General features: G+C 42.7%; 1 protein-coding gene across 1 annotated transcript; it reads right to left on the bottom strand.

Moving 5' to 3' along the window:
* Positions 1-1,904: 1,904 nt before the first annotated feature.
* Positions 1,905-53,381, bottom strand: MRPS5 (mitochondrial ribosomal protein S5). Its single transcript, XM_048482103.1, has 11 exons — positions 53,189-53,381; positions 42,256-42,393; positions 39,630-39,752; positions 36,595-36,828; positions 32,645-32,679; positions 14,060-14,150; positions 12,822-12,868; positions 11,492-11,549; positions 10,605-10,667; positions 5,234-5,370; positions 1,905-2,491 (listed from the first exon to the last, which is right to left on the bottom strand). Exons 1-11 carry the CDS (start codon positions 53,256-53,258, stop codon positions 2,267-2,269), a joined length of 1,221 nt encoding a protein of 406 aa, XP_048338060.1. The 5' UTR covers positions 53,259-53,381; the 3' UTR covers positions 1,905-2,266.
* Positions 53,382-121,896: the final 68,515 nt, after the last annotated feature.

The raw sequence follows: 121,896 nt of genomic DNA, 5'->3' as shown, positions 1-121,896 counted from the left end.
TCATGACACCAAAAGCAAGGGGTGGGGTGGGGTGGTGTGTGTGTGCTAAATGCACCTTCTTCGGTCCCTGTTGCTTGCAGCTGCTGATAATCACACCACACAGCCTCTCCTGGGTTCTTTTTCATGCTGCTGTGATGGATTGTTGAGCACATATAAATTCTGTTATGCAGAGATTTTCATTCAGAAGCCTTTTCTTCCAGCACATGTCAAATGACTGAAATAGTTGATGACACTGGATTGTTACTCATTTGTCTGCTGAGAATGTTCTCAATATTTCTCCTTTAATCAGAAAATGACTTTACTGCAGGCTTTTTTTTTAAAAAAAAGGATACTCCAGTGACCACACACAGGAAAGCCACAATCTGGTTCTGCTGAAAAGCTAATCAAGTATTTGAAATGCCTCCAAGGGAACAATCTGAATCAGTTAAAATGCCAGTTGTCTTCTGCATCAAAAGACTGAACACAGAGACTGTGCAGAAAATCAGACTGAAATTGTTCCGCACAGCTAGGTGCCGTTCACAAATCTCAGCTGGAAGTTAGCTTTACCCCAGAAAAAATTAAGGAACTGGTGTGTTACACCAAACATGAAGTAGCAACATAAGCTTGATGATGGGTATCAGAAATCTATCGTAGGACAATTTGCAGCCGCCAGTTTTCAGAGCAGACTGCAGTCCCTAATGGTTTCAAATCATTGCCATTCAAACAAACTTTGGTACATTTTGGAAGCACAAACATATGGGATTTATGTCCCACTAGCCTTGAAGCTTGTATGAGACTGGTATACATCTGGGTTCCAGTTAGCTTAGTGGATTTTCATTCTACTACGTAGGACCTTGACTTTGTACTGCACAGGATAACAAGACTTCATCTGAAAGCAGACAGCCTTCTTCAGTGTAATGGCTATTGGGCTCTCATCTGAAGGACAGAATCAGTTACTGAAAGGTATCAACTTTTGCTAGGGACACAGACCTAGTGTTTTGAATCACAACTTTCTTCTAAAAAAGCCCACTAGTTTTCCAGATTCTCTTGAAACTTGCGGAGGTTTAGCAGGTTTGACACCCCGCCCCCCTTCCCTCTGGAAGGGGCTGCTTGAATTCCAAGGCAGCATAATGTTTAGGGGCATTTATATTTTAATAGATCTGTTCTTCCTCCATGGAGATCAGAGAAACATCCTCCCCTCCCAATCCTCAAAACACCCCGTTAGGTTGAAATATAGCGAGAGCCACTGTGGTGTGGTGGTTAGAGAATAAGATTAGGTTATGGGAAACCCAGGTTCATATTTCCACCCAAGTCACTAATCATCTCTTAGTCTAGTTAATTTTACAGGGCTGTTGCGTGGAGAAAACAGGATAATTATGCATGCTGAATTCCTTGGGGGGAAAAGACAGGATAAAAGTGCACTAACTGACTGGACTCACAAGGACACCCAATGTGCTTTCTGACAGAAGGGGGACCTGAGCTCCATCATGCTTAGTTCTAGTTTTAACACATTAACCACACAGGTCAGGAAGAGTGCAGGATAAAGGCTTCCCAGGATGTGGCCAAAGGAAGCATATGCACGTGAATACTTTGAGAGGGATAACTCACGTCATCTTTGGATCCAACACTGCTTTGGCAAACACAGAGGTGTAACTCATGAGCCCAGGTGGCGTTGCAAGGGATGGCGGGACAAAACTCGCAGGTCACATTCTGTGCGTCTTGAGGGAATCTATTCCTCACTATTCTACTTGTATTTTTCTCTCTCCTACATCGACAACGTAATTGCCCCACTGAATGCAATATTTCACAATTGCTCAGTTATTACCTGAGCTTGATGAACCAAAATATCCTCTTGTTCGGGGGGGGGGGGGGGGAGAATCACAAGAGCTGGTTTAAAACACTGAACAAAGAAAATTGGGCAGAACAACACTTGAAAACATATTTATTTCTGTAAGGTTGTTGGACAGTCTTCTCAAATTATTTGTGGAAAGACTGCTGATGACAGGCTCCTTTTTTTTACCCAAGACAGCGGAAGCAGAGTAGATATATTTCTGACCCAGAACGCTGCCCCCTGAGCCCCTTGGCCCATCAGTCACCTGCATTCAACAGAGGTGTTACCAAATGCAGAGTGACGGTCACAACACTCTGAGGCTCAACGTCACAATGTCTGCAAACTGTCACGAGGACTAATCAGCTGGAGGATTTGCCCAGCACACATTTTGCAAAAGGCAGAAATTTCCACGTCATGTGGTGCTGTTAGATGTCCTCCGAGTTTTGTGCATCCCATCTACCACACCGTTCTTTTGACACTTGCCCAGGGAGACTTCTTCATGCCTTGGGCTGCCTTCACTTCGTTCCACTCCAGTTTGACATCAGGAACTTCGTCCTCGGGCTCAGGGTCTTCCCTGAGGACCCCTTGGGGAGCAGCAACCACGATGGGCAGGGGGCCACATTCTTCACGAAATTCTACCACATACAGGTTTTTCTTATTGGCTAGGTCTTGGTGAGTTTCCTGCATGGTGAGAGAAAAGGAGAAAGTTCTAACCAAAAGCAATCCCCCGTATCCAATTCCAAAGCTAGCCCACTTACCAGTCTTGATACTTTCCCTACTTCCAGGTTTTAAGACAAGTGGCAAAAATAGACATGTTATTTTCCCCCAAAAAAACAAAGAAATGAAGCTTCTAGGAACAGCAGAGCAGCACATGAGCCACGAACTACTTTTGTGAAGCAGGCACCTGTTGAAGGCAAAACTCTTGTTTATAACCCCCTTCTTTTAAAGTTATGCTTTAAAATGATCTCCTTTCCATTCCACCTCTTCAGCTAAGTAGAAGAAGACTTTATTTACAGTCAATGACCAGATATATTACAAATCTCCAAAATATGTACAACAAAACAAGAATGCAGATCTCTCTCCTGTATTCCAGCACTATCCATCTATATATCATTATACTTTGTAAACACACCAAACAGCATAAAAATACTAAACAAAACAAAAATATCTAAGGGGGATACCATATTCAGATCATTTTTTCTTTTTCATAATGAATAGACAGAATTTTGCTACCCATTTAGTAATATTTTCCTTCTTATCTTGTAATAGTTTTTCACAACAAACTTTATCAGAACAATATGTCATTTTGTGTAGTAGATGTGACAGGCATTTTTTCCTTGCCTCCTCATAAAGGGGACACTTTAATAACATATGCTCTATAGTTTCTCACAAGAATTCCAGAGAAAGCTGCAAGAACATAACCTTGCAGCGTAATGATATCTTTTGATATTTCCCTTCTAAGATAGCAGAAGGTAAATGTGCACCTTCTTGCAAGAAGTAAAAAGCTCTCCTTAGGATCTTCTGTTATCCAGATAAGTTAAATAATAAGGAGCAGGGGCAGTGACATATATTTCTACAGTGTGATATAGCATAGAGCCTCAAAAATCTGAATATCTTGCCAGATCAGACTGTTGTGATACATCTTTGATTCTTTGGGTAAGTTCACTTTTAAAATGATCCCAATTTTTGATCATATGGATGTTATATGGAAGGCCACATTTATTAAGGCACTTCTCCATCTCTTGAGCCCACCTAGGTTTATAAGGAACTTTTGCTAGAAAGGGCCAGAGACCATTTGAATCAGTGTGTAACTTTATCCATTTATATGCTGTTGTTAAGTAGGTTCCCCATCAATGTCGATGATCCCACTAAAAGGAGGAGATGTGCAAAGGTCCACATAAGTGCTCAAAGGCCCTTGTTCATCTTAAGAAACCCTCTTCTAGCCTGCACGCTATAAGTGAATAACAAACAGTTCCTTCGATGCTACCTAGACTTTCCTGCTTGGACAGGAAAAGGTATGACACTGCTCCAGTCTTCGCAAATCTTCCCTGTGTAACAAGGTCAGAAAGAAAATAACTTCTTTCTTTGGCAGTGGAGATGTGCTAATGATCGAAATCAAATTGCCCGTTCAGAACACCAGTTACGGAGGGAAAAGAGGCAATATAATGAAGTGACGCTTGATCCGCTTTATGATTTTTTTCCCCAGGTGTCCTTGGATTAACACTATTTCTCCTGCCTCTGATTTCTGAAGGCCTGGCAGCAGGTGTCCCATGCCGGTTTTTTCACTGAATCTAGAGAGACGCTCCAAGGGAAAGGCATTATCCACACTGGTCCTCTGCCTTTTGATTGTCGCATCACAGTCCACCTCTACCACAGAGCTTTGAGGGGACTGGAATGATGCACAGACTCCAGTTCTTGCAGCAGGTTCGTGATGCACAGAAAGGTTGCCAACTAGTCCCTGATCATGACTGTTTCCCAATGCTGCCTCACCCACTTGTTGGCTGTATTGTGTTGTGTTGGCTGTATTGTGTTGGCTGAGGCTTATAGCCAGAGTATGCCCGACACAGCAATTCCTGCCATGGGCCCTCTTGTACGAAAACAGCAATGAACTGACTGTTTTGGGTTTTCTGGGCTGTGGTATGAGAGTTTTTGCTTCTAATATTTCACCCACATCCATGGCTGGTATCTTCAGAGGCATGTCATGGTAAGATGTGTTTCTTTCTGAGAGACACGACCACACAGCCTGGAAAACCCCCACAGCCAGCTGATTCCTGTCATGAAAGCCTTCAACAACACAATAAGGATGAGCATGCTTGTAACTGGAGCAAGCTTTCACAAAGCGGAAGAGGAGGTGTGTGTATGTGTGGCTCAGATCACATCAGTTTTTCCAAAATTCCAGCACATCTCAATTTTCTCTTCTAAAGGCTGGTACAGATGCCTAAAGGCTTCCAATGTCTTCACCACTGTTAAGAGATCAAGGATGTCTATGGTCTTTTGTGCTCCCTCCCCAATCATCTTTCCCCTCCCTTCTTTAGTAATAGCTAAGCCTGACATTAACGTCAGTCTTAATCGTGATTAGAACACATTCCAACCTTGGTTTCAAAACTTGGAGAGCACTATTTATGGCTATCAGTTGCTGGCATTTAAACCCTGGTTAAAGCTGGCAGAGTGCAAATGGGGAAAAAAATCTGTCCAGGACTGAGAAACAAATGTGTGATAACCCCTCCTATCCTTGCTCCTTTAACTGTGGTTTAGAGGCTGGGAGCACCACACATCTACTAGTCTTCTTTCTGGTCCCTCTGTAAGAAAACTACAGTGTTGGCACAAACCATAAGATATGTGTCAGACTATGCACCACTGGTTATAAACCCAACTCTTGAGATTCAATTAACACAGTCTGTGGTTGCCCACTCTGTAATTTACCTGTCTGGATAATCCCTTAAAGAGAGCTCTGGTGAGATTCAGTAGATTTCTGGACCCATAAAGTTTGGCATACATGTCTTTAATCCCAATCAGTTTGCATATTGTAGTGACAGCTCGGTGACAGTGAAGTCCATACCCTGGGGAGGAGAAAAGATAGTTGCCAATTGGTTATCATGTACATTTACCATCAATGTGGAATTAATACTGCAAAACTCAGGTTTCATGATTCTGTGATATTTAGCACATTCTATAGCTATCAGGCTCCAAGACCCCTGCCTGTCTTTCTGGCCATGCTGGCAGAGGCGGATGGGATTTGTAGTCCATGAATATCTGGAGAGCCGCAGGTTGCAGACCCCTGTGCTAGATCAACACTAAGGGATGGAGGGGAGGGTCTATGCTGGAAAAACTCAAATTTTATGAATTCCCAGGTAAAAAACCCCACCCCAACATTGCAAAGACTGAATGAATACAAACAGTCTCTCTACAAGGCTTATACAGAGTGCAGAATGAGAGATTTTCCATAGTTTTCTGATCAAGAGTCCTACTTAAGGCATTTACTTCTGATCCTTTAAGCTGGCCTTCATTAAGAGCTTAAACACCGAAGAAGAACTCAGAGTCGAGACTTTTGATTGAGGAGAAGGTTAGAGATTTTAGAGATCTGAAAGGAGTGTCTGCTATGGCATGGCTGCACAAGTGACAGGACTTGGGTGATGTCCATTTCTGATGTTTGATGGGCGGGGGAGGGGGGCAGAGGCGTTCCTCCCATTGGGTAAAGTGGGCAGCTGCCCAGGGCGCCACCTTGTGGTGGGCGGCAAAATTGCAGGTTCGTTTGTGGGGAATTTTGTATTTTCAGTGTTTTTTCCCTTTTTGGCCTGCAGGGGGCGCAGATTTTAGGCTAGCAGCACCAAAATTTCAGGGATTTTTTTGGAGACTCTTCCGATGATATGACCCGGGTTTGGTGAGGTTTGGTTTAGGGAGTCCAAAGTTATGGACTCCCAAAGGGAGTGCCCCCATCTCCCATTGTTTCCAATGGGAGCTAATAGGAGATGGGGGCTACACCTTTGAGGGTCCATAACTTTAGACCCCCTGAACCAAACTTCACCAAACCTGGGTGGTATCACCAGTAGGGTCTCACGAAGATACTCTGAAAATTTGGTGCTGCTATCTTAATAATTGCACCCCTGACAACAGGCACCCCCTAAATTTCCCCAGATTCTCTTTTTAAATCCACTGCCTTCCTGCCAATGCTTGTTTCTTTCTTTTTTTATTTTCTCAATGCCTAATAAAGGTTGTTGTTGTTGTTGTTGTTATTATTATTATTAAATCCACCCCCTTTGGCATGGATTTAAAGGGAGAATCTGAGGTCCCCAGTTTTAACATTGAAACGAATACTGTTTCAGGGTGGGGGAGACTCCATCCCAAAATAGCATCACTTTCAATGTTGTTTAAACTGGGGACCCCACATTCTCCCTTTAAGGTGGATGTAAACGGAGAATCTGGGCTCCCTAGTTTAAACACCACTGAAAATCATGCTGTTTGGGGGTGGATTCCAGCATCGTTTAAACTAGGGAGCCCAGATTCTCCTTTTAAATCCACCTTAAAGGGAGAATCTGGGGTCCCCAGTTTAAATAACATTGAAAGTGATGCTGTTTCCTCCAATTGGGGGGACTAGATACAACACCATAAAATGTTTTCATAGCAGTAATAAAACATTTTGAAAGAATTTTGAAAATGTTTTCCAAAAATTATTTCTGCTGTGTGGCATGGCCCATTGCTGTGTTCAGATTTGTGAGTTGGGGATGTTCTATAATGTGAAGGTGACTTTGAAATGACTCGGTGGAAAAAATCATTGTTTGGTCACAGTGGGAGAGGGTGGCCACCCATGGGGGGCATCAAATGCAGGTTTTGGCCAGGGCCCCAGTTTGCCTGGGTACGCCTCTGAGGGTGGGGGATATGTGCCTAGCCTTGAAAAGCCCAGGTTGCTGCTTTGCTGCTAAGCAAACCTTTGCAATTAATTCTCGTCCACTTTAATCTACCACTTGCTCAAAACTTTTTCGTTTTATAAAAATTGACTTGCGCGATACATATAAAAAGGGGGCTGAATTGACTGTTAGCAACCCTGCATTTTCTGGTCACTCACTTCCACCTTTGCAGAGCAGGGAGGTGAAAGCTTCCCTGTTACTTTGAAGTCACCAGAATGAGAAAATGGACAGCGTTACATGCATCAGTATTAGTTTTTAATGCCAGTTGTGTGGCGGGAATCATTTCATTGGTAACATGAATATCTGTCTCACAAGCCAAGATTCAATTATGGGTCAGAGGAATGGAAATCCACAGTCTTGCAAAGGGGAACAGCCTGGCATCAATGAGGGCTGCAGAGCAGTAAAAGCTAAGACGACACAGATCTGATCAGTCCTAAATGGAAGACCACCAAGAGTTGCATAAGAGATTACTCAAGGAGGGAGGAGCAAAATAAAATGTAATAAAATCCTAAGAAATTTTTATTGCAATAGACTTGCACATCTACATTTTTGTTCATCAAAATTCTATTCTTTAAAAAAAATGACAGCTCCAAGAAGCTTGGACTTCTGAAATCCTGTGGAAATGATTTTATTCCAGAGGGCACATGGTGGTTTTTAGTACCTGAAGCTGCTGACTGGACTGGTGGATCTGATAATTTACTCCTTTTTACAAAATCTTTTCATTCTTTCTGCTTTTGTAATAAAGTCTTCAAGTTTTGCTATATTTATTATTCTTTTGCTGTTGGCTTTAGAGTTTTTTAAACCTTTTAAGTCTCACGTTACAAACTGCCTTGTTCCTTTCATGGCAGAAAGGAATGAGATAAACTCCTTATATGACCAAAAAATACTGTTCCAGACTAAGTGATAACAGTGTTTGAGATGTACAATCCGAATGAATCTGAACAAAGCTCCACATGGCTTTAGGGTCGACACACCAAGCAACACTGGAGAACTGTTACCACGGTTTGGGAAGACTGAAACAGGAAACCCAATCTCCTCCGCAGCAGTGGCGTAGGAGGTTAAGAGCTCGTGTATCTAATCTGGAGGAACCAGGTTTGATTCCCAGCTCTGCCGCTTGAGTTGTGGAGGCTTATCTGGGGAATTCAGATTAGCCTGTGCACTTCCACACACGCCAGCTGGGTGACCTTGGGCTAGTCACAGCTTCTCGGAGCTCTCTCAGCCCCACCTACCTCACAGGGTGTTTGTTGTGAGGGGGGAAGGGCAAGGAGATTGTAAGCCCCTTTGAGTCTCCTGCAGGAGAGAAAGGGGGGATATAAATCCAAACTCTTCTTCTCTTCTCTTCTCTTCTTCTTCATGTACAGAGCAAGCCTCTTGCTTGTAAAGAACTATGTACATGCTGCCTCCAACAGTGTGGGAAACAATCACCCTTGTGTCATCTAGCCACACTTTTGTTTCTGGGGTTTCCACTGCAAATGGAGCAACTTCTGTCCAGTTGGAAATAACCTATAGAAATTCAGCCTTGAGCTGCGCAGAAAAAGTGACATGCCCAAAACAGAATATTCGGGACAGCTAACATAGAAAACTCTAGATAAACAGAGATCACTCAGATGTAATTATGTTAAAAACTTGATTCTGCCTCTAAGCATGAAATTGATACTTTCTCAAAATGGCAGAACAAATGGTTCTAGATGGTTATGGGATGTTTTTCAATTATAAGGGGGAAAGAAAATGGGAGAATATTAGTGCGGCAAAGCCTGTGGCTTCCTAATAGATTTCTTTTTCTCCATTTACTGAGCATCAAGCTTGCCTACCAAACTGAAAGAATCTTGAAGACCCGTCTTAATGGCTTATTAATAAAATGCATTAGATCACACTTGGGTTTTTAAAATATTTATAGGCCTAAGTCATGTGAAGCAAGTCTTTGCTGGACCGCTTAAGAGGATTGTTTCATTTTAAGTAAAAGCCACAGTAAAATATTTTGGTTTAATGATAATGGATTGCAATACTGTGGCAAAATCAATCTAGGAAGAACAGAGAGTTCAGCTTATTTCCTCAAACACATTAGCTCTGTTTGCATTTAACTTGCTTTAAATATGATCAAGGCTGAAAATTCTGCATAAATTCAGTACAAAGTAGAAATGAATTCTTCAATTACACAGCTGTTTATTCTGCATAATTTACTCTGGTTTCACATTCATGGGGAAGAGCATGAAACTGAAACCCAGTCACTGGAAATCATATTCAACCATCATTCTGGCTATCAAGATAAGGCTGCACAAACTCGGGGGCATCTTCACAACCGTAAGGGCTAAAAACTGCCCTATGAAAAAAATTGAATACAGGTGATTGACATCACAGATCAATGTGTAAAAAGCAAATTGCCAGTGCATGCAGTGGGGTGAAGTGGTTAAGAGCATTTTACTAGGATTGAGGGAAACCAGGCCTGAATCCCCACTCTGCCTGGGAAGCTTGCCGGGTGACCTTGAGCCAGTCACACATACTTAGCGTAACTTACTTTATAGGGCTATTGTAAGGGTGCAGTGGAGGAAAGGAGAACAATATAAGTTGCTCGCCCACTGGGAAGAAGGGGGGGGGGGTCTAAATCAAGAATATAAGAAGTACATAAATGCAACCCGAATTTGAATCAGGGTCACATGTGGAAGGGAGAAGAGTACTGCACCTTCATTTCATTTCATAAATCAAGCCCCCACCCCCACCCCATTATTAGCATTTTAAAAGGGGGAAAGCGGCAGGTTGTGATGTTATTAATTATAAGCAATGATAGATCCACCTCTTTCTCCCCAAACACTTCCATTTGTCAGCATAACAAGTCTACGCTCAATTCAGCGCATTCTGTGGGGACTTCTTACTTACAGCCCAATCCAGATCCAGGAGATGCTGCTGCTGTTGCACCACCTCCAGAGGCTTCCAGGCAGTGCAGGGAGGCAGCCAAAGGAATCCCCCCCACAGCCTGGAGGCCCTCCACAGAGCTTAATGAATTAACCCCCACAAAGTGGCCTAACTCCTAAGCCCTGGCTGCTGTGTTCACAGCCTGAAAGGACAGGTGGAAGGCAATTAAGGTCAGCGCCACCCCCAAGAACACTCTAGTCTGCTCCACCCCCATGTTGGCATCCGACTGGACGCTTGCATTGCTCCACAGTGGCCTGACTTCTGGGTTTCATTGCTGGGGAGCTGAGGGGCACCTAGCTGCCTGCACCTTTGCCTCCTCTGCCAGCGGGGGTGTCCCTTGTGTCGGTGGAAGGGGCAAATGTCTCAGCGCAGCCTTCCACAAATTCCACAGAACATCCCCCCACCCCCCTCTATATTGGACTGTTAATTTCAAACAGAACTGTTTCCAAATTCCAGGCCAACAACACTCTTTTACTCACCCCTGTTTTTCTTTTGCATCCGGAGCTTTGTTTTTTTAAATGAAACTGCAATATCATGATAAACTAGAACAAAAATGAAAACATTATGGAATAAAATTTGCTAAATATGTTGATTTTCCAGCTAAGTTAAATCAAAGTTTATCTTCGGATGAAATCTTTCTTTAGAAGAAAAGCAGACTACAAATGCTTTAAATAAGTAAATCTGGAGAAAACTTCAAGCTAAAACTTCACTAATTTCAATCAAAGGTAAGCAGGACCCAGGAAATGTTCACATATTGTATATTTCCTGCATGGAAAATACTCTGAGATGGATACAGCAGGCATTGCAGCACATCCCCTTCTCAGTAGTGAAACACGAGCATGTGTTATTGCCACATGTGAAGCACTGGGTTCATGAGTACCTCTTCATGGAAATACTTTTCATGCCAGAAATGTGTCAGGTGCAAAGTAGCTTATAGTGTTTTCTGGTTTGAAGTAACCACCTTCCTTTGTAGGCCAATGCAAAAATATTTGTAATCAAACACATACATCCTCACACAAACACATTTGTTTATGCAAACATGCATAAACAGTGCTTGATCTCCCACCCCTTCATTCCATCAAGGTCTGGTGGATGGATGTGTGAACTGACTTGCTGACATGGATGGGCACTGCATTTGAGAAGAAATTAGATTTCACTAGGGATGTTTTCTCCATGTGCTCAAGTACACACTTGCTACAGCCAATTAAGAGGCCAGAGGCTGCAATGTTTCATGTTGGCCCCAACCTACTGAAGCATACACTCTGAAGAAATCAGAAGTTTTACATACAAATCTAGAGAAGCAGAGCAGCTAGCAGACATTTAAAATTTCCACAAACCAAAAGCGTCGTAAAAGCCTAATACTTACTTGTGTGATCTTCATATCTTTCAACATAGTGCAAATAGCGAATGGCTCTGTTCTTTGCCTAGAAGAAAAATCCAAGAACAAACATTTTATTTTTTTAAAAGTTAAACAGATTTACTATTTCAATTTCAGTTAGTCAATTTAAAAATAAAGGGGAGGAAGTCTTAAAATAAAGCTATTTCAGACGAATGATGTGCTGTACTGAAAACTAATTAGCTTAATAAACTAAAAGGGATTCCAAATGAAGTTATAAAGTGCCACCTAACTGTGCTTAATTCCACCTAAAAAAATTGATCTACATAGGTTACCAGCATGCCTTCTCACTCAAGTCACTGGTGGCTAAAAGAATTACATTTTCCAAAGGTTTTCCTGATTGTTCATCTGGAGGGGATAGGTTTGTGCCAGAGACAACCAGACAAAGGGGCTGTGACGCAGAGGCACCAGGTTCAATGACCTCTGGTTAACTGACCTTATGTGCAAGGAGAGACCTTTTTCTGCCTAAGACTCTGGGACACGGCTGCTGCTTGGAGTAGATGATACTGAGATAAATGGGCCAATCATCAGACCTGGCACAAGGCAAGCAGGGTACCCCAAAAACCTCAAATGCTCCTGGCAAAACTACACTGTGTCCTGCGCACAACGCCTCGACAGAATATAGACTCCCAGAGCCAAGACAGTGGCTCCCGCTCTTTCAACTGATGTGGCACTGATTGGGCCTGAGCTCTGACAACTGCCCAAACACACTGACTTCTGATGCCAAGCGGAGTTCACCTCTTTACGTGCTGAACCAGCAATAGCCAGATACAGCTGCATCTGTGCTAGGAACCTTACAGAAAGGTGTATTCGCATGCAGACATAAACAGTCTTTCTATTCAGGGCTGTGAAAAGGGAATTGCATAAATGGTTTGTAACATGACATTGGGGGTTCAGCTGTTCAAAGAAAATAAATACTATTTTTTTTTGGAAAAACTGTTGGGGAAACCTCTACATGAACCTAAGCAGCACTTTGGATATCAGCCCACATGAAGCAGCTGGGGACAGGATTGTGTACAAATGCAGCTGTGACGCATGAGGAAACACTCAGAGATGCTTTCCTGAGCCAGGAACAGGAGCAACAGGGGAGATTTAATGGTCGCAGCGAGATCCACTGTGCACCTGAGACTCCATGAACTGTGTGTTCATGGCAGGGAAATGGCAGGGAAAAGATGCAGGAGTTTCTGGACAGGGGGAGGCATCACATGAAGAACCCTGAGTGATATTCAAAGCTAGCAATGAATAAATGGGCAGAATTTACTTATTATGGATTGAAAGTTATTTTTAAAAAACTACTTACTTTTCGTAACGCCACCATCCTGTCAGCAGCTTTTCCCACTGCGAAGCCTGAGGGACAGGAGTAGATTGGTTAGTAAGCAGGAAGCTGGCAAAAATTTGCTGATGCCTTCATGCTTTATTTCCAGTCTTAATACCAGCAAACATGCCACAAGGTGTCTTCCGTATTTTGTTTGGTTCCTCTGGATGACTCTAAGCCACCATGAGCTGCAAACCTATCTTCTAGCATGTTTTTATTCTGCCTTTCCTCTAAGGGGCTCCAGATGGTGTACACAGTCTCTGCTCCTTCGTTCTATCCTTCCAACAAGAGGTACGTATTTCCTTGCTAAATGTGCACTAAAGTGTATTTCCCACATATTGTGCTGACAGTTTAAGTTTTAAAAAGCCATCTTATCAAAGGCTCTTCTCTTGGATGTTGCAACGGCAAAAGTGTCCTTTAAATCCAAGAAAGCAAGAAGCAGACCTCTACTTTGGGGGGTGGGGGAATGGGGGATGGCTTTTATCGTATCTGAGTAACATGCATGATAAACTCAGTTGTCATTTTCAGAAGTTTGAACATGTGCCCACGCAAGCTAACGAAACCAAATGATGGCTTTAGAAACCACATGCACACAATGCATAGCAGCAGTTCTAATCCACAAGTTTGAAGACTCCTCTTTTTCCTACTTTGTAAGAGTGCTGCTCCCTGGCAGGCGTTTTCTGCTACTGTCCATAAGTGAAGCGATGCATTCTTGGGGCAGATGCATGCGCCTAACAGCTCATATTGGCAAGGGAGCTCAGCACAGGCAGGAATGATGGTAACAGTGGTGCAAGGTCAAATAGCAATGTCAGTAAAAACAAAAACCTTAACTTTAGTATCAAATGTTCAGAGCATTCAATGCACTTAGATATATTGCCCCGTTTTTCCTTACAACTGCCCTTTAAGATAGGTCAGCAGTATTATTCTCATATTGTAGAAGTGGAGTGAGGAGAAGAGGCGGATTTCAGCAGCTGTCATGTACTTTCTTAGCAATTTGGCATTTTCTTGGGGCCAGAGGATCTGCTTTGCATGCAGTAAGCCCCCGCATTCAGTTCCCAGCATCTCAACTTAAAAGGCTCAGGCAGCAGGTGATATGGGAGACTTTCATGTGAAAAGCTGCTGCCAGTCTGAATACATAATACTGAGCCTGATCTACTGGTGGCCTAATAGTGTAAGGCAGCTGCAAAACCTGGCTGCTCCCTGGGACAGAAATTTCCACTTACCTGCAGCTCCTTTCCCATTTCCCACGGCCACCAGGGCACTGACGGTTTTTTTCCTTCCTTCCTTTGCTGTCATAGTAAATACATTCTTCACCTGAAAAGAGAGGGGGAAAATGGCAGAGATTGAGACTTGCTACATATTTTGTAAAGGACATCTGAAGAAGTGGCCATTTCTTTCTTCCAAGATTATTGACCTTCTGTGATAAGGCCACTCTTTTGTATTTGGACTCAGCATGGGGCAGAGTTTTATTTTATTTTTGTTAGGTGCAGAGTACACAAATTCCAGAGCAGATGGGTAGGCTGACCTTGTGATAACCCTGACTGTTAAAAGGCTGGGATAAAGAAAAGAATTGTGTGTGGGTTTTTTTCATTTGAAGTTATGCCTGCTGTAATATTTGATGCTTCACACTTCATTGCAGTTGCCAAGCTGAAGAAATATCACTGCACATTAAAAAAATGCAGTCAGACGTCAAATCCTTGCTTTATTTCATTTTACATGTTGACATGTTTGTCGTGGTGGCAGGTTAATCTGCTGTGCCATTTGAAGCTGGAGATTGGAAATTTCTTTTCAGCTGGCAGAGCATGGTGGGGCAGGGGTATTAAGACAGCTATAGCTATGCATGTGCTGAAACACAGGATTTGAGGAGAAGGGAATGGTAGCAAGTTTGGAGAGCTACAAAGACAGAAAGCACTGTGACCACAGGAAGGAATCTGTCCCTCAAATGACGTTCAAATCCTGGGCATTTGCAGTTAAGGGGTCTCTCAGGTATTGAGGAACACCTTTTTCTGCCCAAGACCCTGCAGAGCCAAGAGAATCAGAGCAGATAACACAACACTCTGAGATGTGGTAAAGTTCTACTGTTGAAAGGAAGAGTTGGCTTCAAAATCCAAATCTGAAAAGAGGAGGAGGATGGATGCCTCTACCATGTACAAACTCCCAGGTCCAAAATTTTGTATCTAGGTAGTCCCAGAGAGCTAATGAAAGGCAGTTACATGGACTTTTATGCACTGGGCTATTACATATTTAGAACAGGCTTGTGGGATTTCATCATGGGGAAATATCACCTACACTACTCCATGTACGCATGAAGGTTTTAACCCAAATACTTCCCTTGGTTGAGATTCCACTGCTGTTGTGCTTGCAGAGTGGAATGTGGTAATGTGAGCATCACAGGTAAATGCTTGCTAATATCTGTGACATCTTCAGTGACAAGCAGTGCATCTTCTGCAAACTACATCTGAAAGATCTGGGTATCTTTATCAGTAGTAGAGCATCTGCTTTGCATGCCAAAGATCTCAAGTTCCATTCCCTCCATCTCCAGGTCCGGTAGTAGGTGCCATGAGTGGCCTCTGCCTAAAACCCTGGAGAGATGCTGCCAGTTAGAGCAGACAATGCTGGCCTTGATGGACTCAGTAGGAGGAAGCAGCAGGTTTTCCTTTATTCTTTCACATGTCCTGTACCCAACCTTGGGGTTCAAACCATTTGCTTAATCTCCTACTTCTGCTGGAAAATGGAGGACACCCTGTGCAGGAGCAAAACTTCTTTTTTAAATTCCATAATGCAATGTAATGCATCGTTTATTCATTAGCAAAAACATGAACGCAAAATTAAAATCTGTAAAGAACGAATTTCAATATAAGGGCATTTTAAGCAACTATTTAAAAATCAGAATTTTCAGCATCAGAATTTAGTAGAGGAAGGGAAAAAATAAACAACATCTTGATTTTGGTGCCCTCCTGCCTCAGTTTTAGTAATTCTATTCTAAAGCCAAGTTACTTAATAAGTAAAAAGGCTGAACACCGTGCTATTCATAAACACCCTGCAATGCTTTTTTGCGCTTAGTTAAGAGCCTGTTCTGTGAAATGCTGTCTATGAGAATATAATCCTGATGGCAGCTGCATAAAGATGGCACAGTATTGCATGCTGAGTAGCTCAAGGTATACGGTATTGTAGAACAGGCTGCACAACTCAAGGTATGATTTCAGCCGATATGATCAAGGAACCTTTCCCTGACCACATCCATAGCAACAGCAGCCCAGCTGAGTCAATTAATCCTTTGCTAGGGGACAGCTTGCATTCATCCTTCTAGATAAGGTATCTATATCACCTGAGCAGGCATCCATGGGAAATCTGGGTTTTAATAGTACTCAACCCTCACCCATCCTTTGTCATAGTGCACTAGTTGCTATTTGAAGTTCAACAAATGATTTACATGGGGATTAAGGAACAGTCCCAACAAAGGAGAGTAAAGTCACTTTTGCGAACTGGAAATTCCCCTTTGCTGGCATGCAGTTGTGCACATAGGTATCCAGGCCAGTACAAACATGGTGCTCTCAACTGCTAACTACTGCTAAGAGGTCAGGAATTACCCTGAGCATCGCATACTCCCCAGAACAAATCTCTCTACTTCTCCTCAATCATATTTAAGTGTTACATCAACAATGTTAAAGCTAGCTAGCAATCCCTCTTAAACATGATTGGAAGCTAATTAACAGATCCTAAAATCTGGTCAATGGACTGGATAATATGAAGGCAACCTGGACCCTTATGCATAGTGAGGAGGGGGTATGCCCCTCCCTCCTAAGGTTCTGGCCCCACTTTTGGATATCCACACAGGGCCTTACTGTATAATGTGGGCAAATGTATTTATAGACTATATGGGTTGTTTCCCGAAAAAATCTAGGAATTAGCATCACTATGCTTGAGTTCCTGATCTGGATGTTAGGTTTAGTGAGGATGTCTCTAAGTACAGCAGGCACATTAAAGTGTCCTCGCTCCCATATGTAGGGGTCCAGTCACCTTTGTACTGTCTGATCTAGTCCAAATTTAATCAACGTTAAACCAGGGAAATGAGATTTGATGCAGATGTAAAGTTCCTCCACTTTATTCCAGAAGATGGCAACATCAGTACATGAAAATGGATTAGCTGGACCACATTGGGGGTGGGAGGGTTGGATACCAAACTCCCCTTGTCAGTTGTTTCTAAAAGGAAATGTGCCCAGTCACCCTTTACAATCAGAGCTATCAAATCTCTCTCAAAATTCTGTGAAGGCCTTTCAGGCTTGACAATATGCACCAGCAGCTGTAGACTGTTACTACATTAGTTGTCCTGACTCAAACTATAGTCTCTTCTCCTCTTACTAATAATGGCAACATTTCTTCTCTCACACATTCTAGAGTAGAAGCAAGCAGCTGAAATGTATAACTGTTTTACAAAGCAATCTCAGACTTACAACTCTTGCAGATACGAAGAACATTTCAAGATCATGGGCTTAATTTTGCCTTGCCTCATGATTCAGTACCACCTATTAAATATCACATCTGAGAATGCTGACCATTCTCATCTAAACATTACTCAGAAGGTCAAAGGAACTTCTTACTAAGTAAATTACTACAGGTTTACAGTGAGAGATGGGAGAAGGCCATCAGAAAACACACAGCAAAACAATTGTGCGGAGCAGAACAGACCCTGGCAACATCTAGTACAATCCAAAGGGTGCTTACAACAACCAATGTGTTTCTGAACACTGCGTGCACACACACATGCACAAGGTACAATGCACAAAATTGAAAACATGCAGGCTACGCTGCACAATGTTCCAGTGTGACATACTTGAGCTTTTGTGCATGAGTTCCATGGCCTCTTACCTGTTTCCTCATTTCAAAGATCTATATTTATTGATGTTTTGAATTTGTTGTTTTGTTTTTATTCTCCAAGGTCTTTGAAGCAGTGGCAAACCTAAATCTTTGCTAATTTTAATATCATCAGGATGCCACTAGCAAAAAATATTAAAATAGCAAAAATTGTTCATTCAATACTTGAATTCTATAAATCCAGAATCGGGTTTTTTTTTTTTAAAAACAGCTTTATGGAACATGACTGCTTCCTCCATATTCACCCAAACTTTGAGATACTGACGAAATATGTGTTGATTTGTCCACCATATAAGATCTCAGAATTATAGGTCAAGAAGGATGAGCTCCTAGATTGTATGTCAGCTAAAATCATTTGCCATTTTCCTACTGAAAACAGGGGTACTACCTGTATTTGGTTCCTCTCTCTCCCTCCCTCCCTCCCTCCCTCCCTTCCTCCCTTCCTTCCTTGGTATATAAATATATCAAATAGGACTCACAATAACAATTAAATTATGGACCAGCTGAATTTCAGGAAAATTATTTTATGGTAAGAGTTGTTCAATAGTAAGTCACCTCCTGAATAAACCATTACACCACAGGTTTACTCCTACAAGAATAAGCTCCTGAATTATTCTGTTATATACATTTTACAATGGAAGCTACTAAGAGGGGGCCTTCTTAGCAGTCTCAGGCAGACTATTCCACCCACAAGGTGGCTACCACGTATGTACCCATACACACAACCAGGCAGCATGCCTTTATACCACCCTTTATACCACACAAACTGAATGACATAAAGATCTGTAGTTGCCCACAAAGCAGTCAGATTTAGTATATCACAGCAGTGACAGATATGAATGTGTAAATTATGCTTAAAGGGGAAAAAACATGTACACCAGCCACATCAAAACCAACATATAGTCTAGCAAATGAAGAAACACACCATTTCCTTCCAGGTGACTTTCATTTGGTGAGAGCTACAAAGAACTACAAAAGCATATTAATACTGACACTTAATCATGCTGCAGCTGCAAACCTGTCAACCAGGAAGGAAAGAAATTATTTTATTTTGACACTGATAGGGTAATCGTGGTGGGCTATATGCTATTTTACATTATAGTTTTGGTAGGCTCCCAATGTCAGTAGCAGAACTCTCTAAACATACATCATATCATGTTGATTAGTAGCTATTTTAAAAACAAAACAAAATTGGAAAAATGTTCTGAATTGACCAAGGGGCTCTTTAACCCTCCCCTCCCCCCCAAACCCCCCCCCCCAAAGACCACAGAGGCTCTGACAAAGCTCTTCAGTTATCTACAAGGTTAATTAAGTTCCTGGATTTCAGCTTGCACATTGAAGAACTCTGCTAAAACCTCTATTGTTCTTCATTCTGAGAAGGAGTTGGTTCAAGATCCCTTGACCTGACTTGGTGCATTGCAGCTGAAAGGGATGCCCCCCGGGATCCTTAGGAATTAGGGCCATGTGAAGGCTCAAACAGACATTCTGTCCACAAACTGCAAACTGCTGGCTCATGTAGCCTTGGTTTGCCTTGGGACTGTGCAGGGAAGGGAAAGGCGGCTCCTGTGCTCTGCTGTTCACATTTTAAAAAGAGAAGTCCTTTAAAAATACACTGTTTCTCCTAATAATAAAGAATGGAAGCTGTGAAACCATGAAGGTTGAAGGATTAATCCTCTCTCCCTTCCCTGAATAGCTTCAAGGCAAATTAAGACTGAATGAGCCTGGAATTTACATTTTTAATGGTTTGAATAAGACCATCCTTCAGAAATACTGTTGGGCTGACAAAAAAAATGTGTAGCAGGGAGAGTGCTTGGCTGAGACCAAGGAGATAATATTACAAATGTCCCAGTGACTATGAAACAGCCGTTGCTCAATGGCTGACACTATCTCTCACTCTAAGGTAAAACGATAAAATGGGATATCTCTCATGAATGCAGGTTTGAGCTCTGCAGAGCACAAGGAGGATAGAAACGGAGCAAAGAAACATAACAGAATGAAAAATGTATTCATGCAGAAGGAAGCCAAATATTTCTAGAAGTGCCTGGAAAATCCTGTTATAGCACTAAAAAGCACATTCTAATAATTCCCATGAAGATAGTGATGGTTTGCTGCACTGCTCACAGGTTCCGGCACTGCTGATCGGTGGCTGCGCAACAGCACAACTCAGGCTTAGAGCTCTGTGCTGGCACTATAGGTGTATTGAGGACATGGCTAGAGTTACACTGCTCCCTTGTGCCTTTCAGCCCAGGAATGCCCCCTGACAGAGGCACACAGTTGGGCCAGGAAAAAAGGCGCACAAGGCATAGGCGGCCATTTAGTGGCCACAGCAGCTCTGGCTGATGACCAAGGGCACCACCAATCACCTCCCCTGTGGCAGCCAAACCCCCTCCCTAGCACCCAATCATGGCGCCCCAGGTCTACAAGAACCCCAGCCAGGATGCCCACAACTCATGAGGCAGGGTAAGCAAGAGATGCTATCTGAGAGCTCCCTGCAATGTGGGTTGCCTGGCTCAGGGTGGCATGTACCTGCAAAGGGGTCAGTGGAACAACTCCCAGATTCTCCCACATCATCACCTCAGCCAGCCTGAATCAAGATGAGAGACACTGGTGAGGTCCCCCCAAATAGCTCTACCAGCATATGGCAACGTTCTGCAATTGTCTTGGGTGCAGCATGAGATCAGGCATGCCAATGGCAGATGGGAGTGATGTCAGTTGGAGCACAGAATTTCCAGGGCCAGCAGCTGAGGCTGTGCCCTTACAGTGGACAGATTTGACTTCTTCTGATGAAGCCGAGTGGTGGGGGCAGACACTGGGGAGGGTGTTAGGAGCCAGGGGTGAGCCGCATCCTGGAGCTGGATGGTGTGGCTGCTGGTGCCCCAGGTAATGTTGGGGATTCCACCCTCTTGCCAGGCACAGGGCCCAATGGCTGGGTCAGCTTATCCCCCCCCCCTTTTCCATGTGGGCAGCAATCAAGTGGAAGTGGGTGGAGAGTCAAAGAAAGTAGCAGAAAGCCTTTTCCAAGGGTCAGCAGAGTAGGAAGGGGCTGGCAATGTCTGGGATGGCAGCTGTTGGTCACATGAAGGGGCTATTTGGTGTTACAAGGGATGAAGAGGAGGAACAGGTGTGCATTGATAGCTGCTGGGGGACCTGTTGGAGATGTTCAGGCCCCCGCACAACACCCGACTCTGGCAGCCCCCCTCTCGGCCGCCAGCAGGGGTAGCATGGAGATGTGTGCTCACCCTTGGCAGAGTGGGCAACCTGCCAGAAGGCACAGCCACCATTAGACAGAGAGCACCCAAAACTGCACACACTGTCCATGGCATCTCCCCCTTCCCCTCCCAAAGTGTGACTGCTCAGTGCTCAATGTGAGCAGGTGGCTGCCTCGGACTGCAAGTAGGGGAGTGGGTTGCAGGGGGCTGTGCTAACACTGGAAGGTGCCCAGGGATTTCTGGGACTTTTGCTAGGACCCGGAGCAATTAGGGAGGCATCCTGCTAACAGTGAGCCAGCATCCTTGCTATATTCTTTTCTATCCTTGGGCTCTGACAGATGCTTGCCTTGGCTCCCAGGTGGCCCTGATTGGTTCTGGCTGCCTGTCTGGCACAGCCTTGCCCTCTTGCATAACAACTCCAAGAAACAGCGCAGATACTGGGGGACGCTGACACAATAGCAGCCACTGAAGGCCATCTGACATTTATTCCCTCCTGGGTACCCTGTGAAAAAACCCTGTAGGGAATGTACTAGTATTGTCGTAGTTATGCTATGTCCAGTCACTCTGAAGCAGGCTGTGCCTCAGGATTGATCTGTATACCTCTCAACCATGTTACATTGATCTGTATACCTCTCAACCATGTTACATAAGGTTTTAGAAATGTGAGCAACTCACTGGATCATTCTTTTTTGGCTTTTACCCTGCAAGAACAGTGTCAGACTACAGTCACAAAAGTTTAGAAAGGAATAAACTAATATGGAAGAAAAGCTGTTACTGACAAATATATTTTTGACTTCATAAAATATTTGACTGTATTGGACTGAACATGGTTGCCAGTCCCAACTCAATGTCTTGCTATTTGTTCTGAACACAGAAAAACAAACCAAGGTCAGGAAAAAGCAAAACTTTCCAACTCACAATGCTGGCCCACAGAGGGGAGGAAAGCATTGACACAACAGGCAAACAGATGAGAGCAACATCAAAATGCTGACTTGATAGGATCAAAACTGAAGTATTAAAAGCAGCCAATCAGGTTGTACTATAAGTGGTCAGAGTACTTAGCAAAACCTTAAAACAAAAGCAGGGCCAAAATTAAAACACAAGAACACCACAAAAGGTAAACAAAAAATGTCAAAAGATCGGCTGGAAAGTATATCACAAAATCCGATCAAAAATTATTTTGTACTACTAGTTTGTTACAACACCATACTACAAACAGATGTCCCTGTAAGGAGTCTGGCTGCCGCATGTTGAGCGAGTTTAACTTCCGGATCACCGTCAAGGGCAGGCCAGCATACTGTGAGTTACAATAGTCAAGTCTGGATGTGACCATTGCATGGATAACTGTGGCTAAGTCTGTACGGGAGAGGTACGGGGCCAGTTGCCATGTCTGCTGCAAATGATGGAAAGCTACCCGGGCTGTTGAACAACCTGGGCCTCGAGCAGTAACGCTGGGTCCAGGATCACTCCCAGGCTTTTGACAGACGAGTCCAAGTGCAATGCCTCGTCGACTAGTGTAGGCTGGCAAAAGTCCACCAGTTGCTCCCCAAGACCCAGCCACAGCATCTCTGTCTTCGTAGGATTGAACTTCAGCTGGCTTGCTCTCAAGCAACCAGTGAAGGCCTCCAAACAACACTGGACAGCTCCAGGGGCCAAAGACGAGCTGTCCTCCATCATGAACACGAGCTGGGTGTCATCTGCATATGACATCTCAGCCCAAAACTCTGGACCAAACTTGCCAGGGGGTGCATGTAGATGTTAAAGAGCATTGGGGAGAGGATCACCCCCTGCGGCTGGACAACTTTAACTTGCTGTATGCTGGCCTGCCTCTGACTGTGATCTGAAAGTTCTTGATGTGGTCCTCCAAAGTTTTCATGTCATACAATATCTAGTTCTTCCAGAATCTTTAAATCTACTCCATCTGATAATTTCTTTCAGTCAGGAATTTCAAACAGCAGTTCTGTGCACTTTCCCTGTATTCCATTTTTCCCATTTTACTGTGCCATTTGCAAATAAAAACCCTAATTTCAAGTGATTTTTTAAGTCTTTTAGAACCCAGTCCGGGGTGGTGGTGGGCTGAAATGGATAGTGGGAGCAACACTGTGATCCATGCACTTTTTTTTTGTACTGGTTTTTAACTTTCCCCTGTCTGCATATATTTATTTGTACACCGCCCTGAGCCCTCTGGGGAGGGCGGCATAAAAATCCAACAATAAAACAAACAAACAAACAGGGGCCCATGCTGACATATTTTCCCACCCTGCTAGCATAACGGGCACCTACGCTGGCAGGGAGAGCAAAGACACTGGAAGGTGGGTGCTGCACAATTCTGCTATGCCCAAACCTGGAAGGGCCTGTTGCCTTGAAACTATGCTGGCGTAAGAGAGCACACTGGCACAATGGAGGGACAGACGGTGGCTGGCTCCCACTGGTCTTTCAACACAGGAACATGCCCCCCCCCCACCCCAACAATTACACCAGAAAGTGTGGCATGAGTCTATTTTTCAATGGTTTTTTTTCAGGCAGCCGGGTTGTTTTTTGGTTTTGGGCCTTCCCATACCACCTGAAACCCCTTTGGAAGAAGCATGGTGGCACAAAAGCGGAGCTGTCCCTGGCTGCCATGCCCTCTGGATTGGGCTGTAAGGTTTTTTGTTCCATACATTAGCAGATTTTTTAATACTCATTTAGAGAAAAAATCTGTTTATCAAAAACCTGACCTAAGATTCAATTTTCTGGAGCAGTAAAAATATGAAGGAACAGAAGGAGAGGAGGTTTTTTTTAATGACATATCTGGACAACAAACTGTTATTTTAAGGTCATTGCTTAACCTATTTTATTAAATCTTCTAGAGTGCATAGGGAAAATCTATATTTAATTAGGAGATGTAAGCATGGATGATTACAAAAATGCAGGCTGCAGGTTTTGCTGGCACTAATACACTGGGTTAGGGAGACCTTGAGCACTGTTTCACACTACTGCCTTCAAAAAATGTTTGCATCTACACAGTGCTCAGACTTCCATTTCCAACTGCTGGAAAAATAATATAGCCCTTGGGTTTAAGAAGTTAAGGTGAACCTTGTCAGGTATCCCATAGCTTGAAGTTTATATCATAAAACTTGAATCAAGTGTAGCCTACTATTGTGAACAGTGTGAATTTGGTATCAAAGTCCTTTTAGCCAAGGAAGGAACCACCACAATTGCCAGGTGTATGCAACTGCCTAATTGGCCGAGTCAGGCATAAATCCTCTAAACAGCCTTTGGTCCATGCCTGGTCACCTGATCAGTTCCCTCTGCTTGCTAAAGTTCAACATCCAAAGTATGGCTCAAACCCTTCATCTCTAGCAACTTACTCCATGGATTTAGGATTAGGGCCAAGCATGTAGGCCTAGGAAAAAGTTTAGCAAAGTTAGCATTTGTCCTAAACCAGGAACAAGATTGCTCAGCCTCCAGTTCCTTTAGGCAATCTGTTTTATCCAGATAACAATGTGCCATAAAAGAGAAGGCAGGTAGAACGGGTGGGTGAGAAGGATCTACAGATGCAGCTGACGACTGAAAGTGAGCAAAGCCAAATACTTCAGAGCAATCCCAGGGCCCTTCTCAATCTGGCTTTGGAGAACTTTCCTCTCTGATTTCAAAGGGGATGACCAAGTCTTAAGGGCAAGATGCTTCCTGCATTGCTATTAAACAACTGTTCTCGTACCACTGGGTGATCCTGAAATAGACATTTTATGTTGATGCTGTACACCGCCCAGAGCCCTCCAGGGATGGGGCGGTATACCAAATTGAATAAATAATAACAACAACAACAACATCAAGTAATCTGTTTCTGGTAACAAAAGCCCCAAGTGATCCAGAGTGGTGTGAGTATGGCGAAAATCATTTCTTTAAATAGTATAAACTCATAGTGCAACCTGAACAGATTGCAACTTATTCTCCAATATGAATCTCGTTTCCTAGACAAAACTGCATATTACAATTGACCTGAGCAGATTCAAGGAAACATACAACACCAAGAAGGACAACAGGAAATATGAAGTGCTAGTCATTATAGGCAAGAGGCGTGAACCCATCAGAGGAGTCCCATTTCCAGCGACAGTCCTACACAGGTCAATTCCAAAACACCATCAAAACTTGATGATGTTGTTAGAATAAGAAAAAAAGGACCTACAAGTGCATAAGATGCTCAATATCAACTAATTTTTTGTCAGACAGAAGACCTGCAATTGTTAAAAAAAAGAAAAAGGCTTTGAGGATTGCAACACCATGAGTAATTCCACAGTTTTATGAAAAGTCAGAGGCAACTTTGCTACCAGGAATGTCAACTGCAAGTTTGTCACTGGTAAGAGAGCACTAGTCTTTAGAAAACTCTCCCTTTCATTTGTCTGTGCACAAAGTCCTGGGGGACTTGTTATAAGTTGTCATTCAATATTGGTTCACTCACTATTAAGTCAGTGTTTCTCATTTGGCTTATGTTTATGCTGCCAGCTCTTCAATTTTGCCCACTGCCACTAAGCACTGCTTTTATGACACAGGAATTTGCGTCAGAACACCATTTTTGACAGATGTGATTTAGCACTCAAAGCAGGACAACTTTTTTTTGCCACAAGCTACCTATAGTCTGGCATGATGGTATGATTGCAGGGAAGTTAGCATGTGTTTTTTTTAAAAAAACCTCTATATCCAGATATTAATTTCTTATGGCAGCACTAAGACACATTAATCAGCATTTACAAAGGTTAACATCAGAATTAATTGTTCATTAAAAAACCTGAAAATGTTGCTTTGGCATCTTTATTATCAAAGGAGTTTCTTCTACAGTATAATTTATTTTCAGGGAAATGCTGATTAGCGTAGGGGATGAAACAGCCAGTGTGCAGCCGCCGCCACCCTCCCTGGTGATGGGATGTGGTGTAGAATGCTGTGGCAGCGTTCCTGCACCTCTGCCACCCGTGCACCAGGGGCAGTGCAGGGGTATGGTGAGGAGAGGCTTAAATTGGCTCCCTCCTGACTGGTTGCTACCTTACATTGGTAGCAGTTAGTTTAGACTTAAGCCAGCAAAAAGGCGGCGTAAGTGTATAGAGCCCCACAGAGGCTTCCTGGTGGCGGGAAGGCTTTCACTCTTTGCAAGCTGCTCCACACTGCTGGGAAGCCACTCTGGGAGCGGCAGGGGGGCATGGTTGTGGTGCCACGGCTGGCTGCCTGGCCACCTGAATGGGGCTGTTAAATGACAATTTAAATCACTAGTCATTAAGGCTAGATTTAAATCATGGCTTTCTACAAAAAGACTCAGTCTTCCTAGTACAATCTTAATATTTACAACCAGATGAAAGTTTCCCTCCTCACACTTAGCTCCTAGTGCAGCTGTATTCCACTCCAAACAATCTTCTATTTGTTGACTTTTGAAATTTAGCATTTAAGAGGTAAGTACATAGATTTGCAAAGGAACAATGACATTGAAGTCTTTTTTTCCATCTCTGTATGTTTATTTTATAGCATTTTGATGTGAAGAAGAGACATCTTATGTCTGCAGAAAGAAGTTTCAAATTTTGAGAACTGTAAAACCAAGCATCTGAGATACTAGACAGAGAATTGTGCAAAATAATTTAACAGAAACCTCTGGAAGAGAATGACATTGTGAATGGATTAACAGAATTCATTTACCAAAAATGTAAACACTGCATGAATATACAGCCTTAATACTACATAATTAAAAACTAGCCCTTATTTCATTGTGAATAACCTTTGGACTATAAAGTATCTTAAATAAAAAGCCATCTTTACATAGATTTTTCCTCAAAAAGTGTTTTACTCCAAAAAAATCTGATTTAAATAAAAAATATCTAATTTTGATTTTTTAAAAGTTATTAATTTTTATCCATTATGGTTAACAAGGATTTTAATAATTGTTATATTAGACATACCATCTTAGGAGTATAGAATAAATTCAAACATAGACTTTGTAAAAAAAACAAACACCAGGCTATCACTACAAGAACTATACAGATGTGAAATAGCTTCTGAAAAGAAATGGATTTTACTGACATCCTAGATTACTCACGAGGCTGCAAAATGAAAGCTGAAGAGCAAATGAAGGCAAAAGGTATTGACTGTGTTTGGTTTTTCTGTGTACAGTTACAGGAAAGATTTAAACTAAACAAAGAATTGTATGGTTTTGAGGATACCAGGATGGAATTTGAAAGGGACAAACGTGCACAAATGACAAATATGTGTATTGCAAAGATGTATAAACTTTTGCTAGGACTGGAAACGGAAGGAGAACAGGTCAAAGAATGCATAATAATATTGGCTAGCAACTTTGAATATAATATCTAATATGAACCATGGGAGAATATCTAATATGAACAAAGGGACTTAAAGATACATTAAGTTCTACTTTGAAAGAGCACTTTTATAAAATGATATACTATTGGTATATGACACCAGAAAAATTGCCCAACGACATATAAAAATGGTTCAAATAAGTGTTGGCAATAGGACAATCAAGAAGGGACCTTTTATCACTGATGGTGGGGTTGTGGAAAAGCTAAGCAATTTTGGAGGTCAATACATAAAATCATTCAAAAGATTTTAAAGACTAATGTATAATTGAAACCTGAAGCTAATCTATTGGGACTTATGGACAGATCTCTGGAAAAAAAAAGCACAGAACATTATTTTTATGTATGAAAGCAGCAGCAAGAATACTATACGTGCAGAAATGGAAAACATCAGCTATACCTAAATTGAGGGATGGTGGGTGAAGGTATTGGAATTGGCAGCAATGACCAAGTTACCTTTGCTACTCAAAGAAAGAATTTAATTAGGTTTATGGACAACTGGAAACCCTTGATAAGAGTATTTAGACAAAACAGAAACAAAATAAATTGATGACTAGTGGTTTTGAAAGTTAAGGACTGTTAAAATAAGAACCAGTCCAGAAAAGTCAGACTTTTTATTAGTAATAACGCTAAAGATTTGATTTTATCTGGATGTTTAATGACTAAGGGCTAATATTCAGCGCAGAAAGAACTGGGAGTCCTTATGGAATAAGTACTTTGTAACCTGGTGAATTATTATTTTTTTGCGTGTTGAAAAGATTTTGAAGTACAAATAAAAATTTTATGTTAAAAAAGGAACATGTGGGATTAACACAATATGCAAACTTGCTTGCGACTTTAATTTCTTCTGAGCAGAAATAGAGAAAAGGGAATTGCTGGCCCCAAATCTGTGGGTAAACACCATCGAAACAATCTATAAACCAGAAGAACATTTCAAGTCATTTTATGTTCAGAGCAGGATAAACTGGGACACTGAGAATTGAACAATCAAGAAACTCATTTGCATTCTCTTCCCTTCAGTTATTCACATATCATGCCCCAAAATAGGACAGGCTTTCTTGTTGGAGTTTCATAGTTAAAGGTCCCAGTTGAGAGTAAGTTAATCATGCCTAAATCCTGCTGAAACCAACATTCCACTAATTGCATTGTGACTTAACTGCAACAAACTGTCCCTGGATTGCAAGGAGAGTCTACAGCTAACATACTACAAAAATTACCTCTCCTTGTTCAATTAAGCTAGAGTCAAACTGAAACATTTTAAAGATGGAAAATAAAAGCTAATGTTAAAGTTGCAATAATAAAGTAATGCTCTTCAAGCATACACTTAAAAAAAGAATATTGTCCAACACAGGTAATTAGATCGGAAAGTACTTCAAAGGGACTGTGCTAAAGCAGACCTTTCATGGGTATTTCTTCTGGAGCAGCTGGGTCAGCATTGCTGCAAGCTTTTTGCTGCTCTAAAACCTCTGAAAAAAACATTAGCAGTTTGCTTAGTTGCCTGCGGTATTATGGACTTAACACAAAGTTCTCAGCCTTGATTTTTATCTTTCTGTTGAAGCCCCCTTTTATAAAGAGCAGCACCTTGAGAGAGAAGCATCTCTGAGCCTCTGCTTGCAGTGTTTGACTGGAGGGTTTTCCAAAATTATAAGCTATGTAAGTTTAGCTCTGCAGAAACTATCTCAGAGGCTCTCTTAGAGCTTTCATCTCTGAAGTTTTCGAGGTCTTCTGGTCACTGATAGCCTTGAACACTGTATACAAATCCTGTGTTCGGTTTCACTAAGGCAGGGGTCCTCAACCTCTTTGATCCTGCAGGCACAGCAACAAAATCACCACCCCAGCTTACCATCAGGAATGAAGATCCTTGTGCCGTAGGGGAGCTGCCATCAAAGCAACATTTTAAAAAATCTGCTCAGTCAATCAAATCTCCAGTAGTCAATCAGAAGCCTTGCTAGAAAAAAGCCCTACCTGGCCCTGCCCACTTCTGAAAAACACTTGGCGGGTGCTGGGAAAGGTGTCAATGAGCGCCACATTGGGGACCCCTACGCTTATTGGGGACCTGTGCTTATTCTCTAGGTATGGTCCACCTATCACCTCTTCCTCAGGCTGTACTTCTGCTGCTGTAGAACGCATGCTGTAGAAAATATACTGTGTGAGAAAAGTTACTGTCCTGTTTCTGAGACATGCTAATTTTTCTGACTGACAACCCTGAGTGAGAAAGATTTGGGAGTGGGGGGAGCTTCCGCCACTGTACCTTCATTTAGAGCAGGGGTCTGCAATCTGCGGCTCTTCAGATGTTCATGCTGGCAGGGGCTGATGGGAATTGTAGTCCATGAACATCTGGAGAACCGCAGGTTGCAGACCCCTGATTTAGGGGAGAGGAGGGAGAAACAAAGCGCATGTAACATGGGAGATGCCTACACATGCCTAACAGAACAATCCTATGAAGAGCTAACCCAGTCTAAGACCACTGAAATGAATGAGCTTTGACTGGAGTAACTCTCTCCCTCCCATTGCTCCAAGGAACCACTTTCAGGGTGATGGAAAGATGAAAAACAGAGGCGTGCTTGAGCAAGAAGTTAGACTTTCCTTTCAATTGATCATAGGCTACTGACTGTCCTTTCCCACTAGAGATCAAGAGGCTGGGGGAGGGAGAAACTAAGAATATTTTAGAAAGCAAACTAGGGGCTCCCCTATTTTTTTCCCCATAAGGACTTTTTTCAATTTTTCCAAAGGAAAAATGGAAATTTTTGCGTGCACTAATAAAACTTCCAATGAAGGGTTGTCACAGAATCATAGAGTTGGAAGAGACCCTAAGGGCCATCAAGTCCAACCCCCTGCAATGTTGGAACACATAATCAAAGCACTCCTGACATTCAGCCTCTGTTTAAAATCCTCCTCCTTTTCTGCCAAATAGACAGAAAAATAAAATCCCAACTTGCATGTCAAAGAAGCAACAAAAAAAGCAGAAGGATTGCACATTATTTCATGAAATAGGGTCAGAGAGAATTATCGTTATCTCAAATAATCAGCTACAGGTAAGAGGGCCACATGTGACATGCTCAGAGTGCGTCTATATCTACAATACGATGTATAGCCACAGCAAACATATTTGCATACAGCATACACTATACAGGCAGCTGTGAACAACATCTCAAGCAAAACCTAGGATTGCTTCTGTGCAGTGTACAAGCTGGCATCACAAGTTACACTTTGGCATGCAAAACGGACGGGACAAGCAGAGGCAATGACTGATTGGTCAAGTTTTTATTTTTCATTTGACCTATGAAAATGTTTAAATCTTAAAAGCATCAGTGAAGGGCCTGCCAATTATTTTGCAGGCATCAACAAACAGCCAAGATGATCCTAAAGTACAAAACAGGATAGAAGGAAGCTAGGTGGTGTGAGTTCCTGACAGTTGTAGCCCCAAAAGACTCTCAGGTTGAACATAAAATCTTGCAAGGTTAGCTGTGAGGGTTAGAGCTTTGGAGGCCTGGCTAGAAACTGTAATGCAGTGAACATTTTTCTATCTGCACCAGAGAGCCTGATTGACCAATATACCTGCCCAATTGAGCAATGCCTGCTTGGCACTGCTGCCCTCTTGTTGCCAGATAAAAGCTTTGTTAACTGGCATACTTCAGTTCCCAGCAAAGCTTGTATGGTAGTTGCTGGAGGGGCAGGAGCTTCCCCTTCTCCCATCCCTTGGACGTATTTTTAATGGGCAAATGGTAGATGTCCCTTCTCAAATATTATCTCCTTTAGAATGTGTTGACATGCTTTTTAAGGGAAGGGTTCACAATAACAATTTAAGAACAAAGGACTGCAAGAACACAAGAATTTGTTTTCTTTGCCTGGCACTCTCTCCCAAACGCTCTGAAGTAAGCGTGGAAGGCAATATGTAATGCTGTGAGGGGGCAACGCAACAGACAAATGTGTACACACCACAGGGGCCCATGCTTCCCTCAAAGCCTTTTCAACTCTGTCAAAGACTACTGTCTTAGTTACTGATTTGTTTTTAATTTTCTGTGTTTTGTCACAGTGTGTGTTTCTTCTGTTTCTGAATAATGCTGAGCATATGGAGAGGAGATTGTTTTGTCCAGAAAATAAACACTTCTTTTGTTTAATATAGTGCTGATGGATTCTATTTTCAACTTGGTTTTCAGCAGCTGACAACAACTGAGATATGCTTAGGATGCTGGAGCTTGCTGTCCCAACACTGGCTTGGTTCAGGTATGATGCAAAACCATGGTTTATTTTTAACTATGGTTAATTTGTGAAACCGGGATTCCAGATCTTAAAGGAGTAAGATAAGAAAATAAGTATTGAACATATTTCAACTATTCTCCAACCCTCAATTCTCTCCCCACAATCACCACAGTTGTATTCAAGGAGGGTGAGAGAATGAATGGGATGGGTGTGGTCAGGGTACAAAGAAGCTAGCTGATTGACACCAACAGCCAGGTAAGTATGCCAATAGGGTGGGATGCACACTCCCCAAAAGGACCTCTGTTTATATAAAGTTGCTAGTTTAAGACAGCCACAGCCTGCAAAGCAGAATTTTGTGTTATGAGGAAAGCTGACAGGATGACAAGCTCTAAGAGGCTGCAAGCTCTGGGGATGCAGAAGCAGCGCATGAAGTGAAAAGTGAGACGGATCAAGGAGGGGTCTGCAACGCGAACAGATAAGCTCTTCTGGGAAAACTCAAACCAGAGATTACATAAATGTGTCAAATGGAAGAGATTGTATTTCTCTCTTACAAGCCTCCAGAAGAAAAACTGCAATGGACAGATAAGACAGACGGAGCTATTTTACACCATCCGTCTACTGGCCTGTCTAGTTCAGTCTTCCCTGCTGCGTCTAGCAGCACTCTCCAGGGCCTTTCTCAGCATCTGTTACCTGGGATCCTTAAATAACTGGAAATGCCAGGGCTTGAGCCTGGGACCTTCAGAATGTGAAGCTGTTGCTCTGTCACTGAGGCATGACACCTGCCACAGCGGGGTCGAGATGAAAAACAGAGTAACCACCTGCGGCCAGTCCTCTGCAGAGCAGGGAGAGGGACAAAATTGGAAGAGGGCTTTTTTACTGAGATAGAAGGAATTGGCAAAAGCATTTAGGAAATTACTCTGAATGCTTATTCTTTTCTCTAACCCTTTCAAATAATGGTTAACAAAATACTTGATGCCTTTGGCTACGGGGAAATCAACCTCACTGACAGTTCCATCTGAATCAGACACTCCGACACAGCAGGAAAAACAAGAAAGCAAAGCCCATTCCACAATGCAAGCCTCCTCCAGACCTCCCTTGGTCTCCTAAAGCTATTACCAAAGGAGCAGGAACTGAGCACTGCTTTTGACACTTTACATCCCAGGAGACTTTTCGCAGTACTCACCTGAATCACCCTGGAGTCGAAGTCTTCATATGTTTCTGTGGGATAAAGAGACATGCATCAAGGAGACACAAATCAGGTACAGACATTCTCTCCTGAAAGGGCTCTCTGGGTGCACCGAACCCTTCCGTTTGCCCAGGCTTTTCATTGAGCCTCCCCTACCTTTTAGTGGGCTATTTAAGTATCCTATTATGAACTTTACACTTTATCATTTTACAGTAGCTGCTTGGCGCACTGACCACCATTTCAACACAGCTTTTATGTACTGAATTTGTACAGTCAAACCTTTGTGCTGTTTTAAAGTTGGTGCTACTTCGCCTCTGTGCTTTTTCATTGTTGACTGGGTCTACTACTGGTTATTGTTTTAATTAATACTGCTGTGAGCTGTTTGGTTTTAGTGATACTGCTGTAAGCTGCTTTAAGGAGCTCTCCTTGAGAGGTGGCATTTAAATCCTCTAAACAAACAAAAACTATGCCTCACTTAAGCCCAGTTAAAACAGGAGGAAGGCACATGGAGAGCATTTTCATGCCCAGGGATTCTATGCAGCAGCAGTTTCATTTAAGTGTGCTAAGCCATGCACATGAAGCATCAGCGAGAACAGCCAACTGTCTGTGGCCCTGGCAAGTGTGATGTTGGGTTCTATCTACTGCTGTGTGAAAAAGGGCTGTGAATGCAGGAGCAACTTTCAAACAGCGTAACATACCCACAGAAATGTGCTAATCATGTCAAATAATCCTATAAATCAGTGGAGGAAAGATCTACAGAATTTCTCATGGCAAGGGAAGAAGGCACGTATAAAATATATACACTTTATAGAAATCAAAGAAACAGGGGTCTAGGAGTTCCAGATTTACAATCATATTAAGAAGCTAATGCAATAGTTCGATTTAAAGTGTGGACAATGGTAAGAGACAGAAGATTACTAGACCTGGAAGGTTTCAATCTACCAAGGGGATGGCATGATCACTTATGGCCTATGGACCAACAGAAATGTGCTTTTTGTGGGGCTGCATTATTCTGAAATTGGGCTTTATACTAGGATTCAAAGAATGAAAATAAATTATCTTGAAATTGGGGGACTTATTTCTAAGGAAGTTTAGAATTAGAGTGCTAAGAATACCGTAAAGAAACTGGAAACCCTTTAACCTGCAGAATTTAAACCATAACCATGAAAAGTTAGATCAATACAGAACTAAACAATACATCTTTAAAACATGAATGTTATGAAATGTTGTAAAAATGCAATAATCATGTGAAAATCTTTTTGTTGGTCCTGAAGATACACTTCAAAGGCCCCCAGACTCAAAGGCCCCCAGATGAGATAATCTTACTTGCAACAGCTGTATAGACACAGCACCTATTTATAGTAGACGCCCACCATTAACAGATTCACAACTTGTGATTTCACTTATTTGTAGTCCAAGGATGTCATGCAGCCAGTCCTGAGCACACAGCTTCTTGGCATGTTAGGAGAGGGGCTGCAGACATAAGCATACTGGTCCTGAACCCTGCCTATGCAGCTGTCAGAATTGTGTCTTTGCATGGCGGGAGTGTCTGCACTGCGGAAGATGTGCCCCCCACCACCAGTGCCCCATATGGCAACACAACACAGCTGTGCAACTTGGGCAGGCAGAGTGGCTACTGAGGTGCAACTTGCTCAGCAGTGCTACAGCAAAGCAGGCTGCTTCATGCACCTTGCCCAGCTTCGCAGAGAGTCCTATTGGTATGTACCTCTACGCTGAATTCAGGGTACATTTCATCATCCAAATGGCAACTTTCTGGCAGCAAGAAAAAAGAAGGCCAACTCCAGAAAGCTACCCCAACCCTAGGAAGAGTCATACCCTTTTCCCCAGAGGGTCCATCTGAACCATGAGGCAACACCGCTTTCCCAAAGACATGCGGCTCTCCAGTGTAATTTATAAAGTAATCAGCATAATCAATAAAAATAGTAACCCCATTATTATTATTAGCATCGCAACATGCATGCATGTAACAGTTTAAGGTAAAGTGCAATGCTTGGTGGAGACCTGGGAACAGGGGTCTCCATCAAACTACTGTAAAGCTGTGTGTGGGTGTGGGTGTGTGTGTGGGGGCACAGTTTGCCTGGCTCCTTGTTTTTCTAAGCAATTGAAGTTGAAAAGCAATGGGCAGGTAAGGGCTTAAAGTAACCCTGCCACATACAAGCTTTTTCTCCTCTTCAAATTAGATCCCACCCAAACTTTAGCAGTTGTTCACCAGAGATTGGCCTCTCTCTCCAACTTCCATTTCTGTTATCCAGAGCAGAGCAAAACAAAAACCAGACCCCAAAATCCATACACACTCCAAAACAAAGACAGGCCTCTATCCACAAAGCCTCTAACGTAAATTTTAAATACTGAGAGCAGGGGAGACAGAGAGCAGGGACAATCAGAAGAAAGAAAGAGGTGGAAGTAACCAGGAAGATGGGCTTTGAAACACAAAGAAAAGTATAGAGGTTAACTCCAAATGCAGAGGCCTCCTTTCTTTTTTTCCAAAAGATTTGAAATGCTTTAAAATGGCAAAGATTAGAGGGTGCACCAGATTATGTATAAAGGATGATTTTGGCTAAGTTTTGAGCTGACTTCCTGCACAGCCACAGGCCAAAGGAATACTGTGAGCCAGCTGAGCAATCATGCACAGATCAGAGAATCTTTCAAAGCTAATAGGAGCAACCAGGCTATAAATGGCTCAGTTGTCTGTACAATCAGAGAGTATATTGTTGAACAGAATTGTTTGAATGACAAAATGCTGGAACGTTTGATACTTTGTCTGAATCACTGCAAACAAATATGAGACTTATCTAGTGCTACCAGTTCCTGTGTAGCTACAGGAGGTAACAGAACATAAAAAAATGTTTCCAATTGGTCAGAGCATCTCAGAACAGTAGCCCTTTTCACTTTGCTTCTCAATTTAATGGGCTGCTAGGAAGGAAAAAAACATTTCATCAGTCAGTCAAATGCCATCTACTGCAGCCCTTCTCAAGGCCGAAAAAAATAACGCGTATTGTATGAAACCAAAACATCATGAATATTCAGTATTTGGCTACTCTGTCCCTGCAAAGCTAGGTGCTCCCCAATTTAGGAACTGTGGGCTTTAACGCCTCCACTCAATCTTAACGCAGGTGGCTGCAAGACTGCTGTTTTTGGCAAACATCGGCATGCTGCAAGCAATGTTAACATTTTGTGGCAGGAAGGCAGAGAGTCAGAAATAAAGGGCATTGGAGGGAAACGAAGCAAAGGCCAGCCATGACATCTTCCCTGAACCTCTAAGATAATATACCCACGAAATCTCTCTTTCCTTCCAGAAAAAATGCTATGAGAGAAAACTAGCCTTTTTCTCTCCCTCTCCTGCTACTGCGGACCAGGCCAGAGCTAAGAATGCACAGTAGCCACAAGGACGGCCCTTCGCAGTTGTTTTCACAGGGTTCTAGATGCTGGGAAAGGAGTGCTCATGTTCACATAATCTACACTTCAAGTGGGGAGAATTGCAAACCCAGCACTGAAGAGGGTGAATTTTTGCTCCTATCTGAAGCAGCTGAAGTTATAACAGATGTGTCACGTGTGCTGCCAAGGAAAGCATTCTGGGTTCATTTGTGATACAATGGCAAACTCTCACAGGGAGGTATAAACTATGGCGGCAGACTGCAACATTACACAAATCTCTTAGAATACTGGGAATACCTTCTGCACACCAAGAGGACTGTAGCTTATTGGTAGAGTCCATTTTTGCTTGCAGATAATTCCCAGGGATCAGACCCCCAACATCTGCTGAGTGCTGAGCAAGACCTCTGCTCTTTGGAGTCACCACCAACCACAGAAGGTAACTGAGCTAAATGGACCAATGGTCCGACTTGTGATACTGCATGCTCATATTGACCTTGCATTAAACATCTGTACTTCATAAAATCAAGGACTCCTTTTTCTAGTTGTCTTACCTCCTTTAGGGCCTGGGTCAGGAGGCCCTATGCTGATGCCTCCCCAGGAATTTCCAGTCCATCCCCTCTCCCTCTTCACCTTCATTTTTCTTTTCTTATCCCACTCATCCCGCCGACGGATTATTTCTGCCTGCAGCTTCTCCCATTCTTCTTTATCTCGCTTCCCGATTGTTTGGACGGCTCCATCTTTTAGCACGGGAGCATTGAGGCCAGGCCAAAGAAAACCTGAACGTCCTGAGAACATGAGAAACCAAGACCAGGTCAGACGTGCCTCCTATTTCAAGTACCATTCAAATGGTGATCAGGTTGAAGTGATACAATGAACATTGTGAGGCTAAATCTCAAATTGTGTACCAGAAAAAAAAAAGGTAAAACGTAGACAAATAGTGTACATGCATCCCATTTCTAATATCCCATCTTCCACTAGTCTGATAAAGCACAAAGCTCAGACCTATGCAGACAGAGGCCACCATCCTGTCCTGGTGCATGGAGTACATGGGAAATAGCTAGAGGCTTTACTGAAAGGCACATGGGGCAGGCTTGTCTGGCTCCGATGGTGGCACTGTACCCTTCCTTAGCTTTTGTAGGGCAACTCTGTTCTGCTCCAGCTAAAGCAGAACATGGGATCAGGCAGTTAATAAAATATGTTCAATACAGCTATCATAATAACTGATGTGGGTTATCTGCAACTTTTTGAATTAGAAGATTTTCCAGAAAATTTCCCAATGCAAATTGATTTAGACTTAATCTAGCATGCCTATTTGATTTGCATTTAATTTTTTCTAATGCAAACCATGCTAATTTTAGTTGCTGTATAAATATCTCAAAAGTTTGTTTCAAAATCCAGAAGTAGTTGATAAGAAACAAAATATATTTTTTAAAAATGCACACTTAAGAGAGCAATCCTATGCAGTTGGGTGGCTGAATTTAGTGGTATTTTCGAGGGCTGTATGGCCGTTGTTCTAGCATCATTCTCGGAGGATCATCTGGCGTTTACATACCATCTGTGGCTGGCAGCCACAGAGGATCATCTGAAGATCCGCACAGTCAGGAGAGAATGCTGCTAGAAATACTGACGCCATACAGTTTCCTTGTGAAACCTAACATTGAGCACCCAAGTGATTCCGGCCGTGAAAGCCTTTGACAATACAAATCCTATGCAGGTTTACTCAGAATCATTACTCACATCTATTTAATGGGGCTTACTCCCAGGAAATTGTTCTTAGCACTGCGCTATTAATGTGGTTTCTACGACAAGTATGAATAGTAGTAATTTTGGATGCTTTCATAAAGAGATTTTTTTTATATGGAAATGAGGGGAATGTTCAAATGACACAAGTGTCCATTCTGAGCATGACTGATGACACTTGCAGGGCTTTCCGCTTTTAAAAAGGCAAAGGTGCAAGAACTGAGTCATGACTGACCCTTGGGGTGACTTCACATTGTGACGTTTACTAGACCAGCAATGTTTATGAGGTGGTTTGCCATTGCCTTCCCCTGTCATCTACACTTTACCCCAGAAAGATGGGTACTCTTTTCAGTGACTTTGGAAGGATGGAAGGCTGAGTCCACCTTGAGCCAGCTACCTGAAACCGACTTCCATTGAGATCAAACGCAGGTCACGAGCAGAGCTTTTGACTACAGTACTGTTGCTGGCCGCTCTGCCCCATTAAACATGATCAAAAATACATGTTCTTTAACCTGGCTCTAGTGGGCCTTTTTAGAGTAGCTGCAGGGGAATAGCCATATGGACACTGTCTCTCCATTGCTACTCTGGGGAGTGAAAACTTTCAAAAGCCCCTTGGGGATAGGGCGGTATAAAAATCTAATAAATAATAATAATAATAAAAATGGTGTGGGATAGCGACCATCCCCCATTCTCTGAAGGTCTACTGTCCATTTTCCAAGCCACCGTAGCTTTACAGCGTGACTAGATCGAGAATGGACATATTATGGGAAACTGCCAGGGATCCAAGAGAAATTGGCACTGCATCTGTGCTTCTGTGGTAGGGATAAGAGGGTTTCAGGGAGCAGCAGTTAACAGTGTGGCAATGGCGTGTGTGGTTTTGCAGCCTACGTGGATGCAACTTGTATGACAACTCTGAAACTGCCCAGCTGGACTGCGAAGCATCCATTCTTACCAATACATTTTATGGAACAATGCATTTTTAGAAATGGACAATTTCTAAAAATGGGCACGCAACATCACCATGCTTTTACACTGAAGCAAGTCCTACTGAAATCATTTAGAATTATTTTGAAGTCAGTATGTTTGTTACAACAAAATAATGCCATGACATCATTAAAAAAATACTGGAATCAATGTTGAAACACACTAACCCATTCTAGTTTTTTTTTCCTTGGCAGAATAACCTGGGTCATTCAGGTCAGGCTAAGTTACAAATAACCACAGTTAATACTGATATCTGAATCAAGCACATTAACAAACTGAGGTTTATTTCTTGCATACAAACTAGATTTTAAAATTATGATCTAATGCCTGTTTAGAATCATAATCGATAGACAAGAAACATGATGATCATTAAAATACTCAAGAAATTGCAACTAGTTTTAAACCAAGACATTTTCAATCTCTGTGCCACGTGCAAGGTGGAAACCAAGATAGCACAGGTACCTGAAGATTTCTGAGGCTTGATCTTATCATGAGAAGGCTGCTCCAGTGGGCAAGAGAAGACAAAGGAGAGGAAGGTATAAGGCTGAGAGTTAATTTCGCCGTTCTGGATCCCTACACATTCTGCAATTTGCTTTGTCAGGGGACCGTCTAAAGAAATTTCTCAGCTCCCACCTGGAACAAATTCTCCACCTTGCACCTTGTTCTCCTTTTCTCTTATCATGAACAAACCATGGTAGACAAAGCCAGAGAGTACAAGGTAACACTTGTGTGTTGTAACAGACAGGAATAATTTGATTTTACACAAAGATGGTAAGCAAGACTGCGAGCAGTAAATCAGATCATCACTATGAATTCTATCAAGAAAGCAATTCCTGAACTTTCAGCTGTTTCGTTCATTTACCTTCGCCAATTATCTGGCCTCTGTTCAGATCCCTTTTCAGCTTTTTCTTGGTCCTCTTCCCTCTTCCTCTCCTTCCAGTCGTAGTCTCTGCCAAAACTCCTTTCCAGAGTTCATCGGCTGTCACTGCAGTAAAACAGATTTCATGAATAATGCATCCAAAATGATAATACATATTACCAGCAGTTCAAGAGGGAAAAAATAACATGTTCAGATGTCATTTCATCTAAAGTTTGTCAACTCAGCTGTGTCTTGAGGTGTCGGGAGTGTCACTGAGGCAAGCCTGCATTTTATTTGTGTTGCAATGATGATGTTTACTGGATCAACACCAGATCCACATGCTGGTTTGTGCAGCCTGACCTATTCCCAAGGCCCTTGATGGATAGCAGTGTGTGTAAGTGCGAGTAAGAATGTGCACATGCACATCCAATTCCATTCAACTCTGCAATAACTCCAAGTAGTGATTATCATTCTCACTAGCAGAATGTCTGGTAACTATTCACAAAACGGGCATGGCAACGTGTTCAGAATAATGGTCGGCCACGGTTGGGAAGCAACTGACAAGCACCAATACCCCTTACGCATGAAGCACATGAAGTTGTAATCCATCTTTCTCTCCTGGACTCTTCTTCATCCCATGGGATGCTCACTTTGACTGCTGGACTGCAGCCCCTGTACTTCCAGGGAGCAGCTCAACAGGTTCATCTGGCAAACCTTTGGTCATTCTTGCCCCTTTCCCGCTAAGCCTGCTTAAGCATGCTGGTCTTGGCTCCTTTTCCTACCGAGAAGGAACCAGGCATTACTGCCTTTTCTGAAGACAGAAGGTATTTCTGAACCAAGATGACAGACACAATTTGTACCAAAGGCCACATTAGAAAGAAAAAGACAGCTCCAAAGGCCTCCACAAAGCTTTCCCCAAGTGATTGTGGCAAAAAATGAATTTTGTGAATTGGCCAATAGATTCTCTCCAGATGCTCAAATTGTCATTATCTCAGCTTTTTTTTTCAGCAACAGGAATAGATGTCTTGTTTCCACCTCCACCACCATTCATTCCCCCATGAACTCTAATTTTTCCTCTCTCATCTCCCCTGGCATCCAGTATTCAGCATCCTTCGTTCCTCATCAAGTACAGGAATCATAGCGTCTAAAAACGCAGCAACTCCTCTCTTTTTCCTGCTTCTGTAGTGAAGATGGAACACAAGAGAATCATCAATTCAGTCTGCAGTGACAATACTGCTAAGTGCTACTTCCAGTCTCCTATACCACTTCACACGGAAGCAGTGCACAGCCAGTACCAAAGAGCATCGATCGCTCCGTCTGTTTTCAAAAAATTTGAGCTCTTAACTAGCTACAGACACAGCAGAGAGCTCCTGGGTTTTTTTATAGCATCGAAACCAACACATTTGTGATGCGTGATGACTCCTGACAGTTCATACAAGCTTTGAACACTTTTACTTATTTTTTAACTAAGACAGACAGCTTGGTTCTAACCCATTTCAACTTAGAAGCAAGACCCACTGATTCCCATTGGGCTTAAATCCCAAATAAGAATGCAACAAAATGTGCTATCTTATTTCATGCATCAGGGATTTTAAAAACAGTGGTGACATTTTCCCCTACTCCAGCACAGCTCCCAGGCCCCAAAGCACATGAAGCCGACCTCATCACTTGCCAGGGGAGTTCTACAACCCAGTCAGTGCAAAAAGAGCAACAACCACAGTTTTGTATGATTATTTTATTTATTAAGTGCGTGAAGCTGCCTTACACTGAAGCAGACCATGGGTCTATCAAGATCAGTACTGGCCAAGGCTCTCTGGGGTCTCATACAGAGGTCTCCTCTCTCACCTACCTACTGATTCTTGTAACTGAAGTTGCCAGGGACTGGACCTGGGATGTTCTGTATGCAAAGCAGGTGCTCTATGACTGTGTCACTGCCTCTGCCTATTGATACTGACATGTACGTCTCACTATCCTTCCATTATAAAACTCTAAGTGGTATACTCAGGAGGTCTCTAAGTCATGTAATGCCCAGGCCCAGACTGGCTTAGCTCTGGCAGGTTGGCTGCACTGATGCATCATTAAACTATTCTCACAAGCCTTGAAACTGAATTGAAATACTGATATTCCACACTACTATCAAAATGTGTTCAAAACGGCTTACAACATCCACTGAAAACCAACATTGACAAACAAAACTAGCAGCACCAGCAGTGCAAGCCTGGGCAGAGTTATATTCTTTGAAGCCCGCTGACTTCAATGGTCTTAGAAGGGTGTAACTCAGCCTCAATTGCACTGTAAAAGCAGCAGCATAAAAACAATCAATAAGAGTAGCAACCAAACCAATAAGAGTAGCAACCAAATTGGGATCATCAGGAAACATAAACCACAAACCATATAAAAGTTAGCATGAAAGACCAACAATAAGGGGTGGACTAACGACATCACAACACCAAAAATCAACCAGCAGATATAAATCAGAATAGCTGTAAAATATCCAAAACATCCACAGCAACAGTTGCACATGTTAAACACTGCTGTTAATGTTAAATGGGTTAAACACACTCAGAGCTGGAAAAGGCTCACAATTGTTGCTTTAAGGCATTTGATGTTTACTGTTAGCAACACTCACACTTGTTGAAAAAGCTGCCGTGTCTGCGTTGTTCTACTGTCACATCACGAGGTGCAGAAATATAGCAATGTGCCTGCAAAGCACATGCCAATGTAGAATACTGGCTGGGAATCCCAGGCCCTGGAATCAAGGTATAGCCTGCAGGCAAGAACACAGCATTACCATCACACGACTGTCACCAGAGGAAAGAAATTTCAGTTGGTTAAATCATATCGGCTTTATTGACTGATTAAAAGTCCAATGAGGGTGGTGGTGGTGGTGGTGAAGGGAGTCCTGGGGGCAGCAGGGCCCTATACTGACGGATTTGCCCTCCCTGGGGCACTTACCATGGTTCAGGGGCAAGTAGCCACTGTGGCCCTCTACAACAGCCAGACACATTGTGGGTGCATTCCAGAGGCATGGTTGGGGGTAGAGCTGATAGTAGTTGGCTTCCACCCCAGTTTTGACTCCTGATATGCCAACACCTGGGTTTATACCACTTTTTGGGTGCCGATGGAGGGCTTTTTGGTGTGGTGAGGGATTTTTTGACTCCCTGAACCATCAAAAAGCCCTCTGGAGGCAGCAAGACTCTCCAACAGTAACACTGTCCCGAGGCTGCCCCAGGGCTCTGGATTGGACTGCCCATCTGCACATGTTTGTCTACCTATAAAACAATACATCTGAAGAAAAGGTCTATGTTCCTTGTATTGCCGATGATGCCCACACACATCATGCCATCGTGCAAAAAGCATCGTGCAAAAAGCATGTGTGTCAAAATGCCTCTACAGTATCTGTAAACTGCAGGGGATTCTTGTATGAAAAATAAGTGACTATTTCTCTTAAATCTGCTGTTTGATCAGGGACACTTTTTTGATCAATTAAAATATGAATTCATTTAATTGAATGAATGACTCAACCACATATCGAAGATTTAACAAATGATTCCTGTGTTGTGTAAGACATTCAGAGCCAGAAAAGCATGGAGCCCCCTACCTACCCTACTTGTAACTCAAGGGAAATTATTGGTTACTGGTAGAAAAAAGCATCTTCCCCTCCACACTGCAATTCTTCTAGGTTCAGTTCTTCCCTTTCAGTGATCACTTTCTTTTCTAGTTCAACATTTGGAACCCCTGGTCAATGATAGGAAAAATACTTTGGCTTTTCCAAGTTTCACAAACAGTGCCTCCCCTCCACCCTCCAAAGAACCACTTTTAATTCAAAGCTGCCCATCACCGCTAGTCATATTGTGAGCAAAATAAACACACACAGACACACACACAGACACACACACACAGGCACACACACTGACACTCTTCCACTGCCATTATCTTTTCTGTAGCTCTTTTCAGCACATCAGGTGTTCTTCTACACCTCTCTCAATTAGTTACTATTTGTAGACGCCTGTGATGCAGTCACCAAGCAATTTTAGACAAGCCTGACAATATGTAGTTAAAATGTTAAGTGCTTTCCAACCATCTTGACACTGAACATATTACATGAATTTGAAATATTCTCTAACTTTTAAAAAGAACAGTTTAGAAGAACAGAAGAAGGGCCCTGCTGGATCAAAACAACGGTCCATCTAGTCCAGCATCCTGTATCACACAATGGCCCTGGAAAGCCAGCAAGAAAGCACTCAGGCTAGGACCTTCTCCTCGTACTGGCATTCAAAGGGTTACTGGCTTGGAAAACAGAAGCTCCCTTTAGTTACTACACCTAACAGCCACTGACTGGCTTGTTCTCCATTGATCTGTTTATAACAGAAGGTTGTAAACACATAGACGCAGAATATCCTGAAGTGAGGATCTTTTGTACATGGTGCTTTAATGAAACTGAAGAGCATGAGTTCTTACAGGGTCTTTACTGCCATTATATAAAGGCTCAAAAAGGTCTAAGTATTCCTATCAGTGTTCATTTGTAAGCTCCTGGGTTTCATTAAGGCCAAAGAAATGCGCTCTTTCTTTGTAGCTCTAGGTGGTTCTGTAATCTTCAAGGACATCATTATTTATTGAACCTGATTGCAAAAGGCCTTGCCATTCTGTAAACTGATGTAATTATTTTAATGAACTTTCATGTACTTTTCTTAAACCACTTTTCTTTCCCTTTAATGGTTTTTGCACTGACCAATGGTTGATGCAAATAAAAGAAACTGAAGTATTTCCCAACTTGGTATCTCCACTGGAAGATAAGCTAGGTTGAGGACAGTAGAGGACAGTCATTTGTCCAAAATCTGTTGAAGGACCTGTATTGAGACCTGTTTTATGCATTACATGTTTTGGGTGAAAAAACAGTTACTTGTGTGACCCCTGAATAAAAGATGATTCAACAAAGCAGTGTTTATTAGTTGCCATCTATCCAGGATTTCAAATTAGGATGGATAACTGGTTTGTTACACCTGGTTGGTTGAGTAGCACCATCCCTACGTGGCTGCCTAGACACAGAGACGGTAGCACTGGGAAACTGTCCTCCCTATTCAGAAGTGGAAGCAAGGCAAAAAGATAAACCAAGTAGTCCAGAAAAAAACAAAACAGGTTTTACTTCTTATATCTGATTGACAAACCAGCAGTTACCAGTTTTAACCAACTATGGGTGATCATGTTATTTGAATGTAGTCTCAAGCTAGATCACCCAGTTCAGCACAACAAATGGGGTGGATAATTAAGTTCTTTATTATCAGGGTGCACTTGTAAGACATAAGGAAGCTCTGAATCTTTAACCATTGCTTTACTTCTCTTTACTTTTAATAAATTTATTTAGTTTAAGTCAATGCACAGGCTACATTTTCCAAAGCAGCTGTGAACCAAGGAAATCGAAAAGTGCACGATTAGGAAGAGAAATTCTTACTTGGTGAAAAAAATTACATTGAGAGTTATCATTCTTCAGAGAGAAGAAGCTGGTTCCAGTGAAAAAATTGATAAGAATAGCAATCAGAAGACAAGATAATGGCACTCAACCAGCTGTTCAATATGGAGACTGATTTCAATTGGATGAGAACAGACAAATGCATAGAAACACCTGCCAGATGATAAAATATTACAAATATTAGTGATTCTAAACTACATTCAGGACTGCTCACACAGCCAAGAATACAATGATACCACTGTAAGTCCAATTGTGATTGTCAGAGATAGAATTTATAGTTAATAAAGCATATGCCTTATTATGTCAATATTTCAGTATATTTTAATGTGAACATAGTCTATATATGGATGCCCTTCTGAGATCTTTGAAGGCAGTAGTATACTGTTTAATCACAGAAAGGCCATTTTTTGCAAGTATCATCCACTTTTACAGCAACATACCAGAACAAAAACTACCTTAAAAATCCTTTAACTCACTATCTTAGGTTTAAACAGGCCTTTACAATGTAATCATCGAAAGTCATGGTTGATTAAACTTTGTGAATTAAGATTTGACACTTGAAATATGTGTGACAATCTCTCTGCGATAAACGTGTGTGTGTTACAAACCATAAAGGAGTAAGGGATTATAGGGCTTTACATCATCTATTTATTCTTGCGCCAGAGAACATATTATATGTCTATGCCTCAGAATAGTATGGGACAGCCCAATCCAGATCTCCGGGCAGCAGGGGACAGCAGCATCCTGCCTCCTTCGGAAGGCTTTCCAGCAGCACAGGGAAGGAGGAAAACCCCCAAACTCCCTGCCTCCAGAAAGCCCTTCATAGGGCTCAATATACTTCTGCCACTCAGAAGGGTGGCTGGCATTAACCCAAGGCCCAGGATATGGCGCACTTCCCCACAAACACGGGATGGAAGCCAACTAATTCGACCCCACGCCTGGGAATGCCCTGCCACACTCCCATTGCACCGACGGGTCTGGCAGAAGTGCAGGAGTGCTGATGTGGCACTTAGCACCACATCTGAGTGTCCTAGAGAGGCGCAGTAGCCACCCTTCCACCATGATAACTGCTTCGGGGAGGGGAGATCTGCCGGCACGGCCCTGCGCCACCTCTACACCCATCAAACTAATATTCGAACATAACATCTTATTTGCAGCTCAGTACATTGAAATATTTATTTGAATTTTTTATTTTATTATTTATTTAATATTTTTAATATCTTGTTTTTGTTTTTTGTAGGACCTATACAAAACATACTGAACCATAAATAAGATTTAATGTATGAATATTAGTTCTATGTGTGTATGGATTATTGACTGATCTCTGAAGAAGATCATATGGGATTGAAACGTGTCAGGTCTTTCTGAGGTAGATTCTGGGTGGGATTCAAACATTTTAACAACAGGTTCCAAAAGTGGTGGGATTCAAATAATGACTGTTAAAAAGTATTTAAAATATTTTTAATATCACTTTTTCTCTATGCCTAATATGCTTAATTAAAAATATTTTAAGTATTAAAAAAGTGATATTTTAAATTTTAACAACAGGTTCTACGGAACCTTCGGAACCCCCTGAATCCCACCTCTGAGTATTTTGTGTATTAATTCTCACCCTCTTGGACTCCTAGCTTATTTTCCAGGTGGGGTTTGGATTTTTTCTTTTCCCCCCTTCCTTTGACTGAAATCTGCCCAGGCACCAAACTGTGCCAAGAGATCTCTAGGATAAACTATACACACTGGACATTCCCCCTTGTACCCTTCAACTGCCTTAAAACATGAGGAAAGGATGGGCTTAAACAATTTAATAAATTGTTGGTTGTTGGGGGCTTTCCGGGCTGTGTGGCCGTGTGTCCAGTATGTAACACACTTCTCTCTGAGATACACTTCTGACAATGTCAGCCACAGATGCAGGCAAAATGTTAGAAACAAGATCTACCAGACCATGGCCACACTGATGGAAAGCCCACAACAACCGGCCGTAAAAGCCTTTGATAATACACCAAATCTTATTTCTGACCTTCTACATGCCACCCACTGACTGAGAACCCCAACAACATGTAGTTATTCCTGAAAGGCAGCTTGCTGTCCATGAGTGACAGTTGCTTTCTCAGGACAGAATTTTTATTGTTTAGCAGTGATCATAGGTATGGAAATCTCTGTCTCAACCAAGCAGCTGTGGAGAAGCAATATGGAGATCTGTAGCAGGGGAGGTGGCTTGATCCTTCCTTTACTAGGGTTCCAGATGCATGGTTGCAACATTATGTTAAATTCCTGTCATCTTTCTTTAATGAGTCCTTCCAGGGACCTTGAATATACAAGCCTTCTTTCCACCCCAAGTCTCCCCACAGCATTGAAAAATATTATTACTAGTTTCTTACAATATTGATCTCCTTTTCACAAAACTGCAAATAATAAGGAAGAGTTAGGTTGTACTATATTTTTTACTTCACTTCATTTTTATTTCATTGATCTAAGAAATTATCCCTTTTGTCTGAAAGGCAATACTGCCTGTTAGGCAAAATTCTGGCATTCATAATGCGCTCTGGATATTTTTTATATTTTATGGATTGTCAGCTATTCAGAGCTTTTATCTTTTTCTTTTTGAAAGGAAGGATAAAAATGATCATTAAAAAGAAACAAAATGATATATAATCTACCACAATTTTTTCATCATAGTCTCAAACTATTTCACTGCACACTCATCTAGATCAGTATAGAATGTTCAGACTTAATTGTTGCCATGAGAGTGTCATAACATTCCTGCTTGAAATTATTTTGTAGCACTCAATACAAAAAGCTATTAACTTGGTTTAAAGAAAATACTTCATGAGGTCTATTTAAGCACAATCCATTTAAGCAAAACTATGGATGCCTCTGATATGTTTGTGGCTTACTTTAAATCAGAAGAAGAAGAAAAGTTTGGATTTATATCCCCCCTTTCTCTCCTGTAAGGAGGCTCAAAGGGGCTGACAATCTCCTTTCCCTCCCCCCCCTCCAACAAACACCCTGTGAGGTAGGTGGGGCTGAGAGTACAGAAGAATTGTAACTAGTCCAAGGTCACCCAGCTGGTGTGTGTTGGAGTTCACAGGCTAATCTGAATTCCTCATATAAGCCTCCACAGCTCAAGCGGCAGAGCGGGGAATCAAACCCGGTTCTTCCAGATTAGAGTGCACCTGCTCTTAATCACTACGCCACTGCTACTCCCTTCTTCAAGTTATCTAGATCCTTGTTCAAGTTATCTAACTATAACATAAAGACAGGAGCTCCATTTCAGATGTCACAGTTAGGGGGATATTCATAGAGAACTTCTAAAAGCCATTCTTAGATATAATCAAGGTTACACAACAAAAGTTTTGGAGTACTTGTTAGGGTTGCTTTTTATGCCTTATGGATATAAGCAGGGTCTGCCCCAAGAGTCTTTCCCACACATCCCTTTTTAAAGCAAAAGGTTTTGTGCCCTGGTCATACCTACCTACTTCTCGATCCCATTGAATTGTCTAATTCAGTGGCCTTCAGTTTTTTACTATCTTGGAACACTTTCCACAGTAACACAACTGCATCCACCGTACATCTGAAGAATTGCGCAGAATTCTGGAGCAAGTTTCAGGGAATACTGATAAGTCACAAAGAGCTCTGGACAAGCCTTGTGTGCCTCATCATGATCCTTTATGAACTGTGAACAATATCAAGAACAGTGGTTCTCAACCTTCCTAATGCCGTGACAGTTCCTCATATTGTGGTGACCCCCAAACATAAAATTATTTGTGTCTCGGTTCCTAAGATGTGTTTTCCGATGGTCTTAGGCGACCCCTGTGAAAGGGTCGTTCAACCCTCAAAGGGGTCGCAACCCACAGGTTGAGAACCGCTGATCTAGAACAAGGCCAAATTCCCCTAATAAGCTTCCAAGGAACACCAAGACTCCCTACAGCACAGGAGAAAAGCTCCAGTTTACAGAAGTAGCCACTTACTGGATGCAGCTATTGCAACTATATAGTTGCACTTCATGAATAACCTCCCAGAATCTGAAATGCAGAGGGAGACCCTTTCGTCCCTGCATCTCTATCAGCCACTCTCCCACTACAATTTTCAGTGGAAATAAATAGCTTCAGTGTTCTCAGAAGGTTAATGTACACAGAAACCTGATTAAGTCACAAGACTGCAGTTCTAAAAACATCTACTCCTATTAACTTTATCTTCTAGCAGAACAAACTCCTTCACCTTACGTTTTCTGCATCTGCTATCGGAGCAGACACCAAGAGGCCAAATGTAAATTGTATTCTGAACAAAGTGAATACATTAAAAAAGAACCCTGAAGGTAATGAACGGTCTGGTTAATCTCAGCTCCACATGTGCTTCAGAGGAATGTATACAGTTCTCCCTCATCTCAGGGCACAAACATTCAGAGGCCCCTGGGGCTTCAAAATAATGGCAGCATCTTACAACATAATGAGCATCTTTTTTTGTACAAAATCTTAGCCCGGGGGTATGTCTGACTCCATTATAGCTGGTCTTTAGTAGTGAAGTGAACCAACAGACAACCTTTTCCTTAGAGGTAAAACAGCAAGGGGATGTGGGATGGGACGGCATAGCCTGATTTCATCAGGGTCAGTACTTGGATGGGTGTCCCTCAAGGAAGACTCCGCAGAGGAAGGCAATGGGAAGTCACCTCTTCATCTCACTTCCCTTGAAAGCCTCTTGCTGAGGTCACTGTAAGTCAATTGTGACAATGGCACCAACATAAGGGGAAGGGCCTCAGGAACCTACTATGAGGTTTAATATTCTCAGGCTAGGGTTGCTAGTTAAAGCAAAGCAGCTGGTCTCTCTAACTTATTTTATGCTATTTTCTAACAGCCCTGATTTAGATAGTCCAGGCCAGTCCTTCTCTCATCAGATTTCAAAAGTAGTGTTGGCCCTGGTCAGTATTTGGACAGGAGACCATCAACAAACACCAAGGTCGCACACAGTTGCAGGTGATGGCAAATCGCTTCTGCGGGTGATAGTAAACGGCATTCCTTTTATTGAGATTCATTGTATAATTATTAGAAATAGTTTTCTACGGTTTTATCGCTGCTTTTAAATGTTTTAGTTATCCTATATTGTTATTCTTTATGTTGTACACCGCCCAGAGCCCCTCGGGGATGGGGCGGTATAAAAGCCTAAGAAATAAATGAATGAATAAATAAATAAATGAATAAATAAATAAACCACCTCTGAATGCCCCTTGCCTAGAACCCTACGTAGTTGCCATGAGACAGCTGAGACTTGACAGCAAAAGAAGAAAAAAGATTCTAACACCAATTTCAAAAATGTCATTTATAATGTTGTTTGCTGTTGGTTTTTGCTGCATGTATGAATGGAGAAACAATTTTTAATATACATGGAAACAGATTAATGCTCATGCAGAAAGGAGACTTTTCAATCGCATTCCAGTCTTTCTGAGTTAACACTTCTATCCCACTCACCACTCTTCCTATAGAGCTGTCCTTATTTGGATTACCCCAACACAAAATTTAACTTCTCATCCCTGTCAAAAAGACAGCTTCGGCTTAGATTTCCTTTACTGACCCTTGGATGCTCTCAGATAAAACAAACTGTCAAAACTGCACTAATGCACTAATGAAGACCAAACTGCCATTTGGTCTTCATTGAAACAAATAGGATGAAAGGACAGTCCTCTTAGTCTCCCAGAACTTGAGGTAATCAGGTGGGTGGCTGTCTTCCCTTGTACTAGCTGGAACTGTGGGGTAATATTTAAAGGAGAATATAATAACGTGAACACTGGTAATACACATTAACTGAACGAAGAACATCTCAGAATAGTTAAAGCACTTTAAAATACATGTGTTCTGCAAATACGTCATGCAGACATCACTCACATGTTACCTACCATGCAGAGAGGGCACAAGTTCACTGACCCCTCCCTCTCCAATCACCAAATAATCTGCATGGGGCAAACATATACAAGAGATACCTCGATATACACTTCTCCCTTGGATCAGCGATGCTGGTTTTGGATCATAGGGACAGGGTATGCATGGGGCATTTCTTCCACATGCGACCCCTGCAGGACCACTCAGTAATCCCATGGAGCTGGGGGGGGGCTGTGCTCATGCTCCCCCCCCCTCCACAACAGTCAGCAAACTCATGGACTGCATAGAAGAAGGGTTAATCCTCTATTGCTGTTCGCAACTGGGAAGGGTGATAGACTGAAGAACACTTTGCCTGTATGTTGGCTAGGAGTGAACTGCTGCACAAAGTCAATGTTGTCAGCTTTTCAGCTTTTGCTGAAATGAAAATGTGGCTCCTGTTAAAAGTTAGATTCAAGTCCAGTAACAAGATTTTCAGGGTGGAGACTTTCAACAGTCAAAGTCCCTCTGTCAGATATCTTTCAAAAGTTTATATCCTGAAAATCGTGTTGGTCTCTACTTTACTATTGGACTTGAATCTAGCTGTTATACTGCAGACTAACTTAAGCACCCTCCGAAACAGATAAAAGTTGGTTGCCAGAGAACTATTGACTCAATTCCAACATCAAACATGTACAAACACAGCAATCTGTAAATTGCTACAGAAAAGTGAGCAGGCTATCTCTAAAGAGAAACACTCTCACTGTGGCATTATTTTATTCCTTTTATTGTTATTTACCAGATTAATAGATAATATTATTAACTGAACTATGAATGTTCACTACAGGAAAATCAGAATACTTCACAGAAATACCAGGCAGAGTCTAACCAATTACATTTGCAGTCTATTGTCGAAGGCTTTCATGGCCAGAATCACTCGGGTGTTTAGTTTCTGGGCTGTACGGCTGTGTTCTAGTAGCATTCTCTCCTGACGTTTCACCTGCACCTGTGATTCTCTGAAGATGCCAGCCACAGATGCAGGTGAAACGCCAGGAGAGAATGCTACTAGAAATGACCATGCAGACCAGAAACCACACAACACCACATTAGCAGTCATTCATTTAGATTTCAATGTTTTTAACCCACTCTTTCTCTTATAGTATACAGTGGGTTAAAAAACACTGAAAAGTCAAATAGAGACCAACAAGATTTTCTGGCTCATAATTGTCAGCTCTGACTCATCATGGTGGCTCCCAGAGTCCAAGGCAGAGCAATGTCTCCCTCAGCCATTGCTACTCAAGGTCCTTCAACTAGAACTGCCAGGGCCTGAATCTAGGACCTTATGCAAGAAAGCATGTGCTGGACTGTGGTTTATAGGCCCTGCACTAAAACTAATCTCAGAAAGCCATCTGGTAAATATGGGTTGTCTACTGTTACATTCTATGGAGAAAAGCAGAATAACTGGAATCTGGGTTACATTTTAGTAAAAGCAAAATCTGACCTTTCTTGTAAATATTGGCAACCAGAACAGGGAACCCTTTAGCCCTTAGTCCAAATACTCATAACATATATTTTCTACAATGCAAGTGGAAGTTGGCTCTTCATCCACAGATAGGAGAAAGAATAATGCATTTGGGGGAAGGATTGCAGTTGTGGAAATACCTGACCACTATTAGTGCAATTGGGTAGCCTGCTGAAGCCCGCAAATAAGTTGTAGTTACAATGAATCAGAAGAACACAGCACCCCGCCTCCCGCGTTCCTGTAATATGCATTCTTCTGCACACACCAAGGTCGTTGTAATTCACTACTTTATTATTATAATGTGCATTAAAAGCATGTTATGCGGTTTCTCCCGAGCTGTATCCACTTCATACTCCATGATGGCACAAACCTTGCATGGAAAAAGGTACCATGTCAAGAAGATTTACAACAACATTAAAGCAAAACAGAAATCTCACTATTCGTTCTGAAGGGGTATAATATCATCAACTGATATCTTGGAAGTACCAATGTTATGCCCACATGGAGGTCCGGGGGAGAGGAGAACGCAGAAGCTGAGCACAAAAATCAACACGCCCAAGGCAGAAGCCACGAGGACCAAGCCGTACAGCTGAAAGGCAGGAGGGTTTGAAGGGGGGCAGTCAGTTCAACTCTGGCAAGGACGCTTCCTCTGCTGCGATGTAAAGCCAATCCCTCCCCCCTTTTCCCACGGTGGCGAAGGCGAAAAACAGCGAAGGGTCTTTACCTCTCCATGCCGCCCCGAAGACTCCAGCACTACAGACCCGCCGGGCCGCTGCTGCCACGGCCGCCGCCATCTTGGCCTTTTTCCTTCTCAGCCACCGTAGCGCCCGAAAGGTTCCCCCCCCCCCCCCTCCGCTCGTAATTTGCCAAAGCAGGGCGATGAAAGTCTCCACTGGCAGTTTCGCAGCGACAGGCGAGGGCAAAAGTTTACCGTTTGCTCTGGTCGTTAATCCGCCAGGCAGGCAATATTGTAGACAGTCCTACCTTCCACTTCCTGCTAAGACCCAAATTCGGCTCTGCGAAAAGAGAAACGACCCAAAGACGGAGGAGTCCTTTCAGGCCAGGAAGAGTTTCACGGGATAAGCTTTTGAAAAGCAAAGCTCCCTTCGTCAGACAATGCAGTGTAGTTATAGCTTCAAAACTAGCTTTATGTCGCACTTCAGCCCATTCTCCGTTGGAGTAAAATAACGGAGAGGATAATGCACATGATGTCGGCACACTGTAGGAATCAGGATAAAGTAGCTCGTTTTCATTGAAACATTGCAGCAGAGTGTTGGGATTTTGCAGGTGTCCCTCAAGAACTCAAATCATAAAAGGGTTAACCATTTGTAAGTAAACAAGCTGCTCAAATCGCTGTTTATGACCTGATCTATTGATTAGCTAGAGGTCAGTGAGATATCAATTGCTTACATGTTAGTGAGCAGGTACATCTGAAGTTATAAAGTTAACTCTGTTTCTTTGTTAGACACACGAGCAGTGACAACATGTGAGATAGCAGATAGGTAGCAAGGTGTAACTAAGCTCACAATAATGTAGATGTGTAGCAGGAAAGAAAGAATTTCTTAGTTTATCTCCATGTAACCCTCATTTATAGTTCGTAAACATGTATAAAAAGCAACTGAGAATCTGTCTCTTCTCTGCTAATATACATATCCTACACAGAGTCTTGCTATACTCCACTCAAACAGACAACCAGGGGGGAAGAAAAACCAGAACCTTCTCGCACGGATTGGGTTCTTTCGTGCTGGGAAAAAAATTGCTCTGTGGTTCTTGCTTCCAAGGATTATATGGTGTACTTTTATTATTAGATATACACAAAGGTGGTTCCATCTGTCATTCTGATAGAGGAACCCTCAGCAGGTGTACTGTAAGTGTATTTTATTCAGTGGCACTTACTCCCAGAAAAATGTTCTCAGGATTTCTGCTTTGAAGTGCTGTCCTAAACAAGAGTTACTTAGCCCACCGATCTCAGTCAATTTAAAGAGCGTGACTTTGTTCAGGAGGGTTGACCAGAGTGCGTGACACTGTCCTAACAGAGCAGATGCGCAGTAGGATTCAGAATAAACCTGCTGAGCATTGTTTTGTGTTCAAATAAAGAATCGTTACTTGAACTATTATGATGGCTATCAGCAGTGTATAATCTTAATGCCATAGTTGGATAGGGTTTTTTTTTTCTTTACATTACTCTGCAAATGCTTTCTGGATTAAGATAGATGAAGCAATTGTATTTTTAAAGTGTTTGTCCTAGTGACAAAACAAGTTCCTGCAACATACACTTCTCCAATATCCATTGAGATGCATATGCAGAGGTACTGGTGCAGACATTCTGCAGTTTGGAGGCACATTTGACCAGTAAATTTCCTCCATCCAAACATTTTGCTGTACACATTGGCTGCACAGAACTCCCATATAGGGAGATGGTATATATAAATGTATGGTTGAGTAGTGCCCTCCTCCCAATGAAGTCATTCTTTTCTCCTGCATCCAAAGCTTGGAAGCATTTGAGATCTTATCTGGGCACGAAAAATTTTATGTGTACAACAAAGGAGGTGCCAGGTGAGCCTCTAAAGGGAAGGTATTTGAAAGGTGAGGTGCCTCCACAGGAAATGCACTATCTGCAGTCACTACCTGCTTCACTTCTGAAGGTGGGGGCACAGAGAGGAGGACTTGAGATAAAAATCTGAATTGGAGAGTGAGAAAATATAGGATATATTTCTTAAATACATTTTATTTATTAAAAATTATGCCTCTTTTCCACCCAAGGTCCTCAAAGTGGTGCACATAAAATATTAGAACAATTAAAAACCATGTTAAATTATAACATGTTTCATAAATGTACACAAAAGCAATACCAGAAATAGGGAGAAGGGTCAATAACTTATCGGGGGTATGCCAAATGAAACAAAAAAAGTCTTCACATGCTGGCAAGGGGGTCAGATGAGTCTCTATGAGGAGGGAGTTCCAAAATTTTGGTGCCCTGCCCCAATTCATTTAGGGCCTTAAAGGTAAAAACCAGAACTTTCAATATTGCCCAGGAATAGATGGGTTCAAATCTTTCAGCACCACAGTGGTATGATCCCTTTAACCAATCCTGATAATAAACTGGCCATTGCTTTTTGGGTCAGTTGAAGTTTCTGAATCATTTTTAAAGACAGCTCCACGTAGAGTGCATTGTAATAATCTAACTTGGATGTGATCAGTGCATGGCAAGATCAAGCTTTTTGAGGGACGGCTGTAGCTGGAAAACCAGTTAGAACCACTGAACTTCTTTATGTGCCATAAAAAAACCCGAGCTTTCAATTAGAGATCAGGATCTAGTAGCACAACCAAGCTACAAACCTGCTCCTTCAGGGAAGCACAACCCTCTGCAGGACAGGCTGGGCCCACAATCCCTGGGCAGTTTCTCCACTGACCAACAGCACTTCAGTCTTTTCTAGACTGAGGCCCTTTCCGCACAGGCCAAAAACAGCGCCCTGGGGACGGCAAAAACGCCGTCCCCAGGGAGCTGTTCGCAAGGGGGGCGCAGCTGCGCCTCCCGAGCAGCGCAAAGCCGCCGTTTTCCCACCTCGCTTCCCCAGTGAGGTTTACGGAAAACGGCAGCTTCCAGCTGCTGCCGTGCGAACGGCAACTACTGGAAGGCGCCATCCCTCCCCCCTGTGCCCGGTTGACCTACCTTCTCTGTGACTGTCCAGAGCGTCGCCGAGGCCTGGGGACATGCCCCCCCTGCCCTGCGACACCGGAGCAGTTGCGCTTAGCGAGCAGCAGAGGCGTGTCCCCTGGCCTTAGTGGCACTGGGTGTCGCATAGCGTGCCGTCGGCTGTCTTGACTTGATTACAGCCTTGGCGCCCGTTGTCCCAGTAGTTTCTGGGACCGTTCGTGCGAACGGTCCCAGGGGGGTTGGGTCGGCGTCATGTACGGCGACCCAACCCCCACCGTGACCGTGCGGAAACAGCCTGAGCTTCAGTTCCCCCCGCCTCCTGTCCCATTATCTTCTCCAGGCTCCTATTCAGGACTTCCACAGACCAATCTGGCTTGGCTGATAAGAAGAAATAGAGTTGGTGTCATATGCATGTTGGTAAAATCACATTCAAAATCCCAGCAGTTTTCATGTTGGATGACTTTTCCCAGCATTTTCATGTTGGTATTAAATAGCATGGAAGATATTCGGGACCGCATCATCCCATATGTCCCTACTCATTGAGGGGCTGGGGACCACCAGCAAATTTGCCTCTGCTGAACGCAGAGGCCAATTTGCTGGTGGTCCCCACCTCAATAATCGCTGTGCTAATGGCACCTCCACACAGACCCAGGACTTTCACAGCGCTGGCCCCGGCCTGGTGGAACACCCTCCCACCAACTGTCCGGGCCCTGCGGGACCTTGGTGAGTTCCGCAGGGCCTGTAAGACTGTGTTGTTCCACCGGGCCTTTGGAGTGTCCAGCCGCTGATATGGTGCCCCCCACTGCTCTCCCTGCTTTGGCACTTTGGGTTCACAACTAGAGCTCCCTCATATTGAGGGGCCTGCCGTCCCCTTCTTAGGGGTGAGTTTTTAAATTTGAGCCTGGGCAGCCTCTTGTTTAATTTGCTAATTGTTAGCCTTAGCTGTTTTATGTATTTTTTAAGATGTTTTATGTGTGGAGCCTATGTTTGTATTTTACTGGATTTGCTCCTTTTTATTGTTTATATATTATGTTGTTCACCGCCCGGAGCCCTTTGGGGATCGGGCGGTATAGAAATTGAATAAATAATAGTAAAATAATAATAATAAGATGGAATTCCCATAAATGCCATGGGGCCAATCAGCAATCCCCCAGCATCACCTTCTGGAATAGCTTGATCAAGTCATAGTGGAATCACTGAAGCATGGTACCCCCTTCTCCCAGCCTAACCAGCCTCTCCAAAAAGAAACCACGTTTGATGGTTCTGAAAGTCTCTGAGGCCCCTTCTGAACATGCAGAAGTGGATTTTGCTATCCTGCACAGCAAAATTCAGCTGCAAAGTACATTGAAAGTGGATTGAAAGTGCATTATTCTGCATGTGCAGAAGGGGTCTGAGAGATCCAGGAGACACAATAGGTATGCACTCCTTTCCAAGTCACCCTCCCAGCAAAGGTAAGTAATCACAATGCATTACAATGCTGCTGCAAGACGTCTGTAATAGTTTGAAGCCAGTAATAGTGATATGTAGTCTTCTTTCATAACATATGCATCCCCAAAACAGTACTTTCCTGGACCCTCAGGTGGGGATAGGGATGCAATCCTCCAGATGGATAAAATGGATGCTTTGGAAGGTGGACTCTATGGCACTGCAATCCTCTGAGGTCCCTGTCCTCCCCAGATACTACCCTCAAATGTCTAGCAATTTCCCAACCTGGAGCTGGCAACTCTACCCGACTACCAATGGCTAGGGGAGACCAGGCAACCTTTGCACTGTGGGGATTTCTCAGTAGTTCTCTTAACTGAAGTTGTTTTTACTGGAGAACTTGAGACCAGTAGCACCTTGGAGACCAACAAGATTTTCAGGTAAAAGCTTTCAATAGTCAAAGTCCCTTTCGCTGGATCAGAAGGGAACTTGGTCTCTTGAAATCATATACCTCAAAAATCTTGTTGGTCTCTTGGATGCCACTGGGTTTGAATCTAGCTGTTTTACTGCAGATCAACACAGCTACCTTCTGAAACTTTTACCTGGAGATGTGTCTTGGACTGTATGTGCACCAAGAATGCATGCTACCACTGAACTATGGTCTTTGCCTATTATACAATTATACAGATATACCGCATTACTGGTGCAAATTAAATATTTTAGAAGTAATAATAGCCTGATGTGCTTGTGTGTAAAGATAAACTGAAAAGTGTAGAAATTATTTGTCATCTTTGGTTCCCCTATCTGTGAAATGGGAGCGATAAAGATGTCTCTCTACTTTAGCTGCCTTTTGTGTTCTTTCCTGCAAAACACATTTTTGGTTCAGGAATCTGAGTTTCTGCCTGAAAGGGATTAAGGAAATCAGCTACTGCTTGCTAGTGAAGTTTTACATAATAACATGAAGTTTATCCAGTATAAGAATCAAGAGACAGTAATGAGGCACTAGCAAAAGTAATAATTTCCCTGATTTGTGTGCTGTAGTAAATTACATAGAGATTATAGAATGGGGAAGAAAAAAACAACTTCAGCACAAAGTGTGGTGCTTGCAAGTTTGTGAGAGATCTGCAGAAAAAGCAAGAAAATTCATTCCTGCCAGGGAAATGTAATGGATGGTGAAGTAGTTTAATGGAACCCCCTGTTTTATTACCTCAGTTAGATCCGAAACGAAGGGACTCAGTCCAGTCAGTCCTATTATGGAGCAGCCAGCCATGAGGGGACAGAATGCAACTCAGGACTTCTCAGGTTTGTTTGTTTCTTTTACAAGGTTGGAGAGAATTTCAGTAGCGGCACATTATGGCTTGTTAAGTATCCGTTCTTCAGAATCTCAAAGGCAAACATGGTAAAAAAAGAGGGTTGAGGAGAAGATGGTTGCCTGTTGTAACCAAAGGTCTTGCCCTTAGCAGCGCTGGAATGATGCATTTTGCCATGAAGTTTTCTTTTCCTAGCTTCCCCTCAAAATAAAAAGAGAGAGAGGAGTTATAAAGGGAGAGATAAAATCTCAGTCGTCATACTCATAGCCACCTATCATATTCATGAGTGCTAAACTTATTCATTGCAGTGATAGATTTGTGATAGAAATTTTAAAGCTGCTTTTCAAAATGTCCATAGTGCTGTACATTTCACACCATTGCATACTGTTTAGGTGGGATTATATTGAGCCAGTGTGGTGTAATGGTTAAGAGCAGGTAGACACTAATCTGGAGAACCATGTTTTATTTGCCTACATGAGCAGCAGACTCTAATCTGGTGAACCAGGATTGTTTCCCCACTCTTACAGATGAATAATGCTGGGTGACCTTGGGCTAGTCACAGTTCTCTCAGAACTCTCTCAACCCCACCTACTTCACGAGGTGTCTCTTGTGGGGAGAGGAAGGGAAAGAACTTATAAGCCACTTTGAGACACTTTACAGTTGAGAAAAGCAGGGTATAAAAATCAACTCTTCTTCTGTTGCATGAATAATAATAAGAGTTGGAGTACTATAAATATAAGACATTTATTTTAAATAACCTGTATTTTTAAAGTATTTGGAAACTTCAACTCAACTCCTAATTGTACCCTCCCAACTGCCTCTGTGACCTGCACATGCAGAATAATGCACATTCAATCCACTTTTGCAATTGTTTGAAAGTGGATTTTGCTACTCCACACAGTAAAATTCAGCTTCAAAGTGCATTGAAAGTGGATTGAAAGTACATTATTCTGCATGTGCAGAAGGGGCCATAGAAGAAGAAGAAGAAGAAGAAGAAGAAGAAGAAGAAGAAGAAGAAGAAGAAGAAGAAGAAGAAGAGGAGGAGGAGGAGGAGGGGGAGGGGGAGGGGGAGGAGTTGTTTGGATTTATATCTCCCCTTTCTCTCCTGCAGGAGACTCAAAGGGGCTTACTGCTGCTTGCTAGTGAAGTTTTACATAATAACATAATAACAATCTCCTTGCCCTTCCCCCCTCACAACAAACACCCTGTGAGGTAGGTGGGGTTGAGAGAGCTCCGAGAAGCTGTGACTAGCCCAAGGTCACCCATCTGGCATGTGTGGGAGTGTACAGGCTTATCTGAATTCCCTAGATAAGCCTCCACAGCTCAGGCAGCAGAGCTGGGAATCAAACCCGGTTTCTCCAGATTAGATACACGAGCTCTTAACCTCCTATGCCAGACATGCTGGGGAAAAGACCTTTGGAAACTAAGCAGGTTCAGCCCTAGTGTTTGGATGGGAGACAACCAAGGAATACCAGGGTTGTTATGCAGAGACAGGCAATGGCAAGCCACCTCCGAACATCCCTTGCCTTGAAAACCATACAGGGGTTACCTTAAGTCAGCTGTGACTTGATGGCAAAAAACTGTCTGTCTGTCTGTCTGTCTGTCTGTCTGTCTGTCTGTCTGTCTGTCTGTCTGTCTGTCTGTCTGTCTGTCTGTCTGTCTGTTTGATAGAAGGTACATCCCCCACATGGGGTAGTGGGCATGAACATCTCCAATCCTTCACACTGTAATATCAAACATGGAATAAATAATAAAAATCCCCTCCATCTAATACCTTCAGGTAGGAATTTCCAAAACCTTGAAAATTCAGGACCATGACTCCTGAAAAGTCTGCTTACCCTACCTAAATTTGCCTCTATTTCAATCTATGAGATGTGGGTGGGAGTGTAGCAGCCATTTTGTAGCTTGGAAAGGATCAGCAACCTTTGCCACTGGCCTTTAACAATTATTCGCAAAATATAGCAATATTACAATTTTTAAAAAATTAAGAAGGAACGTGTTGTGGATTCTGGACATTTTTGCTATGCTTGGTGATTGAAAGCCCATGAGTATTGCCTCTATTCAATCAGAAGAGTCTCTGCACTGCTAACACAAAGAAATACACAGTTCTTGAAATACTTTGGAAAAGTTGCAGACAGAGATAAAAATGAAAAAAGTATGATATATTTACCAATGTATATTGTTTTAAGAGCCTTGAAACAGCTGGGCTAGAGAAACCTGCCTAGGAAATTACAATGAGAGTGATAATTTAAAGGCACCATTTGCACCCCATCTCTTGATTGCATTCCCTTTCCTTTACTCTTATGCCTTTTTTTTAAAAAAAGCATCATTTGTCATAAACCTGCCCTAAGGTCAGGTGTGTTGTGTGCTTGTGTATATGTAAAGTGTGTTTCTCTTTCTTGTGACACAACCTCAAGTTAAAATCCAGCCTCCCATGACACCACTGACTTGGGGAAGACTGGTGAAGGCTGCCTCTGAGCAAATACAAAGGGCAGAGATTTCCAGTTACTTCAGTTCATCCTGTGTCCCAATACTAGCATTCCCTGTTCAGTGTGAATGCCCAGATTGGTTCCAAGCTTTTACTACAGATCACCTCAGAAACCACAGAAGAGAGTTCCGGCAGAAAACGTGTCAAACTCTTGATAATATGAGTGTAAGATCCCCACATGAGAATCAGACAGTTCACATTGTCCAGCCTGGAGTCCCTTCCCAGCCGCAAAACTCCAGTGATGGAGATCATACCTGGAGCTACAGACATTCATGAGTTCAACTCGCAAAACAACAGCATCATTGTTTTCCAAGGAAGTAGAGGTATTACCCATAATAGTAGACAGTTCATCATCAAATGGCTTCATGCAGAAAAACTGTGATGTAAAGTCTTACCAACAGTAGAATCCTGGCTACTGGTATCTGTTTATATTGTAATTTCTGTTAATAAGAACAGGAGCTGTGATTTAGGAGGCCCCTTTTCCATGAATTCAGTAGAGGACATCCATCATTAGGCAACACAATATGTGAAACTCACAACTCTGCAAGGTTTTGTGATGGAACCTCACATGGACATGAACGTGCCTTATACTGGATCAGACTATCTGTTAGAAGTGAAGGACAGCATAACTTCTCTTTGCACTTCTTAAAGCAACACGCCTCATTTGGACTATATTCTAAAGCAGCCTCCCCCCTCTTCAGTATTGCCTCTTTGATGGGCAGCAACATTCCAGGATCTCAGACAGAGTTCTTTCACTTCACTTACAACCAAGCCCTTGTGAATAAAGACTGTGGGGGGACTGAACCTGGGACATGAGACATGCAAAGCAGATGCTCCACCACTAAGCCACAGCATAAGCATGTTCATGAACACTCTGCATCTGTATATGAGATATGGGAAAAAACAGGAAGCAATCCTACATGCCCATTTTTGTCGCCTGCTGGAGGAATGTGTCTGGTTGATGTGGAAATCAGTATATTCTGATTTCCACATCAACCAAACACATTCCTCCAGCAGCAGCCAGGATTCTACTGTTGGCAAGACTTTACATCACAGCTTTTCTGCATCAACCAGACACATTCCTCCACCACACTCCCTCTAATCCAGTATTCTGGAGTGTTTGTCCAGTTCCAAAGAGCTGAACAGTGTTATTATTTTGTTGTGGTGCTACAACAGAAACCTTAAGGTAAAAACTGTTTAAAATGTGTGGAGAGGAAGGGAAAGAAGTTTGTAAGCCCCTTTGAATCTCCTTACAGGAGAAAAAGTGGGGTATAAATCCAAACTCTTCTTCTTCAAGGAATATTCTTCAGAAGAAGGCACTGGCAAACCACCTCTGCTTCTCATTTGCCTTGAAAGCCCTTATTGGAGTTGCAATAAGTTGACTGTAACTTGATGGCACATCACACACACAAACTCCTGTACTGGAAGAAAAAACAGAATGTGTGACCATATCATGGATGGATATCCCTGTGGATTCAAAGTAGATGCTGATGAAAATATTGCAGATATTTTGGTACACATATAAAGAGGTTGTCTGTTTATACCTTTTCTATACTGAAGAAATACTGCCCATGCAATATACGTATGGATCTTCTCCTGGCATTGAAATAACTGTGATAGCATGGGATCAGGGTATGCACATAACAATTCCTACATGTGGAAGGAATGGTTGCAGCCAGGTGGCTGAGTGCACAACTTTCTCATGCCCAAGACTGTTGAAAAGACAGACTGGAATAGAAGTCTTAAAGGCTAATGGTACGTATTGATTATAGTTAAATTGAAGCTGGTTTTAATTAAATTACACTGGTATTCCTATACAATCCTCACATTAAATTGTATTCCTAGACAAAATGCTGTATTCAACTCAAGATAAGGTAATAAACATGTATCTATAATTTAAGAGGCCGAAATTCTAGTAGAACAGTAGGACAGTATTTTTAAAGGATGAATGCCAGGCAATCCATGGTGTATTTCGCACTTTAAAAAACTCTGTAGTAATAAACTGAAAAGAGAACGATCTCTGGCTAGAATTCCATGGAGCACAGCTCCCTAGACATTGCTGCTGCAGCAGCACTATCATACCACCCCAACTCTCTTAGAAGGTAACTTTGTCCATACTGTTAAAGTTAAATACAAAATATTGCCCTCATTCTCTGAACTACCTGTACTTGTTTCCAAATGGCAAAAAGTGAAAAGATGAACAGTTTCCAACGAGATAATCCAGGATAAACCATCAGCTTCAAATTACTTAATCTTTGTGCCTTTTAAATGTTTGCTTTTTAAATGGTTTTGTATAGTGATTTACTGCTCCAGATGACAGACAGTGTTAAACAGCTGATGTAATTTTTATTTTCTGTTCAGATTTTTTAATGATAAGCACTATAAAATTTGGTAAATAAAAAAGAGGAGTAAGTTATTTTTAGACCAAACAAACTACGAGCTGTAATTTAATGTTGCATAGGGAACACAGAATGATTTTGGGTTCCTGGTTTTGTGAGATGAGATGTGTATATTCATTGGTTTGAATCCAAGCTTTCAGGATTGTGATCAGAAAACATGAAGATATATTTTGTACAATCTGGAATGTTTTGTGATTGGCAGTGCTTTACATTACAACAGCAAGTTCTTGAGGAGAGGTTGTTCAGTGGTAGAGTGTCTGCTCAGCATGGAGAAGGTCCCAGGTTCAATCCCAGACCTCTGCATGAAACCATGGGAGAGCAGCTGCCAGTCGGATTAGACATTACTGACCATGATGGACATCAATGCAACAAATGTATCATTGGAATGACCATATTATATTCCTTTGGTAATGCAATGGGATAAATTTGATATTCAAGTAGTAGGCGCAGTATGTGCAATTCAGACTGAAAGCTGGTGTGAGGATCACAGGAGTTGCTTTGATCATTAGTAGCATTACAAGTTATCTGGCAGGTAATCATGGTGCAGATATTTGTCCCAGTTGGATTCTTGTTGAGGGAAATGGATTTCTGGGCTGGGTTTGGAGCTGCAAATTTCTAGTGAGTTCCAGCCTGGCTCAATAATAGCACGTGGGGCAGGGCCTAGTGCCATGGTGGCAAACCTTTGGCACTCCAGATGTTATGGACTACAATTCCCATCAGCCCTGCCAGCATGGCCAATTGTAGGGGCTGATGGGAATTGTAGTCCATAACATCTGGAGTGCCAAAGGTTCACCACCACTGGCCTAGTGCATCCTGCGCCTGGCCTCAGGTCACTTAAACAAGGGTGGTCTTAGTTCATTAGCACAAAAGGGCACTTCCCTGGGCACTGTGCGGGTGTGTGTGTGTGTGTCAGGGCAGGGACGTAGGTATAGTTTTTTATGGGGGGTTCGAGGGTGGGGCCATGCCCCCACCCGCCCCTGGGGGCATGGCCATGCCTCCCCAATCCCCGCCCCAGCCTCAGTGCTTATAAAAGCAGCTCTCAGAGGTTGGGGATGACAGACTCCCCTGCCCTGCCCTGCCCTCTCCCACCATCTGGGCTCCCAGCTAGCAGCCCCTTTTGCCCTCCCCTCTGGGCAGAGGCGTAGCTAGGGAAAATGGAGCCTGGTCAAAATCTGATTTGTGCCCCCGCACATGGGGGGCCGATGTGATGCTGGAATCCACCCCCAAACAGCATCACTTTCAATGGTGTTTAAACTAGAGAGCCCAAATTCTCTTTTTAAATCCACCTTAAAGAGAGAATCTGGGGTCCCCAGTTTAAACATTGAAAATGATACTGTTTTGGGGTGGATTCTCCCCCACCCTGAAACAGCATCACTTTCAATGTTTAAACTGGGGACCTCAGATTCTCCCTTTAAATCCATGCTGAAGGGGGTGGATTTAAAAGGAGAATCTGGGGAAACTTGCGGGGAGGGTGCCTGCTGTCAGGGGTGCAGCACCAAACTTTTAGAGTATCTTTAGGAGACTCTCCTAATGATACCACACAGGTTTGGTGAAGTTTGGTTTAGAGAGTCCAAAGTTATAACCCCTCAAATGTGTAGCCCCATCTTCTATAGCTTCAATTGGAAACAATGGGGGATGGGGGCACCCCCTTTGGGAGTCCATAACTGGACCAAACTGGACCCCCTGGACCAAACTTCATAAAACCTGGGTGGTATCAGTAAGAGGCTCTCCTGATGATACCACCCAGGCTTGGATAAGTTTGGTTCAGGGGGTCCAAAGTTATGGACCCTCAAAAGTGTAGTCCCCATCTTCTATTAGCTCCCATTGGAAACAATGGGGGATGGGGGCACACCATTTGGGAGTCCATAGCTTTGGACCCCCTGGACCAAACTTCACAAATCCTGGGTGGTATCAGTAAGAGACTCTCCTGAGCATTGCCCTAGCACGTGCTCAGGTAGCTGGCTTCCAGTGGCAGAGATAGCTGTCACTCATCTGAGGGCCACTTCTCATTTGGCCCCAGTGGGGAGGCTACTGATGGGATAGCAGTTATTCTGTCTCGGGCCCAGAATCTCTAAGACTGCCTCTGCACTCTAGAACTTGCCTGCTGTGCTCAGAGGCATTTGGTGCCCTTTAGACTCCATATTATATTTCTTTGGCAGACTGGTGTACTCTTTTGTTCAAGGGTCTGCCAAACATTTATAGAGCAGATGGTTACATCCATCTCTAATCACAGTACCCCTGCATACTGGGAAAAGAATGACCCCCCAGAAAGCAAGTTTTTTTAAAGGACCCCAAATTCCTACCAATTGGAGAAGCAATTGTGAAATGACACTCCATGATTCAAGATGTTAAAAGTTGTCATGAAAATGATTCTTCCGTCCTTGCTTGCAAAAATCAGGACATTTAGCAAGGCCACATAAGGATCTATAAATACTGGCCTTGATGTAAGGAGCAAATGGATTTCCACTATATAGTCTAACTGTATTACATGCAGAGAGGAGTGACCTACTTTGTCAGGATAAAGGGATGTTAAACTCCATGGGTGGCACCAACTTCACAACAATGTCATGAGGACAAACCATTGGTGATGGAGGCTGTGATCTTTAATCTAGAAATTTGAGCAAGTCCAGTACTTTGCACAGGTTTGGTTTGCTATGACTCATGTAAAAGTTATCACTGCAAAGGTGCAGTGAATCCTCCTATGGATTAAAAACTGGTTGAGAAACAGGAAACAGGAAACAGGAAACAAAGAGTGGGTGTAAATGGGAAGTTCTCACAATGGAGAGATGTCGGGAGTGGTGTCCCCCAAGGATCCGTTTTGGGACCAGTGCTCTTTAACCTATTCATAAATGACCTGGAAGTAGGGGTGGGTAGCGTGGTGGCCAAGTTTGCAGATGATACCAAATTATGTAGGGTGGTGAGAACCACAAAGGATTGCGAAGAGCTCCAAGCGGACCTTGATAAATTAGATGAGTGGGCTCAGAAATGGCAAATGCAGTTCAGTGTAGCAAAATGTAAAGTGATGCACATAGGGGCAAAAAATCCAAACTTCACATACACGCTACAGGGGTCAGTGCTATCAGTCACAGACCAGGAAAGGGATTTAGGCGTCTTAGTTGACAGTTCCATGGGAATGTCAACTCAATGCATGGCAGCTGTGAAAAAGGCAAACTCTATGCTGGGGATCATTAGAAAAGGAATTGATAATAAAACTGCAAAGATTGTCATGCCCTTATATAAAGCAGTGGTGCGACCGCACTTGGAGTACTGTGTCCAGTTCTGGTCGCCGCATCTCAAAAAGGATATTGAGGAGATAGAAAAAAGTGCAGAAGAAGGAGACAACAAAAGGATGATTGAGGGACTGGAGCACCTTCCCTATGAGGAGAAACTTGCAGCGTTTGGGACTCTTTAGTTTGGGAGAGGCGGCTGAGGGATATGATTGAAGTCTACAAAATTATGCATGGGGTAGAAAATGTTGACAGAGAGACATTTTTCTCTCTTTCTCACAATACTAGAACCAGGGGACATTCATTGAAAATGCTGGGGGGAAGAATTAGGACTAATAAAAGGAAACACTTCTTCACGCAACGTGTGATTGGTGTTTGGAATATGCTGCCACAGGAGGTGGTGATGGCCACTAACCTTTATAGCTTTAAAAGGGGCTTGGACAGATTTATGGAGGAGAAGTCGATTTATGGCTACCAATCTTGATCCTCTTTGATCTGAGATTGCAAATGCCTTAACAGACCAGGTGATCGGGAGCAACAGCCGCAGAAGGCCATTGCGTTCACATCCTACATGTGAGCTCCCAAAGGCACCTGGTGGGCCACTGCGAGTAGCAGAGAGCTGGACTAGATGGACTTTGGTCTGATCCAGCTGGCTTGTTCTTATGTTCTTATGTTCTTATGTGCGTCCTTGCTATCCTTTGGTTTTGTATTTTGCGTGTGAGGCCTTAGGGTTGGTTTGTTTTTGACTTTTCACCTTGGCCTAAACAACTTTCATTTTAAAAGGAAGCAAAGATCACAGCTAAATTGATCCATTAGGAAAAAATCCAAAACATAAGTATAATATTTTTTCCTTACGACCAAACAAATTCTACAAAGTAGCGAGCAAAGTTTTTGAATTCTCTCAAACTCTTAATTAAGATTGGTATTTGGTATTGGGTGGGGGGTGGCAGGAGAAGGAGAAAATAGTGTTTCAACATAGATTGCAGAAAGTGATTCTGGTTTACGTCACAATCCTAAACAAAGTTACTCCGTTTTCCTTTCCCTCAGGTTTGTCTTTTGCACTGAAGAAGAATTTAGTGGATGAAGAATTCAAGAGACCTCTTGCTCCCTACTTCACAATTTTGGATTGGTCAGAATAAAATATATTAAATAGTTGTTGTTTTGAATGTGGTTTTTAATGGTTGGACACGTCTGTTTGGGGAAATAACAAATTTAGCAGGCCAAGAGTCAGTTTTTACAACTGGCAGTAAATGAATTACTAATGTCTAACAATGGGATTTTGTTTTTATGGATTATGTGCCTTCAAGCCACTAGATACGTGTGTGTATATGTGTGTCTGTGTAAAGTGCCATAAAGTCACAGCGAGCAACTTTCAAAGCAAGTGGTGATTTGCCATTGCTTTCTCCTTCACAGTCTTCCTTCGATATCTCCCTTCCAAGTACCGTATATACTCGAGTATAAGTCGACCTGCATATAAGTCGAGGCACCTAATTTTACCACAAAAAACTGGGAAAACTTATTGACTCGCATATAAGTCGAGGGTGGGAAATGCAGCAGCTGCTGGTAAATTTCAAAAATAAAAATAGATGCCAATAAAATTACATCAATTGAGGCATCAGTAGGTTAAATGTTTTTGAATATTTATTTCAAAGAAAAACAGTAAACTGGCTCTGTAAGTGGAAAAGAGGGTCAACAAGAACAATATGGTATCAACAATAACTTTAAAAGTACAAAAACCTTAGCTCAACCAGCAACCAAGCTAAAACACAGGAGTTAAACTCCTCCAAAACTGGATGCCTCATCATCATATGTATGCCTAAATATATCCCAACTTAGATTTTTTTTAGAGATATTATCAGAAATGGAAAATCAACTATTAGCTTCCATTTGTAAATAATGGCATGGGATGGGGCATCCCCTTTGAAGGGGTCAATAACTTTGGATCCCCTATTTAAAACTTCACCAAACCTGGCTGGTATCATAAAGAGACTCTCCTGATGAGACCAGCCAGGTTTGGTGAAGTTTGATTAAGAGGGTCCAAAGTTATGGACCCTCAAAAGGGTAGCCCCATCTACTAATAGCTCCCATTGAAAACAATGGGGAATGGGGGCACCTCATTTGGGGTTCCATAACTTTGGACCCCCTGAACCAAACATTACCAAACTTGACTGGTATCATCAGGAGTGTCATCTGATTGTTACCCTGGTACTGAAGATTGGTGCCGCTATGTATAAAAACTGTGCCCCCTGCTGTGACAAAATTTAAACACGAAAATTTAATGACCACATATAAGTCGAGGGGAGCTTTTTCAGCATTAAAAATGTGCTGAAAAATTCGACTTATACATGAGTATATACGGTAATGGCCTTGCTTAAGTTCCGAGATCTGAAAAGATTCTGCCTTCCCTCCAAGGCTCTGGATAACGTTGCTCATTTTGACTTTGTTAGAACACTACTTAAAAGCAATTTTAAATTTTTATTAACTTTTTTTTACTTTCATAAGGCTTTAAGACCTTTAAAATTTCATGTTTTGATGAGAATTGGGAAACATTTTTTCAATATGAGGCTGAATCAATAGTGTAAATATGTTAATGATTAAAGTTATAACTATTTGTTAAATCAATATATATCGGTAGGTATTAATTAAATCATCTAAGACTAAAATGCTAGATGGGATAAGAGAGAAGGCTCTCTCTCAAAGTAGTTTTATGTTTATATGTTAATTTGTCAGAATATTAAGTTCCATTCTGTTGCTGTGTTTCAGTTTTAAGGTTATACATTTTTTCTGTTTATTTTTCTTGAGTTATTTTCCCTGTTTTTGTTTACTAACTTATTCTTCTGTATAATTATTTTGAGAAAATCAATAAAAAATTGTTAAAAATTTCATGTTAAGACTTTTGTAAGAGACAGACTTGCAGCTTCTTCATTGTTCCCTGAAACCATTTCCCTTCCTTTTTCTTCTATTAAATACTGAGCCTAATGAAAGGTTCTGAAGACCTCTCAGGCTTTCTAACATTTGGTTTGGATGTCAGATAAGAAAGTACATAGCTGTTACTTTTCAAAAGCAAACTCTCTGACTGATATGCAGGTATCTTTTATACCGTGTGCCAGTCCTCTATGCAGGTAACCCTGCACAGTTCCACCGCTGACCATGTGTCCCTGTGTGAACTGGAGCAATTCAAATTTGGAACTCTGAGGAAATTTTAATAATGTTGCACACTCAATTGCTTCAGCCTTTGCAAATAATTGAAAATTATGCTCCTTAACACTGTGTTTGAAATCCTTCATTAGGGAGCAATGAAAATTCATGGCAATTATCCTGTTCACTCAGCTCCTCAACTGGAGCAAATTCATGTGAGTTAATAGACTTCATTGATTTTGCTGATTTTCATAGAGTTAATTATGGAGATGAGAAATAAGTTTGACTGACCAACCTGACTCCATCTTGATTGTAAGCCATATTCTCTTTTGTTTTTCATTTTTTTTGTTTAAGAATGTACTTTTGAGTATTGCCCTAGAGATTCAGGAGTTCTAGTCTATTTATTAGCCTTCACTGTGTGGTTCCTATATTATCTGTACATATAAATATTGTTTTCCCACTTTTTGTTTTATTTAGGTTCAGCACCCTAACCACTATACCACACTGGCTCCTATTGAGCATTGCACCCAAACATTTTCAGATGTTTCTTGCCATGAATATTTTGAATATTAGTGCTAATTATTTATATCAATTTAATTTGTTTTGCTCTAGTGTGACAAAGAAAATGAATCATAGGCTGTTTCCGCACTGGCGGAATACAGCGTCCCAGGGACGCTAAAAATAGCGTCCCTGGGGAGGAGTTTGCACGGCCGCAGCTGCTGCATTGCAGCGGTGGCGGCCTCGCAGCCCCCAAGCAGTGCGAAGCCGCTGTTTCCAAACCTCTCTCCCTGAGCAAGGTATTTTGGAAACAGCGGCTTCCAACCGCTGCCGTGTGAACGGCAGCAGCTAGAAGGCGCCATCCCCCCCCTTTCCCGAATGCCTACCTTTTCTCCTGGCCTCCAGCTTGTTGCAGAGTGTGTCCTCTGGCCTGCGACTCCAGAGCCGTCACTCCAGGCTGCGGGAGCTTGTCCCCTGGCTTCTGCGATGAGCTGGAAGCCAGGAGACAAGGTAGGTGTTTGGCGACAGCGCAGCCTTTGCGAAGGCTGCGCTGCTGCCTGCCGTCCTTGTTTATGCTGATGCACCCCTGCACTGTTGCGGTGCGGAAAGGGCCTAGGATGGGGCAATTAAAAAAGAAACATCCTTGTTTCTTAACAACTGGAGTTATTAGGAATAAGGAGTAATCCTTTTGATCTTTTTGAGTACACTTTCCTTCCAATGGTGATAAGTCAGGAACTGCACTTTGAAAAAATGTTGTGGTGAGGAAAAAAACCTCAATTTTGTCTCTAGTATGGGGGATGATATGGGGGTATGGAGTGTTCCTCCACATTCCACACCTATCATCATGATAGACATTTTGTTAATGAACAGTGTTCGAGTCAACAGTGAATATAGAGGGCGCTCGCGTTAAAATAGATGAGGAAATATTTATTTAGAAAAAAATTATGTCCCCTATCCAGAAATCTGCCTAAAGTGGCTTACAAAACAAAAATAAAAAACAATATAAGATATTCATTAAATCAAGCATAAAACCCCAGCCCAGTCTGGAAGAACAGACCATAAGATTAGCTCACTGACAGGTAAAAATAGTAACAATAGAAGAATGGTTTGTGAAGATACTGGAATTGGCTTAGAAGGCTAAACTTACTTCCTTGAACTCTTGCTCATGATCAGTAACTTCACTGACCTAGAATTTAATAGATGGTAAAATGATAGCAACAAACTCTGAGTCTTGCTGCCAGTGGGGAAACTCATTTGCTAACCTTTTTGCCAGATAACTTATAACTTCCTCCTTTTCTGGGTTTCTGAATCTCTGAGGGCCAAACTGGACATGACAGCATTTTCATATCTGACTCGGGAATGCCATCACCATTTTAATGCAATTTTAAAAAGTTGTGAATTGGGCCCACAGTGGACCTGTCTGAGATACCTCCCCCCCCAGCACCTTTTCAAGTGTTAACATGGCTGCACCTGCAGATGTTTCAGCGCTTGAAAATGCTTGCATGCCGTGGCATGCATTGGCAGTTCAAGTCTCCATTAAGGAGGTAGCCTAATTTCAGCCACTATCTTTCAGTCTCCTATCTGCAATTCTGGATCATAATATTGAGCTCCCTTACAAAGTTGTTAAAGATTGCCAAGGTATTGTCTAGTAAGCACTTCATATGCTCACTAAGTGCTAGTGAAATACCAAATATTTTTAAAAATCAGAAAAGACATTACCCAGGCTACTCCTAGTGCTACCTATTTTTCCAGAAGACTTACAATTTATATCATTTAGTAGTTTATTATTTATCACTCAATAACAATTTGTGGTTCTAATGGTGTAGCAGTTGAGTCCAGCCATTACTTGGCAGGGTGCATTATATTGTACAGGCATTTTTTTTTAAAGGAGTGTCTTTCATGACCTTAAACGTAATTCACTAGGGCCCCCCCTTCCTTTCAATGCATTTATGTGGCTTATTATTCTCTGCAGTGTTATCCTTTGAGACCTCTTCTATCTCTAAGGCAGCTGGCCTGGTTTTATTTACATTCATTGTGAGAGGAACAAATGACATTGAAGGTTATCTGCTGCTGCTTCTTTCTATATTTACATAGTATGGACAATTTCTTTATGGAGAAAAGCTTGCTTCTTGGATTGTTTCCATGGAAATAAGGGCAATGGAAATGATAGGGGGTGGGGAGCACCACTCAAGCTCAGTGTTACAACCTGGAAAATAAGTTTATGAATGTTAAAAAAAACCCTTTGCCAAACAGAACATTATTCAAGGTAAGCTGGGTTACTACAGAAAATGACACCCCATGCTGAATTATCCTCCTCCACAATGTGTGTCAACCACTTTAATTTTGGCTGTCTCAGAGGTAGCTCCATCAGATCACAAGAGGAGGTCCACTCCTAGTGTTTACATGGATCTGTGAATCAAGAATTTCACTCTCCCCTCCACCACTAGCTCAGTAAGTGAACAAGAGAATCTGGATCAGCTTCAGTTGCCTGCCTGTGACAGGGAAATAATAGTAAGCTTCTTCTCAAGGTTGTTGTAAGGGTAAATTAATCAGATTTTGTAACCCAGAAATAACAACTACTCAGAAATGTAGTAAAGGCTGTGGAATATCTGTCCCCAGCAGAAGTCACATTCTAGTTCTCCTTCATACACTTGCCCATAAGGTCAATGAATACTGGTGTAAATAGCAAACCAGCCCTGACTGAGAGGCTAACAGTGCCATCCTATCTAGAGTTTTACCCTTCAGAGTTGATAGACTTAGAAGAGTATAACTCTGTGACTGCAACATGATAGCAGCTGCCTATCAAGAACAGTGACTGCGGCAGATTAGCCATTCCTTGTCCCATTCCCGTTCTGGGGATGAGGTCCCATCTTTTTTGTATTGGCACACATAAAACTCTCTCTCTTACTCTCTCTCTGTAACCTGAATGATAACTGAGTTCACAGGTTTCCATAGTTACACATTATATGGAGAAAAACTTGCACTGAAACAAATGGTGTTTTATTAATATTAATATAATAAGATCTGCCCATTTACAACCAAATATAACGAAATATAATTTACTGCTTTAGCACCCTAATGATAATTCCTATTTAAATATTTGGTTTGACATCTGAGGTTAGTAAATAATAAGATTTCATTGGCAATGTGGGGCAGTCCAGGAAAGTTAATGGCACCCTTACTTTAAGGATAAATGCTGTGTAGAGCATTACAGTCCTAAAAAGTCATGATGTCTCTCTGTGAGTGATTTTCCAGAGACTGCATGCAAAGTGTTGTTCAACCAGCAGCATAACTAGGGACTAGCAATCCAGCGATATTAAAGAACCATAAAGTGACAACAATAAAAGATGTGAATCTTGCTTTGTTATAAGAAACTCTGCATAATGCCTCCTCAGGGCACCCATCCACACAGAGAAAATCATAGCTGTGGGGAAAGTGCTGAAATTACCAGTGGTGGAATAATACAAATAGATGTTCCTTTGCTTTCCTGAAACTTAAGAATAGCATTTTTTGGATTACGTGGTATTTCATGTGTCATTTGGATTAAGCGGTTGACAGTCTATCTGCTCCATAAGTGAAAAGATAAGCATTTCTGCATCTTTGCTCCTACAGGACAAAAATATATATATATCTCTATTCTGATAAGAAAAAACGACCTGGAAAGAAAAAAAAAGAGGAGTACATCACCCAGTGAAAGCTTCCAGACCTGATTGCAGCAGCCAACAACTACCCTGAGTAAACAAACAAATATTCCTCTGGGAAAACATCCTCTCAGCATCACATGTATTTTTACCTGGAGAGCAGCAGTGAAGGAACAAGAAGCACAACTATCTCACACTTCATGTTCCTTGGCATTTTCATCTCACATCCTTTGTTGGTCATTATCTGTAAGATACTGCAGAGCTCTTGGGAAGTAGTGAATTCCCACAGAGGAAAACTGAATGGAGGCTATAGAGGGCCATGGCTCACTGGCACAGCATCTGCTCTTCATGTGGAAGGTTCAGTCCCTGGCACAGTCTGGTTGATAGGATCAAGAAGTAGGTGATGTGAAGAGCTGCTGCCAGTTGGACCAAGCTGTACTGGCCTTGATAGACCAAGAATCTGAATCAGTGGAAGGCAGCTTGTGAGTTCAAGGGTGGAGAGGGAGACAAAGGTTCAGGCTACAACAAACGGGGTAAATTCAACAGTCATGGCAAAATTTAATACAAGTTACAAAACCTGCAGAACTGGACAGCTTCCAGGCCAATAGCTTGTTTTGACAATCACCAGTGCGGAAACTGAGCCCTCTACAATTGATCTAGTCCTCAAATGTGAAGTCCCACTTCTTCAGTACAGTGTGAATAACTTTGACCTGGAGTTTACCAACCCTAAGGCCTTCAGAAATGTCTTAGAGCCAACTCATGGCTCAGAGGATAATTGCGCCCTTGCTAAAGTGCCCCCCCAGTGGCCTTGTACTGCTAATCTGGACTCCTCATTCTGGGCTCCATACAGATTGGGAGTGGTGGTTGTGGTGGTTTCATCCTATAATGAAGTCTGCCATCTGCTCATCCGGAATGCAAGTTTAGAAACCTGGGGCCCTCCCAACAATCTAACCTCACATCTTCCAGGTCTGTATTTGGTTTGCTGCTGGTGCCAAGAAATTAAAACAATGTCAATATCCAAGTCAGTGGTGGGGACTTCCAGGGAAGATGGCACTTCAAACAGATTTAGCCTCTAGGAGCTCTCTACCTCACATTACTGGAACTGCTGGCAAAGAGCAGACAGAATCCGACTCGAGTCTCCCCAGGAAGCTCCGGGGTCCTTTGATTTGACAGGCAGACCAGTTTGGGTCCATTTTTGACCCACAAGTTTTGATAAAATCTAGGATCAGTAAGTGTGAGCAAGAGGTTTGACTCTGAGAAGCTGCCTCTCCGTCTTCTCACCACCACCACCCCCTTGAAGTTTTCCACTTTTACTTACTTGGAGTGTTTTATTCTTTTTTTATTTTGGGGCCTCTTGTATTTTTTTCTATTTCATTGGATCTGCAGCATCATTTTTAACTGAAGGATTATAAAAACTTTAAAAGTGTAGGGATGAGCTGCTGACCCAGCAGCACCGTAAGTAGAGCGCTGGAACACCGGCGCTCCTACGGTCTTCTGGTCCTTCCGCTCACTACCCACTACGATGAGTGCGGGTCATGAACTTTGCCTGGCTCCACCCAACCACCGGGTGTCCCCAGACAAGGGACAATGGTCTTTTAGGTGAGATTAGAGGCCCAGGCAGCTGATGCTCCTCTCTCCACTTCGTAGCAGCCAGGTGAGATCATGCATCACATGATGATCCCTCAGTCTCCGCATCTAAAACGGCTCGGATTTCCCCCCGATCAGCCCTTCTATACGCCCCTGCTGTAATCGCCAATAAAAGGTGCCAGGAACCAGCAGCGGGAGAGTAAGCTAGGAACCGCGGACACCAGCAGCTCCGCTGCTGGCAATCCTCCACCAGATGAAACCTCTGCGTCACTGCGCTGCGCTGCTTGTAAGCGATGCGCCGATCCAGCCGGGAAAAATTTCGGTTACGCGGCCCTTTCCCAAAGGCGACCATGGTTTGCCCAGAAAGGGGGGACATTGAATGCCGAGTTAAGGATTGGGAAAACATCAGTTTGCACTCTTCTACACAGGAAGAGCCCCTCAGCGGCGCCCGATGTCACTGCTACCCTGGCGTGGAGGCAATGTTATGGCCATGCATCAGCCTGCAGGTCTATGGCATCCCTTGCTGTAGATAAAGCCCTCGCTTTTCGACCCTTCGGTATGGCTTCCAGTTTCACGCGAGGAATTTTTCTCTATCCTCTAAGATTGGACACCTGTCCTCCTTCTGCCCCCTTGCGCCCCGCCTCCTTCAAATTCTCAGCGGCTCGGCCGCCCCTCCCTTTGCTCCGCCTTCATTTTCACCTGAAGCCACAGCACCTCCGTCAAGCGCCACATAATGGCGGCGGGTTTCAAAACTCCTCACACCAGAGCGTTATTATAGCCACGACCTCGCGGAAAAAGGAAACCCTGACGGGAAGAGCTGATGCCGATATCCTAAGCCCTATGCCCGTCCACTACACAGATAATGAGCGGGAGGATGGCATCGTCGGCCGGTTAATGTCGATGATACCGACCCTAGGTTACAACATTCTCACTGAGCTCCACGCCTTGAGCCAATGCGGGGCGTGGGAATCACCAGCCCTATGGCCGAGAGGCATGTTGGAAGCAGTGCGCCAGAGAACCACTAATAATGGTTCGGGAGGACTAAGGAAAACCACCTTCGCGTGCTTTTAAACCCTGCACAGTATGCTGATCTGGGACAGCGAGTACCGTCAGCAGTGCATAAACAGGGGAGCAGCCTCTGGCGGCGCCTACACCGCCGCCACAGCTTCTTTTGCGGCTGCGAGGCTTCGCCAACCCAAGCGATCAGATTGTTCTGCCAGAATGCCCTTGCGATTAAGCCTCTGACTGTGTGCCACCACAAAGGCGTTAAGTAAAGGTCCCCGGTGCCGGGCAGCCAACCCAAAGCTTCTCTACCATCCGACAAAAAGGCCCCAAGAGCCCTATGCTGACTTTGTGAACAGGCTCCAGGAGGCCCTCAGGAGAACAGAGTTGACAATGAGGAAGCCCAGGGAGAACTCCGTGGCATGCTTACCAAGGAGAGCACGCCCTCTGCTGAGTGCGCCAAAAGCAATCTACAGGTCTAGGTAGGAACCCTGAACTGGCTACGACATGCTTAAGGCGCTGCCAGGAGATCGAGATGCTTTAAACCCATCAGGCCAGCCTTCTAGCCCGCGCCGCCCTCCTCTCCGCTGCCATGAGACCCAGCCGAGGCGGAGTGTCTCAATTGCGACAAATCAGGACATTTCGGGAGGGTTGTGGGCTGCCGAAGGGCCTACAACGCTGACGGAGGAGGGTTTTTCCCCAGAGGGCGAAGACCCCAGGAAAGTCTAAGGCGAGATTGCTCCCAATACCAGCTGGGGAGGCCAGCGCCCGGGCATCTCCCCACCCGGGAACCAAGATCAGCACCTCAAACCCTTCCCCCGAAGCTCCCCCATGAAGATCTTAAGGCTGCTCCAGCTCAGTGTAGTAGATCCCCATCCCCACGGAGACTATTGGGCTGGTCTTTGCCAAAAGCTTCTGCCGCTGAACAAGGGGATTGTTCATCATCATCCAGGGGTCATCGACTCCACGCACCAGGGAGCCATCCACATCCAGGTGTGGACAAACATCCCGCAGGAACTGCCAAGTTCATCCGATCAATCACTGCCTCTATGCTTTCACTTTCGAGTCTGATCTAAGTTCAGCTAATCTAAATCTCGTTGCTTGCTCCCCCCCTCGTCTATACTTTACCACTGCTCTGCTAGCCCTTCTACTTCCAAAGTCACCATGCCTCCGCCAGTGTCCCAGAGTGGCGGCGCATTTCTCGAAAATCTCTACAGGAGTCCACACAGTCACTGAATTGCAACAGAAGAAATGCTGGCGGAAGAGAAGGCGTAACATTCTGGCACTATGCCCAGTCCGTCTCATTAACCAAGAGGACTGCCGTTTTGAACTCCCTCACTCAGAATGCCCCATAGCCAATCTACAGGACAATGAAGGCATGGAAAGGGAGAAGATGCTGCGCACAATGGCCTTAAGCCCAAAATCCTTCATGAAGAAGAAGCCCCTGGGCCCTCTCCAGCTGTACGGTTCAAACCCGACCTCCTAGCCTCTGGGCCTGTGCAAAGCCCTAAGCTCAAAGCTCCCCAGTGGCAGCAAAATCATCAATTACCTCCAGTGAAGCAGGATCACAGCCTGCAAAAGGAATAAGCCCTGCAAGATCCAGAAAGCAAGACCTCAAATCAGAGATGCAATCCTCCTCATATTACTTTATATGTGCTCTACGCCCATGCCCATATATGTTCGCAATGTCTTTGCCCCTTCTCAGAAGACCCCTAAAGTTTTCCCCTCATAAGAGGGATTTTTCCATTAGCTTCCTAAGCCATGCTCTTGTACCTCCAATTAAAGTTTTTCTCCTTTTTTGATTGTATGTGTGTGCCGAGGTTGCCCTGACAAGGTTTCACCCATTACAGCATCAGGCTTGAGCGAGACACAGCTCGTGCATGTTCCCTAGGATGCCTGTGGAGCCTGCTTCGAGCCGCCTCCATGCTTAGATTAAACCCTCAAATTCTTCTTTAAAGCTTTTCCTTGAGGAACCCTTTTCTTTTGGCTGTCTGAGCCTACATGCCACCCACATTGGCGTAGCACTAAAAGTTTATATATATGGGCCAGAATTATTTCCGTGCTCCGATTTCGCTGGGAACACCCTGGCTGAGTCACAATGCCTGGGGGGGCTCTCTCAGCCACACCTACCTTACCCCACAGCCTCCGCTGTAGCCGAAGGTAGGAAGCTTGAGTTCAAACCGCCCAAAGGAGTCTCCTTACAGGAGGGGAAGGTAAAGGATTCCAAAACCTTCCCCACTTTCTTTCTTCTGCGTACCCTTTGTATTGTCTCCTGAATTCACTCCTAGAATTCCGGCCCAGGGGCCTGTTCCCCCCTCCCCTCCTTCCTTCCTTCTATTTTTCAACCAGCAAAGGCGGGAGGGCCAATTGGCTGACTGGCCCTCCCCAAGATAATTCGATTACAAATTCAGCACCATTCCAGCCTCTCGGCGTTAACCACCAAGATCACTGATGAAAGTACACATTTTCCCTGCAAAGAAAGACCCCCTCCCCTTTGTGTGTGTGAAATTTACCCCTAATCGCCTAATTGCTTTGTCTCCCGGATGCATCCATCACCCAAAAGTGCATCCAAGTTTTCTTTTGTGTTGCAAATTAAGCATGCACACCCACCAATTCCCTCCAGGGTCCAGCTAGCCCCCTCCTCGCCTTGAGGCTCGGACCCTACAGCTTTGCTTGCTTACCCTGATGACGCTCTGAAGCCAGCTTCCATCAGGATAAGCCCTCGCTCTGCCCTTCCTGTCAACCCATTTAACGAACGAGGAGTCGGCGGCCCCCAGTACCTTGCATTAAAAGCACCCTTCACGCAGGCTCTCAAATACCCCTTCTTATATTAAGCTCTACCTCAAACAAAACTTCGGTCTTGACCTTCTCCGCCCATCGGCTCTGGGAGCCGAGCCTGGGCGGGACCCGACCCCCTCCCATAACCTGGGGAAGGGGGTGTGTTTCAATCCTTCTTCCTACAGGTCCCTGGCGGATTCCAACTAGCCATGACCGGCCAGCCCATGGAATGGCGCCAGGAGGAAACCATCCCCATCCCGGAGATGGAACAGATCTCTCTGGAGGATCCCACCCTTGACCCCAGCGGAAGCAGCGCCGCCCGATGCCCGGACGGTCCAAAGACCCGGATGACCTGTGGGGATGTCAAGGGGCAACCACCAGCCAAGCTCGAGAGCTGCTTTCATGTAAGGCTATCCCGAGACACCCGGCGAGGTCTCTGTTAGCACTGCCATCTTTGCGATCATCACCGCCAACTTCGGCAGTCACCATTCTCTGCCTGCTCTGCTGCCTCCTGCCGGTGGCAGTCGGCCACCCCCTGATGAGCTTTGACCAAACCAACATCTGGGAGCAATTAAGCTGCTGCCGCATCCGTTTAGATCATTCTGCCTGGGCCAGCTATGACTCCAGAGGTTGGCGCTGTGTGTCACTGCTCCTCATCTACAACCCATGCATTCTCTCTCCCTCTCTGCCGTCCCCTGGCTGGAAGTTTGAAGTTGCAGCCAGGAACATTCCTGATAGGTTAACCTTTGGAACTCTCAGCTGTTTCCAGCCACCTGATTGTTAGCCAGACATGCCTTCTCACGCATGGCCTTTAACAAGTGAGAGTCACTGAGCTTTACAACACCAAGAGATTTATCAGTAGCTCTCTCTCTACGTTCTTGAGAAATCCATGGACTCTACCACCATGCCGGCTCCTAAAGGCTCCTGGTGGCCAAAACAGCAAGACCCGTGCATTGGACAATTATGCAGCCATGGGCTGCTTGCCCTTTTTCCTTTCATCACCTAGCCTTTGTATTGTTTAGCTATGTTTATTGTTTCCATCTACGCAGTGCCCTTTGGAGCCGACCTCCAAAGGAATTATTGAAATACTCATAACCCAGCTGATCATGGAAGTTATTGCATGCTTTAATTTTAGAAGTTATGTTATTTGTTGTTTGTTGCATCCGTCTGCCGGAACTCTCTGCTGCCGCCTCACCATCGTCCTGCCTCAGGCTCCGCCCCGGAAGCCCGCAGCGCCCGCCCATTAATCCCCCTTCCGCTTCGGCCCCCCTTTTTGCCGGGGCGACGCGGCGGCTCTAGCCAAGGTGGGGTATGGACATCGCGACTTCCCTTGTTAGGAATCCCCGGACTTATTTCCTGCTTAACACCAAGACTATCGGCCGTTCTGGCCTGTGCCCTTCTTGAAGTCCACCGAATTCTACCTCAACTGCCTTGGATGCTCTGGTCTCCGAGCAGCAGGAGCTTCATAGCGACCTTAGATAATCGTGCAGCCATTGATTGTTTGTGTTGTTGATTCATATGAAAGTGCATGAGTTGCCCAGATGCCTGTACTACTTCCGAATTCTGCATTGGTTTGATTGTATGCTTTATTATTGGAGTTTTGCCTTGCTTTCGATGCATATCTACTTTTGCCTGTAAGCGTGTGCAAGAAACCTTTTGACTTTCCCTTACATGCGCTAACCAAGTTCTAATGTTGCACAAGCAGCTTCTGACCAGCAGCTTGGCCAAAGCGGCGGAGGAGGTGAGCGTCCCTTTAAATCGCCCCCTGGCAATTCGGCCTCCCTTCTAAAGGTAAAAAAGGAGGAGATGTAGGGATGAGCTGCTGACCCAGCAGCACCGTGAAATTAGAGCGCTGGAACACCCGGCGGCTCCTCACGATCTTCTGGTCGCACCGCTCCCCCACCCCTCACCCCCCGATGTAGTCCGCGGGTCATGAACTGCCTGGCTCACAACCACGAGATTATTGTCCCAGACAAAAGGGACAATGGTCTTGCCCCCAGGTGAGGATTAGGCCCCAGGCAGCTGATGCTCCTCTCCATGCGGCGTAGCAGCCAGGTGAGATCATGCATCACATGATGATCCCTCAGTCTCCCGCTCTCCCGCTCTCCCGGATTTCCCCCCGATCCGCCCTTCTACACGCCCCCGCTGTAATCATAATAAAAGGTGCCAGGAACCAGCACGCGGGAGAGTCGCTAGGAACACGGACACCCGCGCTCCCGCTGCTGGCACTCTCCACCAGATGAAACCTCTGCGTCTCGCCTCTTCCTTAGCGACGACCCTGCGGGGATGACTACAAAAAGAAAACAAAAAAGGTGTAAAAATATCCAATCACTGGTTGGGTTCATTGCTTTTGCATCTTCCCCAGCAGAGACACATACAAGCTTAGGCTGAACAAAGACTGCAAGTAATTTGTGTTCTCTTCATTCTACTGTAATATTTAAATCTGTTCTGCACTGCTTTATTTTTTATCTGTGATAATATGCAAAGTGAGTTGCCCGTCATAAAGCCTCTCCAGGAACTGGTCAGCAACGCTGCTTGTTTTGCTGCTGTAATACATTTACCAAGACGGGACTGAAGCATTTCCTTATTTTTTAAAAATAGAAAATGTTTTGTTCACCCATTACCATGGTGACAGATGCACTGCCTTCTGGGAAGCAGAACTTGTTAAATGTCATTTATTCCCTTCCAATATGCATGTAACAAGTGAGTGGGATACAGTAGTGACAGACACAGTTAAAATGTCACCTCAGGGGTTTGGGCAGCATACTAGATGCGAGCTTGGATCTGATGAAGCAGGCTTATGAAAGCATGTGGCAAAGGAATGATTTCAGTCTTTCAGGTGCACTGGTTATTATTTTTGCATTCAGCTTGCCCTAGTTCTGCCCCTTGTAGCCTTTGGGCTCAGGTGTTACTACTTATTGCTGGTGATAGGTCTGATACATCATCCAGACTTGCTGCCATAGCCGTTCCTTGTCTTGTCTTGGCTTTTTCCAGTGCACATTTCATGTGTGCCTCCCCTGCATCTATTACTCTTGTAGTATTAATGACTGTCCATAGAACACACTTTTTGCTGAACCATAGAGAGCCAGTTCCAGATGTTAGGGAAGTGAGGCTTTTGCCAGGATCCCAAGATTCTAGAACTCTGCACCCATGCGATATCTGTGTACAGGGCGATATACATGTGGCAGGAATGGGCCTGATCCTAACCTGTATCTAGGATGGAGCATATTGGCCCCTGACAAAGCTGAACATGTTTGCCCCAACATGAGCACAGCCTATATGTAAACAAATTATACATACAGACTTCATTCCTGTGATCCAGAACATTTAAACTGCAGAATTACTAATCATGGGCATTGTACTGTTTGTATGTGCGTAAGCATTGTGAGCACATTGGGGTGAACATTAGTTAGTTAGTGGGGATGGGAGGGATGGGAACAGCACATGTGACCCTGATCCCCACATGCATGTCATCTTGTGCTCAGATATGTTGCATCAAGAGTGTTTAAGAAGGCTGTGCATTCTGGTACCCAGAGAACTGATTATGTGCCTCACCTTTAAGCTTGTTTTTTTTTAGCCTGAGAGATTTTCAAATGCATTTAAAAGTAGATGGGGGAGGGGAATCAACTTCTGAAACATAAATTCTAGAGAGATTATTTTTTTAAACCCTGGGTTTCCATAATCTGGATCCTGGCTATTCTTATTCAGTTCTACTATTTGCTTGTTTAGAACCTCTGTTTTGTATAACTTCTGGACACAACTTATAATCTTTCTGAAGCTGAAAACTGTTCACCAGCCAATCACAGAAGCTATACACTTCCTCCACAAATATCCACCAGGGATTCCATAAACATTATGTTTTGCTTTCTACTTCAAGACCCTAAGAGCAGCTCAGAACATAAGAACATAAGAACTAGCCTGCTGTATCAGACCAGAGCATCTAGTCCAGCACTCTGCTACTCGCAGTGGCCCACCAGGTGCCTTTGGGAGCTCACATGCAGGAGGTGAAAGCAGTGGCCTTCTGCGGCTGTTGCTCCTGAGCACCTGGTCTGCTAAGGCATTTGCAATCTGAGATCAAGGAGAATCAAGATTGATAGCCATAGATCGACTTCTCCTCCATAAATCTGTCCAAGCCCCTTTTAAAGCTATCCAGGTTAGTGGCCATCACCACCTCCTATGGCAGCATATTCCAAACACCAATTACACGTTGCGTGAAGAAGTGGGGTGTCACACACACTTTTATTAGTCCTAATTCTCTCCCCCCTCAGCATTTTCAATGTATGCTGGGAGCTGTCCAGCAGCTGGCAGATTGTTTTTACATAAGATGATTCTCCATGTAGCTTTCATTGCTGTTGTGATCACAGAGGCATTTGGAGGGGCAGTGGTGCCTGCACACAGAGATTTCCCTCCCTTCACTTTTCTTGCCTCAGCCCCTCTATGATTGCCATTTTCTTGCTGCCACTGGAGGACTTGTTTCAGGAGATTTTTTAAAAAATCAGTAATTTGCTACAGGGCTGAAGTGTTATAATAGTTTATCTGTTGGAATGATGCACTCAATCTGAGTTTTCATTTTTAAAAAGTAAGTGTCTATCCCTTCTGGTTGCAGAGTTGTAAAGAGAAATGTATAGCCACTACCTTTCTCCTTACAGCTTTGAAACCAGAGTTAGAGCTGGAGACTTACTTCTCCAAAATGAAAAAAATGAAAGCTGCAAATGGGAACATTGTTGCAATAGATACTTGTAACACTATAACTTTATATCAATATAGTTATTGCTGATTTAAAAGTCTGGAAAAGTCTACCTGTGGAGGGTGGAAATGGGCACTGCAGTGACTGTGGTAAGGAAAAGGGCATCAATGCAGGCAAAACCTGCACAGATGTGCAAAGCTGCTTGGCCACTAGCCTGGATGGTTTTAAAAAGGGATTGCACAATGTTATGGAGAATAGGCCCATCAATAGCTGTTAACGTGCCAAATGCAAATACTTACATCATGCTTCAATTCTTTCTGGTGGTTCCAGACTTCTAAAATCCTAGTGCAAAATGTCCCATTTTGTCAATTGTACTGACTCACTATACATAATCCGCTATGAGATAGGTGGACTATAAACAATGTAAAATAGATAGATACAATTAACCATAATGAATAAAAAGGAACCTCCTTGATTGGAGGCATTGGATTGAATACCAAGCTGGGGGTGGGTGGGGGTGGGCAACAACAGGGGGTGACTTTTTGGGCTCTATGACTTTGTTGCAGACTTTACTCCACAGTTTCATCAATGTGTGAAACAGACACGGGATCAGGTGGATCTTTGATCTGATGCAATGGAGCTGCTGTTTTGATGTTATGTCCTTTCAAAGCAGGAAAGAGGAACACAACACAGGACTTCCATTTTGAGCAGCAGCCTTGAGCCTCTTGTAATGCTCAGTTTCTCTCTAAAGGTGGGGTTATTGTCGAAGAAGTATATCATTCAATATATTCATATTTGCCATGAGACCATCAAAGGCATATTTAAGAGGAGACATACATCCAGATGAATAATATTAGAGCAAAAAGCCATCACAAATTTGCTTAATTGCTGAGCGAATTGCTTTAATACCATGCAAAATATGCAGCTGTGCTTAATGAGCTGCTAAAATAATATTTGGGTATTCCTCCCCCCTCCCTTTTCTAGATGGAAAGTGGCTGTTAGCAGCGGAGAGGAGGGGGGGTGTTCTTTCCTAAAATATTCTGAATGACAACTTGATGCCTATTATCATTAAAACCTGCCACACGTAGTGTTGTTAATTTGAAAGATTTTAGTATGTATGCTTATCAATGATTTGCAGGGTTACAACAAACCCGCTTTCAGCAGGCTGTTGACGGAAACTGATCACCTATACTAAGTATAGATTAATAATTCCCAGCTGTAATTTCAGGACTCACTTCTGCATCATGCAGTTTATCATGAGACAAAAGGGGATGAGCAGAACAGTGTAGTTCTGGACTGGTTAGACTTTACAGTCAGCATAGCTTAGTGGTTAAAGTGCCAACCTAGAATCTGGGAGACATGAGCTCAAATCCCCACTCTGCCATGGAAACCTGTGGGGTGTCACACACACTCTTAGCCTGACCTACCTCACAGGGTAGTTGTGAGGATAAAATGGAGGATAAGGGAATGATGGAAAGTGTTTCAAATCCCCATTAGGGATAAAGGTGGGATATAAATGGTTGGAAGGGAAAGTATGGCCTGATCTGGCTGGATCTTGGAAGCTACCGGTAAGCAGGGTCCAAATTTGGATGGGAGATCATCAAGGAAGACTGGAGAAAAAGGCAATGGCAAACCACCTCTGCTTCTCACTTGCCTTGAAATCCCCTTGCTGGAGTCACCATAAGTCGGCTGCAACTTGATGGAACTCTACACACAGGCACATAGAAGTCAATTGCTCAGTGGTGAGCTTAGGTTCCCCATCTCCCCAGTTAGCTGTGTCCAAAGCTCCAGAATGAAATGCATGCTGGGTTTTGAAGTGAAGCATGGCATGGCCAGTGCGTTGTTCATACTATCCAGAAGCAGATTCATAGGCAGAATCACCTGCTGGATTTCGGAGGAATTTACTGGAAGTCTTCCTAGGCTCCACTAAGCTTTTTTTGGCTTTGTGCTTTCTTCAGTCTTCATTCTGTGCTGCCACAGAATGAAGACCGCATGGCTAGTCTTCAAGATGCACCTTCAATTCTGCTGCAGATATGCAGATGGATGAAAGGAGAAAATGCTACTAGAACATGGCCATGCAGCCCAGAAACTACACAACACCCCAGTGATTCTGGCTGTGAAAGCCTTGGACAACAGATGGATGAAAGCTACCAACTCTTCTATCCTTGAACCCCCAAAGAAACCATAGCTGAGGGCTATTGTATTCATGACATTCTTGTGAATTGAAGGGAGGCATGCATGTTTATGCCATGATTCACAGTGATCTCTTCGTGTTGCACTGCATTATGCATTTATCCTTGCCTCTTGAAAAGCAAGCAGGGAAGTATGTTTGGGTTTAGCTCTGAAATGCAAAATACTGTCCTAATCTTGCCCACCAAACTCTCCTGCAACTACCCAATTGTAAACAGAGAGGTGACTCAGAATTGCATTTCTTTTTCTTGAGAGAATATGAGTGTTAAACTGGGAGTCATTTTTAAAAAATGTTCTGAGCATGCATGACCATTGGCATCCCTACATCTCAGTGCTGAAAAGAGATATCCACATTACATTCTAGTATGCATTGCTCACTACCCCCCTGAAAGAAGATATGGGGTTCAAGCTGGTATTCCAGCCTGGAGTATAGAACTATACCCCAAACTTATGTGCCAGATTTCAATCTGGTATTTCAGACATCAACAGACTTAGAGCACTACAAGCAGACAAACTACTTCCGTTCTATTAGGTTGAAACAAAGGCTCACTTAACTTGGCTGATGTTCAGTTTGCCATTTTCATTGACCCTGAACACACAGTCGATTTCTTTTCCAGGTAGCCACAGGCAATTCAGATCTCCTCAGTGATGTCAAGTCACTTCTGACCTATGGTGACCCTATGAATTAACGACCTCTAAGACATCATATCATGAACAGCCTAGCTCAGGTCTTGCAGTAAGAAGGTCATGGCTTCCCACTTGGACTGGATTGTTGAATCAATCCTTCTCATGTTGAATCCTCCTCTCCTCCTGCTGCCTTCAACTTTTCTTAGCACTGTTGTTTTTTTCCAGCGATTCTTGCCTCCTCATAATGTGACAAAGCACAATAGCCTCATTCTAGTCATTTTAGCTTCTAGGGAGAGTTCAGGCTGATTTGATTGAGAGCCCATTGGTCTTTTGGGCAGTCCACACTATTTGTAAAACTCTCCACATTTAAAAGGAATCAACTTTCTCCCTGTCAGCTTTTCTCATTGTCCACCTTTACCTATGAGTAAACTGACTGGTGGAGAAAAGATGGAATGCTACCCCTGACATGGTGAATGCTACCCCTGACAAAAAAACATCTAGTACAGTAGTTTTGAAGCTTCCAACCCCTAGGAAACAATAAATAATAATTTGTTTAGGATTCATCCTATCCCTGAAGGGCTCTGATTTGTCTTCTGAGACATCTCTTAAGTAAACAAAGAAAAAGGCAAGCACAAGTGGGAATAAATGGACTGCTTTCACCTAAATGATCTGGGACCCTCCTATCAATGGGGCCACATCTTCCAAAAATGGCTTGGGAGAATATTATGCTCTTCTGGAAGCAACCTTCTGGAAGTCCCTGGCCAAAGAGAAATCTGACTGACCTAGCCAAGGCTTTTTTGGCCCTGACCCCTGCCTGGTGGACTCTCTGCCAGTTGAAATCAGGCCCAGCAGGATGTGGTATGGTTCCGTAGGGCCTCCAAGGCAGACATGTTCCCCCAGGTCTATGGTTGAGGCAGTTATGGTTTTACCATCATGCCTGGCTTTCCCTTCCCCCCTCCCTTCCCCTTCCTTTTTTGTCAGCCTGAGCTGATTTAGCTAGATTATTTCATTTTTATCCCCTGTCAGAGACTGAAACAGAGGATGAAATGGGTCCAAACTTGTGAAATTTTATTGATCTGATTGTTTCAATCTTACATTATTTAAATTGTCCTGTTGTATTATGTACTGACTGTTGATTGTATTATGTTTTGGACGGCATGTGTCATATTGATTATGTGTAATCTGTCCTGAGCCCAGCTTTTGGCTGGGGTAGGATGGGATGAAAGAAAGTCAGGATGGCTGCAGCATCACCAGTGGGGGCAGTTCAAAGTCTGCAGCCATTTGTGGACATTAGGAAATTCTTAATGATAATATTATAATGATTATATTGCTGCTTCTGCTTTAATGTAACTGAAACTGAAACAAGCTGACTTTTCTCCTCTAAAAAAATAACTGTCGGTTGTGGACATTTCCATTCCTCTGGGCACCAACCAACTGGGCCTATTTCACTAGATGCTGTAACCAGGGGGTCAGAAGAGTGATGGAATCAGATGTCCTCTTAGAAATGTTAAAACAGTGTTTCTGCAAATGTTACAAAACACTAGGATTAGCAAGTTTCATTCAGAATGTCAGATGAGCAAATAGTTTTCTAAAAAGCCCATCTTTCAACATTTCCATGTAACATCTGAGGGTTTTTCAGCTGGAGAAACAGCTGTGCATATCTGTCTTGCACATCTCTCTCCCCCCCTTTTCTTTGTTCTTTGGCAAAGTAAACATGCTGTATTTTTTTCGATGAGATTTGCTACTCCCTATCGTTACAGATGTCACTTCTTGCTCCAACTAAAGCAGTGATTTAAACATTTTTTCCCTGTGTTAGGGGAAAGAAAGTCCTTCTGCCAGGAAAATGAAGCAGGAATGTGACAGATGGCATATCCTGACGATTAAGAAGTAGCACATGTTACTGAGCAAGCGATGTTGTTCTTGAGATATGAATTAGTCCAACGTTTGCAAAAATGTAAGGAGCCAACTTGATTTTTAAAAAAAGACTCTCCCTTAATAATGATGGTGGACAACAGGAACAGGATATTTAGCTGGAGTGGGTACCCTATTAGCCAACATCCTATTGTGTCCTTTAAAAACTATTCAAAACTAGAAGTAGCATGGGGTCACCTCTCTCATTATGGTCTTGTAAATAAATGGAAAAGTGGCCTCTGATATTTATTTATATATTGATATTTTTCCCTCCCCCACAAAAGGGGAGCCAAGGTGGTAACACCACTATCTCCTACTCCATTTTATCCTCACAACAGCCCTGCTAAGTCAGTTAGGCTAAGGCCCCTTCCGCACAGCACAGGCAGAGCGGGTTGCAGTTGGGATAAAGTAACCTGGTCTCCTGTTTTCGCATTCACATGCCTCTGTGCAGGCAGCAAGTGGAGCCCGCAGAAGCAATGCGGGTTGTCATTGTGCCTTCGCACAGAGGCGCTTCCCCCCCCCCCACTCACCTTCCTCAGTGGCATAGCTACATGGGCAGGCAGCCATGGACCTCCACAACCATGCTGACGTCCCTGTGTCCCTGCATGGCCATGCAACTGAGAGGCAGGGACTGTAAAAACAAGAGACGCGCGGCCGAAGTTAAGAGCTCCCAAGGCAGCTGTTCGCTCGCGGGTGGCTGCAACCTGCATTACAACCAAAGAATCATGGATAGCACGATTCTCAAAAAACCCATTTTGGGGCAGTTAATATGGGGCAGCCTCACTTTAGGGGCAGGAGCCATGCTAAGTCCCCCCCTCCCCAAAATGGTTTTTTTCCATCCCCAGCCCAGACTTGTTGGCCTGTTCGGAAGGGGCCTAAGAGAGAGTTACTGGCTCAAGGTCTCTCAGCAAACTTCCAGGGCCATTCATTGGCCAAAAAGCTTTATATATGGTTGACAGACAAATGCCCAGTTTTTACTTGGGAATCTGTGCAATCAAAACGAGTAGCATAAACAAATAAAGATGCTGGTTTTTGAATGGGGAGATGGATGGGAGGCTGCAGCCTTCAATCTTCTGTGATTTCAGGACAGCTGCATATTCTGCCTGGTTTGATTCTCAGCCTCACTGTTGTGCACTTTTAAAAGTTGCAAGACAGGCAGAATCCAAATGGCTAAATTTTTCTCTGCAGCTGCATTTCCATGCTGAGAAAAGTTTCACCTCTTAATTTCAATTTGTCATGCATCTGCTAAAGGCACTGACCTTCTGCCAAAGTGGAAAAAGGTGGTAACTTATAGTATGCATAAACCATCTGGACAGGAAATGAGGAATTATTTTTTTCCCATTTCTTTGCTTAGTCCTCCTAGGGCTTTCTCACTTCAGAAGGCTGATGGAGGTGTGGGACTGCATGCTTGAAAGTCCATGCACATAGAAATCTAGTAGTTTTTGGACAGACTAGGCTAGAATCCTTCTCCTTCACAGGTTCTGACAAAAAAAAAAGATTTTGTCATATAGGGGGATAGAGGGGAAGCTGTAATATCATTAACCTTTTCCTGCCAAGTTTGCAAGCTAACCAATAGTTCAAGCCCTTTTGAACTGTCAATTGAACTCTGCTTAAACCTACTTTTGTCCTGGTCAGTTAACTGAAACAGTTACAGAAAAGTTAGATTAATTGCTTTTTTTAAAAAAAGTTGGCCTTCTTATCTTGCTGTATTAGATGTAACTCATGCACATGCTAATTGGCTTATTTAGACTTGTGTTGATTGTCTCATATTTAGTTATGAAACAATCAGTTACCTAGGTAATAATCATATTATTATACTAGAACACATTTAGAGGAAGATAAGATTGATATTTTTCTACTGGGACAAACAAATCAAATTTTTCTGCATTGAAGTTGCAGAAGAAGACTAGGTGAGATTTCTTGGTGGGTAACTTGGGCTTTTTGATAATCTTTAAAAGCAATGAGATAAAAGGCTGAAACCTGATTTTCTTTTTAAACGATTACTTCCTTTAATATGATTAAGCAGTGCCAGGAACTTTGATAATTTTAGCATTTATCTTCACAGTAATTGTAGAGTTAATTTTTTCATGCTTGTATTTTTTGGAGGGGGGGCAGTCTGGCTCAATAAAGAGAATAATTTTAATAGATAATAATTTCTAATATGGCATACTGCCACAAAACAACCACAACCTGTGCCCACCACCTGGCTGAACTCTCTGCCCTGCCCCCTGCCAAACTCCCTCCGCTGCCAAAATGAGCTCCCCATGTGATCCAGGCTAATGACCCCCCCTGCTAGTTACAATCAAAGAACTGAACTCCCTTATTCTTCTGTCCTATAGCTTGCAAATAATCACTTAGATAAAAGAAGAAGATCTTGCCTCCATTATCACTGTAAGTTTGAAAATCAGTAGTAGAAAATGAAGATTCTGGATTTCTACCCCACTTTTGTCAACCATAAAGAGACTAAAAAAGACTTACAAACTCCTTCTTTTCCTCTCCCCACAACAGACACCTTGTGAGATAGGTGGGGCTGAGAAAGTTCTGAAGAACTGTGACTAGCCCAAGGTCACCCAGCAGGGTTCATGTGTAGGAGTGGGAAAACAAACCTGGTTCACCAGATAAGAGTCCACCACTTATGTGGAAAAGTGGGGAGTCAAACATGTTTCTCCAAATTAGAGCCCACCACTCTTAACCACTATACCAGGGTGGCTCTCCCAGTATGGTTACACTGGGAAGGCCTGGTTTGGTTGTGGTCCAGATCCCTGTTTTGGGACTCTGAAACTCTAGGCATAACCTAAGGCTAGTCTTTCTCTAAAAACTGAACCTACTGCAGAGTTGTTTTGGTGGGGAAAAATGAGCACACTCCATCCATATAAGTGGTCCTGAACTGCATCAGAGAAGTGTGAGATATAAAAGTAAAGAATAAATAGAAGTATAATGGCACTGAATTCCCAGTTTTGCAGGAAACTCTTGACTAATCTTTTGTGTTTCAGAAAAAGATGACTTTTTTTCAAATGGGCAACCAAAGTATCTTTATGATTTCTGGAGAAAAATTATTATTCTGTCTCAGGCTTCCAGAAGCCAGAGGGGAGAGGAATCTTGTCCACACAGAACACCAGAGTATAAGAAAGGGGAGGGAGCAGGCTTGATTTACATGGGATGCCTCTGCCTTTCCCCACATCTATATATATAAAAAGCTAACAGTAACTTTGTTAGTCACTCCCTAACGCCGAAACGGCTGGACGGATCACCCCCAAATTTTCACATGATGTTCCTCCCTGTTGCAGGCAGGTAATCGGACCTTCAAATCGCCAAAATTCCATACCTGAGCCAGGTAAAATGTCTTTTTCCTGGTGCACCAGGCCATGAAGCTAATTGTGTTTAACTGTCACCCTTAGAATGTTCGTGCAGCCTGTCTGTCTGTGGCCTGAGGGCTTGGAATGAGGGCTTAGAATGTTCCTGCAGATGGCCAGAGATTAGCAGTGAAAACAGTACATAGGTAATACTGTTAGGTAATACAAGTGGAAGTGAAACACATACACACTTTGCCGTGTGAGACGTCAGGTGGGTTTCCCCCACACACACACATGCAGGTAACTTTCATTCTCTGTGCCTCACCCACTGCTACCACACAATACACATCCAGCTCATCCTCACACACCTCACTCTGCCCTCCCTCACATCCAACCACCACTTACCCACTTTCTCACCTGTATTCGCCACAGCTCTCTTTTACTAAAAGTGAGCTGGAGTTTGCCTTTTTCTTCTAAGAAAATCCGCGGTGTGGGGACGAACCAACACTACTGGCTCCGCTTCTTTTGCACGTGGTCCTTTAAAAACTCAGGGAGCTGGCCTCGATCTGAGAGCCTCATCACCCTGCCTCTGCTGCCTGATTGGGATAGCCTCCTTGCCCCAGTTCTGCCTTACCCAAGCCAGGACTGTGTGTGTCAACCAGCCTCATGGACAGCAGGATTCGCACTCTGGACAGTTCCGTTGTGGAATGGAAAGGGTTACCTTATACTAAAAACCAAGACAGCACCATAAAATAATGTGAATTGAAAAGGGAAAGAGGGATTCCATTTGACCACCCCAAAAGAAGAAAAAGAAGAAGAGGAAGAGGAAGAGGAGGAGGAGGAGGAGTAGTAGTTTGGATTTATATCTCCCCTTTCTCTCCTTGTAGGAGACTCAAAGGGGCTTACAACCTCCTTGCCCTTCACCCCCCACAACAAACACCCTGTGAGGTAGGTGGGGCTGAGAGAGCTCCGAAAATCTGTGACTATCCCAAGGTCACACAGCTGGTGTGTGTGTGAGTGCACAGGCTAATCTGAATTCCCCAGATAAGCTTCCACAACTCAAGCTGCAGAGCTGAGAATCAAACCCAGTTCCTCCAGATCAGAGTGCACCTGCTCTTAGCCACTATGCCACTGCTGCTCCCAAAAGGCTATGCTGGGAATCATTGGGCCTGCATGGACATCTGTGTGGGTTGTGGACTGTGATGAGAAGGACAATTGCCACAGCAATGTGTGGCCAGGCCCCGCTAGTATATCAATAAAATAAATCTGTGTTTGTCGATTTGGTGACAGCATTTCAAGCATGGGTTCCTTCATACAATTATGACATTTAAAAATATGAGACTTTAAAAAAAGGTTTGTGCTTGTTAGAAACGTGGGTCCAAGGACCGTCAAAATAATCTGGACAAAGTTGGTGAAGCAGGTAACAAAGCTTTTATTGGTTTACGGTCTTGCAAGATCGGTGTCCACCCAGTAGTAGGCTCACCCTTCCTTTGTTCTACAACAGTTTATATTACTTTTTCAGGACCACCCAATCCCTCCCTCACTTCTCTATTGGCTAGGAGATGAGGGCCATAGCCTATTACAATTCATCTAGGCATACTATGTCATATACCTGGTGGTATCTCCTCCAATTAATACATCTCTATATGGTCATTTCCTGTAATTAATATTTGGTTCTTCTTAGTCGTCAACCCTTTGTTAGTGTCTTCATGATATATATCCAATCACCTGCCACGTCTTTGGTTCCCTTATCTTACTGTGAAGACACCATCATATTTTACCCCTTCATCCAAAGGCCTTCTATCTTGGCACAGGATCTTAGCCTCCTATAAGCGGGTACCTCTTGACACAAGAACCTAGGTTTTCCTGACCCACTCCCCTGCTTTGAAGACACTATCCCAAGCTTGCTAGGGGCCCTCTTATCAGCAGGTGTCTGTTTGGCACAAGAACTCATGTTCCATTACTGTTTATGACTATTGAAACCAGGCTTCAGAAGCATCTTAGAAAAAGACTTTAGCTAGAGGCCTTAAGAAGCTTCCGAATGGAGTTTCTGCTTAATAGCACCTACTGATTAGGGTCTAGTGAAGCAAGCTGTTTTAGCTATTTTACACTTTAAACTGAGAGAATAACATTTATAGCAGGATTCATTACACATGAAGCATTAGGATACATATATTGTACATGAGTGATTAACATATTCTTTAAGTTTCATTATTTAGCTACAATATAAAAGCATTCAAATATACAAACATGATTATAAACTACTACAACACCACATCACCTATTATTCCCCTCTACCGCTTCTCCTCTATTCTTCTGCTAGCTCATTATTTTAAAGCAGGTGTGCTTTTAATTGGGATATGATAAGAAATACACAAGTCAAATGGAATATACTAAGCATCATACTCCCATCTCTCTTTGGATTCCATCCAACTTAACAGGCTTTCAACCTCATTATATTCAAGTGTAGATACTATACATGGACTTTATATTCAGAGTTCACCTACTAAATCTTGTGATTCTGTGAAGGGTATATTCTTTGTGACTTCTAAATCCCATATTTGTGCATTAAAATATGTTTATGTGTGTAGATAACTCAATATAAGTTATGAAAACACCTAAAGATACCTTCTTTTATAACTTATAAGACAATCATTGTCATTGTCCCGTGTATACTTATGTTTATAAAAGTAACACCTTTTTGGTATATGTTTGGGAGAGAATCCATGGGAAACAAGAGAACTAGCTCCAGGTGAACCAAAATAAATAATCTTTCCTTGTAATGGCCCTGCTCTCTGCTGGAGGCCCTCTGTACTCTATCATCTATGGTAGGCTGGAGTAGACGTTCTTGAATTTGAATGGTTGGGGACCCTAATGACTTTTGTTCTCTTCCAGCAAGGGAAATTCAGTTCCCTTCTTCTGCCTTGGAACTGTGAGAATTCAAGTACCCCTAATATTGGCAGGAAAGCAGAATGCAGAAAATAAGTTTTCACGAGGCCTTGCATCTCAGCATCAGACAGAACTCTTTCTACAACCATCCACCAAATGTTTTATGCATGAGACCACAAACACCATTGGCCTCTGTAGTTAGTAGGATGTGGTACGTGAAGCATTTCAAAGAATTACAGCAATCCTTCATATTATTACTTCCTTGAGCAGGAGCTGTAATTTTTATTACAAGTACCATGTTGGCCTGAATAGTTCCTTGTTTACAGATGCTGCAGACATGCAGGCCCATTCATAATAGAGTTACTTTCCTCCCTGTGATCTCCATAGTTCTATTCAAAACTGGTAAATTCTCATGTCTGCTTCAGTAGTTCAAAGAGGATAGTTGAGGACTTCTGCAGATAAGTTGGAAGAAAAAATAGTTCTTCACATATAATGACATAGCAGTACATACTGCATCTCTTTGATTCACACTTTGAAGCAGACGAGAAAGATAAACAACCATATCAGATTATGAAAATGGCAGCGTGGTGTAATGGTTAACAGCAGTGGACTCTAGCCTGGAGAGCCGGGTTTGATTCCCCACTCCTCCACATGAGTGGCAGACTCCTATCTGGTGAACTGGATGTGTTTCCCCAGTCCTCCACATGAAGCCTGCTGGGTGACCTTGGGCTAGACACCTTTTTCTCGGAACTCTCTCATCCCCACCTACCTCACAAGCTGTCAATTGTGGGTGGGGTGGGAGTGAAGGGGGAGGAAGGGAAGGTGATTGTAAACTGCTTTGAGACACCTTATGGTTAAGAAAAGCAGGGTATACATCCAAACTCTTCTTCTTCAAAGCCCTGAATTCTGAGTAAGTGCTGCACACTGATGCTTGGCATCCTTGCTTACTTCCCATTAACAAACAAACCAGTCTAGGACTTCATTTTATAAAATGCCTGGATCTCTGAGAGGTAGATAACCTTATAGGTTGCCATGGAAGTTCCCAGTAATGTTGACTTCTGGATTCCATCCGTTTCTGAAAATATTTGCTGTCTTTCTGAACTTTGGGCCGTATAGGGCTGCAGGCAGGAAGAAAACAAGGTCAGGCCTCCATGGGGCATAACCTTACACTGTAACCACCACTATCCCACATCTGCACAAACTTTTTGGATCATGACATAACATTGATTAATATTGTGTCAATGCTACACAGCACTGCATAATTTTAATTTGCTGGCAGAAGTGCATGGAATCACCTAACCCAGTATCACAAGCCTATCAAATAGAGTTGCAAATATAGAAGAGAAGCCCACGGGCTTTTTAAAATGGCTTGATACAGGCCATTTAAGTTGCAGAAAGGGGCACAAAGGGATGGTGAAAGACTTCCAGACCACTATAACAGTGAGTTCTGCTAGTCAGTATTGTGCTATGTCCACAATTGTATGTGCAAGGTCAGGGGTAGATTATAAATTGCCAATAAGCTTCATTGGAAATAAGACGTCAAGGCCAAATCAATTTTCCCTTCACTTTTAAAAATATGAATGGAAACATCTAAACTTTCCCTTCACTATAATCTCCAACTGATAGTATTAAACAATTTGATAGGAAATAATTATGCAGAAATCTGTGGTGATTAATTGCAGGTGCACATTGCTTCTTTGCCCAGATCAAAATTTAGCATTTATGGGTTTTTTACATTTTTGATGTTCCTCTCGATGATGATTCTTTCTCTCTAGCTTCAGATCTACATTCAAATCCATTCTGCATGCCTGGTATATCCTTATATATTCGAGTTGTTTAAGTTTTATTTCTCTGGTAAAGCACCTTGGGATGTGTTTAATGAAAGTCACTGCCAACATCCAGTCTGCTGGGGTGACAGATTAATTGAGTGATTAATTACATACACTTGCTGCTTTGTGGAACAATGGTGGTGATGCTGTAGCTTACCCATTTCTCAAACTGCTTAATTAGATCTCTGCACTTACTGATGAGAATTCACATTGAAAAGAACTCAGGAGTTGACCACTCTGAGTTGTTCTCCTGCCTAATACAGAAAATGTAACGTTGTCTCATATTCTATTTGCCTCATTCTTTTGCAACCTCCATCTCTATCATAATTATCTCTCTCAGTTTCTTTGGCATGTATATAACACAATGATGGCAAACCTTTTTGAGACCGAGTGCCCAAACTGCAACCCAAAACCCACTTATTTATCGTAAAGTGCCAACACGGCAATTTAACCTGAATACTGATGTTTCAGTTTAGAAAAAATGGTTGGCTCTGAGGCGTGCATTACTTGGGAGTAAGCTTTGTCAGGAGCTGAAGGTATAACAGCTGCATGGCAAAACCCTTGATTGCCTTAATTGCCTGCTGAAGGACTAACTACAGTAACCTGTTGGCAGTCAGCCAAAGGGAATGACTAAGCATGATTGCATCAGCTATATATAAGAGTCATGTGACCTTTGACTGTACTCGCTACAGGCTTGTACACTAATGTATTAGGCGTGCAGGAGGCAAGCTAACTCAGTTAAGCATGTTCCTTGCTGGGGACAGGACCTAAGCCGAAGGCTCTGTCCGTTTAAACTGTATATATTGTATCAATGCCAATACATTCTTTCTTTGCGTGAACTCCCTGGCTCCAGTGGTTATTGCCGCACTCTGTATATGCTCAGTTGCGCCTACGCTGTCAACTCGTGTCAAGCTTGGTGGTAGTTGGTGGCTTTGCTTTGAAGCAACCATGTAACTCTTCGAACGAGTGAATCATGATCCTAGGAGGGTTTACTCAGAAGCAAGCCACATTGCCAGCAACCGAGCTTACTCCCTGGTAAAGGATCACACCTTAGTTCTTCGGATGAAAATCAGTGGGGTTTAACAGCACTTAACAGGGTTACCTACACTGCTTCCCCAAAACCAGGTCTTAGGTTTAATGCAAATAATCAAGCTCAGTGGCCCAGGCCATCCTAGATGTGTGTGGGGGGGGAGATTCCCCCCATCACATGATGAACTCTGTTCATGCATGCCCACAGAGAGGGCTCTGAGTGCTACCTCTGGCACCCGTGCCATAGGTTTGCCATCACTGATATAACAGAATTGCATTCCATGTTAGCATGGTGTAGTGGTCAAGAGCAGCGGACTGTACTCTGGAGAACTAGGTTTGATTTCCCACTCTTCTCATGAGTGTGTGGATTCTATCTGGTGAACTGGATTTGTTTCACTGCTCCTCCACATGAAGCCTGCTGGGCTAGTCACAGTTCTTTAACTATGTTATGTGCTACTCAAACAGGCAGGGCCAGTGAAGACATCCCAGTATGGTAACCCCACTGTTGCAGTCACACATGAAGCAACTCAAAGCTTTGATCTGCTCTAAGCAACAAGCACCAATATTTTTAACACCTTACATTGGAAGCAGACAGTCCTCTTTTTATACATAAACACACAGGTGCCAGAATTTTATGAAACATGCATTCACTTTTGAAAGGAGGCCACTCACCCATTGTAAGCTTTTACGAAAGTGACAGAGTTACATTAACCCAAATGAGTAGCTTATCAAAACTTCAGGTTTATTTTTGAGTGACCTTGATGGGGTGGGGCTATCATGTACTTTTCTTTTGGCATCCTGCTCTCCCCTAAAGGTCTCGGGCTGGAGGGAGACAATGGCTAGGAGTGTTGAAGGAGAGCAGCTGCATTGTTTGGAGTGGGGTACTCTCATCAACCCAAAGTTTTTTCTGTTTCCTAATGTTTCAACTTTTTGTAAAATTTCAAAACCTACTCATGTAAAGACAACAGGCAGTCAAAAGAAATATACAACAAACAAGATGATGCCATTTCCAGGGCCATTTTCTACCCAGTAAACTCATGCTGATGTGAATCATATATTTTTATTTGAGATGATGTTTGTGGTCTACATGGGAAGGTCCTGGAGACTGCCCATCTAGGTTGTCTCTCCCTGTAGTATACTTTGCTCAGGAATAGTTTATTCGCTACAGCAATGAGCATTTGTTCACACAACACTCTGTCTGGGAATGAATCTGCTGTACACCCTGAACCCTGCATTCTGTGAACAGCTGTGAAGGCTGCAGCTTTTGTCCCATTGCTTGATCAACAGCTTTCTGCAGCTGAGACCCTGTATTTCTCAAGACAAAGCCTGCACATGATCCAGATAACCTTTCCTGGACTGTAACTTGTGAACAGTCCTAATTATTTTAAACTGTCAAGGTTTACAATCAGCCAGGTGTTATGACATCGACATTTTGCATGACAAGTGATTCTGGCCACTCTCCGATTAATGGAGTTTGTTGCTATTTCTGCAACCACAAGGTGCTAGAACTTTGTGTCTGTTATACCTATGACTGTGGCTCCTTCCAAGTGCTTGACACATGCAGAAGCTACAGTTTGCTGCTGCTAATAAAAGATAATGGTCCATAATGATTTCTTTAACATAACATAATCAAAACATGCATGCACTGAGCCATACCCTGTCCCAGGTTGTATGTGGGCCTTAAGAATAATGTGTGAATAGAAAGGCACCATTCCCCACTCACATATAACTGCCCACTGCCACCCCAAGACGTTACTATTCAATTTAATTATAACATCTGGAAAGCTGCATGGTTCTTGGGTCAGGTTGATGATGCAGATGGCCCAGAGGCAGCCAGAAACCAAACAAAAAGTAGAGGTCCTGTGGAAGCACCAGCTGTGCTAGGAAATATTAGTGAAGCCGTGATTCCTGTAAGAGCTGATGTAAGGCAGAAATACCAGCTGGACTTGTCCTTGATGCTTTGTTTGCTTTTAAAAAAAGGTATGGGAGGGAACACTTTTGAACTCCCTCCTCTCCAGAACAAAAAATGTCCATGAATTGTGTGAAGGCCAGTTCAGCACTAGTATATACAAAGCATAAAATAGATCTATAGAATTGCAAGCTTCAGTCAGAATAGTGTCTTAGAGGTATTAGCAGGTCAGTGAATTTCATGAAGCAAAATACTCATGGTAGAATTGCTGCCTTGCAATGCATTACCTGGACACAGACCTATAATGGTCCCAATGAAGTAGGAAATAGGTCAGGTACAGCTCCACCCGCTGGTCTGTCTGTAAAATTTTGGTTTTATTTTTTTTAAAGCCCTGGCTGGCTGTAATGACCTCTTTCCTAGCCATCCAGAAAAATCAAAGAAATCTAGATTATGACTGTATTGATCCTCAGGGACTGCAGTGTGCAGACATTGATGAAGGGGCAAATTCTCGGCTTTGAAGCAGCATTGGAGTTTTATGTGGAAGCTCATTTAATCAGCTCACCCAGATGATCCTGTCTTCGAGATTGATAAAATTCTTTATCCAAATGATCCATCTCATTCAACAGCTTCTTGCAATTCTGGCCATTAAGACCCAGGGCTATATTACAGACATTACAGTAAATGACTGTAACATCCATCTTCAAAACCAATAAGCAATCACTTGATTTTTTTTTCATCTGGTAGGAAATCTCCCTCCCTCCTGCCCCGGGTCTGTCTGTCTCTTTCATGATATAGATCTGTTCAGTGTTAACATATCTCAAAGTTCTTGTATCAATCAACTGTTCATTTTGATGTTTCTATTATATTTCAGTCGGTTATGCTTTAAAAAGTATATGACCCACCTGAAAAGCAGCCTAAATAACTTCTCCAGATCTGTGATGCATGTCTAAAGCCTTGAACTATGAATGTAGAAGTTTTTCCCCTGACCTTTGTACCTTATTACAGACACACACACACACACTTGGGAATGTAATACAGCATTCCTGAAGAGCTGTAAGCCTGCTGAAATCATTGGAATTTTGAAGCATTCACTATGTGCCAGATGTCAGTCTCAGAATATTCATTGTGACAATGTGTGGTACTACAAGGAGTTCAGGTACAGATGAACAGAAACCACTTTTCAATTCAGGATCATTCTTTCCTCTTTTTCGTCTTCACAACAATCCTGTGAGGACTGGAAGGCTGGGACAGCTTGATTGGGCCAAGGACATCCAGTGTTGTGTGCTTGCATAGTAGAGTTGGGATTTGATCCTGGGTCTCCCAAGTCTTAGGCCAACACCCTAGCCAGGGGTGGCCAACCTAGGGCACTCCAGATGTTCATGGACTAAAATTCCCATCATCCCCTGCCAGCATGGCCAATTGGGGCTGATGGGAATTGTAGTCCATGAACATTTGGAGCGCCATAGGTTGGCTACTCCTGCGGGCCTAAGCACTATGCCACACTGGCTCTTATGGACCTGTGTGTACCCCTCAGGTCTTTTCACAATCCCTTATTAGAACATGCTTTTGTCTAACCACAACCTGGGCTTGCTCTTTTACAATAGTGATTCCAGATTTTGGGAATGGCTTTTCAGTCCAGAACAACCCTGACATTTCCTTAATGCTGCAGGCATAATGTTGTCTTTTTCAGAAAGGCCTTTGAAAGGCCACTGCGAGTAGCAGAGTGCTGGACTAGATGGACTCCGGTCTGATCCAGCTGGCTTGTTCTTATGTTCTTATGAAGTCTGAGAATGAGTCTGGCTGCTATTTTAAATTTCCCTGAATTGCTATTTATGCAAGAAAGGGAAGATAAAAATGCTTTACTGCTCAAAAAAATTACATAGGGAGCATAGATGTGCTGTTCATCTGGGTGGTCCTTATACAGTGGAACCTCGGTTTTCATTGCCTTCAGTTTTCATCGGTTTTGGTTTTCGTTGATTTTTTCAGTGAAAAATTTGTCTCGGTTTTCATCGATTTGCCTCGGTTTTCATTGATTTGCAGTAAGGTGCAGAGGTTTGTGGAGAAAAATCACCCGGACAAAGCTGTTGCAGGCCGTGTCTGCAACTTGTTTAATGACAATGTCTTGCCCCATTTCAGACAAATCTTAAAGAGGCATCAGAAACAGACCTCTTGGAACAGCTTTCTGGTGTGACATTGGTCCACTGGCTCTGAAGCTGGTCCTAGAACGGATTAATTGGATTTACATTGATTCCTATGGAAAAGTTTGCCTCGGTTTTCATCGGTTTCAGTTTTCATTGATTCTTTTTGGACGGATTACCAACGAAAACCGAGGTTCCACTGTAAATCTATTGAAGTCAATCAGTTTAGAACTGTGTAATACTGCTTACGATGGTACCGTTAGCATGCCATTTGACCCCAGGAATCCAGCAATCTGCAGCCATTATTTAACACTTCCAAAATGAATTCAAAGGGAATTCTTTAACTTTTCATATACAGCTTTATCAAATCCTCATCTGCTTCAGGATTATTGTGATCTGTGGGCTGGCACTGTGTTGTCATTATGTTTCTGGTGGTAATTAAATAATGTGTTTTTGAGTGCTGTGTGGTTTCCGGGCTGTATTTGAATGTGTATTTGAACTGTCATTGTACTCCCCATTCCACCAATGAGATGAAAAACGTCAAAATTTGGCCATAAGAGTGCATGCTCCCAGGCATGTTGCCTGAATATGTACCATATGTGTTACTGGAATCACCTACTCCTATTGTCTTTCCTCTAGGGTTGGAGACTTAGATCTAGAATATGGGGAAGAGAGGGACTTCAATGGGATATAAATGCCATAGAGTCTTGCCTCCAAAGAAGCCATTTTTCTCCAGGGGAATTGATCTGATGTCTGCAGATTGGTTGCAATTCCAGGAGTCTTCCTAGCACCACTTGGAGGTTGACAGTCCCACTTTCCTCTCATTGACTTCTTTTAGCATAAAAATTGCAAACTTGCCCCTTTCAATACACCATTTTTTGTGTCCCCAAACTTATTTATTTTCAATACGTAATTCTTAGTGTCTCTCTCAAAATTAACAACTTTGGGGTTTTTTTTGAAAAGAATCTTCAGACAGATGTTTATTGTGGCATCAGCTGGCTCTGACAAAAGCCCCAGAAATGTATGCCATAATAAACTGGTTAGTTGTCAAGAGGTTCTTTGTCATCTCAATTGCAGCAGACTAATAGGGCTGAACCAGAGAAAATCTAGAAACTATTTTTGCAACTGCAGAATGAAGTAAATTGATAGTTATGCACAATACAATATTAAATACAATATTAAACCCCATTGAATAGACCTGGGCTGGGCTGAACTATGAGTAAACCTGTTTAGGATTGCTCTTGTAGCCTCTCAAGTTCTGATTGCCTCCTGCCCTTGTTTCCAAAGCAACCAAATGTTGGATCAAGAACCTTTTGAAGTGCTTGTAGCTCTCACATATTGGTCTATCTTTGGCTTATTTTCTGTTTCCTTGACAACTAGAATGGGTAGCCACAAGGTGAAAATGGGCTTGATCTATGCATGTAGGTTGAGCAGGCCCAACAGGGTTACTCACAGAGATCAGTGCCACTTGATACAAGAGGCAACTTCAGAAACACTGAAATCTGCTAAATGATGACAAGATGGTAAACATTCAGTAAAGTGTTTTCATAGCCAGTGTTTTCATTTAGTTAGATTTATGTCTATTAGAGATGTGGAATTTCCAGAAATTTGAAGTTACAGGGGAAAATGCTTTAAAGAGGGAAACAAAAATTTTAAGAGAACTGAACTGTACTATTTGGTACGTTTATGGAGCTAAAAGTTTAAATGTCTTCATTTTCTGTATGAAAAATTGTAAATATATGCAATACTTGAGAAAGAGTTGCAAACTACTGCATTGCATTCTATAGTATGTATCTTTAACTTTTGCCACCTGAGAGGTAAGAGAAATAAAAGCTGAGGGTAGAAAACAAATTTTGGACTAAACACAAAAAAGTGTATTACTTGGACATAATTTTTCTTGTAAAATAACAGTAGCTAGGATCATAAGCATATTTGGATATTATCTGAACTTTAGAACATTGACAATTCTAAACTCTTAAATGATGTACTCTCATTAAAAAAAGAGAGCCCCATGGTGCAGCGTGGTAAGCTGTAATACTTCAGTCAAAGCTCTGCTCACAACCCAATTTCAGTCTTTACAGAAGTCAAACTCAAGGCTGGCTCAGCCTCCCATCCACCTGAGGCAAGTAAAATGAGTACCCAGTTTGCTGGGGGTAAAGTGTAGACTGGGAAAAGCAGTGGCAAACCACTCCATAAACATAATCTGCCTGGTAAACATCATAATATGACATCACCCCCAAGAGTCAATAATGACCTGGTGCTTGCACAAAGGACTACCTTTACCTTAATTCAGAGGTGGGATCCAACCAGTTCTCACCACTTCTCTAGAAGTGGTTGCTAATTTTTTCTGAGTGCCGAGAAGGGGTTACTAAAGCAACCTCCCTGCCCAATAAGGACTGGAGTGTGTGCGGCGGCGCCACTGTTTGAATCCCACCACCATCGGAACCTGTTATTAAAATTTTTGGATCCCACCACTGTCTTTATTATTAGAAAGTTAGAGTATAGGAGTGGGGATTTTTTTCAATGCTCTCCAAAATTTCCCATTTTTTAAAAATCAGAAAATTGAAAGAAGTCCTCAGGGGGAAAGGGAGGAAAAAAACCCCTTTTTTTCATGAAATTTCCTCCCCCCCCCCCGATTGGAATAAGAGAGAAAAAGGCCGCACCAGTGGATAGGAATAGTCAAAGGAGAGCAAGGTGCAAGGTCAAGGGTGTATTTAGCTCTTCTAGATCCCTACACATTTTGCAGTTTGCTTCATTGGGGAATCTAATGCAAAATATAAAATATAATAACAAATTCGGTTAAAATGCATAACAGATTAGTAATTAGATTATTCCTATAAAAACAACATTATAAAATGCATTCATGAACAATCTTATCATGTTATGAGGTAGCCTTACATAGTCTGTAGTATAACAACCTCGCATGAAACAAATATATCTTATATATTGACAAAGAACTCAAAAGGTTAATTTTTGCATGGCCCATAACAGATAGGTAGAGAAACAGACATTGTACCATACCATCTATAGACATTTCTCAGTGCCCCTGCTAGGAGTTATTTGCACAAAGTTTGGAGTTCCACATGGAGTATTCCAAGCCTGTGCTACTCCAAAGTTATGCAGATAGCTCCCTGTGGAGGCTCTTTTGGCTCAGAAAAATGGTGTAGAGGGAAAGGCAGGAGTCCTTCTCTCTCTTGTCCCAGTTCTAAGGAGAATTGGCCTCTCCGGGGCTTTAAAAATATTCCCCTTGCAGCTGCTGTGTGACAGCAGGAAAAGTGACTCAGGTCCAGTGAATTCCAGCCTGACTCACCAAAAAATGTAACGTGTAGTTTGGCCCCCATGACCCTTTCCAGGCATTAATTTCTGGTGCTCTTCCATGTCTATCAGGAGAATATGTTATGCGTGATCAACTCTGTAAGTGTGACCAGGATTTTTTTTTCTGAAAAGGGCAATGCACTTATTTTGAACCTTCAGCACACATGAATGCATACTCCTGAAGATCCAATTTTCAGACAAAAGGGCAATCGTGCATATTGTGATGATTGCGCATATAGTACATGCTATAAAAGCACCAGAAATGTAATGCCTGAAAAGGGTTCCTACTGGCAATATGATGTAATTGTAAATATCTCTGACCAAGAACTGAGTTTAGGAGGAACAAAAACTTGCAAAGAGTCATCACAATGGTATGGGTCTATGTTAGCAGTCTGAACTGGGCTTTTGGTATTTAACATATCCTGATTGGGAAGTGGAAAATTCTGCATTGTAAAGACTGGAAGGAGAAGGAAAAAAAACAGCAACAGAAGGCTGCCTTTAAAACCTGGATGTTTCTATTGGTGTGTTCTGCCAGTGAGCCAGAGGTGGAAAACAAATGAACGCCAGGCAAAGCGATTAGTGAGAACTCAATGACAGTTTGATATTCCTAATTCATTGCTGCCAAAGAGCTCTTGTACATCTGTTCTGTTTACTTTCTTTTTTCCCCTTCTTGCATTAGCAGTTTTAATTGGCCCACATACCTCTGTTGCAAAGGAAAAAAAAATATTTTAGAATGCCTGAAATCCTGGCATGAAGTATGGGCCTAGGCCTTGTGAGCATGCAACCATATGCCACAATTATTCCTTCCCTTTAAAACACAAATTACCTGCCTTGTTACAAATCCTACAAAAATAAGAGCAGTGCAAGGAAGGTGAGCTGGGTGAATACCAAAGACTGGAAAAGGAGACTGTGGCACATGGTCATTTTTCTGTCACATTGTAGCTCCTGGGCAAACTGATGTTCACGTTTTCGTAGTGCTTTCAGTAGTGTTTTATACCATATTTATGGGTCACCTTTTGTCTGATGGAGATTAAAAATAAGGCCAAGGCTGATGGTGCAAAATAAAGTGAGAATATATTTTATTACTCAGTTGAAATTCCCCAAATCCCCTACACACTTCGCCAAAAGACTACTTCAGGAAAATCTGTTAGTCTTGTAGTGATTTGAAGGCTGGCAATGGCAAATAACTGTGAAAATCTCTTACCTTAAAAACCTTACAAGGTTGTCATGCATCAGCTGTAACTTGACAGCAAAAAAAGAAAGAAAGATAGTAATCTAGTGGGGAGGGGGGTTGCTCACAGTGTCATCAAATGCTTTCCTGGGAGTAAGACCCAGTGAGCTCCAGTAGGCTTCTAAGTAGATCTGCTTAGGATTTCATTGTCAGACACAGTGGTGTGGGGGGGGGGGAAGTGGCGCCCCGAGCAAAATGGCGCCTGGGCCCCACCCCCGTGACCTCCTTACGTTAGTTCAGCCAGCTGCAAAGAGCAGCCAGCTGAAAAAGCAGCCTGGCTGGGCTGCTGCTTAATCCAGCCCCATGGCTGGGCCCCACCCTGCTAGGCTGCTCTGGGTCGCAGGGCTTGGCTGGTGGGGCTGGGCAGGGGCGCCCAGCAGTGGCCTCCACCGGGCCTGGCCTGGCAAGGTGGGGCGAAGGCCAGAGGGGTCTGGGGTGATTTTACACTCCCCATGTGACCCCAACGATGCGCTGCTTGTGCATGGCGCCCCCCTCCTCATAGTAGCTACACGACAGGTCAGACAAGTATGACAAAATCATTATCTTTAACTTCCAGTAGTTGGTATAGCTAGTGACGCAACTGAATATGGTAAAATGGTAAAATGCAATTGGACTTGGACATTAGTTGGTGGGGCACCATTGTGTAGGATGATATTCAAATCTCCAAGGTGATGAGCAGCTTGGGGAACTTACGCCATCTATCTATATCCATTTCAATGGTCAGATTGGTGCTTAGGACTTGGGCAGCTTGTGTTGGAATCAGTGATGCGTTGTTGACTTTTTTTTGGTACAGATGAGTCTATTAGTATGGGCTCATCCTGATTATTGGGACTGTTGTCATTCAGTGGTTAATAATATTAACATTAGTATTATTTTTTTTAAAAAACATTAAAGCCTTATTAATGCCATGAATGACTGCAGCCAAATTTCTGTTAAGAATTTTTGCTTTTTCCTTTCTGTAAATTGCAATCAATTTTACTAAGTTTTAAAAAATTGTTAATGTGTGTGCAGTGAATTGACATTTATCAATAACAATCTGTTCCTCCCAACCACCCTTATGCCAAATGCCTCATTTCTTTCATTTTTTCTTGTTGTGAGGGAATTCACAATCTGTCTGATCCTTCTATAATATCATGTAACATGCAGCAGGATGGATTGCTTAGAAAAGAAAATCTTTAAATCAGCGCTTAATTTGCAGCAAGATGTATTGTTCTGCTTTTCTTTGTCACAACTGTGGTTAAATAAATCTCACCTTCTGATCCAAATATGAGGGTGTTTCACTCAGGTCTCTCCAATGTGTTCGCATATGTAACAGAAAGCAGAATGCTTCTAGATGGTGGTAATGGGGCCACGACAGACACCATCTGATGAATGCCTTCTCTTTGTTTAAAAAAAAAAATCTCTCTGTATGATTTTGTTAAAGTTTACAGTAACACTGGCTGTCAAAATCAGGAGCCGCTCCATCCATCAGCACCAACAGACCAAGATTGCATGTTTTTTTATTTCTAAAAGATGAAAGGCGGAACATTTTTGATTGCTATTACACTGAAAGTTGGTTTGTGGCATTTGATCAGTTCTCATGCAATAGCCATCCAGCCTACCTGTTCAACCCTAAAAGCTATTAGGAAGAGGGGTGAAATAGGGCCCTGCATTTAACTATTGTAGCATTATATATAAAGGACTGAAATACTTGACACAGGGTTGCTGCTGGAAATGGCATCACAATAATGCATTCTCCAGTCCCCCCCATATCCTGTGGGATCACTTAACTTTATTTATGATACCATTGTGTCCAAGTTTCCATCCCTGCCAATGACAACAGAGAATTCAACACAGAACTGCCATTGTTGGTGGCAGCCATGTATTGAGCATAAGTTTTAGTTCTGTTCAGGACAGAAAAAACATTGGTGAAAGATACAGGATTGCAAGACCCATGCTTTCTGTGTAACATTGATATATGGGATGGGGTATACTTGTAAGGGGGAATGAAGCCTAAAGTGTATTCCCTCCTGGGGGGAATAAAGGACATGGGGAGGTCTAAACATTCCTTTCTTCTGGTCTGATCCTACTTACCAAATGTTCCTATCCCTTATGTTTCCATTATCTCAGCAAACATGGGGTTGGGACTGTATGTTTGTTAAGATAACATGTTGTTCCACTTTTGGGTATGGAATTTGAAATGTGGAAATTTGTAATCAAATCTCCACATGGCCATGATAAAGCTCATGTGTTAATTGCTATCTCTAGGCCAAGAATGACTTCAAAGCATTGTTGTGGATATCAGAAATGGAGAAAGTCTCATGTATGTCATCCTGGGCTTTTTGGAGAAGGGTGGGGGGCAAATGCATGGAGTGCAACAGGTAGGAAAAACTGTCTTACCCATTCCTGCTACCTTGTCATGATGGTATGATTGGTACTGCTTTGTCTTCTATAGACTTGCCCTTCCAGTGCTGTCCATTTATCTATTTACACTGGTAAAGAAATTGTGGCGGTTCAATGGGCATCTGTTGCATGCTCCAAAATGCCTTCTCTCTGCCCACCAGTGCCCTGAGGAGATTTTTGCTCCAAAAGTTCCAACTGTCACTATGCTTTGCCTGAGCAACGCTTTGATCTGCTGATATTGAGATGCAGTAGCGTGAATGTGGTGATTTTACTTTATTTCTTTTCACTTTGTGTTTTCCCATCTTTATATTTATAATAAACATTAAAACTGTTCCTCAGCTGTTCAGATATGCACCTCTAAGGCCCCTTCTGCACAGTAAATGCATAATGGGTTTCAATCGGGATAAAGTAATCCATTTTCCTGTTTTCACATTCACATGCATCTGTGCAGGCAGCAATTGGAGGCCACGGAAACAATCTAAATTGCCTTCGCAAGGAGGTGCATCTACTTTTTAAATTTACTACTCACCAATGCGTAGCTGTGCAGGCATGCACAAATGAATCCCCACAGCCATGCTGATGTCTCACAATATGATCATTTGCATCTGCGTAGCTTTGCAGATGTAAGCCATGAAATAAAAAAAGGAAAACAGAGGCAAATAAAGCGCCTCCTGCCCAGAAGGTCACTCACGAGTGGCTGTAACCCACAATTTTTAAAAAGACTCGCTAATAGCATAATTCTCAAAAACCCAGTTGAGGAAAAATAATACGGGAAAGACTCATTTTAGGAGCAGGATCTGTGTCAAGTCCCCCCTCGCCAAAAACCAGGTTATTTACAGTCATACACCCGTGCTTATTGGCTCGTGTGGAACGAACCTAAGTCTGTCAGAGAAAACTGCTCTGAGGGAACATAAAAATAACCTTTTTTCTTTCTGTCAGAAAAAAATGAAAAACAGGCACCAGAGGCCTTTTAAAATAAAACAATGAAACAAGAAGTTTTTATTTACATACACCAAGAAAACTGATTTTGGCAAAGGAACAAAATGTTAATAAACAAGAAGCAGGTATTGAGTGGTTATCATACACAAGTATCTCTCTTCATAAGTGCTATAAGCTTGGCTCAGGTTACAGTCTTCTGGCACTACCTTACAGTCTTCAAGATGGTACATACAATTGCATTTTAGACATATATAAACACACCAGTTTTGGTGACACTATATTCAGTTCTTACTTTTGTTTTGAAAAGACCTTTCTTTTACCTTCAGAAAGCATTTCAAAAACAGTTCCTTAAAAACAATATATTCTAGACAATTCTTTCCACTAGCTATGTCTAGCCCCTATACATTGCTTAACCAAGCAGGAATTCCAGCTAACCCGCAGGAAGCCAATTTCTTTCTTCATCTGTGCCTCCATTCTCATAACCTTCCCTGCTTATTATCTGAGTGGGGTTTTCCTCAGAGAGAAAACCAACCAAGCAACCCATGTGTTTATTTTGGGCACTGTTTTTGTTAACACCAGGGGCATAGTACAGATTCTACTCTTAATCTGACTCTCCAGTCCCTCAAACAGAGTTTAAACAACTTAGAACAGTCTAATTCACACACACTCATTCACTCTGGCTCTGTTCAGAACTCTCCCCAAATCTCTTCCCTTTAGCCTTTTGCAGCCACTGAATCACAAGCAGTCCTGACTTAGCACCTTGAGGGCTGCAATCCTCTTGCAGAAAATTTGGCTAAGTGTTGGTAATCATCACAGTGTCCAAAGCAAACCTTAATAAATCAGAGCAAATCAGTAGCATCCTAAACTTGCCTTGATGGGAAAGGGCAGTCTAATACATTAATAAATATAAATAAATAAAATAAAGGACAGAGGAAATGGATCTTCATTTTTAGAGGTTAGATTGAGGTCTATCAGGAGCAGGGCCTCTGCAATGGTGGCACCTTCTCTGTGCACTGTTCTTCTCCCAGAGCCCTGCCAGCCTCTGGGCGTTTGGAAACTGTTGGATCTTGACTTTTAAGCTGCAATCATATCCAGGCTTGTTTGGGAATAAATCCTATAAAAAGTCTCATTTGAGTAAACAAACATGAGGTTCAACTTTCAGTCAGTTACTGCTGCTGTATTATTAGCAGTCTAAAGCCTTTTGGATTGCTTGTTAGTTTTCAATGTTATTTTAATGTATGTCTTATCTATTTAGGTACTTTTCATGTTGCTAGATGTAGTACTGATTGAGAAGGAAAGTAAAACTATAGACAGATATGAATAAATAAATATTGTTCTTATAATACTTTCAATATTCTTGGGCTTCGAACACAGGTTAGGAGCTCCTTAACGGCAGGGGATAGAGGGAGCAATTGCTGTTGGTTCTTCTTGTTGCTATGTATATTTGTATCTGCTACTCCAGCCAAAATAACACGTGCCTTACTCTAGGCACAAAATGAACAGATTCACAAAATAAATAGACATAATCAGCTTGTGCTGGGTAACATTATCCTTACTTTCTAACTATATGGCTTTTAGAAATTGTTTGAGTGTTTGTGTGTGAGTGTTAAGTGCTGTCAAGTCTCTTTTGACTTATGGCAATCCTATGAATGAATGACCTCCAAAACATCTTATCATTAGCAGCCTTGCTCCCATCTTGTTAGCTGAGGACCATGGCTTCCTTTATTGATTCAGTTCATTCAATGCTGTGTCTTCCTTTTTTCCTACTACCCTCAACTTTTCTCAGCATTTTAATCTTTTCCAGTGATTCTTGTCTTATCAGAATGTGCTTTGGTCATTTTAGCTTCTAGGGTAAATTCAAGATTAATTTGATGTAAAACCACTGATTTGTCTTTTTCGTGATCCAGTTTCTGTAAAACTCTCCTCTAACACCACATTTCAAACAAATCAGTTTTCTTCCTGTCAGTTTTTTTTCATTCCCCAATTTTCACACCCATACACAGTTATGGGGAAGACTATAGTATGAATTATCTTGCTTTTCATTGCAAACAACACATCCTTACACTTTAGAACACATCCTTACACTTTTCTAGCTCCTTCATGGCCCTTCTAGCTCCTTCATAGCCCAGTCTTAATCGCCTTCTGATTTCTTGGTTACAGTCTCCCATTTGGTTAATAATGGAGCCAATGAATAAAAAAATCTTGTAACAATTTAAATTTCTTCACCATGAATCTAACGTTGTGTAAATTTCCAGTAGTCACTAATCTTGTCTTCATTTCTCTACTTGTGATGTGTAGCAAATTAAAAGAATATTGGGTAAAAATGTTTAAATCTGTCTTTGGCATAAATATCTTTTCTTCTGCAGACATACAATCCCATGGGCACTTATTGCAGAGTAAGTTCTATTGATCTAAATAAACTTTCTGAGTAAACAGTATCTTCCTAAGCACACTAACATGACTTTAATGAAACTTACTTTGGAGTAAACAAGCTTAAAATTGTGAAGCACCCAAGACAGCTAATCTTCTGCTTTTTATTTATTATTATTATTATTTATTTTATTAAATGTGTACCTTGTCCTTCTCAGCCACAGTCAGGTTCAGGGCAGCTTACAAACAGAGTTAAGACAAAAATACTAATAATACAATAAAATAATACTAAAATAACATCAACATATCCAGATGGCAAATATATAATACACAGCCCAGCCTACAAAGTTATATCTTCCTCCACCCATAATACATCAATTTCCAAATTGTTGAGGGGGTGGAACAATTTTGAAATCTTTCCACTGTTCAAGAAAAAATGGGAAGATGAGAAATCAGGAGAATGAAGCTCCTGAGAGATCAAAGGATCCAGGAAGGAGAGATTTGGGGAAGGGGATTTCCAAATTGCTCCCCTCCATGATTCCTCATCCACCTATCCCAGTTTGTTGGTATTAGCAAGTGGTAACGAGGGAGCAGGATCTTGTAGGTTGTTTCTCCTGATTGCTTTGATTCTTCAAAATAGTTCTTTTAACTGGTTTAGATGGTAGCCACTTTAAGTCTGCTGTAGAACAGCTAGATTCAAGTCCAGCAGCACTTTAGAGTCCAACAAGAGTTTCAGAGTATAAGCTTCTGAAAGTCAAAGCTCCCTTCATCTGACTCTTTCATCAAGGAATTCTGCAGACTTTTAAGTAATAATAAACTCAAAAGCTAAGCATGGTTAGCCCTGGTAGATACTTCAGTGGGAGACCACCAAGGAAATCCAGGGTTGCTATACAAACACAGGCAATGTCAAACTATCTCTGAAAATGCTATGTGGTCACCATAAATCAACTGTCACTGAATGGCAAAACATGTTAATAATGCAACCTAAAATAAAAATTGGAGGTAGCAGTGGGCCAGTGAACGTTGTGAAAAAGTCCAATTGTATAAAGGAATTGTGATAATCATGCAAAAAGACACAAAGAAACCCATTTGGACACAGTTGAACAACTCACCGAACAATTGGTTCCCGGCTCGCTTCTGGCAAACAGGATGCAAGCCAAGCCAGTGGGTGCTGGAGCATAATTGCTTTCAACCACTGTAATTAGTCGGTAAAATATCTCTGTGGCGATCTATTTTGTTTTGGCCAACAAGTTTCATGCTGCTGTGTAAATTGCCACAGAAATGCTGTTAGATAGTGCTTTTACAATTAGGGCTTTTGCTGTTCATGTTTCACACTAAATTTAAATGCCAATCTACTTGTTTCTAAGTAGATTTTAAGCTGGGGAAAAAAGCAAATGAAGGAAATCAGAGCGTAGGCAAGGGTGAGTTTTTCATGTGCATCATAAAGTCTTTGAAAATGGAAACCTGCATTTGTGATCCAAATAGCAATTTCCCCACTCGCAGTCTCTTGTACTTACATTTCAGCATAGGAATTAATTGGAAGAAATGATTGGAAGCATTGCTGTTTTTTCTTTTCCTTTTCACATTGAGCATTAATGGAGTCAAATGCCTTGCATTCTTCTGCATTTCACCAAGAGCTAAAGCAGGGTAAGCCAATCTTTGTTGAAAAGCTTTTATTTGTCACTCTGGGTTGCTAGTTCTATCTGCTCATTTCAGTCCTTTGTTTGGCCTCAGTCAGATAACTCAGTGACATGTTTGTTGATTTGGACCAATGCAACAGAAGGGGAAACATTAATCACATTGCTTTAGTTCAGAAGCTATTCTAGGAGGCCAGGAAACTGCCTGGAAGAGAAGAGAGAGATTCCAAGGGTGAAATCCTCTCTCTACTAGGTGAAAGATACCATCTGTTCCAATATAGGTTAGCTCTTCATATCCTTAAGCTCGTAAGCCTACTTCATACATTCAGTGGAATCCAGTGCTAAAGCTTAGATGCTGCCATTTCATGTGGTATTCCATATCTTAATACCCTCACCATATACTGCGAATGTCATGATATTGTAATGCTGTGAATCCAATCAGATTAGGTTAAATGCTTGTACCACATGGGAAAAACCATGTTGATTTATAGTGAGGTCGATGGTTTGTAGACATCACATGGGTTATCCAGCTGGTCAGGGATCAAATGATGACATGTGATGACATCATTGGTTGCAGTGATTAAATCTATCCAAGTTATCTCCCTGTACAGTGCAGCAACCCACTCCCCTTTACTGAAAGGGAAATGCTTTTCATGCTGAATAAAATATTTGTGAAAATGCTCGTTTTAGCTTAAATGTAATAAATTCTGGAGCATCATTTCTAAAATATGAACAAAAAAGTACACAGGCAGTTACTGGCTCATGCTGGGCCATTTTTGGCAGTTGGCATTCTTTGGTACCTTGAGGCCCTAACCTGGTCTCTTCAAGTTTCACCTTTCAAAGATGTCTCATTTCTAGGCACTCCGGTGCTTTTTTCCTCTCATGCTTCGTTCCTGCTCAGCAGCAGCAACTGAACAGCAGCCAGCCTGTTGTTTGGATATACATAATTAGCAGAGTTTAGCAGATACCAATAAAGACCCAAATACTAATGAGATGCTTTATATAAAAGTTTGCTTGCTAAATTGATAGGGTAACATGGAGATGGAACAACAAATACTATACTCTACTGTTACATATTTACAGTTTTCTCAGCACATGGCTAGGATTGAGAACAAAGAAAACCAAAACCTCAGAGTCCTGTTTATACACAACAGATAGTTAACACTTTCATGACTGGTTGTGGCAGACACTTGCAAATACTAACACAACCCTATAAGACATACACACACGAGGGCTGTTGTGATGGTTGTTGAAGTAAGGAAAACAGAAAAAAAAGAACACTGTCTAGTTAAATGCCATTTAATAATGCCCTCAAATACATTTCATTATTGTTTATTCACAGAATACTCAGAAAGCAACGACTCCTTAAAAGAGCTGGAAATCTTGGCCAATGATGCAAAATTCTTGCAGGTAAAGTTTGGAGGTGATCCTTAGAAAATCCTTATTTACACAGCAATATAGAACAATGTACGCTGTTGCTGTTGTGTGTTTGCTGCATCAGCCTGCTTGATTTTTCAGCTGCTTGTCTAGTGTTGCTTCTAGGGAAGGGCAGAGAGACAGAAGAAATTGAAAAGGCCAGTTCACTGCAGATTGATTTGAATTAACCAAGTCAATGATCTGAAAGATCTAGTTCTGCCTTTTCCATTTGTTTCACTTTTGGAATCATTCTTCTGCAACCTCCCCCCTCCCCCCCCAATGGAAACAGTGGTCATACAAAAATATATTTACTAAAAAAATCAAATTTAGGCCAGCTTAAAAAAAAGATGTTAATCAAATTAATATAGAAATTGCCATGCACGTTAGCAGACTAATGAGTCCTAAACAGGGATGCTCAGTTCTGCAGCCAATTAATCAAGGGCTGTTTGGCTGCTCAGAACCTGTTCATGTATATTCACAGGAACATGCTATGTGCAGCCATCAGAAGCTGTCTCATCAGATGGTATTCAGCTTCTGGTCTCCTGCTGGGCCATTTTTGTTCCTTATACTATTTGGGACAGTGGAAATAAGGAGCCAGCTCACAGCTAATCATCTTGAAGCAGTGGTCTTCGGATCTCCCATCCTGGAAACTTGACGGCCTCCCAGAATCGCTGAACTGTTTTCGTGGGGGGGGGGGGGGGGGATCAGAAGCTCAACTGGTTTCCATTCTGTAGCTTGAGCTTACAGAGAAAAAGAGATAAATACACTCTTTCTCCTCTTCCCTTTCCAATGGGAAGCTCAGAACATAAGAACATAAGAACTAGCCTGCTGTATCAGACCAGAGCATCTAGTCCAGCACTCTGCTACTCGCAGTGGCCCACCAGGTGCCTTTGGGAGCTCACATGCAGGATGCGAAAGCAATGGCCTTCTGCTGCTGCTGCTGCTCCTGAGGCCCTGGTCTGCTAAGGCATTTGCAATCTCAGATTAAGATTGGTAGCCATAGATCGACTTCTCCTCCATCAATCTGTCCAAGCCCTTTTTAAAGCTATCCAGGTTAGTGGCCATCACCACCTCCTGTGGCAGCATATTCCAAACATCAATCACACGTTGCGTGAAGAAGTGTTTCCTTTTATTAGTGCTAATTCTTCCCCCCAGCATTTTCAATGTATGCCCCCTGGTTCTGGTATTGTGAGAAAGAGAGAGAAAATTCTCTCCGTCAACATTTTCTACCCCATGCATAATTTTATAGACTTCAGTCATATCCCCCCTCAGACGTCTCCTCTCCAAACTAAAGAGTCCCAAACGCTGCAGCCTCTCCTCATAAGGAAGGTGCTCCAATCCTTCAATCATCCTCGTTGCCCTTCTCTGCACTTTTTCTATCCGATATCCTTTTTGAGATGTGGCGACCAGAAGCATTGCTTCTGCCCCTCTCCAGCTTTGAAGGGAGGTAAGAAAATCAAGCTTTCTCTTTTGCAAGGCAGAGATCAAGAGCATTGTTTGAGTACACACCCACACCCACACCCACACCCACACCCACACCCCCACACACACAGCGGAACAGGTTGCCCTTTACTGAATCAGACCCATTGGTCCATCAAAGTCAATACTGTCCATTCTGACTGACAGCAACTGTCCAGGATTTCAGGCAGAAAAAGGTCTTACTCAAATTAATGCAGTTTCTGTTCCCATTCAGCTTGTGATGGGTGGCTCTTTCTGCCCTGCCGTTTGTAATGTTTGTGTGCAAAATACGGCTAAATTGCAGCCAATTTTTGGCAGCCCCAGCCAGGGCCATTCAAAGCAAATGGCAAGCCGAAGTGGTTTGTCATTGCATTCCGTGCAGTGTCTGCCTTAATGGTCTCCCTTTCAAATACTGACTTTGCTTAGCTACTGAGATCTGACCAGAAGAGTCTATACTATGCTGCCTTCCCTCTCACTTTTCCCAATGTAGACATTAAGGAAGAGAAGGGAGCTTTCTCTTCTTTTTGCAATGCAGAGATCAAAAGATTGTTTGGCTGCTGTTTGAATTGCTGAATGCAATCTGAACATGTTCCTGAGCAGCTCACAGTCTGACCGTAAATGTCAACGAACTGAAATTTGTTTGCCAAGGAGATTGACTGAGAAATTCATGGCATACCTAATCCTAAACAGAATTACACCCTTCTAAATCTATTGACTTCAATGGATTACAGTGGATTTGGAACTGCTAATCACACATTCACAAACCAAAAAAGTATAAAGTGACCCATTTTGCACAACCCAAATAAAATTGTCTTTCAGATGTTTTAGAAAGAACCATTTTGGCTTTTTTTGTCCACATAGCTCGGGGGAAAAAGCACTGCCAATGAAAACAGTTATTTTCCCCACCTCCCCCTTATTGTTAGAGCTTTCACTTTCTCTGCATCTTGCACCCACCATTTCCTGGCGCTTCAGGCTTCTCCATGCCCACAGCCATTTGCAGAATATTCCCATGGATGTTTCCTCTACTTGCAGCTAATCTGGCTACTATTTTGGTATATAAAGGACATGAATTATGTTAATTTTGACTGCCAAGTCCACATATGTGTGGTTTTTCCTCTTTTTTGTCTTCAATGAGACGTCTTCAAAGCCACCAAGACTCATTGTGAGAATCAGCTGCAATTTTCATATTGTGTCTTCGTAGCTTCCAAGATATCTCATTGAAAACAAAAAAGAGGAAAAACCACACGTGCACAGAATCAGCAGTCAGAAGAAGTAACTTTTTCCATGTCCTTTTGACACTGAAATGCCAGCCGGATGAACTGGAAGCAGAGGAAATGGCCATGGGAACATTCTGCAAATGGCGGGAGGGATGGAGAAGCTTTTTTTAAAAAAAACAAAACCTGAGGGCATTTTATTTCTGTTGTGAGGAATGGGCCAACGATGCACCATATTTAATCAAATCAAACAGTCAACAAGCATAAAGAAAGGTGGAGTGGAACAGCTTTTACTGCCTCCATAAATGAGATAGCCCATTCCCCCCAGACTTCCTCTCATCTCAGCTCACTACCCTGTTGGGAAATCGGAGTAGAATGCTTCTTCCTGCTCCACCCCCCCGCCCTTGGGTAGTGGCCCTGAACCACCCACTCAGGATTCTATTAAAGGGGAACCTTTGTCCTGGCTCTAGGGAATAAAAAAACGTTGTTCGGAGCATACAAAGACTATTCACCTGCTGAATAATAGCAACGGCGGGATAACTGGAAAAACTGCTGAATTTTTATTAGAAGTGCTCAAGTCAAAGAAATAATTGAAGCTTGACCACCTCTTCTGTACCAACCTTATGTGCTTTGTCCAGTTTTATGTCCTGTTTTAACACCCACTCCTGTATTTTGTTTTATCGATATGCCTAATAAAGGACAGTTGAAGGAAAGGGGAACCTTACGTTTTTATTGCTAAGTGGCAAGGCTAAGGATTAAATAATCAAGTGGCAAGGTCATGGGTTAAATAAAGGGTGCAGGCTCTTTTGTTAAACAACTTTATTACTACAAGGCACAGCTTCATTACTACCAAGTTGCAACTCAAGGTAACAAGACAGTTCTAGATACAGCTAAGTAAAATAAAAGGACTAGTTAGTTAGGAGTGCTCCTATTGCAGCAAGATATGGAAAGTTAGAAGTGTCTGCATCTGATGAGGATTAACTCCTTGCAGAATCCCAACCCCTTGGACAAGCCTCTCTATATAAGCCTTGCTGTTAGCTTGCTTCTGCCTGGGTGCAACAACTAATAACAACAATTTAAATCTTTAAAAAATGCAGACGGGGCGAAATAAAAACCCCAACAACTAGATGCAGTGTCTGTAGCTTTAAGAAATCGAATGCCCACTGAGCTCGCACAAGATTAAAGCTTCCCTCCCCCCCTTCCCCACCAAACTTCCTTTGCCCCCCCCCACTGAATTCCCCCTGTCCCCGCCGTCAAACTCCTGCTGCCTCCACCTGAGCAAAAAAAAATCCCAACAAAACAGGGAAAGCAGGCCACTGGAGATTGTAGGGGCGGGAAAGAAGAAATAATATGAGGAGGAGGAACACAGGAAGAAACTGAGACCCCCTTGAAATTTGTATGGTCTTGTTATATCAGAACTAGCAGCAAAGCCCATTGTAGGGGAGATGCAATGACTCCGAGCAAATGATGGGGGAGGAAGCATGTTCCCCCACAATGGGCTTTACTGGGACAAGAGGCTTCTACCTAACTGGTCATGAGTCTGTAGCTTGGGTATGGGAGAAATGGGGAAGGTGAGGCTTGAGGTGGGGGAGGGTGGAAAGGGGAGACATGGAGGGGGGTTGGAAGGTGTGACTAGGGGTGTGGGGAGGGCAGAAAGGTTGGGCTTGCAGTGGGGGAGGGTGGAATGGGGAGGGTTGAAAAGTGTGGCTTGGTGTGGGGGAGAGTTGGAAGGTGAGTATTGGGAGGGTGGGAAGGTGAAGCTTGGGTGGAAGGAGGTTGTTTTGGGGATGCTTGGGCTGGCGGGGAGACGGGGGGCTCTGCGGGGCTGGCAGTGTCTATAGAAAAAGAAAAGTTTTTACCCTATTTTTCTCTACCTTTGAGGAGTACCAGAGTGGCTCACAATCACCTTCCCTTCCCCACAACTGATACCTTGGAAGGTAGCTGGGGCTGAGAGCGTCCTGAGAGAACTGTGACAAGCCCAAGGTCACCCAGCAGGCTTCACGTGGAGAAGTCAACCCAGTTCTCCAGATTAGAGACTGCCACTCATGTGGAGGTCTGGGGAATCAAATCTGGTTCTCCAGATTGGAGTCCACTGCTTTTAACCACTACACTACTGGATCTTCTTTTCCTGCCCAATTAGGATATACCCGTATATACTCGTGTATAAGTCGACCCGCATATAAGTCGAGGCACCTAATTTTACCACAAAAAACTGGGAAAACGTATTGACTTGCGTGTAAGTTGAGGGTGGGAAATGCAGCAGCTGCTGGTAAATTTCAAAAATAAAAATAGATGCCAATAAAATTACATCAATTGAGGCAATCAGTAGGTTAAATGTTTTTGAATATTTATTTCAAAGAAAAACAGTAAACTGGCTCTGTAAGTGGAAAAGAGGGTAAACAAGAACAATATGGTATCAACAATAACTTTAAAAGTACAAAAAACCTTAGCTCAACCAGCAACCAAGCTAAAACACAAGAGTTAAAATCCTTCAAAACTGGATTCCTCATCATCATCTGTATGTCCAAATGTAACCCAACTTAGATTTTAAGAGGGATATTATCAGAAATGGAAAATCTACTATTAGCTTCCATTGTAAACAATGGGGGATGGGGCATCCCCTTTTGGGGGTCAATAACTTTGGATCCCCTGACCCAAACTTCACAAAGCCTGGCTAGTATCATAAAGAGACTCTCCTGATGAGACCAGCTAGGTTTGGTGAAGTTTGGTTCAGAGGGTCCAAAGTTATGGACCCTCAAAAGGATAGCCCCATCTACTAATAGCTCCCATTGAAAACAATGGGGAATGGGGGCACCTCATTTGGGGGTCCATAACTTTGGATCCCCTGAACCAAACTTTACCAAACTTGGCTGGTGTCATCAGGAGAGTCGTCTGAGGGTACCCTGAAATTTTGGTGCCTCTAGCATAAAAGCTGCGCCCCCTGCTGGCCGGCAAAGTAAAAACACAAATTTTTTTAATGACCCGCATATAAGTCGAGGGGAGCTTTTTCAGCATTAAAAATGTGCTGAAAAATTCGACTTATACATGAGTATATACGGTAGTTCTCAGTGGCTGTACCCTTTTCCCAAAAAAGCTGTGTCCCAGTTCTTAGTCAGAGAAGTAAGATCATTCACACTTCACAGGCAATGGAAATTCTCACTGTGGTCACAGGGAGACCTGAATTGGCATGTAAAATGTTGTCCTCTCTTCTAGGTTTTTAAGAGGGCTGGTTGGTAGGGAATCTGTTTTGAAACAAAAGTGGTTTGTACAGGAAAGGGGAGCCCTAATCCAAAGTAAGTGTCCTTGACTCATCAGAAATGTTCTCTTCTCTATTCCATACTTCAATCTCACTGTCTACAGTAATATTTTTTTTTTGTGATTGTGATTTTAATATGTATGTTAGCCACCCTGAGCCTGGCTTCGTCTGGGTAGGCTGGGATATTAAACTGAATGAATGAATGAAACAGCTGCTGCGCTTAGAAGGGCAGAATTCTGCTGAGAATTACACTGAGGACCAAATTAGATGATACTGAGAGATCTATGAATGGATCTTCCCATAATTTTAACAGTGCCCCCCCCCTTTTGCCACTCAAAAACACCATACTGCACCTTGGATCTCAATCAAGGGCCTATGCAGCTGCTTTGAAAAAGCTGTGCAGATCCATTCATGAAACTCCCTGTGTGATGTTTAGTTTGATCTACAGCAACTGGGAATGTTCACATATTGCCCTGTCTCATATTTTGATTCTCAAATGCGCACAGCACAAGAATTCTGATACTAGGCAATTCCAAAAGAGGGATGAGGGACTCATCTTGTTAA

This window comes from Sphaerodactylus townsendi, linkage group LG01 (assembly GCF_021028975.2).
Source record: "Sphaerodactylus townsendi isolate TG3544 linkage group LG01, MPM_Stown_v2.3, whole genome shotgun sequence".
Taxonomy (NCBI): domain Eukaryota; kingdom Metazoa; phylum Chordata; class Lepidosauria; order Squamata; family Sphaerodactylidae; genus Sphaerodactylus; species Sphaerodactylus townsendi.
Note: the sequence above shows the minus strand (reverse complement) of the source record. Positions and strands in the feature narration are given on the sequence as shown.

Bases quoted from the DNA above. Each gene is read 5' to 3' on its own strand.
- MRPS5 (XM_048482103.1), bottom strand. From the start codon at position 53,258: ATGGCGGCGGCCGTGGCAGCAGCGGCCCGGCGGGTCTGTAGTGCTGGA. The intron at 11,550-12,821 runs GTAAGTAGTTTT...TTTTTCTTCTAG, and splicing joins GGATGGTGGCGTTACGAAAA to GCAAAGAACAGAGCCATTCG. The intron at 5,371-10,604 runs GTGAGTAAAAGA...TCTCCTCCCCAG, and splicing joins GATGCAAAAGAAAAACAGGG to GGTATGGACTTCACTGTCAC.